This window comes from Eretmochelys imbricata, chromosome 1 (genome assembly GCF_965152235.1).
Source record: "Eretmochelys imbricata isolate rEreImb1 chromosome 1, rEreImb1.hap1, whole genome shotgun sequence".
Classification (NCBI taxonomy): Eukaryota; Metazoa; Chordata; order Testudines; family Cheloniidae; genus Eretmochelys; species Eretmochelys imbricata.
In genome coordinates this window covers 13,170,438-13,282,308 of record NC_135572.1, presented here as the reverse complement: position 1 = coordinate 13,282,308, position 111,871 = coordinate 13,170,438, and the positions used below count along the sequence as shown (strand labels likewise).

Below are 111,871 nucleotides of genomic sequence, written 5' to 3'. Positions count from 1 at the left end.
AAATAAGTGCCAGCTTGAGTGAAAGCAAAGGGCTGCTCTGTGCGTAAACACATTACGTTCTCCTTTCCCCCTGGGGTCGGGGAACCGAGCGCATTTCAGTCGAGCAGCTTCAGCTCTCGGTGACACTTGTACAAATCCAAGCCGACCCCATTGAAGGCGCTGGTGTTTTTCCAGATGTTACACTGCTCTGATGCTGGCTCTGTGTTTCCTACGATAGTGTTATACTGGCGGGTGCTCAGGGTACAAATCACAGACTTCCCTACAGCCAATAGGAGTGTCTACACTAAACCCGGGTCAGCAGGACCCAGGCTTGTGGACTTGGTATTTCCAAGCCATGCCTGAGCGTCCACATTGAATTGTAAACCTGGGTTTACAGTTGCGGGACCAGGTCTGACAGTCAAGCGAATGGGTTCATGCTGCACTACCCAGACCTACTGACTCAGGGCTGCAGCTTGACCTGCGTCCAGGTTACAAAATGACAGGGCATGGACACAAGCCACAGGGGACTCCCGCTCTGACCCACCCCCATAGCAGGGTCCTAGGAGCCAGGTCCAGAGTGCTTGCTGACCCAAGCCAGACTGATGTGTGTGTATGTGTGTGGACGGAAGCGGGGCTTGGGCTCAAACCTGAGTCAGAGCCTGGGCTTAGAGTGCAGTGTAGACACAACATGTGCAATCAAAACTCCTTATGTAGTAAAAATAAATAGCTGTGGGGCTCTCAGCCCCTGCGCCGTTCTGAGGGATTTCCCTAGTTGCAAATGCAGGGGTCGGGCTATTGAGTTATAGGTTGGAAGCTGGAAGCCAAGAGGAGCTTTGAGTCCTGAGGGAAAGGAGAAGGCCAGGGCTTGTTGGGAACAGAGCTCACTAGAAGGTGCCCTTTGTTGTTTCTACTGTGTTCAGGGAAACAGGACTTTAGCTACATGCTTTGTAAGCTGACTGGAACGCGGCCAAGCCACTTGTTATTTTTTGATCATTTCAGCAGATATTGATGTTTATTTTTAAGCATCTTTAAAGATTTTTATCATTTAAATTTTCACAATTGATGATGACCTGTTCTGTTCGCTCCCTCTGGGGCACCCGGCCCTGGCCACTGTGGGAAGACAGGGAACTGGGCTAGATGGACCTTCGGTCTGACGCAGTAGGGCTGTTCTTCTGTTCAGTTACCAGAAGTGGGGGGGGGGGCAGATCAGAATTATTTAACGACAGCACATGCTGAGAATCAAAAAGTTAAAGCTTTGTAAGTGGTAACACGCGCACACTGTCAACATCACCTGTCAAAATATTCAAAGTAACTAGCCTTAAATCAAACTAATAATGTCTCAATCAGCATTTTCCTTACTTGGCTGAGCTGTAAATTTCTATTATAAAATCAACGGAAATATTTTTGGTGGGTTTGTGGGTGTGGGGAGGATGAAATCAACATTTATCGACATTTACTGATAAAATCTAATCCTTCAAGATCATGCTCAAGACATATCTGACTCATATCATGGATACCACACTGATAGTCACAGTGAGGACTCCTAGGAGAAACACCCTGCAAGGCCCTGACTTTTGGCTAACTGCTCAGCTCAGAAAAGCACTGGATTGGTCGAGCGGCCACTGCTGCAGTACATACTGACCCAATCCTGCTACAGGGAGGCGAATCACTGAACGATTGGGGGGTAGGAAATTATTTGGGGAATGTTTCTAGAACGTTGCTCGACAACCCCACCACCAAGAGAGGTTTCCAAAGGCACCGATGCCAGAGGTGCCCAGTGGCAGCCAAGGGAGTTAGGAGCCTGCCATTGATGCCTGCGCAATTCTCTCTCCCCCTCCCCGGAGCATGGCACCCATTCACAGCCCCATCTATGCACTGGGAGAGGTGGAGCCAGGCATTAACGTTTGTGAAAAATGCACCGTCGCCAGCCCTGGAGAGGAGGTTTTCTGTCCTCTGCATGGGGGTGCAGCTCAGACTGGGGTACGCCAACCTCCCACCCCATCTCACCAGCATGGTCTTACCTGGAGCCTCCTCAGTGAGGAAGAGGCTAATTAAGACTTTGTGGCTCAGCCCCTCTGCTGGGACTTCCCCCACAGCCTCCCATCAGTGTCAGTTGGGGTTTGGGTGAGGTGAAGATCCAGTGACTGGGAACTGGAGCATGACACAGGCAGGAAGGATGGCTGTGCCATTAAGGCACTGGCCTGGGACTCAGGAGTCGTGGGTTCAGTGCTCCACTCTGCCACAGACTCCCTGTGTGAGCTTGAGGAAGTCGCTTGTGGAGCTGAGGGCCAAAGAGACTATCTGTAAAATGGGGATAATGGTCTTTCCCTTGTCTGTGGAGGGTTGCTGTAGCATAGTATCTTTCTGTGTCTGAGGGCTGTGACCCGGGCAGGTCAGCAGTGCGAGTAGAACTTACCTCTTTTGCAGGCTTGTAAATTATGCATCCCGCTGCTGCGTCCTCAGCTTGTTGCATTTCATTCAGTATAAAGATTGCACAAGGCTCGGGAACCTCACCTGGACTCAGGAGACCTGGGTTCTATTCCCAGCATTCCCCCGACCTGCTGAGACCTCGGGAAGCCACCTCACCCGGTACTTATGGCCCAGTCACTGCACTGGCTGAACACTTCCCAATTACTAACACACAGACCTCCTCCCTGCACCCCTCCCATGGTGGCATGCTATTATCCCCATTGTACAGATGAGAATGGAGGCCTAGAAAGGCTAAGTAACTTGCCCAGGCTCACACCCAGGGGGCTGTGGCAGATCAGGAACTGAACTCAGCTCTCTAGAAGTCCAGTCCACAACCTTCACCACAAAGCCTCCCAGACAGCCCCCTCTCCATGGCTGTTTCCTTTATCTTGTCTATTTAGACTGAATTCTTGGACGGCAGTGGGAGATGGACTGCACCTTACACTGGGTTTGTGCAGATCCTAGCACAACATGGCCCAGATCTCAGTGGGGGCCCCTTGGCACTTACTACTGTTATGCTGCACAGCGTTAATAGTGGTCACCAGTCACAGATCTGGTAAAAATCAATGGGTATATTAAGCTCTCTTCATTTAGGCTAAATGAGGGGGCAATTAAATACCCCTTTGTCTAGTGATAGCTGAAATAATAGAAGCCACTGTCTAAGGCAGTTCCAGCGGTGAATGGAAGCTAAAACATGTGGACTGAGTGCAAAGGCAGGAGCTGGGATGTTGATTGCTTGCAGTTGTGTGTCAGGGCAGCAAGCCAGCACAGCAGTGGGGAGCGTGGCCCAGAGAAGATGCAGAGAGCGAGCTTCTTGAAGCACATGATTCATGGAACAAGCAGGCTTGACAATTGTGAGTGAGGAAAGTGCCCGATGGTGTTTGATCCTACTGTGTTCAGGGAAACAGGACTTTGGCCATTCTTTGTTTACAAACGGGATCAGCCCAACAAAAGACCTGACTTGTATCATCAATTTCTCCTCCTGCCAGAAACCACCCAGCAAGGCACCAAATATTGGCTAATTGCTTGGGCAAAAAGGGAAAAGACAAAGTTGAGCTGAGGATTAATACAACAGGATCTCATGCAAGAGAGGAACAAGGCCCAACAGACTGATAACTGAGCATCTCTGTACAGACAGCCTTGTAAATTAAATGGCTATGACATTCTATGACTAAAGATTCAGATCAGCTGGAGCTAACTTTACACACCCTGTCTGATCAAAAACTATTTATCTGAACGTAAAGCAGCAGCATCCCATTATAAAATGCCAAGATCAAATCGATGCAGTGTTGTAGCTGTGTTGGACTTTGGATATTAGAGACACAAGATGGGTGAGGAAGACAAGCTTTTGAATTTACACGGAAAAATTCTGTAGCTCGAAAGCTTGTCTCTTTCGACAACAGAGGCTGGGCCAATAAAAGATATTACCTTTCCCAGCTCATCTCCCTAAGATCAAATCTACATTATTTCCATCAATCGTCCTTCACTAGCTCAGATAAGCGATTGTAAGTTCTGTCCACAGTTAGCGTTAGAAATGTTTATTATTTCCAATGATACCATATTATCACCTGAATATTCTGGAGCCAGAGAAACCCTGCCACCACTGTGGCATTGATTGACATTACAGATTATGCAGAATGAAAATAGATGGAGTGATTTAGGTGCTTTAATTAGCGGTAACTTTAATCAAGCGACTGACACACGCCAGCAGCTGTTGCTGTTCCAGCCCATCTCTCTGGGTAACTGACAATGAGAGCTTTCAACTAGTTTCATTTATATGCAAAGCCTGGAAAACAGGTGGCAATGCTGGAAGAGTCTAGTTTGGAACCTGAAATGGCATCCAGCAATTCCAAAAATTCTTTGCCCTTATAATGATGAGAGGGAAGAGGCTCCTGCCTTGAGTAAAGTCAGAATCAACACAATATTGTTACATAGGCAGCATAGGATTCGCTGTATTGGATCCAACCACTGGCCCATGACATCCACTCTCCTGTCTGATGCTTCAGAGTAAAGTGAAATTATTCATAGCAATATTTTGTTTGTAGTTTGCTGCAATTTTATTTTACTGAGCCTTCTGGACTCTGACCAACAGGCCAAGGTAGAGGATTTGAGTTCTCCAATATATTAACCTGCACAACTCTTAAGTGTTTCTCTTGATCATAAAATTATCCAGCCCCCTTTTAAAATCCAGCTCCAGGATCTGACTTGCATGAGCTCCCAGGGTAGTGAATGCCCCATATAGACTACATGTAACATGTGGGGAAGGAGAAGAAAGATTGTTCCTCACTCTCTCTCATGGAAGATTTCTTTTTAATGTGGAATAACGGGCCAGAAGCTATGGTTTAAAACAAAATGGCACAGGAGGGAGTTGAATGAGTCACATCCTGGACAGGTGTGTCCCATCCAGCCTAACACTGAACTTCAAATCGATGCTTTGATCTGCCAGGCTCCTGTGGTCTTAGCCAGGCAGTATGTACTTGTATTTGCCACTTATAGTGCTGCAATGGCAGCCATCAGCCTGCAGGTGGCACTGTGAAGATGGCATATCAAAACCCTTCCCCCAGCCAACGTCCCTGATACAGGCTCAAGCTGCAGCCGGGTGGCCAGTCCCCAAAGGGAGAGACTGTTGGCAGCAGGGAGGTTGCACGTGTCTTAAAATTCCTTTCAGAGCAGCAGCCGTGTTAGTCTATATCCGCAAAAAGAACAGGAGTAAGGTGCCACGAGTCCTCCTGTTCTCTTTTTAAAATCCCTTCAGGTTGTCCATGGGGTTAGACCATTAGCACTGTACACACACCTGGCTCTGTGGATTAAACTAGGTGGCACGCGTCTAAGATCAAATACACAAGCCTCAACCCAGCATCCTCCTGCCGAGTTGTTTCCCTGTGGAGTTTAGTGTGGGTGAAATGGGCCACGCGGGATTGTATTTGCCTACCAAAGTGGTGCAGGGATGGAAGCTCCACCCACCGATAAGGGCAGTTAGCGGTCAACGGGGGGAGCACCCAGCAGATAACACCAAACGTTTTGTGGTGCGGATACAGGTCCACTAGGACCCACAGAAAGAATGGCTCCTTTCAGACAGACCATGGAGCAGGCACCAGTTACTAACAGCTGCTGATCAGCATAGGCTCAAGCCTTGGCCCGGAAATCAGCGCCCCAGGAATGCTACTTCCCCTTCTCCCCTTGTTTTGTCTATTTTAAACATTTTAAATCAAATAAAGCCCTAACTCTGGGGACAGGTTTTATCGTACAGCACAAGCTGAATGCAAGCGCACTGCTTTCAACTTGCCCACATTTCGTTTACCGAGGCCTGACCGTCTATTGGTGAATCTGTTTCCTAGGGTGACCAGACAGCAAGTGTGAAAAATCGGGACGGGGGTGGAGGGGGGGTAACAGGAGCCTATATAAGAAAGACCCAAAAATCAGGACTGTCCCTATAAAATCGGGACATCTGGTCACCGTACTGTCACCACACCCACTTACAGCTGTGCCTGCATCTTGGAGTAAAGTGGGCCCAGTAGGGACGTAGGTTATTAGATTTATGTTATAACACCTAGAGGCTCTAGTGGTGACCAGTGTTCCATTGCACTAATCCCTGTAAACACAACAGAAGACACAGTCCCTGCCCTGAAAGCCTTATAGCCTAAAAAGAAAACAAAGGATGGAAGGATTATGTGCCCCCTTTTACAGATGGGAAACAGAAGCAGTTCCTCATCTGTTCAGTGGGGATAATAGTGCTTTCCTACCTCACAGGTTGTGAGGCCCTTCAATACTACAGGGATAGGGGCCAGATAAGTACTAGAGAGAGATTAAGGCCAGGTCTACACGATCGATTTACATTGCTGTAACTCCGCAGGGGTGGGAAAATCCACACCCCTGAGCAATGCAGTTATACTGGCCTAATGCCCAGTGTAGACAGCACTATGTTGACAGGAGGCTTCTCCCCATTGTGGGGGGGGATTAAAGGCATCGACAGGAGAAGCTCTCCCATTGGCATAGTGCCGTCTTCACCAGGGGTGAAAGTAACTTAAAGGACTTACCGGTACACCAGAGTCCTGAGCGGGGGCGTGGCCTCAACTGGAAGAGGCAGGGACTTCAAAGATTTAAAGGCCCTTGGGCTCCAGCTGGGAGCCCCAGGGCCTTTAAATCACACCCAGAGCTCCCAGCTGCAGAGACAGCTGGGAGCCCTGGGGCTCAGGGGCGATTTAAAGGGCCTGGGGCTCCAGCCACCACTACCACAGCGGAGCTCTGGGCTATTTAAATTGCTGCCCGAGCCTGGCTGCCTGAGCCCCAGGGTAGCAGCGGCAGGGCTCCAGCCGTGATTTAAAGGGCCCAGGGCTCCCCGCAGTGGCCGGAGCCCTGCCACCACTACCCCAGGGCTCCGGCAGCAGGGCTCGGAAGGCGATTTAAAGGGCCCAGGGCTCTGGCCGCTGCAGGTAGCCCTGGGCCCTTTAAATTGCCAACCTGGGGAAGCCGAACCAGACTGGCTTACTTTCACCTCTGGCCTTCACTGAAGCGCTGCGGTGTTTTAAGTGTAGACATGCCCAAAGTCACTTGTCCAGAGTAACATACCTGGTTACATTTAATATTGCTAGTAACTCCAGTGTCTCCGAGCAACATGGGAGATTTGAGGTTACTGGGGGGGATCCTGAACTTTTGCATTTCCTGCCATCTGAGTGGTTACCATTGTAACTTTAATGTTATATTAATAAGATTGATGTCAACTTTTTATTTAATAGAATCATAGAAATGTAGGACTGGAAGGTACCTCGACAGGTCATCTAGTCCAAGCCCCTGTGCTGAGGCAGGACTAAGTATTATCTAGACCATCCCTGACAGGGGTTTGTCTAACCTGTTCTTCAAAACCTCCAATGATGGAGATTCCACAAGCTCCCTGTGCAATTTATTCCAGTGCCTAACCACCCTGACAGTTAGGAAGTTTTTCCTAATGTCCAACCTAAACCTCTCTTGCTGCACTTTAAGCCCATTGCTTCTTGTCCTGTCCTCAGTGGATAAGAGAACAATTTATCACCCTCCTCTTTATAACAATCTTATATGTACTCGACAACTTGTTCCCCCTCAGGCTTCTCTTCTCCAGATTAAACAAACCCAGTTTTTTCAATCTTTCCTCATAGGTCATTTTTCCTAGACCTGTAATCTTTTTTGTTGCTCTCCTCTGGACTTTCTCCCAATTATTAATGCATTTCAGTTACATAAAGAGGAAGGTAAATAGCCATACCTGCCTCTGGGCACGATTGTTGTGGAAAATGTACTACCATATGAACAGGTTTCAGAGTAGCAGCCGTGTTAGTCTGTATTCGCAAAAAGAAAAGGAGGACTAGTGGCACCCTAGAGACTAACCAATTTATTTGAGCATGAGCTTTCGTCCATGCGTCCGATGAAGTGAGCTGTAGCTCACGAAAGCTTATGCTCAAATAAATTGGTTAGTCTCTAGGGTGCCACTAGTACTCCTTTTCCTTTTACCATATGAACAGTTTCAGCTCCTAACTACCAGTAAATAGATCCCAAGCCAGTAGTATCTACTAGCTGTTTAGGCATCATTGTGAGTGGCCGAGAAAGACGACTGCTTATGCTAGGTATCTCCCCTCTGACCCCAAACTATCCATTTTAAAACAAAAATAATGCACCCCTGCCCCACAGTAATGGCTCAAGCACGACAGCAGGAAGTCTGCTTTGAATATTTGTATTGCAGTAGTGCCTGCAAGCCACAACCAGGGATTAGGGCCCTGGAGTGCTAAGCCCTGTACACACAAAGCACAACCCCTCCCAATCATGCTTGGGCTCAATAGGGGAAAGCTTTATCTTGGCTACTTCTTTCAGCTGCAACACCTCTGTCTCCCATGTCCCCCCAAACCTACCACAGCATCTTTTAAGCAAGAGCTTCTTCCCAGCCCCCAGGCCATTATGCAAGGATACCACAGACCTACCTGAGCATCTAGACGGTCGCAGTCCATCGGAAACTAAGATTCAGGGCTTGTGACTGGCCTTTACTGCCGGCCATCCCGCCGAGCTGCCACACGCCAGACCACGGACCCGCTGGAGGCAGGAATTCCTCACTGTGAGACACATGCAGCTGTCCTAGAGGCCAGCAGGCCGAGCCAGAGCCCAGCCTGAGCTCAGGAACTACGATGCAAGAGCAGGGGAAAGTCAGAGGGGTTTAGAGGCCCCAGCCAAGGTCTTCTCTCTCTGCAGCCACAGGGAAAGCCGAACAGGAGATGCAGCAGGTCCCAGAAGGCAAAAGTTACAATGAGTTGGCCACTCAGCTCATTGCTCGCTGGGACATTAGTCCAGGGGCTACATTTCTGGATCAGAAATGGGGTGGCCATAGGACTTTGGCCATCCTGCCCAGGAGAAAGAGGAGGAATAGCAAGTCACTCTTTCTGGGGGCGGTGAAGGCACATAACAGGGCAATGAACATCCTCTGCAGACCCTGCCTCAGGAAATATGTTCACGTATGTTCTCTGCACAGCTGGGATCACCGAGCCCTAGAGAACAGGTCAACGTAACTCAGGCTGGAAGGGACCTCCCACAGCGACCGCACCCTAACTAGCATGAGTACCGCAAGAGTGCAGCTTTCAGAGCTCTCCCACTCCCTCCAACTACACCCGTTTTTAGAGCTCTCGGGTCTGAGCCCGTCTACAGTGCCACTCAGCGTTTCCTCATCCCCTGGCAACAGATGCGCTTATGGCTCATTGCCTGAGGGCATCCACTGATACTAGTTCCAGTGCCTCGTGTACTGGGACGTGAAAGCTACTGTTAAGGAAAAGTTAGCACATGTGACTCCATTGTGGTTTGGGGCCCACCACTGTCTAAAAGCAAGCTCATCATGCACCAGGAAGAGTGTTCCTTAGATACTGCATTCCTGCGAAAACCCTCCCCCTTGTCTCCAGCCTGCCTTGACTCCCGTTTCTGTTCTTTGTCTGTCCCTAACTCCCTATCTCCGGCCTTTGATGTGAGGCCTCCCATCCTGATAATAGAAGTTACTGATGCATTTGTGTGCGTGACCTATCAGGTATAATTCGCAGCATTTGTGTGCGTGTCCTACCAGGTATAATTCGTAACACTACCAGGAAATCCAAAAGCTCATTTGTTGGAGAACCAGTTAATAAGACACGACATTTCATTGTGTGTTTTGGGACACTGAGTCAATGAGTTGATGTTAGGCCATGCATGGTTCACACATTGGTGCCCCTAAGTGCTTATGGAATTCTCCCGTATTTCTCCCTCCATGATCCTGGCTAGCGTTTCCCGGTCATTGCTATATATACCAGCACTTCAGCATTGGACTGTTTTTACCTCATTAGCAATTCCAACAACCACCATCTCTCTTCTTGATGAAGCGAAGCCTACCAGCAGAATCTTCACCAGCGGTCGTGGCTTCCTCTCCATTGTGCACATGCCCTCACCATACGAACTAGTTCCACCCTCTAGCTCTGGGATCTTAGAGGACGAATTGAACAGGAGGACAGGCAGTGCCAACGGACGGGGTTCAACACAGAGGCTGGCCACCAATGTACCTGCTTGTGGGACTGCTGTTTTTCTTTACAAGGATTTTAAAACCGAAAAGAGGAGATTACTGACTTCCAAGGTCAAGGTGGTCACCAGCTGCAGGGGAAGGAGAGAAAAAGAACGACTGCTACAGCCAAGAGCTAACATTGCAAAGGCTGCTCTAGTTTGTGCCGCAAGACATTAAAGTGATGCTCTCTGTGGAATTAAATTTTCAGAACAGGGCACAGTAGCTTAGACTGGAGAGTATTTCATGGACACATTAAGCTTACTTTGGGGGAGAAGGTAGATAGAGCTATTTTCTTGTTCCAAGAGAAAAGAGATCCAAGCCTCCTGCTAAGTAAATAAATCAGAGTTCCTTCCTTCCCCCACCACGTTCTTAGAGAAAAGAGCCATCAAAGAGTTCCAATGAGACAGGTATTTATTTAGTTCAAGCGCTAAGGAGTTTTTGTTGTTTTATATTATCAAACAGAGCTGAGGTACCAGTGACATTCCAACATGAAGAAGAGAAGGAACCCTTTCCCCCCTTTTACAATTTCTTCAGCTACTTTGCATCAGACAAAAAGTGAGTAATGGACAGTTGCAGAATGTACTGTACATCATCAAGCCAGGGTGGGGAGGGGAAAAGAAACAAAGTGGAAATTTTTACCATTTTAAAACCGTATTTAAAACCAAGCCTGTTGTTATGGGTCAACTGGCAGCATGAATGGAGCAAAGAAAAGCTAGACAACTTGGAATGAGGAAGCACTGTACATACAATAAACATTCTCCTTCCATGTACATTATCAGGGGACTTCCTTTCACTAGAAAATGGGGCAGTATTGGAACATGCGTTGAGAGTCATGGACCCTAGCACAATGTTATATATGACTGCAGTCAGTGGATGCAGGGACAAGTTGTTGCTAGTCAGAGGTACGCCCTGGTTTCAGTAGGAATCTACCACGACCAACTGAAAATGTTAAAAACACGAGCTGTCCTGGTTTATGCAACCACAGGGTGTTTAACATGTTCAAGACAACTCCTCAAAGTCAGGTTCTAACCCTCATTTTCTGGCAAAAACAAGTCCTAATGGGCTGATTTCGCAAACCCTTACTCAGATGAGCAGCCCACAGCTTGCACAAGTAGCCCCATTAAAATAAGCAGGATGACTCAGCTGAGTAAGGATTACTTGCTTGAGTGACCATCTGACTTACCTAGGGCCTGGCTTGTCAAACGTTTCAAACTTAGAACTGCAGGGCAAAGAGCTGCTGTTCAAGCACCTTGTTTTAGTGTTTTCTTTATACTTTACTGGAGGCAAAAATGCTGCGTTTGTTTACAGAAATCCAAACTATGAACAACTCAAATTACTTCAAGAATCCAAGCCAAAGAAAACTGAATATTAAAAGCAGCAAGATGGGGTCTTTGTTTTTTGCACAATAAAGGCGACTACAATACAGGAAAAATAGCCAGGTTTTCCTCCCCACATCAGTTTCTTTGAAATAAAGAATATGATCCTTCGTCATATTTCACTGTTTATTTCAAGACATGCCACGTCAAAAAAAATTGCCTTTAATATTGCATTATAAAAGCACTTTACATCTCATTTTTGCCTTTAATGTTAAGTTATTGGTATGCAGAGTTATTAGAAAACCAGGGCAGGTATTGATTTGACATTCAACTCCAGAATGCAGAATTCCACACTTTCTCTGCATATTGCCAGGTGACAGCAGTGGGGGAGGGGGGCTATTCCCCCCAGGTTGGTTATTTTCAGTGGGGGAAGGGCAGAAGGGAAGGAGGGAGGAGTTTGAGTGTTTTCAATTCCATCTTTAGACTTTGTCAATTAAGTAGTGCTTGTAAGGCATTTTTTTCCTGCACTGTAACTCAGCAATACTCTTCCTGCAAACAATGTATTTACAATTGTGTTTATTAACTGACACAGCAATTTCACAAGGACTAGTAAAGATTACGAGGGTGCGCATCTAGTGTATTGGTTTCTGTGTGTTTCTTGGATAGCTACATCTTGCAACACCAGCAAAGCTCGACACAGATTCCTCAGCAAAACAAAAAATACTGAAAATAGTAAAAAAAATTAAGCTGAGAAATAAATATAAAAGAAAAATGGTTAACTGTGGCTTAGTTAAATATAAAACTAAATTACTAGCTATTTAACCAAACTATACAGATCTAATGAAAAAACTAAACCAACTTGGAAGACCCAACATAAAAAATGCTAAAAATTAAAGGCATACGTCTGCATAATCATAAGTTTCTTTCCATCCTATTAAAATTCCCTTCTTTTTCACCTAGGGTCTTTCAAATCTACTTCTATAGACTCACAAGTAAATATCCCCCCCTCCTCAATTTACTTAGGACCATGATAAGGAAACCCACGAGCTGATCCTCAATCCATCCAACCCATATTAACTGTAAATTATTGTAACATTTCTACTTGTTCCATCAAATGCTGTTTTGTCTTTCTACTAAATTTGGATGTGCCAATCCACTGACCAAATTGTTTTTAGTGCTGATGCTGAACTTTGTTTAAAACTTCCCTCTTTTTAAAAAATTGCTTTTCTCCCCAATAGCCAAAATGTCACGTTCCACTCTCTCGAGTAATAATTTACTTTATTGGAGTTCTACATAAAAGAAAAAAAATGCTTTTAAAACTAATTGTGTATCCAAGACATCTGTTTACTTGTCTCCAGCAAAAGTGTTTTGTTAGCACGTGTCCCTGCCCAAAAAAGCCATCTATCGATATCAGAAAGACATGTAATATTTCTGGGTCTGCTTTCTTGGAAATTTGTTCATATTGACTCTGCGAAGACTAAGACTCAGTAGCCTTTTTCAGCGTCAAAACCCTGCTAAAGTTTCAGGTTTCCAAAATGTTTGGGACTTGAAAAAAAGATTCAGAGCATCTCAGCGTAGAGGATGATTATAGCTTTTTTGTTTATTTTATATTGAAAGGGCAGCATCTAACCCTAAAGGATACACCAACTCTACCTTTCTTTTGACTGCTGTCTAGTCATTTCCAGTTTGATAGCGAAATCAAGTGGGTAAGATATAAGTGTTATTCTGCACATATCTCCTCAAGTCCAACTCAAAATTTACTCAATTTCCATCATTTCAAAGTGCAATATCATAACATTAAAAAAGGAACCAATATTAAGAAATTGTACCTATCTTTTTAAAGTTATAACTGGAATATGCTGGAATATTTTGGCTTTATTTTTTTTCTTATAAATAATGAAGACACTGACATTCTCTTGTGTGTGTGCTTGTGAAGCTAAGAGATCATCTCCACGAGACAGCCAGCAACGATGAATTGCAATACGTTATTACTGAAAGGGGACGGTTCAAGCCAATATTCACACCGCAGTCAATGAAGAGTAAAGGGAGGGGAAGCAGTGATGTTCTGGAGAAATGTAAGAGAAGCAACATGGTATTAGCAGGAACAACCTCCTTCACTGACCGGCTGCTCTTGAGGCTTTTCCAGTTTTATGTCAATCACTGGAAGAAGTAAGTTAAGGCAAACAAGTTGGAGCACTCCCCACCTTGGCCCTGCTGGGTCCAAAGCCAACCTTGCTCTGAATACAGGACCCAGCAATCCTCGTTCTGCCATATTTCTCTGCACTGCCTCTAGGTGGGGCTTTAGACTGGCATTTTCAGAGAAGCCTAACACAGCTAGGCGCCAACTCCTACTGGTATTCAATGGGGCACTACCCTTGAAAATCCCAGCCTCAGATAAGTCAAGGTAGATTTCCTAGCCCCCTTTACTGATTTGAGATTCGTGCTAATTACCTAAGGGCGTGCCCAGGCCAGGCTTGGGGTGTCCTTGCCAAGCTCTTAGAAATGCAGTGCCCACCCCTGTAAGATCTTTCCCTTCCTGCTGTCTCCTAATCACCTTTTCCTGTTTTCAAGATATTCCGACAGCAGGAAATGAAAGGTACACAGGTTGAAGATCTAGGGCAGTCTCTAACCCACGGCTAAATTGAAAATGGCTTGTATGTCCAGTGTCTCAAACCACTAGGGCTAGAAACAAACACTATAACCAGTCTTTGCTTTCCAGTGGTAGAGAACAGCAGCTTTCAGCTGGGGGAGACATCCAAAAGTGGGTTACTGAGGGAGCAGCAACACGCACAGGCCAGTAGAGCCCAGCAAGAGCAGAGAGAAGCTTGCTCTCTTTTCCCTCCCTCAGCCCTGCTCTCACCAACTCACAGAGAGCAGCTCCTGCACGTCCCCTTCCCTGGTCACAGCTCTAGGGCAGCGAGGAAGGCCCAGTTCATCTCAGCCACACCCCACCCCCCCTTCAGCAACCCCCTCCATGGCCCAAAGCTCACAATTGTTTCCATTTACAGAGGTCTGAGGGCTATGGTGGACCCTGGGACAATTTTTCAACCACTCTGTGGGCCAGGGTCTAGGGAAGACAGAGCGACTGGTACAGAGTATTTGTCTCCTAGGCCTGACAAATTGTGAAGACTGGATTATAAATAGAGAGAGTTGTCCTGATTATCCTGCTGTCTTAGGAGCCATCATTTTGAAGCTAACACTGCAGCCGTATCTCCTCTGAAAGCAGGAACCCAGATTTCTAATGGCATAAAGCCCAGGTGTCAAACACATGGCTCGTGGGGCAGAACCTACTTTCAGGACCCTTTCTTCCAGCTTGCAACCGCCTCCACATTTCAAAGGCATTCAACCTGCAGCTCCTGCACTTCAACTTCAACAGGGCTGGACCCATAAAGTGGGAGGAGCTTAAGAGAACTCATACCTGATTGGTCACAAGCATCTGCGCTCCTTCTCCGCACTCCCCTTCTCCCTGAGTGCCTACAAGGGCTGCCGTGTCCCAGCTTAAAGAGACTTCTTCCCAGCCTCTCGCTGCCACTGCAGAGCCCCATAGCAATGGGGTGAGGAAATCAGATGCTTCTCTGCTCCCCCACCTCCAGCTTCCTGCTGTTCTAAGCATCCCCAGCCTCACAGAAAAGAGTGCCCAGCCCACCACTGTCACTCCACCCCACAGCACCAGTACCAGGAGAGGGAGGGGGCAGGAGAGAAGAAGAGTGAAAGTGAGGAGGCTTAAGTGCCCAAAGGACTAGTGAAAGTTTAACGCCAGGTTCACGGAGTGAGAGATGGTAGTTTGGCTCTTGCCACAGAACGAATCTGACACCCCTAACAGAAGGTATTCCAATCACTCACAAGTGACTGTCCAGAAATTGGCGATTGTGTGTCAGAACTGCAGTGGGGGGAAGAGGAGGGTAATAAGATGAGATTTAAGGTTTAGCCTCTCAATGTATCAGGTTTAGAAGGGTGCCGTGGCAATGTTACAGACTCAGTTAACTTTTGGCATTGGCCCTGGACTGGATCAGAAAAAGACAATCCCTTTTCATATCATACCCGTCATGGGATTTAGGAGCACTGACCCTCCCACACTACCACACCATTTCTGGACGGCATTCCCAGGCGTTGAGAATGCCTTTGTGGGAAATAATCATGAATCCTTTCCCCCAGCTCTCTCACTGGTGTCACTGAGCAACTTGTGCTGCTTTCCAAAAACCTACCCCTTGCAAGGACAGCCAAAAGTGAAAAATGGCACATGGTCACTCAAACGCTCCCCTCTGACGCAGCCTCTAATAAATGACTCCCTTTGTGGTACTCTGATCCCCAAACCTGATACTCCATCATTACAGTGCACCCAGAGATCACAGGTGGAGCGCTGAACACTAACCCCAGTCACACTGATTCATGTCAGCTTAGCACAAGTCTAAAATCCGTCTCTGCCCAGCTCGCTCAGGATGGCACGCAGTTCTTGCGGCTGGTAACACCAATTATCTATTCTTGGGGAGGAAGCTTTTCTTTCCAAGGGATGGAAGGAGATGGTCAGCAAGAAACAAAGAACGGAAGAGTCCTTTGTTACAGTTCTGTCTTGTAGCTTTGAGTCTCTAAATCCTCTCACAGTTAAGAGGAAGCTGTTTGAGAAAGATGCTTAAAACTACAGCTCTGCCAACACCATGCAGATGAGTTACGGAGCATGAAAGCCTGATGATTAGCCCAATTTCCTTGTACACCCATGGTTCTGTAAACAGGCAGTGAGGGGAAAAAAAAACAAAACAAAACTCGCCACTGGTCTTGACCTGCTTCTACAGCACAGGACACACACAGTGACAAGTTGTTTTGCTATCTGCACTCTGCAGAGAGCCCAACTGGAAGTGGCCTTATTGTTCTCCCATTTGGAGACTGGATATAACTCCCTGATGGAGGCAGGAGGAGTCACCACATGCAGGGACTGAGGATCCTGCATCCCAAGAAAGGGGAAAAAATTCCTAGGCAGGAGTTGTAGACCAAGCTGGATGAGCAAGCATCTCAGAGAGGTGATTAAGAAAAAGCAGAACGCCTACAGGGAGTGGAAGAAGGGAGGGATCAGCAAGGAAAGCTACCTTATTGAGGTCAGAACATGTAGGGATAAAGTGAGACAGGCTAAAAGTCAAGTAGAGTTGGACCTTGTAAAGGGAATTAAAACCAATAGTAAAAGGTTCTACAGTCATATAAATAAGAAGAAAACAAAGAAAGAAGAAGTGGGACGGCTAAACACTGAGGATGGAGTGGAGGTCAAGGATAATCTAGGCATGGCCCAATATCTAAACAAATACTTTGCCTCAGTCTTTAATAAGACTAAAGAGGATCTTAGGGATAATGGTAGCATGACAAATGGGAATGAGGATATGGAGGTAGACATTACCATATTTGAGGTAGAAGCGAAACTCAAACAGTTTATTGGGACTAAATCGGGGGGCCCAGATAATCTTCATCCAAGAATATTAAAGGAATTGGCACATGAAATTGCAAGCCCATTAGCAAGAATTTTTAATGAATCTGTGAACTCGGGGGTTGTACCGTATGATTGGAGAATTGCTAACATAGTGCCTATTTTTAAGAAAGGGAAAAAAGGTGATCCGGGTAATTATAGGCCTGTTAGTTTGACATCTGTAGTATGCAAGGTCTTGGAAAAAATTTAAGGAGAAGGTAGTTAAGGACATTGAAGTCAATGGTAAATGGGACAAAATACAACATGGTTTTACAAAAGGTAGATCGTGCCAAACCAACCTGATCTCCTTCTTTGAGAAAGTAACAGATTTTTTAGACAAAGGAAACGCAGTGGATCTAATTTACCTAGATTTTAGTAAGGCATTTGATACCGTGCCACATGGGGAATTAGTAGTTAAATTGGATAAGATGGGGATCAATAGGAAAACTGAAAGGTGGATAAGGAATTGGTTAAAGGGGAGACTACAACAGGTCCTACTGAAAGGTGAACTGTCAGGCTGGAGGGAGGTTACCAGTGGAGTTCCTCAAGGATCGGTTTTGGGACCAATCTTATTTAATCTTTTTATTACTGACCTTGAAACAAAAAGTGGGAGTGTGCTAATAAAGTCTGCGGATGATACAAAGCTGGGAGGTATTGCCAATTTAGAGAAGGACAGGGATATCCTCCTACAGGAGGATCTGGATGACCTTGTAAACTGGACTAATAGTAATAGGATGAAATTTAATAGCGAGAAGTGTAAGGTTATGCATTTAGGGATTAAGAACAAGAATTTTAGTTATAAGCTGGGGACGCATCAATTAGAAGTAACGGAGGAGGAAAAGGACCTTGGAGTATTGGTTGATCATAGGATGACTAGGAGCCGCCAATATGATATGGCCGTGAAAAAAGCTAATGCGGTCTTGGGATGCATCAGGAGAGGTATTTCCAGTACGGATAAGGAGGTTTTAGTACCGTTATACAAGGCACTGGTGAGATCTCACCCGGAATACTGTGTGCAGTTCTGGTCTCCCATGTTTAAGAAGGATGAATTCAAACTGGAACAGGTACAGAGAAGGGCTACTAGGATGATTCGAGGAATGGAAAACTTGTCTTATGAAAGGAGACTCAAAGAGCTTGGCTTGTTTAGCCTAACTAAAAGAAGGTTGAGGGGAGATATGATTGCTCTCTATAAATATATCAGAGGGATAAATACCAGAGAGGGAGAGGAATTATTTAAGCTCAGTACCAATGTGGACACAAGAACAAATGGATATAAACTGGCCACCAGGAAATTTAGACTAGAAATTAGACAAAGGTTTCTAACCATTAGAGGAGTGACGTTTTGGAATAGCCTTCCAAGGGAAGAGGTGGGGGCAAAAGATCCATCTGGCATCGAGTTTAATCTTAAAAAGTTTATGGAGGAGACGGTATGATGGGATAACATGGTTTTGGTAATTAAATATTCATGGTAAATAGGCCCAATGGCCTGTGATGGGATATTAGATGGGGTGGGATCCGAGTTACCCAGGAAAGCATTTTCTGTAGTATCTGGCTGATGAATCTTGCCCATAGGCTCAGGGTTTAGCTGACTGCCATATTTGAGGTCGGGAAGGAATTTTCCTCCAGGGCAGATTGGAAGAGGCCCTGGAGGTTTTTCGCTTTCCTCTGTAGCATGGGGCACAGGTCACTTGCTGGAGGATTCTCTGCTCCTTGAAGTCTTTAAACTACGATTTGAGGACTTCAATAGCACAGATATAGGTGTGAGGTTTTTTGCAGGAGTGGTGGGTGAAATTCTGTGGCCTGCGTTGTGCAGCAGGTCAGATTAGATGATCATAATGGTCCCTTCTGACCTAAATATCTATGAATCTAACACTGTCCTTCTCATTAATAAAATCGGCACTGATTAGCCTGTCAGCTGTATGCTGCTGAGAAAGGGTCCTTGATTAATCAAGTACATATCACACAGAAAGCCCAGGATTTAGCAGCTGCAACCTACAGCTGCTAAAATCATGGTTTTTAACTCTGCAACAAATGTGATGCTTAAAAGGTCTTTAGTTTACATCTGACACAATCACTTCCTCTACTCCAAGTGTGCTCTCTTACAGTTCCTGCCTCATTCCTTGCCAAACAGTACTATAGAGCTCCACCTTCACTAACTCATAGGCTCATAATGCCAGCTACTTATTTGAAACAGATTATCCCCTAAAACCTCCCCTCTATCCTCTACCTGCTTTTTCAAATAAGATCAAGATCTGCTGTGATTTCCTCTCCTCCTTCTCCACTCTTACCTCCTTATCATCCATGCTGATTCTCACCTCTCACCCTCCAACTCCTTCAGCACCACCCACAAAAAAATCCATCCACTTCCACTCTCTTTCTAATGCCCTCTCTTTCTCAACACCTGCTCTCTCCTTTGGCATCATCCCCTTGAGATAAGCATGCGCATGTCCCCCATACTCAAAAAAAAAGACCCGTCTCCAATGACTGCGCCATTTCCCTTCTTCGTTGCAGTGTCAAGAGAAGCAGAGATGATGGGGGAGGAAGAGGTCAGACTGATTGCAATTGAAGGGTTGTAGGTGGTATGGAGATTACTGATTGCACCCAACTTCTCAAGGTCTTGTCCTGCCTTAGCTTTTGTGACTATCACCTAGACCTACCACCTCTGAGCAAAGCACCTCTTGGGGAAATCCCCTTATGCTTCTCTCCAAGCAGCTCCTGTCAGGGCACCCCTAGCCATTTCTCTTGACAATGAGTGATCTTTGTTGTAGGCTACTCGGAAACCTACCTTTACACTCCTGACCTGCCTCCATTCAGCTGTCTTTCCCCCTCAGCCCTCCTCATTCGTTAACCACTGACAATGCATTGATCTCCTGTTATTTGGGCCTGTCAGTTTGGCACCCAAGACTTGCCGCTTTATCCTCTAGACCAGGGATTCTCAACCTTTCTTTTCTGAGCCCCCCCCGCTATAAAAACTCCCCGGCCCACCTGTGCCACAACAACTGATTTTCTGCATATAAAAGCCAAGGGTGGCATTAGGGGGTAGCAAGCAGGGCATTTGCCTGTGGCCCCATGCCACATGGGGCCTCATGAAGCTACATTGAGGAGGCTTCGGCTTCAGCCCTGGGTGGCAGGACTCAGGGCCCCAGGCTTCAGTCCCACGTGGTGGGGCTTCGGCTTTCTGCCCTGAGCCCCATCAAGTCTAACACTGTCCCTGCTTGGCGGCATCCCTGAAACCTGATCACAGCCTCCCAGGGGCCCCTGGATCCTTGGTTAAGAACCTCTGCTCTATAAAACATCTCAGATCCAGCCTTCTCTGTCCAGACCACAAACTCTTCGGGGCTCTCTCTTGACTACTGCAAACTCCTCCTCTGTAGCCTCCTTGACATCCAACCTGTTCAAAATGCTGGGCTAAGAATTCCCTTGCCTGGTTATCTGACCATGTCACCCTCCTTTTAATTCCCTTTTCCACCACATTAAATTCAGGCCTCTTGTCCCACTTCCAAGGCACTTCCCAGCTGACCATCCCTACACCTATCCATTCACGTCACTGCATAACCCTCACCGCTCTACTCCACCAGTGATCCCAGACTCAACACCTCCCTCAGCTTCTTTACAGCTTATTCCACATCTCCATGCTGCTTCTACAGCCCAGAACACCCTCGCTGAACTAGTCTGTAAGGATCATACCCTTTCCTCAACACATGCTTCTGTGATGCCTAAGCAATTAGCCAGCTAACAGCTAGGCAGATGGCCACCGGGGCAGGTTTTATATTTATACCTCTCCCTTCCCACATCCTGAGTCTGTTACTCAGGGACTGCATGTCCCCATGCATGAAAGCCCCTAGCTGTACAGCCACAGAATCATGGCTCGAAGACATAAAGGATACTGTCTTCTCTGCTTTTGTCCTGTGTGCTCTCCATTCCAGGCAAGGCAGCTGCCACGCGTCGGAAAAGCTGAAAAAGAGAAAGATAAAACTAATTAAATGCGTAGTAACATTTGTGACCATGTATTCCAATTTTGCCAGACAAAACAGAATGACTTCATACCTGCTTGTCTACTATCTCAAAATCTGCACTGGCTACCCTAGGAGACCAACACCCACAGTAACCTTTGGATCTGGGACTCTGAGAAGTGCACATCCTCGTTAACACTGGAAGTTAAATTAGTTGGACTCACTGGCTATGTAGTAACAGTTAAACAACCCATGAATGGCTTTGGAAACAAAGAACTCAGTGTGGGAGACAGGAACCCCAGAGTTCCAATCTTGGTTATGGCACCGATTTGCAGAATGACTGTAGGCAAATCACTTCACTTCGGACAGTTTGTCCATGTGTAACGTGAGAATTCAGAGCCTCCCAACTCCATGGAAAGCTACGTGTTAGTTAATGGTTACACATTCAGAGAAACATACCATGCACTAGACAAATGCCAAGTTCTACATGAGAACGTATGCCTCAAGCGTACGGTGATTCTGGTTCTTGCCATACTTTCTTTGTCAGATGCTCGTTTGTCCTTTCCACTTACGTGTACTTTCTGCCTCTAATTCATACCAATGAAAATGTGGTTGGACAGGTATGTCCAGCTACGCGGTGTTTTAAAGTGAGGGACGACGCTGAAACCTACCTTTTCCCCTCTTCTGTGCCTTCTACAATTAGCCAGTATCTTTCCTGTAATGTGGAGCTCAGCTTTGTGTGGCGTCTGCCAGATGGTGTTTCCCCAGCCCTCTGGACAGACAACCACCTGCAACTGTTTGCCACTAGGGGCCTATGCCACCAATCCCATTCACTATTTCTCTGTCAATAACGTATTTCCGAACGTTATACATCAGAGTTCATGTGTGACACAGGAAACGTTTTCCTCACGCTGTGGAATTCTGATATTTTCCTGCAGGAGAATCATGTAGTGAAGGATTGCGCCTTTGCTGAACTGTGTTCTCCAGAGTCACTGTGAGAACCAGCCACATCAAGCAGATGAGAATGGCACAGCCCTCCACAGTGCCATTCTGTGTTTCCCAGTGCCTCTGGGAATTACGTACAGACTCAGGTATGATCCTCTGGGGTGTGAGATGAGGAGATGCACGAGATTACCTGTCTTTTCTTTCTGTAGCCCCTGCAGAATAACCCCAGCAAGAGCAGAGGATTGGATCTATGCTAGTGTACACAGCACATGCCCAGTAGTAGACACAAGAGTGAAACTGACACACCAAGTCAGTTAAACTTCCACAAGGTTAACAGCGAGCTTTCCAAGTACTACATGCCTGTGTGTTGAGAAGCACCATGGGCACTGGACTGGAAGATTCCAGGTGCTTTGGAGTTTTGCAGTCAGTTGGCTGAGCACATACATGACTGTAACCTGCAGACACAATGCTTGCTACAGAAACCGACACCAAGTGTCTGAACCCCACAGTCATTGCGTCAGCCTTATAGCAGTGTCCCTCTGAAGGCATCCCATTATTCTTTCACCGATCTCCTTGGATAACACCAAACTTTCCTCCATCTACTCCAATAACCTAGCTTCCACAGGAAACTGAAGAACTTAGAGAACTACTTCGAGACACATCCAGGGTGAATCTGTTCATACTACGAATTTACCGCCTGTAAACAATGCTGAAATGAAATCCAGTAAGACTTTGTTGGCATGACCAGCTATGCAAGTGTTACTGGAATAAAAAAGACTAGCCCCTCAGCTCCGTCACATGTAGGCATGATCTTCCCAGGGCAGGGCTACACACTGCGTTTGGAGTCTGCCCTATGTCTGTTTGTCATTACTATTCATTACTGATTTGGTGGCAGGCTGCTATAAGGTGTGATGCCAAACTAACAAGAGGTACGAGAGAGGCATTAGTAAAGCAAGTTTCCCCCACAGCACTTAACATCTCAACTCTGTTCTTGAGGGATCAGCATTCATGTTGCACTCCCCTTAAGTACGCGGCCTAAGCCGGGGAAGCTAATGATCAGATTCAGTAATGAATCCTGATCATGTGCCACCTAAAGCACATTGCGCTTCTGCTAAGAAGGGACCATCTCAAACATCTCCATTCTTTATGTCCATTCAGTCCTTAGCCAACAAAACCAGATGCACAATGTTCACTAGGACATGAACTGAACAGAACAAACTTATTTCATGCAGGTACAGTCAGACTCTGATGGCTGAAGCACCAGTCTGGGATGGATTTGAACCAATGACCTAGAAGTACAAAACTTTTGTATCCTGGTGCTGGTCTCCACGTCCTCCCGCAATTCCCCTGAACCATCCAGACAGTCACAGCTCTGAAAGGGTTACCTGAATTCTCGTACACCAGCTACAGTAAAGCACTAAAGAGCAGCCACTGACAAGAAATACCGACAAAGCACACCGGCTTTTCAGATGCTTAACAATACTGTCCATCAGCAGCGGATGGGAGGCAGGACGGCAAGGAAGCCTATAGGATAAATGCCTGTTCTTAAGTGTGAAAGGATGGAAGGATTTGCTGATCAGGAAATAATTAAACCAATTTGTCATGATAATAGAGAGTGGAACTAGACTTTAAGTATCTGGCCAGCTTGAGTTCTGGCATTAAGACGTCCTATCAGATGGTCAATTTCTCACTCTCGTCTCACATCCATTCCCCTACCTCTGCTTCCCAAAAGAGAGTCCTGCCAGCACACTTCATACATAGCTGCCAGGAAAAGCAGCACAGCCTCCAACGCATTTTTCAGGAGGCCGTTTTTTAAACTAGAAAGACACTGGCACTTTGCCTGGGTCACAGGAGGAAGCCGGGGAGAGAGAAAGTCTCCTTTCCCGTATGATCAGCAGGATTTTCATGGCCATTATGATCAAATGATTTGCAGACAGTCCTGCCAACCCCATTACTTTTATTCATATTTAAGAAGGATTTGGTCAGCTCTCTCAGTGTAAAATTGATCATCCTCCTTAAGAGGCAAAATCTTTACAGCCAGTGATCCAAGAAGCTACTTAAGATCCCATCTCGTCTTCCTCTGCCAGTCCTAAGAGTCTAGTAGTATTATATTGGTGCTTATTGCTCTTCCAGAACTGAAATTCTCTTTCGGTAGTGACTTTGGGATAAGCCAAACATGGTCACACATTATTGGCAGTGTCTGAATTCCCTCTTTACCAACTCATCCTTTCCTGCCTAGCATTTCATTTGTTCTCCAAGCATTCACTACCAAGCTGGTCAGATTTTACATTTAAGGCACCAATGTGCTTTTTCAGTTGAGTCCTATAATGAATGTCTCCCTCCAGCAAGGAATACAAGTCTCACTTCACGGCTGCCACCTGTATAACTGGCCTCTGGATATAGAACAGTCCCATAAAATAATCTAACCTTTTCTGGGGCAGGATTGTTTCATCACCACACTGCAATACAAACTGACAGCAAACTCAGCTCAAAAGGCCCACAAGTTTCTCATCGGGATCATCCCATTGTCAGGGGAGGTGGTAGCCTTCCCACCCCTGTAAAATAATCCTTAGTAGCTGGCTGTCTCTCAGGTCTTGGGGCCTCTGCAGGGCCAGATCTCTGCTGAAAGAAGTCCTGCAGGTCTGTCTCAGACACAATTAATGTGTTTTTTAGGAGCTGAAAGCGTAGTCACCTCTAAAAATTTTGCACAAGAAAAACTGAACACAGATGGCAAGATCTTCAGGGCAGGGAAATTGCCTTTAAAAGCACCATGAACATTTATGATGGCTGTATAAATAATGATAAACTGAGCTGCAGGGCAATGTAGCCTAGTGATAACTTCTGTTCAACAGGATGTTCTCATCATTCTCAGCCCTGGAACGACACAGAGAAGGTGAGAGTCAGATGGAGGTGTCAAGAGAGAAGGTGCTGGCACAAAATAATTGAAGAACAGAAAGTCACCAGGACCAACAATATCAAGCCAAGAGTGCAGAAGGAATTTAAGAATGAAGGGCCTGAGCGGCCAACCAAAAATATATACTAGCAACCATTAAACTGGCAACGAGGAGTCCGGTGGCACCTTCAAGACGAACAGATTTATTTGGGCATAAGCTTTCGTGGGTAAAAATAAATCTGTTCGTCTTGAAGGTGCCACCGGACTCCTTGTTGTTTTTGTGGATACAGACTAACATGGCTACCCCTGATACTTGAGACCATACTGGAGGGTGGCAAACTGATCTGGAGGTAAGTTGGGCAGTTACCCATCCCATGCTGAAGCATTTCATTTGTGAAAGACATGCAGTAAATTACACAAAAAATAGAACTATTCCTTTAAAACTTCAAGGATGCTTTACTTTACCCTTCACTTCCGGCAGATTTAATCCAGATTCTCAGAGTCGGCTCTCTAGGTTTTTTCCACCTGGCCTAGTTCCGCTCTCACATCTTCCTGACAGTCCCAAAGAAAAGCCTCATCTGGCTTCATGATCTATGCTGTGGAAATGCCTCTCCCCTGAGCTCTCAAAATAAGGCTTTTATATTGTACGCAAAGCCCAAGTAACTCACAAGTGAACTAAACCTTATTACTCCACATCAAGTATACGCAACCAAATCCCATATACAAACAGACCTAGCTCCTCTCGGTTCCTCTGGGTCACAGGTGGCTACTCTGCCACATGAGCATTGTTCTTCTCTTTAGGAAAGCCAGTAGGGGTGGACTCTGGGATTTACACCACTGAACCTTAAAAATAGAATTCCAAATCTCCAAGACAAGCATGGGCATGGGGCAGCCCAGCATGGCTTCTGGGGCAGAAAATCTATTTGAATTATTCGAGGATGTCAATAAAAGCAGAGAGAGAACTGACCGATATAATTCAGACTTTCAATCCTGCAAGAAGTTGTTAGAACAACTTAAGGGGCCAAGAGGAGAGGGATAAAATTCTGCCAAGCAAGAGAAACTGGCTAAGAGGGAAAACAAGGAATACAATGTTTATTTTCAACAAGGCAAAAAGCTGGATGCTTCAAGGATCCATAGTAAGGTTAGTGCATTCTTAAATGATCTGGAGAAAAGGGGAGGAGAGGAAGGGGGAACTACCAAGTTGGCAAGGTTCACAGACAAGTGAGTGACTGGTGATTTAGGTTCATCTAACCTGAGTAACTCCAGAGGGCCTTCAAGCTAGCCAAATGGGTTGCGCAATGGCAGATGAAATTCACTGTGGACAAATGCAAGTTAATGCACATTAGAAAAATAATTTGAACTACTCAAGTAGATTTGCTGGTTCTGGACAGCTCAATAATTCTCCTAGATGCACAGCAGCAGTCGAAAAATGTTAGGATGCTCACAGAATGGACGAGACGCTCAAAGTGAAAAAAACTCAAGTACCCTCCTATGGCTATTTCACCATCTCGGCCAAAGTACATACTACTGAAAAGGGAAACTCAAAGTCATCATCAATCCCATCTCCCAGCTATGTATTTTGGGTACTTGTACTATAGACCTCGTTACTGTAGCACAAGTACTTCACTCTCTTTAAGTACCCTGGGAGGTGGGGGACTGCTATTTTCTCTATCTGTGCAATGGGGATCTGAAGCACAACACCAAAGTGACTTCCCCAGGCACAGGAGACGTCTGTGGCAAAACTGGGAATTGAACCTGGGTTTCCCCAAGTCGCAGGTTAGCACCCTAGCCACTGGGCAACCATCCTCTCTCTGCCCCCCCCCCCCCCCCCCCCGAACCTTTAAATATCCAAGTGCTGGGAAAGAGCCAAGAAGGAGACAAAACAAGCCACTGGGAGCTCCCCCCATGCAAACTAGGGGTAAAGAAAGGGAGGAGGAGCAGCTACATCGTACTTCAGCAGGCAGCAGTGGTTTTAAGATGAAATTGTAAAGGCAAGTGATGAGAAAGATGAAGGGAGGCACTGGAACTGAGGAGGAGCCCACAATCCAGGTAAACCCCGGCCTAGAGGGACACGTGAACATTTATATGCTAAGGTATCCTAGAACTCCATTTAGTTTTGCTAGGGACTGCGCGACAGAACCAGGTACAAGTTCACCTGCTATTTTCAGGAGAATCAAACAGATGCGAGACAAAAAGGATGGGAGGATGAAGGGTATTTGTAAGACGAGCACAGAACAAGGAGCTAAGGGGCTGCAGGCGAGACACCTACGGGCCTGATTTTCAAGAGCTCAGCACCCAACATGCTGTAATCTTGAAAATCTATCCACTTATTCCAGCCCTTAAATAGGAGCTGAACCGGTCTGAAAGTCTGACCCCGACTGTGCGTGTGGCGCTCTTTAGAAAATCTGGCCCTACCACAATAGGCTCTATAGACACCACCACAAAACAGCTGCTATTCTCAGCTCTGTCAGACCTCTTGCATGATACTGGGCAAATCACGTAACCTTTCTGTGCCTCAATTTTTAGGAGAATCCCCCTTTCACAGCATACTCTGCTGATTTGTTTAAAGTGCTTTGAGATCCCTGGAAGGAAGGTGTTACTGATGTGCGGAATAGGAGTCCTCCCCCCCCCCCCCCCAGGCTAGCAATACTCACCAGCTTAAAGTCAAAGTCAGAAATTCAGTCAAAAATTAACATTTTAAAAAAATGAATCTGTTGATGGGAACTGATTAGATTATGGCATTTAAAGCCAGCTGTTGACAGCCAGGATAAGTTTAATGCAGCAATCCCTTCTCTACAGTCTGGCAAGGCACAAAAATTATGCCTTATGCTACATTTTTAACAAAACATTATTGGACTAAAAAAAGGGAATTTGGCAGCTAAGAAAATCTACTCTCTCTTTTATGAACCATGTGCTTATCAGCCAGAGCATGTGCGAATAAATCCAATTAGGGAAAGTAGATGGCTAGAAAGCAGCCTTGTACACAGACTTATTCCTTCACTATAGCTTCCATACCCACATCAGCAGTCACTGTATTTTATCTCACAGACAGCCGCATACACTTGGCACCTTTCAAAGGCAGGGGGGTGAAACACAGGAGCATGAAAGAGCAACAGGCACAAGGAGAATCTCTTCCCATGCAGTTTTCACATCTCATTCTGCCACACCTGACTGAAGGGTCGCTCCTCCTCCAGTGACTTCAGGCAGGAGAGAAGCCTGTTCCATAGAGTCAAGATACTCCACCCCTTTGGTGTGATAGTTTCAACTCACTTCCTGTGCCAGTTAATTGATCCAACTGAGCTGGGATTCTAACAGCATCGACTATCGTAAGGAAATCAGGCCTGGAACATTAAATGGACCTCTCTCTAAACCAGGGGCTCTCAACTCTTTGCATACTCAACCCTCCTCTCCCTCACTGTCCATTCAGCAACATGACAAGGGAAGGGTCGTCTCTGTCCCAGGTGAGAACTCAGGTACTAGACCTGAGAGAAAGGGGTCTGTCCCAGGAGAACAGTGACTATGAAGAGGTCTCATTCTACAGGGACAGTGATAGGAGACAGAGCTCTTCTTCCCCATTATATAAGAACAAGAATCACAGGGACGGGAGAAAGTGCCGAACTGTTAGACCTGGGCTATTCTACAGAATAGGGTTACCTCACGGGGCTACCCCATGGGGCTGTTGTTCTTGAACTACTACTACGAGAAACCCATCCTGTCAAATGCCACATCACCTGATGCCACACTCAGCCTGTTGTTCTTTGAGAACATATGTAAAACGTACCAGATAGCTGCCGTAAGAGCTCTTCAGAGACCTCCCCTGTCTCTGCTGAGACTTCACCAGATCCACTGGAGTGAACCCTAATGTACTCTGGGCTCAGTTGGCTTGCTGATTTGTAAGAGTCTGTCACATACACCCTGGAGAGCACGAATCTCAAAGCCTTTTATAGAGCTGCTTGTGCCAGCAAATAGAACAAATAAAGAGAATTTTGCAGTAGGGTAGAATTGTTAAATCTAAGCAAGCAATCCAGCCTCCCCTTAATCCTGAAGTGCCCCCCCCCCCCGAATCTACAAGAAATTTGGGGGGCTTTGCTGAAACTCACTTAGAGGAATTCTAGATCAGCAGAAGGGACAATTTTGCTCTGAAGTAACTACTTTAACTGCAGGAAGCACCCTTACCAACATTCTAACATGCTACTGAAATAGACCATCCCTCAAGCCAGACGGGTGTCTGAAACGCTGCTCACCATCCCGTTTTCCTTCAGATATCCTCCTTTCCCAAGCCAGGAGGAGTGTCACATGCATAGAGACTGGAGCTCAGATTTTTAAAGGTATTTAGGAGCCTAGCTCCCACTGATTTTAACAGGAGTTAGGTGCCTAAATACCTTTTGAAATCTGCACCTGCATGTCTGGAGAGGGCCCTGAACTAACAGATCTGGGAGTAGAATAGAAGCCTGAGAGAGAAACAGTCTTGGTGGAAACTGCAGCTAGGAGAATGGACGAGACTTGGCCCATCAGCTTCTTTATTAGAGCTGTTCCCACGATGAGGATGGGGAAATGCAAACACCAGGTGGAACCAAGGCAACTGAAAAAGCCTCATGTGCCCAGTCTTCCAAGCTAGTTTATCTGCTGGTGCAAACCTTTTCCACCTGTTCGAGTTGACTGCAAACAGTTGTACCTCCGACTGCCCCAGATTCCTCTGAATCAAGTCAGGTACCTGATTGCTTATGAACCACTGGAGAACAAAGCTTTCGGCTTAACCAACATGCATTGCACTCCTCTTCTCAAGACAGGAAGCCTCTGTTAAATGCACTATTTTCCTGTGGGCTCATGTTTCCTTTCTTTTCCTGGAGACCAAATGGGGTTTTAGGTCCTGAAGGGGGAAAGCCACTACTTTGGAAGGGGAGCACCACAAAGTCTCTTTGGAAGGGGAAGCTAGGAGGTCAATTCTGTCCTTGTCTTGAACATTACATAAGTACAGCCGAGCCAGACTGCCATACTCAGGTCCCGAGAACCCACTCCCTGCATTTCTCTGGTGGAAGAGGCAGGGAGCTCACTGCCAGAGAGCAGCCATGAGATGTGGCAACCCCACAGCATTCTAGTGGCACACTATGGAGCAAGGGACCTCTGTAGCTGCATGATGGGTGCAATGAGCCCATTCTCTGCATCCTTTCCAACTCTTCACTGCTTTCCAGGAACATAGAACAAACGAGGTCAAAGCACAAAAGTAGGTACACTAGGAGTGACTGAAGTTAAGAGCAAAGTCTCGGGGCTGCAGTCTCCTGTCATTACCCATTAGTCTGCCCTGGTGGAATGAGAGATTAAGCTTCTTACCCACTATATTTCAACAATTGTTTCAAAACATACAGGGCAAATACCACTTCTGAACCATTGTAAAGGTTTGTAAGGCATCTATCACAGTGCCCAAGTACGGAGAACAAACAATTTGGATAGCATTAAAATTCAGCATGACCGCTGTGACACCCTGCTCTTAACAACCAGAAGCTGATGCTCTTGATCCATGAGTTTATTGTATGGGATAGATTCCAAAATATTTCCTTCTTAACCTATCCTAGAATAAGTGAGGGTAAGTTTGAACCAACTGTCACTTCCAGGCACTTGCTCAACCAATAAGACTTATGAGACTGGGTGCTTTGAGAAGGACTCACAGTGCAGTATCATCCAAATATATTAGTGACATGAATTCATGGTGTCTCAATGTGAGGTATATGCTGGAGAGGATGGATGAAAGTACTCAACATATAGAGTGCTACATGTGACGCCTTAAGGAATAGAAGTAGGGGCCCACCATGAATTTCAGGGATCTGAAAGGATCCAGCTAACCGCCGTTCCATTAACTCCTACTACATATTGTATTTAAGTCAACACCTTATAGTCAAAGGTATGGAAAGCCACTGAAAGATCTACTAGTACAAGAACGGAAGTTTGTCTGTGTCCAAAATACCTTGTTTGCAAAGTTGTGTTCCAAGGTCATCCACTGTGCCAGCCTTAAACTAAGCAGTCTGGCTTCAGGCTTAATGAAGGGTTTAGATATTGGAACAGGACTTTGCCCTGAAAAGACAGGCTGGAAGCAGGACTAACTTGCCAGCCCTTCAGGAATGACTGTGGTGCCTGACACATAGGCTTCTGAAGGAGGTATTGAAATTTACATTCAAAATTGTAACAGAGTTAAAAACTGTCTTACGTTACAACAGTTTGAGTAGACAAAGATTAGTTCACATTCCCTAATCAATGCAACCGGGCACCATGTTTTGTACCAAACCGGCATATTAAGAGTACTGCTAAAATCTTCTGTGAATTTCCATCCTAAAAATGGGAAAATTAGCGATTTGCATTATTCTAGGCTTCATTTTTACTTCAACGCATGATATGAAGTACTGATTGATCTAGGATTTTACATAAATGCAATTCATTATACATATCCAAAATACGCATTTCAGGACTAAAGTAATTTACCACTCGAATCAACTTCCTGTATGAAGATTAAGGCAGTAATTATTCTGCAGAGCTAGCTCATATCACATTATTATGAACAGAAGTTATCAGCCATGGGAAGGTCAACCTTGATTGCCCCCATTCATACCATCTTAGTAAGAATAGTGATTCATGCAGAAGGTCATAGGGATTGCACCCATTCGTAGGTGCTGTTCATAACTTTTCCCATTTTGCCTGGGGAAGAATTTCTTTCACATTTCAGTAAAATAATCTGAGATCATTCAGTGAAAGCAGCAGTAAAGAAAATGGAAAACTGAATGACTAATGCTATTTCTTGTCTCTTCCCTTTTGGGACCTGCTTCAGCAACAACTACTTATTGGATTTTGAGGCAGCGTTTCTGGGCTTGCTTTGTTGACATACCCCAGCAACTTCAATTGTCTTGAAGACTCTAAAAATCTAAATCCTATCTGCTTTACAAAGAAAGAACACAGAAAAACAATTCCTTCCCACAGAAAGAACAATTCCTCGTAAGGCTATGTCTACACTACGAAATTAGGTCAAATTTATAGAAGTCGGTTTTGTAGAAAGCGTTTTTATACAGTCGATTGTGTGTGTCCCCACACAAATGTTCTAAGTGCATTTAGTTGGCATTTAGTCGGCGGAGTGCGTCCACAGTACCGAGGAAACCATTGACTTCTGCAGCATTGCACTGTGGGTAGCTATCCCACAGTCTCTGCCACACATTTGAATTCTGGGTAGAAATCCCAATGCCTGATGGGACAAAAACATTGTCGCAGGTGCTTCTGGGTACATATCGTCAGGCACCCCCTTCCCTCCCTCCCTCCGTGAAAACAACGGCAGACAATTGTTCCACGTTTTTCCTGGGTTACCCGTGCGGACACCATACCACAGCAAGCATGGAGCCTGCTCAGCTCACCGTATGTCTCCTGGGTGCTGGCAGACACGGTACTGCATTGCTACACAGCAGCAGCTCATTGCCTTTTGGCAGCAGACAGTGCAGTATGACTGGTAGCCATCGTCGCCGTACTCCATGGTGCTCTTTTAGCCGACCTCTGTGAGGTCGGTCAGGGGCGCCTGGGCAAACATGGGAGTGACTCAGCCAGGTCATCTCCCTTTTAAGTTTCGTCTAATGGCAATTCAGTCCTGCCAGCAGTCCTACTGCACTGTCTTCTAATGAGCACCCAGGAGATGACGATGGCCAGAAGTCGTACTGCACCATCTGCTGCCAGCAAGATGTATAAAGATAGATGAAGTGGATCAAAACAAGAAATAGACCAGATTTGTTTTGTGTTCATTTTCTCCTCTGTCCCTCTGTGAAATTAACAGTCTGCTAAACCCAGGGTTTTGAGTTCTATCCTTGAGGGGGCCATTCTGTTTCTCCTTGATTCAAAGCCACCCCCTTTGTTGATTTTAATTCCCTGTAAGCCAACCCTGTAAGCCATGCTGTCAGTCACCCCTCCCTCCATCAGAGCAATGGCAGACAATCATTTTGCGTCTTTTTCCCGCGCAGATGCCATAGTACTGGGAACATGGAGCCTGCAATTATGAGCACTATAAACACTGTGCGCATTATCCAGCAGGATATGCAGAACCATAACCTGCAAGAAAAGCAAAACCAGGCGAGGAGGCGGCGACTGCAGCGTGGTGACGAGAGTGATGAGGACCTGGACATAGACTTCTCACAAAGCACAGGCCCCTGCAATGTCCACATCATGGTGTCAGTTGGGCAGGTTCATGGCGTGGAACGCCGATTCTGGGCCCGGGAAACAAGCACAGAGTGGTGGGACCGCATAGTGTTGCAGGTCTGGGACGATTCCCAGTGGCTGCAGAACTTTCGCATGAGTAAGGGCACTTTCATGGAACTTTGTAACTTGCTTTCCCCTGCCCTGAAGCGCAAGAATACCAAGATGAGAGCAGCCCTCACAGTTGAGAAGTGAGTGGCAATAGCCCTGTGGAAACTTGCAACGCCAGATAGTTACCGGTCAGTCGGGAATCAATTTGGAGTTGGCAAATCTACTGTGGGAGCTGCTGAGATGCAAGTAGCCAACGCTATCACTGAGCTGCTGCTATCAAGGGTAGTGACTTTGGGAAATGTGCAGGTCATAGTGGATGGCTTTGCTGCAATGGGATTCCCTAACTGTGGTGGGGCCTTAGACGGAACCCACATCCCTATCTTGGCACCAAGGCAGCAAGTACATAAACTGAAAGGGGTACTTTTCAATGGTGCTGCAAGCACTGGTGGATCACAAGGGACGTTTCACCAACATCCACATGGGATGGCTGGGAAAGGTACATGACGCTCGCATCTTCAGGAACTCTGGTCTGTTTCAACAGCTGCAGCAAGGGACTTACTTTCCAGACCAGAGAACAACAGTTGGGGATGTTGAAATGCCTATAGTTATCCTTGGGGACCCAGCCTACCCCTTAATGCCATGGCTCATGAAGCCATACTCAGGCACCCTGGACAGTAGTCAGGAGCTGTTCAACTATAGGCTGAACAAGTGCCGAATGGTGGTAGAATGTTCATTTGGGCATTTAAAAGCTCGCTGACGCAGTTTACTGACTCAGTTAGACCTCAGCGAAACCAATATTCCCATTGTTATTACTGCTTGCTGTGCGCTCCACAATACCTGAGAGAGTAAGGGGGAGATGTTTATGGCACGGTGGGAGGTTGAGGCAAATTGCCTGGCCACTGATTATGTGCAGCCAGACACCAGGGCTGTTAGAAGAGTACAGAAAGGCGCGATGCGCATAAGAGAAGCTTTGAAAACCAGTTTCAGGAATGGCCAGGCTACGGTGTGAAAGTTCTGTTTGCTTCTTCTTGATGGAAACCTCCCCACCCCCTGGGTTCGCTCTATTTTCCTGTAAGCTAAGCACCTTCCCCTCCCGGCTTCGATCACCACTTGCAGAGGCAATAAAGTAATTGTTGCTTCACATTCATGCATTCTTTATTTACTCATCACACAAAGAGGGGGATAACTGCCCAGGTAGCCCGGGAGGGGTGGTGGAGGAGGGAAGCACCGGGTAGGGTGGTGGAGGAGGGAAAGACAAGGCCACGCAGCACTTTAAAACATACTGAATACCAGCCTTCTGTTGCTTGGGCAATCCTCTGGGGTGGAGTGGCTGGGTGGCCAGAGGACCCCCTACTGTGTTCTTGGGCGTCTGGGTGAGGAGGCTATGGAACTTGGGGAGGAAGGCGGTTGGTTACCCAGGGGCTGTAGCGATGGTCTGTGCTCCTGCTGCCTTTCCTGAAGCTCAACCATATACTGCAGCATATGAGTTTGATCCTCCAGCAGCCTGAGCATTGACTCCTGCCTTCTTTCAGCAAGCTGACGCCACCTACCATCTTCAGCCTGCCACCCCTCCTCGCAGTCATATTGTGTTTTCCTGCACTCAGATTGTCTGCCTCCACGTATTTTGCTGTGCTCTGTCAGTGTGGGAGGACAGCATGAGGTCAGAGAACATGAACATTTCATCACGAGTGCGTTTTTTTTGCCTTCTAATCTTCGCTAGCCTCTGGGAAGGAGAAACATATGCAGCTGGTGGAGGAAAAAAAGGGAGAGCGGTAGTCAAAAAGACATTTTATAGAACAATGGGTACACTCCTTCACGGTGAACCTTGCTGTTAACATTACATAGCACATGTGCTTTCATTACAAGGTTGCATTTTGCCTCTTATTGAGGGTATGCTGGTTTGGTGAGAGAGATCACACACGCAGGGCCGAGCAGCAGAATTCAGCTTGCAGGAAGCCATGGTAAGCCACAGTCTTTTGGGTTCTTTAACCTTCATAACAAGTGGGACTGGTTTCAAACAGCAGCGCCCTCATTTCCCATATGAAGTAGCCGTGGGGTTGGCCATTTAAAAGGAGGGGCTGAGGTTTCCGGGTTCACGTGCAGCAGAAATCCAACTAGCCCCTCCCCCCCAAATTCTCTGGGATGATGGCTTCACCCCTTCCCCCACCGCGTGGCTAACAGCAGGGATGATTTTTGTTCAGCCACAGGCAAACAGCCCAGCAGGAACAGGCACCTCTGAATGTCCGCTTACTAAAACCACCCTCTTTCAACCACGTGACCATGAACGATATCACTCTCCTGAGGGCAACACAGAGAGATAAAGAACGGATGTTGTTTGAATGCCAGCAAACACCAGGACCATACGCTGCAATGCTTTGTTCTGCAATGATTCCCTACTACATGCTACTGGCCTGGCGCGGTAAAAAGTGTTCTACCATTGAGGACGGAATAAGGCTGCCCTCCCCAGAAATCTTTTGCAAAGACTTTGTTAGTACATCCAGGAGAGCTTTATGGAGATGTCCCTGGAGGATTTCCACTCCATCCCCAGACACGTTAACAGACTTTTCCAGTAGCTGTACTGGCTGCGAATGCCATGGTAAATTAATCATTAAACACGCTTGCTTTTAAACCATATATAAAATTTACAAAGGTACACTCACCAGAGGTCCCTTCTCCGCGTTCAGCGTCCGGGAGCCCACATTGGGTGTGTTCAGGGGGTACTGGGGTCCAGGTCCAAGGTGAGAAACAGATCCTGGCTGTTGGGGAAACAGGTTTCTCCGCTTCCTTGCTGTGAGCTATCTACAACCTCCTCCTCATCTTCCTTGCCCCCAGAACCCGCTTCCGTTGCCTCCCACTCCTTGGACAGCGTCAAAGCACAGGGTTGGGGTAGTGGTGGCTGCACTCCCTGGAATGGCATGCATAGAAGCGGCATGTCTGGGGCTCTGAACCAGAGCGGCCGTTTGCCTCTCTGGTTTTTTGGTAGGCTTGCCTGAGCTCCTTAATTTTCACGTGACACTGTGCAGGTCCTTGTTATAGCCTCTGTCCTTCATGCCATTGGAGATTTTTTCAAATATTTTGGGATTTTGTCTTTTCGAACGGAGTTCTGCCAGCACGGATTCGTCTCCCTGTACAGCGATCAGATCCTGTACCTCCTGTTCGGTCCATGCTGGAGCTCTTTGGCAGTTCTGGGACTGCATGGTCTCCTGTGATGATGAGCTCTGCATGGTGACCTGTGCAGGTGAGCTCGCCATGTTGGCCAAACAGGAAATGAGATTCAAAAATTTGTGGGCCTTTTCCTGTATACCAGACCAGTGCATCTGAGTTGAGAGTGCTGTCCAGAGCAGTCACAACTGAGCACTCTGGGATAGCTCCCGGGAGGCCAATACCGTCGAATTGCGTCCACAGTACCCCAAATTCGACCAGGCAAGGCTGATTTCAGCGCTAATCCCATCGTCGGCGGTGGAGTAAAGAAATTGATTTTAAGAGCCCTTTAAGTTGAAAAAAGGGCTTCGTTGTGTGGACGGGTGCAGGGTTAAATCGAGATAATGCTGCTAAATTCGACCTAAACTCGTAGTGTAGACCAGGCCTAAGTTCTTGTCAAGTGCCCATCTGAGTGTACTTGCTTATACTAACTTCACTTATAGCTAGAGCTCACTTAAGCTTTCCTCTGTCCATTTCCACATGAAAATTTGACAGGTGTATGAATTATTAATCTGTATTATGATGGCACCCAATGCCATGCAACAGCCTCCAGTGATTTAAAACCACCCATTGTGATTTGCTGAATACAATACTAAACAAAAACTCCGCTGCATCCCAAAATCTTTAGTTTATTCAATAGTTTAAAGAAACATCCTATTGATGATGAGCCTTTGAATCTTTTTCAGAAAATAGAACAAAAATCGTTAGTTTTACAAATTGTCTAGCAATTAAGGAATTAAAAGCATTTGATTGCACAGAATCTTTGATATGTTTCTTAAAATTCTCTTTCAGGGAAGGGGCTACAACTGGAGAATTAGCCTTTGTGCTGACAATCCCATCAGTAAAGTTCCTGAACAGTACAAAAAGCTAAAGCTTGCCCTCACATAATGCATTAAATGGATCTACCACCACCTTAATGACATACACTGTGGTCACCTCATTAAGTGCATATTTTAGTTGCACCTCGTGTCATTTGTTCATGTGAGATCTATGCCCAGATGAAGCCCAGACACATGCTGTAAAAGACTTATTTATCCAATGGCTTCTCTGAGTTATCATAACTGCACTGAGGACCCAGATGTCCCGCTCCAACACAGCTAGTAAGCTAGCTCTTGGAGACATGTGCTGTCTTCCTAGCCTGGACAGGGAGTCACAGTAACCTTGAGGTGAGTACAAATTGGGTATGTCCAGAGGATCCCCATCCCCCCACCACCACACCACACACAAGAAAAAGTCAGTGGTCACCACCATTCCTCATTAGCAGTGAAACCTGCATACTCCAATAGGCAGCCCCTTCCTAAATAACCACTTCAGAATATTCAACACTTCCTGTACAATCTCCTTTGAGCCTTTGGTTGGAAGCCAAACTCGGTTTGCTGAATGATGTTTGTTCGACTCCTGCATGGTCACTTATATTCTATTTTACTTAAGTATTTTGTGTTTGACAAGACCACGTGAAACCAGAGATTTGAAATATAGCAGCACAGCTTGATTTCTTACCATGTTTTTAACACTGAAATCATGTAGCAAGCTAACTACCAGTATAAGATTATGTAATAAGTTACCGTTTGGTGTGCAGGGGGCATTTAGTATTTGACACATTAATTTGGATACACAGTGTATACAAGACTAGAGTATATAATTGTGCAGTAAGTTGATACAATAGGGTTATACGATTATTAATGTACATTGATTATTCTGCGCTTCATACATTAGCTGCTTTGCAGTTTTATTCCTAGATGTCTCAATAGGAAAGTTCTACATCTTTTAACAACTCACTGCCCTTCACCATGGGACTGTTTGTCAAGTATCTTAGAGGCAATAGGTGATATTTGAGAAATGCCAAGTCAATAAAGCAATTGTGTCACCATACTCCATCTTTGCTCTTGCCTCTGAGTGAACATGAGTGGCTCTAGCCCTTTGTTCACATTCTGCAATTACGGATATTTGCCTACATGGGCAGGAAAAAACAAAAAAGGATATTATTGCATGTAAACACAAGGTTAGTGCTGTTTATTGCTTAGGCTGATTAGCTATTTGGCAAATGGAAAATTTATCTTCAATAGACCAGGCAGAAAGAACTTCATTTGGCAGTTCAGCATTTAAAAAGGCAGAAACTCATCTTGCAACATAAAACTGAATGCTGCAGCACTGCAGAAAGCTGTTAGATTACCTTTCCCAACTTGAAAGTCTATCACTCCATAGTTGGAGGGGATGAGCTGGAGGTCAGAGAATGATCATTCACACTTATAGTGTCTTCCAAATAACTATCATTGGTGAAGCTTAATTATTCTTCCTGTTTTGCCCATGGTGAAATGTAGTCAGACTGACTTGTCCACGGTCCCAGAGCAAATCAGCGTCAGAGACCCCAGACTTCCCACACTTTCAACCATTCCAGCTAGTCCAATCAGCTTTTGAATACCCAGAGTCCTATGGTTCCAACCCCAGACAAATCATCCACCCTTTCAAAGTGAATAAATGAGGTTTCAAGCAATTTACTATAGGTGGGTCTTTCAAATGACAGCTAAAAATCCCCCAGAAGTGCTGTCTGCGGACTGAAGAGTGGATGTTCCTCTAGAGTCCTTGGCCAATTTGCTTATCTCCACTACCATGGAACATGCTGTACCCTGGTTCATCACAGGATGTAAAAATATTCCAGCAGACTGAGTGCACAGTACACACTGCCCCATGTCACTTACCTGTTTTACATTGTATCCTGCTTTCGCACTAGTTTCAATGAACATTACATTCAGCTCTTTGGCTTTCCTCTCTCCCTCCTCAATGGACACTTGCCTGGGGAAAAGAAAAACATTAGAGCAAAAGATAGGAATATCCTGACAATTAGGGTTTTGCCTCCACCCCAAGAGATGTCTCCCCAGTCCCAGCACACATGTAATTATACCTGCCAGGTACCGTCTCCCGTCACCACCAGAGGAAGGGCACAATATTTCAGAATACAAGCTGGACTTCTACAGTGCACCTGCCAGCAATGGCCTACGTATACTCAATCCTGCCTCAGCATGTGGCGGATGGACGAGATGACCTCTCAAGATCCCTTCCAGCCCCTACGTTTCTATGATTCTCTGGCTTTTCAGTAATAAAGCCAAGGTGGCCACTGGCCATTTCCTAAATTTCTTGCCAGGAAACAACACTTAGATTCATAGATTCATAGATATTTAGGTCAGAAGGGACCATTATGATCATCTAGTCTGACCTCCTGCACAACGCAGGCCACAGAATTTCACCCACCACTCCTACAAAAAAAACCTCACACCTATATCTGTGCTATTGAAGTCCTCAAATTGTAGTTTAAAGACCTCAAGGAGCAGATAATCCTCCAGCAAGTGACCCGTGCCCCATGCTACAGAGGAAGGCGAAAAACCTCCAGGGCCTCTTCCAATCTGCCCTGGAGGAAAATTCCTTCCCGACCCCAAATATGGCGATCAGCTAAACCCTGAGCATATGGGCAAGATTCATCAGCCAGATACTACAGAAAATTCTTTCCCAGGTAACTTGGATCTTACCCCATCTAAAACCCATCACAGGCCATTGGGCCTATTTACCATGAATATTTAATTACCAAAACCACGTTATCCCATCATACCATCTCCTCCATAAACTTATCGAGTTTAATCTTAAAGCAAGATAGATCTTTTGCCCCCACTACTTCCCTCGGAAGGCTATTCCAAAACTTCACTCCTCTGATGGTTAGAAACCTTCGTCTAATTTCTAATCTAAATTTCCTAGTGGCCAGTTTATATCCATTTGTTCTTGTGTCCACATTGGTACTGAGTTTAAATAATTCCTCTCCCTCTCTGGTATTTATCCCTCTGATATATTTATAGAGAGCAATCATATCTCCCCTCAGCCTTCTTTTAGTTAGGCTAAACAAGCCAAGCTCCCTGAGTCTCCTTTCATAAGACAAGTTTTCCATTCCTTGGATCATCCTAGTAGCCCTTCTCTGTACCTGTTCCAGTTTGAATTCATCCTTCTTAAACATGGGAGACCAGAACTGCACACAGTACTCCAGGTGAGGTCTCACCAGTGCCTTATATAACGGTACTAAAACCTCCTTATCCCTACTGGAAATACCTCTCCTGATGCATCCCAAGACGACATTAGCTTTTTTCACAGCCATATCACATTGGCAGCTCATAGTCATCCTATGATCAACCAATACTCCAAGGTCCTTTTCCTCCTCCGTTACTTCTAGTTGATGCGTCCCTAGCTTATAACTAAAATTCTTGTTATTAATCCCTAAATGCATGACCTTACACTTCTCACTATTAAATTTCATCCTATTCCTATTACTCCAGTTTACAAGGTCATCCAGATCCTCCTGTAGGGTATCCCTGTCCTTCTCTAAATTAGCAATACCTCCCAGCTTTGTATCATCTGCAAACTTTATTAGCACACTCCCACTTTTTGTGCCCAGGTCAGTAATAAAAAGATTAAATAAGATTGGTCCCACAACCGATCCCTGAGGAACTCCACTGGTAACCTCCCTCCAACTTGACAGTTCACCTTTCAGTAGGACCCGTTGTAGTCTCCCCTTTAACCAATTCCCTATCCACCTTTCAATATTCCTATTGATGCCCATCTTATCCAATTTAACTAATAATTCCCCATGTGGCACCGTATCAAACGCCTTACTAAAATCTAAGTAAATTAGATCCACTGCGTTTCCTTTATCTAAAAAATCTGTTACTTTCTCAAAGAAGGAGATCAGGTTGGTTTGGCACGATCTACCTTTTGTAAAACCATGTTGTATTTTGTCCCATTTACCATTGACTTGAATGTCCTTAACTACCTTCTCCTTCAAAATTTTTTCCAAGACCTTGCATACTACAGATGTCAAACTAACAGGCCTATAATTACTTGGATCACTTTTTTTCCCTTTCTTAAAAATAGGAACTATGTTAGCAATCCTCCAATCATACGGTACAACCCCTGAGTTTACAGATTCATTAAAAATTCTTGCTAATGGGCTTGCAATTTCTTGTGCCAATTCTTTTAATATTCTTGGATGAAGATTATCTGGGCCCCCCGATTTAGTCCCATTAAGCTGTTTGAGTTTCGCTTCTACCTCAGATATGGTGATGTCTACCTCCATATCCTCATTCCCATTTATCATGCTACCATTATCCCTAAGATCCTCTTTAGTCTTATTAAAGACTGAGGCAAAGTATTTGTTTAGATATTGGGCCATGCCTAGATTATCCTTGACCTCCACTCCATCCTCAGTTTTTAGCGGTCCCACTTCTTCTTTCTTTGTTTTCTTCCTATTTATATGACTATAGAACCTTTTACTATTGGTTTTAATTCCCTTTGCAAGGTCCAACTCTACTTGACTTTTAGCCTGTCTCACTTTATCCCTACATATTCTGACCTCAATAAGGTAGCTTGCCTTACTGATCCCTCCCTTCTTCCACTCCCTATATGCTTTCTGCTTTTTCTTAATTACCTCTCTAAGATGCTTGCTCATCCAGCTTGGTCTACAACTCCTGCCTATGAATTTTTTCCCCTTTCTTGGGATGCAGGCTTCCGATAGCTTCTGCAGCTTTAATTTAAAATAATCCCAGGCCTCCTCTACCTTTAAACCCATAAATTCTTCAGTCCAATCCACTTCCCTAACTAATTTCCTTAATTTTTGAAAGTCAGCCCTTTTGAAATCAAAAACCTTAGTTGCAGATTTATTTTTGTTAATCCTTCCATTCAGTTTGAACTGAATTAGCTCGTGATCACTTGAGCCAAGATTATCCCCTACAACCATTTCCTCTATGAGGTCCTCATTACTCACCAAGACCAAATCTAAAATAGCATCCCCTCTAGTCGGTTCAGCAACTACTTGCTGAAGGAATCCATCAGCTATCGCATCTAGGAAAATCTGAGCCCTATTATTATTACTAGCACTCGTCCTCCAGTCTATATCTGGGAAGTTAAAGTCTCCCATGATCACACAGTTTCCATTAGTATTTACTTTATTAAAAACATTAAAAAGGGCTCTATCCATATCCAAATTAGATCCCGGCGGTCTATAGCACACCCCAAGCACTATCCCAGGGGAGGCTCTAATAGTTTTCTTCCCCAATTTAATTTTTGCCCAGACAGACTCAGTCATATCCATTTCATCGCTTCTTATTTCTTTACATTCTATCTCATCATTGATATACAGTGCTACTCCACCACCTTTACCTTTATTTCGGTCTTTCCTAAACAGCACATACCCTTCAATACCTGTAGCCCAGTCATGACTACTATTCCACCAGGTCTCTGTTATACCTATAATATCTGGTTTCACTTCCTGCACCAGTAACTCTAGTTCCTCCATTTTGTTACCTAGGCTCCTTGCATTAGTGTACAAACATCTTAATTTTTGCTGTTTAGCCTCACTCACATTCTGTACCCTATTAGGCACGGTTATTTTACTACCAGTATAACCTATTAGACTTGTATCTACACTGCCCTTCCTCCTACCTACAGCTGTATCCACTCTTACTTCACTTGTATGGCTTGATAAGAATTAGTGCTCTTACGCTGCACTAACTAGCGATTATTGCCCTGTTTAGCTAAACCTTAATATGGTTATTTAACTTTTTTCAAAATAATTGTATGTAACCTGAAAGTATCAAAAAACTACTTTTAAAATATTTAAGTTAAATCAACTAAAAACTATTTTGTTGAAAGGAGCTAAAGATCTTCCAAACAAATATCCTAAAGTGCTCAACATATACCCAGCTTCTCCCTGAACTCAAGTTTATGATACACCATTTATGACACACAGGAAGCTAATGTCATGAAATTTACACTTTAACCAAGTCTGTTACTAGAATATTGTCATGTTCAGAAGGACATACTGCCATTATGTGTTTATGTTTTAAAAAGACACTCTTTTGTACCACTTTGTATGGAGAGATTAGCATAAATCCACTGTAGCAAGGCAGCAGAATGTCCAAATGCCAGTGCAACTTTGTATCAGTGTGTCTGAAAAAACTTACCCTTAAAAAAATTACAGTAGTTATGACAAGGGGGGCAGGAGAGAGAAAAATCACTCCGTTCAACAGAAGCTGCTCTTTTAAACAAAATTCTAAATATGGTTTTGATTTTAATCTTAACATTAAAAACAAACTAATGTTTAAAGGAATATTCAAGATAATCATTTAAATTAGTCACATACACTAAACCTAGATTATTAAACGTTTTAAATCTAGTTTACTCCTTCACTGATGCTATTGACTCTACATTTCACTCAGCTTGGACACTGACGCTAGATTGGTTAATTTCACTTCCTGGTTCTTGCGGATAATGCTGGTTCTGGTTCTCACACACAATGCTGTCCTGTGGGCTCACACTCAAGCCAGGAAATGTTTAAATAAAGTGTCAACTGATTTTTTTTTTTTTTAAAATCAAGAAATTTCTATTCACATCTGGCTTCAGCATAATTTAAACAAACTAGATTTTGGGCCAAAAATAACAGAATCACTTTAAACAGAGCTTTCTCCGCGAAATGAACAGCAAATTGACCATATAATTAAGAAAAATTATTTCTCCGTACCTCTTATCTGCTAGATCTGTTTTATTTCCCACTAGCATAATGATGACATCACTGCCCCTTTCCGTTCTGACATCATCAATCCATTTTGTGGTTTGCTGGAATGAGTTTACATCTAGTAAGGAAGAGTGGACAAAGATGAGTGTCACTGTAAAATGTTCTTCCCAGATCACTGCCAATACAGCCATAAATCTTGACTAAAAGCCTCACATTCTCTGGTAATTGGTACATTAGGGCTATGTAGAATCAATGGATGCAATCCTGACCCCAATGAAGTCAATGGGAGTTTTGTTATTTATTTCAGTGGGTCTTGGATTTTACCCTTTGGCTTTAAATGCACCTGTAATTGAACTTCATCTATCCAATTATAAATGGACTTTTAGTATCAGGGTGCACATTATGAAGAGTTTTTTATTATTACTTTTAAAGAACTGTTATTTTACTTTATTGAACTAAGGGCTTGTCTACACTACAAAACTGAGTCAACGTACAGCCACCGCAGTAGTTAAAGTGGAGGTTCACATTCACACCACGCTCCTTCTGTCAGTGGTGCTCATCCCTCACCAGGAGTTTCCACAGACTGAAGTAGGGCATTGTGAGGCACTGACCGCTGGAGCCCCACAGCCCTGGTGCTGACAGCTCAGGTTGTCAATGTTAGGGTGGTGAGGGCTCTGGCTGTCAGCCCCGCACGGGGCTGGGAGCCAACAGGTGATGTAAGTAACGCAGTGTCTACACAGACACTGCGTCGCCCTACTACATCAACATAAGTGCTATGGCTCTCACAGAGGTGGAGTTAAGTCAATTTAGTTGGCAACTTACATCGGCGGGGGCTCCACTGTAGTGTAGACACTTACACCAGGCTGTAGTTGAGCCTATTTTATATACGGAATGGGGGCATAACAACTTTGCTATTTAATCTGTACTACTCATGATTTGAAAAATACTGAATATGCGCATTGGTAAGAGGGCCCTACTGTTTCAAGGCTTTTAAAAAGCGTTTAATAGCAATTATACACTGTGTTGCTTACTCATTTTGTGATCACTAGTTTTAGCTTTGTTCTCCTAGGAATATTTGGCTTATATAATTACTAGCCACCCTTGTTGGGTTGATCACTGACCTCAAAAGAAGTTCAGAACTGTTTACATACAAACATACAAAAAAGGATCCTTTGGCTCTTTTCTAACTAAAAGCCCCTTCCAGATTCCAGCAGCTTTAGAAGAATAGGTAATGAACATCTAAGCTGCAAAACAAGATTCTAGGAAATAGGCATTAACAAATGAATATACAATAACCTTGTTTGCAAAGCTGTGTTCCTAACAATAATATCAACTGCAGTACCATTCAATTTAACAGTTAACATACAAAACCTACGATCACCGAGATGCCAAAGTATCTGCCTACACTTAAATAAGGAGATCTCTGTGGTAACTGTTGGCTTTGTAATGGTACAGTGAAATACTGTAAGTCTTCGATGGTTAAGACTTGCCAGCAACTTAATGGCATAAAGCTTTGCTTTAGTACTTAGCAATAATCACGAGGTCAGAAGAGAAGTCCAAAATTCACAACTATCGTGCAATTTTAGCTCAATTTAAAATGTTTATTTATAACAATTAAATAAGTTTACAAGGGAAGCCCTTATTCTTGCTATAATCTACTAGAGTATTTATGAATAAAAGGAGAAGCCCTGTTTGGATTTGGGTAGAATCAGACTATTTAATCCAGTCACTACTGATTTAAAATGGAAAAATCTTCTGAAGGTTTAATTCTCCTTTAACAAAATTATTGCTCTTTAAAAATTAAAAGCCAATAAATGAGGGTTGTTCTGGCCTTTTAAACCAGTCTTCAGGGTGGAGGTGAAAAAGCACTAACATTTTAGTCCTCAAAAGTGTATATACCTTATTATGAAATGAAAGACTACATTATTAAAAGGCTAAATCCTTAGTCATGGAGCTTTAAATACCAGAAAATGAAAGTGACCGATTAAGGTAAAAAGGTGGCATGCCCTTCCCCAGCCCACACCCAGATTTTGGGGACAATGGAATGAAGCAAGCTGCAGTTCTCAAACGGCCTCAATGGGAAAGCTCTAATTTGGAAATTCAAAGATATGCAAGCAAGTGATTCAGGTGTTTGAGACCAAGTCAAAGATGGAGATGGTACCCAAAAGAAGAGCAGATGAGACTAGGCCAGCCAGTGCTCAGGGCTTTGGGACAAACCATGTGATAGGAAAGGGTCATAAATGTATTCTTTCAGCAAGGGAGATTCATAAGTCCATTTATACATTACTACAAACAGCTGTGATCAGAAGTGTCTGGTTTCAAAAACTTGACGACAGTAAAAGGAAACACTGTTCATGCCAGTATGAAGAACAACCACATGAGTGTGATAGGACATGCAGAGCTAGGCTAGAGAACGACAGAGCAGAGTATCAGAAATGCAGAATTCCCCCCACTCACTTGTGATATCATAAACAACAACTGCAACAGTGGAGTCACGAATGTAGCTAGGAATCAAGCTCCTGAACCGCTCTTGACCTGCTGTGTCCCATAATTGCAACCGTACCTAACAAAATCAGTCAAACAAGCAAGAAAAATAAGAAAAGGTCAAACCCAGTGCAATATACCTACTTGTGATATCGTAAACTACTACAGCAGCAGCAGAGTCACGGATGTAACTGGGAATGAGGCTACGGAAACGTTCCTGACCCGCAGTATCCCACAGCTGCAACCTGATCTGTGGGATGGGAGAAAATTAAAAAAAAAAAAAAAAAAAAAGCCAAACTGCCACTAAAAATAAAGAGTAAATTTTATTTTATTGGCTTTTTAAAAAGCTAAATAAAAATATAACTCATGCAGGAGATTGTTTGGGACTGGGAGCAGTAGCGAACTGCCTCTCCTTGTGGCAACCTCCCACCCCCAGTGGTATCTAAGGCCATCTCTACACTTACAGCTCTGCAGCGGCACAGCTGCGCCTTTGCAATGTGTGTGGTTAAGATGCTCTATGTCAACGGGAGAGAACTCTCCCATCAGCATAAAAATACCACCCCCATGATTGGCATAAGCTATATCGGCGGGAAAAGCTCTTCTGCTGACACAGCGCTGTGCACACTAGTGCTTGTGTCGGTGTAATTTATGTTGCTCCGGGGTAGAATATTCACTCCCGAGCAACATAAATTTTGCCGACATAGGCGGTAGCGTACACATAGCCTAAAGGTAGTGTGTTCTTTACCTAAACTGATCTAGAAAGGAGTCCAGAGGAATCTATATTTCACACTCACTTCCCACCTCTTCGTATTTCAAAAGCCCCTTCCCACTTCTAGAGGGCGGGCAATAGGATGGCTGAGTTTTCCAGCCAGAGAGGGCAAGCAGGAAACCTGAGGCAAGTGCCAATCTGCACATCCACCCACAGAAGGCATTCATGCTCTGCTGTCATTCTTCCTGGGGCCCAAATGCGTCACTACCACAGAGACCTGTATGACAAGGGGGTTGGAAGAATCACATTTAAGACCACTTCTAAATGCAAGTCTTCCAGCTGCTGCCAAGCCACTGGAGTGGCTAACATCATGCTTTTTCAAAGAGGATGAATGCTAGTCATTCAGCTGCATGTAAGGTTTAGCCATAATGCAAAGTAACTGAGATAAACACTGATGACAAGGATGAAATTCTCTTACCACTTCAATTCTGAAAGAAAATACAAGATGCTCTATAAACCAGCATACATCTATATAAAAACATCTAAGGGCCTGAACTGCTTTAGAAAAAGCATGCTAATTTGTCAGATCACTTAAAATGCAATCACATCTATTGTGCGTTTATCCAATACCATCAGCTTGTGCAGAGTTATGCAATTTATGTTCTACAAATATATACCCCATTTATTAAGGATGTGAGCTAATTTTGGACCATGGCGTTCATTTCTGTGGAACACTGGCTTAATTTCAGAGACAGTACTGTTCTAAACAGAGTAAACATGCATATATTTATGAGTTATACATATTCTATTTAAAATGACATGTTAAACCCTGCTGAGTTACAGGCTGGCAGTTCTAGTCATGATCCAATTTATATTCAGCCCCCAGCCACATATTAAGAACTTTTGGGGGTGCCCCTTTTCCAAAACCCCATCTAACAGCAGACTCTTTAAAACCTTCCCCCAGCCATGCACTTTTCCTCCTTTACTCCCCACATTCTGCATCACATTGACCATTCAAATCAAGAATGACTGAACATGGCCTCTTTCAAAACTTGTGAAAAACCTCAAGAGGCAAACACTCATTTCCCTACATTGCCTCCACAGCACAGCCTAGAAGCAAGGGACCAAGCCTGAGTCAAACACTGATCTTCTGCCTGGTAGCAGGATGGTTTACTTCTAGACCTCCAGGCCACTTCAGAACTCTGAAGCATGCTCACATTATGACAGATTACAAAAATAATACCAAGAATAACAGATTCTTTCCAAGCGACTACAGAAAATCATGCAAAATCTTACTCACTGTTCGATCCTCCAGGTACATGGTTTTCGATAAAAAGTCAATGCCAATTGTTGCCTGTAAAAAAATGTCAGATTTCAATTAAAAAAAGAAACAGGTGTTATCTGTTTCTCTCAAGGGTATTCAATAATTGTCATGCCAGACTAGAACTGGTACAAGCTGATCGGAGGGCCATACTTATGGGATAGCGCTTTCCTTCAGTGGGATTTGAAAGCAAGATACAGGTTAGGCTTTTTCCACTTTAAGCCTCAAGACTCTTAAGTACATACCTAAATAAGGTGAAAGATATTGGCAAAATTAGTGCCTATTAGTAGCATAAGATTACAGCATAAAAAGGGCACGTTTTTAATTAAGTTAACCAGTTTGTACACAACTTCGGTCATTTATTCCACAGACACGTATACAGCAGCAGGGTTTTCTTTGTGCCTTTAGACATTACTGGAGCATAGCAACAGAAATCCTGACACCATCTTAACCAAAATGTGGGGGAAAGGGAGGAACAGTGTTAAAACCCAGCCCTTGTAGCACTGATCCAAAGTCTTCATTCTCTTGGTGATGCTGTATTGAATATTTACTGCAGGATTGGGAAACTCAGTACTGCAGCTTTGTGTATTGCAGGTGTATGACTGACCTGGGACTGGGGCTACTAACACTACCATGGCTTTAACAGAGTGACCCTTTATATTGCAGTGCCATTAAATGGTATCAATGAAGCCAGGAAGACAAGCTGAGTCCCAGCAACCTGGTATCAACTGAAACAAAACCATTAAGGGTCTAGTCTTCCTCAAGTTACGGTAAGAAAGCTTGATCCTAAAAGTCAAGGGAACCCTTATCCCAAAAATGCTTCTGCACCACAAGATCCTTTTTATTGTAGGCATTCTACCATCTCTTTGCCACGCTTCCCAATAGGTTGGGGGACAATCTAGTGGGTGGTATTCATGCAACCAGCCAGCTGCAAAAGGAAACTGACTAGCATTGCATGATCCAACTCAGTTTCCCTCTGCTGCTAGCTGCAGTGTTTGATGCACAAGACTTTTCCTGACTAGAGAAAGCCAGTGTCTTGGGAGGAAGCCAGAGGAAGGTATATGAAAGTGACTAGGTTGATTTCCCAAATGCTGATGACCCAAAAGCATTTCCATCATCAAGAACTGGGAAGGATCCCAAAGTTTAGAGGTGAACAGATGAAATATACCAGCGGTTCTCAAACTGTGGGTTGGGACCCCAAAGTGGATCATGACGCCATTTTAATGGGGTTGCCAGGGCTCGTGTTAGACCGCCTGGGGCCCAGGGCCAAAGCCCGAGCCCCACCGCCTGGGGCCCAGACTTCAGCTATAGCCAGGGGCAGTGGGGCTCAGGTTACAGGCCTCACGCCCAAGGATGAAACCCTTGGGCTTCAGCTTTGGCCCCGCAGTCCGGGGTGGTGGGGCTTGGGTGGGCTCACGCTTCAGTCCCCTCTCCTGGGGGTCATGTGTTATTTTTGTTGTCAGAAGAGGGTCGCAGTGCAATGAAGTTTGAGAATCCCTAACATATACATATTGGGGGACTCAGTCGACTGGTACATTGAAACATTTCCCTTCCACTGCTAAACAAGCTACAAGGTTTTGATAAAGCTACATTAAAGTTTGCCTCAAGAAAGTTTCCATTCTCCCTGATATCTTATGGATTTCCTTGTTCAATTAAACAATATTTAATAGATAAAAGCCTTAAGATCTTGCACCACACACAACCCTGGGTCACACCAAAAATTCCAACTGTCCAGTTGGAACCACAGTAAAAACACCATCCTGGTGACTAACAGAGTTTTTACAACGGGTTTAGTAAAAAGGAGGCTGAGCTCAAACAGAAGACTGTCCCAGCTGCTTTGTGCAAGAGCTTCCTGTACAACAGCAGCTCAAGTGAGTCTGATTTGCAATTACGCATGATAGTTTCCATCTTCATTAAAGCAGGTCAGAAGCAACATAACTCTCTCTGCATCCCAGATTGAGTGGTCTCCCATTAGCCTGGCACTGTATCTTCAGTATCTCCTACTCAACGGATAAGAAATAACATTACGCTGTGTAGATCTTAAGTATGAAAATTTGATATTGACACACTGAGCAGAGTCAGAGGAGCCAAATTTGGACAGCCGCACAATTCTAGCCATATTATAATAATAATAATAATAAAAAAATAAGTGAAGTGAGAGCAGAGGGCAAGGCAAGAAAACAGGCAGTCTAGGGATAGGTCTACATTTGTGGCAGCGTGTAGCATACCGACACCCAGCTAGCATGGGTATAAACAGCAGGGGATATGGTGAGGCACTGCATAGGTGAGTAAAGACACGCCTGAACCCTGCGGGTACGTACCCTATCTGCCAAAACAGTGCCTCCCACGTCTACACTGCTGTTTTTAGCAGTGTAGTATTCCGCTTCCTCCTCTGCCCATCGCAGGGAAAGATTCTGGCAGCAGGGAAAGGGTCTGGCGGGGCAGCTGCCGGAGCCTTTCCCTTCGGCCTCCCCTTGACAGAGTTTTTCACTGCCATGGGTAGCTACATGCGAGTAGCCACAGCGAGTCTGGACGCAATCTGTCTTTCTCTGCGGCATGTAGTTACACGTACCCTACTCGCCGCCGCAAGTGCAGACAAGGCCTAGGAGTCTAAACTTTTAAATACAATAAAACTTAAATCAAAGAAAGGACACAGGAGCTGGGCATCTGTTCAAGTTCCTGACAGGAGGAAGACAGGAATTGCAAGCTGGCTCTGGTTCTGTCCCCAGCTGCACAGAGATGGGAAAACCTGAAGTGCGGATTAGCGGACTTGAAGTAAGAAGGATGCTATAAGCCTATTAAAGTTTACTGTCAGATACAAGAATAAGTGGGCATGAAATTAAGCTAAAGTAGAGTAAGAATTAGGGAAGTTTGGGTACCATTTCTTCACACATACAGTTGTTAATATGTGGAACCAACAGAAGCAAGTAGTTACAGGTTCTGTAGGCAAGAGATACATTGTGAGGCACAACTGCAAATTTAAAGGAGGCAGGTGGACCTAAATGGAACAAAGTGCTCCATCCACTGCAAGTATCTGTCTAGATCTTTATATGGCCCCCTCACCATAGTATCCAAGTATTTATCCTCAAAACCCTTGTGAGATGGGCATAACAACACTGCCCTATTTTATAGATTGGGAATAGACAGAAGACAAGTGACTTGCCCAAGGTAAGAGAGGGAGTTTGTGGCAGAGCAGGAATTGAGCCTGGATCTCCTGAGTCCCAAGCAAGTACCTTTACCACAAGACCATCCTCCCTCCATTTTTACAGCTTACAGAATCATAGATTTTAAAGCCAGAAGGGGTCATTACAATCCTCTAGTTTGCTCTCTTGCATAACGGAGACAAGGGGGTGAACTAATGTCTTTTATTGGGCCAACTTCTACTGGTGAGAGAGACAAGCTTTCAAACTACACAGAGGACTTCTTCATGTCTGGGAAATGTATTCAGAGTGTCACAGCTAAATACAAATTGGTACAGATTACTTAGCGAAAGTAGTTAACACACTCTAAGAGACCATTCAAAGTACAGTAGCCCGTTAACACCTCTACAGTCATAGGATAAAAAAGGGGGGTTAGTGGGTTAGATTGTTGTAATCAGCCATAAATCCAGTGTCTTTATTGAGACCATGATTTTTAGTGACTAGCAAATTTCTGAATTTAAATTCCCAGCTTGTCCTTTGGAGATGTTGTGCAGGTTTCCTTTGAGGATGAGGACTGAGAAGTCAGCTATGGAGTGATCATTTTGTGACAAGTGTTGCCCATGGGGGTATGGCATGTTTGCCTTTTATCATTTTTCTGTATGAGCTTGTGCATAATAGTCAGAGAACTTTCACTCAGTAATTGTTGCATCAAGCCCATATCTTGTGGTTGAGCTACCGCATGTGTTTTTAGAAAGGCCATATACAGAGAGAGCATGAAAACAGAAGAGCAAGTGGTCAGTAAGTTGCTACTCAGCTGTTTAAAAGTGTGGCAGGTAATTTGGGGCCTCTGTCCTTGCTGGCCTTTCCTTGCTCTCCAGCACTGCATAATATCTACAATGCAGCCTCTCCCAACCCCACCTGCAGGCAAAGGGTTCCATTCCTGTTATGAACATACTTTGCCAAACGTCACATTTTATTTCTCATGAGTCCCGCACCCCGCCCCCCCAAAACACACAGCAGGGAACCCTGTGCTGATTTGTATGTCTGCACAACTGCTGCTTTCCTGAAAGTAGCTTATTAATAACCGATGAGCAACAGCAGCACGCCTCTTACTTGGCAACTTGGGAATAAAAAACCCACACAAAGCAAGGAATATTTTATCAAACACAAGCGTCCTATTTATAACTGAACCCGACAAATATGGCTCTAGTGATTGGTTGTGGAAGCTTTCAGAAATAAAGAGTGCACCCAAATTTGTCAAAAGGCACCAGAAGATAAGATCATCTGTCAACCTACCTATAGCTAAAATTAGCCAAACACAATTCAAGGTACAGTACTGGACTTTTGACAGGGCTCAGCTATTCAGAACTTGGTACTGGGCTGCAGGGAATCTGGGTTCTGGCTCTGCCATTGACTTGCTGTGCGATCCTGGTCAAGTCACTTAACCTGGTGGAACTTTATCCCCCCTTCCTGTTATGTAAACTCTGGAATAATATTTCCCAGCCTCTGAGTCATGATCATGTTTGTAAAACTAAACATCCTCAGGTGAATGGTGCCATACAAGTACAAAGCTAGGCACACATCAGTGACAGGTAAATTGAAGCTGATTATTTGATAAGCCCCCAAGATTTCTCTAACTAAGTCCCACTCATTCATTTTGCAATCAGTTTATTACATCAGACATCTTCCCATGGAGACAGCTGCATTAACATAAAGTTTGAGGGTCAAAGCTCTCCAAGTAAAACTAGGACACAGAGTCCACAGAGAAAAAAATAGAACTGAAAGAAAAAAGTACTGTTGGAAAGAGAGATGATTAAATAAAAGCACTGCTTTAACATGTCCATGTAATTACTGTGGGCAGAATCTGCAAGGATGTTTGCTCCCAGGAGAGGCTAATGTGTACTGTAGTCACCCTAGACCACAGAAGCTTTGCTAACACTGCTGATTTAATGGGAACTTGCATTTAGTTCTGTCCGACTTGCCTAGCAGCAGTGATGGGGAACTATGGAGAGACAGGAAAGAAACCATTAATAAGGAGGAAAGGCTATGACAGAATCTCCCAAAAACGCTTTTACAAGTTTAAGTGGAGAACAACTACAGTACTGGGTTTTTAAAAAATATAAATATAGAGGACTGGTCTTCAGGACAGGGACTGTCTGTTTGGAAAGTGCTTAGCATGTGATGGGTGAGATGGGACTGTAAATAAGTAACATAATGCGGATTTGTTTCAAGAAGGGGCTCTGTAACAGTGGCATTTGGTTTCATGATTAATGGCTGCCAGAGCAAACATGCTCCACTTATGAAAAAAACAACGGTTTTTGTAGCTGCCTTGCAAGATCAAGCTAGAATGTGAGAACTGGGTTCTTCCTGGCTCATGAGTCAACCAGAACATGGTTTGCTTATGTAGCCAGAATAGAATCCAGCTAACACACAGCTGTGTTGGCTCTACAGAGCTGAACAGAGTAAATAGCAGCAACCACTATTACAGCCTCCTGTTGCCAGCAGTCAGAAACCATGCTGCCAGTTCAAACCCGAGGTGGTACATGAGAGAACCATGCCTGGACCTGTCCTTAATAGTTTTATACAGTGGTGCAGTAGCCGTGTTGGTCCCAGAATATTAGAGACACAAGTTGGGGGAGGTAATAAAACTTCTGTTGGAGAGAAAGAGAGAAACAAGCTTTTGAGCTACACAGAGTTCTGCTTAGATAGCAGGAGCGAGACACACATTTTTTAAACAACAAACTACTCATTTCTCCCCTCTATGCTCCACAGACCCTCGAGTCCCACGGTGTGCTCAAGCCAGGAGTCCATTGTGGAACAGCTTTCTTCCCAGTCTTGCGCCAGCAAACATGGTTCCAAGTTTCTGGTGGTAACTCCACTCACATCAGTACGTTCCAGAGTCACTCCTGCTGTATTTCCATGACCATCACTAGAGTTACGTTAGGGGTGAATAAGGTCCATGAAGTTTTGGCAACAAGCAAGGAAGGGAATGGCAGAGCTATCCCAATAGTTGAGAACAGCCACTTCTCAAGGAGACTGGCTTTCCGCTTCAAAGCGGAGGGATCACCTGCCCATTGGTCAGCTACAATGCAAATTCCAATGTTATATGAAGAAGTCAATGGTGGGGTGGGGTGTAGTTTTATAAGTTTAAAGCTTTAAAACCAAATAAATATATTTAGGATACTGGCTGATCAGCAAACCCTCACTCACTAGAGGCAAGTAGAGGCCTCACGTGAAAAACAGTTTGACAAGATTGGGGCCCATAAAATGCTGAGATTGATTCTATTACCTGATAGGTGTTGTCAAAGCTGTCATACATGAACCTGGTGATCAAGGAGGTCTTCCCCACTAGAAAACAGAAAAACAGGTTCAAGGAACAGTTTTTAGTGTGAAATTAGAACAAGTGACCAAACACTGCATTCCAGTTTTAACTGGTGTTCCATCAATCAATACTATGCAATTAAACTGGCCAAGGGTAAAAAGGAACTCAGTTGATGTAATTGTTGCAAGAGTTACTACCATTTTTCTGAAAGCCATTCAGATATTTAAGAAATTAAAGTTAAATACACACAAAAAAAGCAAACATAACAGATCCAACTACAATATTAATTTCAAATTATTGTGTTTGATTTTAAAATTTAGCCAATTGTGCCCATTCTCAAAAGTGATTTAGGTCCAGATCCACAAAGGTATTTCGGTTCCTAGCTAGATTTCAATGGGAGTTAGGAGCCTAAACATCTTTGTGTATCTGGGCCTTACTTTTGAAAATTTTACCTCTGATTTCCATTAACTCACACTACACATGCACCTGACGTAACTAGTAGTCACTACCACAAGACAGGATGGAAATGCACTAAAGTTGGCAGGCCCCCTGCCCACAGAACGCCTGGACAGAATCTACTTTATACTCCTCACCACCACACCAGCTTCGATCCACCCTTGCAGACAACACATGTATTACCCCTTGCAGCATATGCAGGTATGTGCAGTGTTAAATAGCTCCCACATTCCATCTGATGGTGGCTGCATTTCAGGATTGGTAGGAGAGGTAGATCACCTAATATCTTAGATCCTGTATCATGCCATTGTTAATGGATCTCCATCACTATGTTTATTAGTACTGTGTGCTTCGTTAGCATTTATCAGAGATTTCAAAGCACTCTGTCAAAAGCTTATGTCTCCCTGAGGCAGGTAAGAAGTAACATACCCATTGTAAATCAGGCACACTAAGGCAGCTAGCTTCTGAGTGACATGTCAGTGGCTAAGCTGGGATGAGGACACAAGTGACCTGACAAACTCCTTTTCTACCTAGTCCACCACTTGCTCTCATTTCTGAGCCAGTTTAGACTAAAGGAGTCAGTAAGAAAATAGAAGAGGAGGAGTGTGAGGCTGGTGAAACCAAATCCCTTCTTGTGCCTCATCACAGTCTGGCATCTTAAAATCCTTGCACTGTACTTCTAGTGCTAAGCAACTGCCATGCACTATGCTTCTCTGTTGTACTCCACACCGCCATAGGGCCTTCCATAAGAATCAGTGCAGTGATTTCCATATAGGCTAGTTCAGGTGGTGCAGAACAGACAAAAAGGGAGAGCTGCATTACCTCCACGCTACCCACCCACACAACGCAGCTGAAGATGTGGCAGCTCAACTTGCACAGGGCTGTAGACTTCAGCAATAGCCAGAGCTTCTCTGTTCCGGCAGCACTGAGAACCACCAGATGCCCCCCACAAGCAGTAGCATGTAGCCTTCCAGAAAGTGGGGGTGGGGACTGGGGAGACCATGAAAAAGGACTATGAATCACTTGTCTTTTTGACAACATTGGCCCAAACTTCTACGAACAAGGGCTCTCTAAGGCCACCCCAACAGAGCATTTGATTCTATTTCCAGCGTCCATGAATTTCACCATTGCTTCCTTTTGAATCCAGCTCTGCTATAAGAAATGAACTCTGCAGCTTCCAACAAGGAGCCTTTGAGACAGAGCCCTCGAGTCCAGATGCGACTTTCTCCATGAATTCATAAATGCTTCCACCCTGTAAGCATAATCAAATTTCACAAGAAGTTCGAAGGCTGCCTTTGTAAAGATGTAACAAATATTCCATTCAATGTATAGCTTTAGGCAGCAAGCATCTGAGATAGAGCAGAGGTAGTCCCACATTTATTCAGATTTGTCCTGGGAACCCTACGCAACAGAATACAAGTATGTTGAACAGGGAGATGTGGTGCAGAGTGAACACAAAGCAGTGGTCAGTCACAGATCTAGACACTGCAAGTCTCAGATTAACTTTGCCGCATGATTCACTCCAGCATCTATGTTGATGTAGACCCTGGTGCAGTGCCACTAGTTGAAGGTGTATCAGAAGGATGCAACAAAACAGAACAGCACCTTCCCTCCATAAGGGTGCTTGCATAGCTCAAAGAATGGGAGCAGTGGATCTGGCCAAGAAACTCAGGAGAAGAGCTGACTTAACAAATCCTCACTGCACCTCTATGAGTAATTTACAGAGTCCCCAATGGAAATTCTGAGAGTGGGCAGGTAACTACCACTGAGCTGGTTCTCTCGGGAGTCCTGAGGTACAGTGAGGTCAATCTGTATCTCCCTGCACCACCAAGAGCAAATCCATCTTACTATGACAGAGCACTGAAAGGATCGACAACAGGACTACCAATCATCATGACCAGTGAAGCATACACTGCAGGTACTTCAAAACATGCCAGCAGGCTGCCAGCACGAGCTTCTAGAACTCCTCTCCTGTACTTCTGGATCTCTTGGAAGCAATCTCTGCTGAAAATACAGATCCACCAGACAGGAAGGTTCTCTTTCCTATCACTTGCCACATCTCCCTACACCCCAACACCCTCATTTAAACTACCTTTCCAGCATCAAACAGCAGGTGCGGGGGGAGAGAAAAGGTGATTGCTGTTGGGTTTAATTTGAATTGAAACTATTTCAACCTACGTACTGGTAATTTGGATGCACTTCAGTTCAAAGACTCTTCTTTTTCTTTAAGGGAAAAAAGGTTCTCCTTACAAAATGAATCAATAGTTACCGAATCAGGTTAGGCTTGATACCGTCTGTTTACAGTTTTAATTCCACGACTATGAAAATATCACATTTCTAGTGCAAACTTGCTTTAAGAGTCTAGGTAGAAGTGAGAGCTAAGTGATTGGAACCAACAGTATCCGCACTTTCTCTTAAATTATAGAGCCAGTGGGATCGGTGAGCCTCAGATTTTGAAATTCATGGGTTTGGATTTATATAAACAGGCACCCACCCTGAAGCTGTATAGGCTTAACACTCATTTCAAAGAACCATTCCTACAATATTTGGAACAGAGCCTGTATAAGGCAACTTCCCCATGCCCTCCATCACAAGCCAAAAGGCAAAGAAACAGCAAAAAACAAAAACAAAAATATTTTTCTCACCTCAGAATGGCCCCGGATGCCCCAAGCTCACAAAAGATTATAGGTGGGCCTTGAGGAATGCCCTGGAATTCAAACTGGCTATTCCACACCAAGAGCCAAAGGCCACTCATGGAAGCTGTCTTGCCAGCAGTCCCTTGCTATCAAAGGCTTTGGGTGTATCTACCCTACAGCTGCCAAGCTACGGCACTGCAGCAGAGCTACTGCAGCACAGACACTTCCTACATCGATGGAAGGGTTCTTTTCCTTTTGATGTAGTCAATCCACTTCTTAATTCTTCCGTCGACCTAGCTGCAAGTACAGTGGGCGTTAGACCAACCTAACTATGTAACACAGGGTGTGAAATTCCTCACAGCCTTGAATGATGTAGCTAGGTCAAGCTAATATTTTGGTGTAGACCAGGCCTCAGCCTACACCAGGAAAAGGAGATAGGTTTCAGTCAACATGTTTCACACTATTTAGACCACCTCATATGCTTTTACACACGACTGTCCACACCAAGTACTAAATAGTGATTAACAACGTTACACGTTGGTTAATTCATTTCCCCAGTATACTAAGATAGGGGAAAGGAGTTAAACAAAACCTAAAAACTCCACCCTTATCACCGCTGCGGTGCTGTCACTCAGGGAGAGACGTGGTCTCAGGCAGGCCCAAGCTTTATACTGACATTTAACTAGGCAGGAAAATGGGGCGAGGGGAGGGGGGGTTGGGGTTGGTTGAACTTAAATATAGTGGCTTGAGAAGGATGTGAAGACAGGCCAGATCCCACAGCTAGTGGTCTGGCCTAGTCTACACTTAAAACTTAGGTTGACATAGGTGCTGTGTTCAGGGATGTGGAAAAATCCACACTCCTGAGCACCATAGCTGTGCCAACATAACCCCCAGTGCAGACACAGCAAGGTCAATGAAGAATGCTTCCACTGACCTAGCTCCTGTCATTCAGAAAGGTGGAGTTCCTACAGCACAGGAAACCTCTTCCGTTGCTGTAGTCCACATCTACACTATAGGGTTACAGCAGCATAGCCGTGGCACCGTAACTATGCTGCTGTGGCGTCTGTAGTGTAGATATGGCCTTTTTAGCAAGTTGATTATTGTTCATTCACCTTACACAGAGGGAGGGCCATGGAGCCAGAGTTCAGTTTGCTTTTGCCCTTACGTCACAGTAATTCAAGTTCCGTTTTCACTTCTATCTCACTTTACAGTTCAGGATCAGAACCATGTTGGTCTCTACTGAACATACACTTGACTTACAGCACCTGAAACAGGACTGATTTTAAACAACGTTCTGTTTCATGACAATATGTTTTTTGGGGAGGAGAATCAAAGCTGAATACAGACAGCAAAGCCATCAACAAAGGGAAAAGACTTCTAAAATGATCATCTCTGTCAAAATGGGGGTGGGGGGGAGGGACGGACGGACAGACGGACAATAAAAATCCTTGCCCCACTAGATGGAGCAGTGTAATAGCTGTGCCAGACAGACTCAGGATATAAGTCTTAACTGCCTGTGGCGGCGAGCTTCCCAGTTGGACAGACACAGGCCTAGTTTACACTACAGAGTTTTGTTGACAAAATAAAACCATCTCGACGAGAGGCGCAGAGCCTTTTGCGACACAGTTAGATCGACAAAGCATCGGTGTAGACACCACGCTTGGTTTTGTCGCTGTAAATAGCCTCCACAAGGTGTCCCATAATGCCCATCCTGACCACTCTAGTCAGCAGTTCAAACTCCACTGCCCTGCATCCAGGTACACAGGCATCTGTGTCTCCCACTTTAAAGGCCTGGGAATTTTTGAAATTCCACTTCATGTTTTGCTCGGCATGAAGAACTCATTGCATTTTCCCAGGTGACCATGGCGGTTCCAAGCAGCAAACGCTCTCCCATTTGGACCACAGCTGAGTTGTTGGATCTGCTGAGTATATGGGGAGTAGGCTGTCCAGTCCCAGCTGTGCTCCAGCTGCAAGAACTTCAATTCCTGCGAACAGAACACAGTGCAGTGCCAAACAAAGATAAAGGAACTGAAGCAGACATACCAGAAGACAAGGGAGGCAAACCGTTGCTCTGGTGCTGTGCTGAAGACTTGCTGCTTCTATAAGGAGCTGGATGCTATCCTAGGCAGTGACGCCACCTCCACCGCCAAGAGCCCCATGGATACTTAGGTGGGACCGGAGGCAGAAGACAGTGGACGCAACCCCAAGGGCGAAGTTGTGGCTAAGGATGTTGAGTTGGAGGACAATGTAGAGAACAGGGCAGAGTAGTCATTGGTGCAGTGAGTCAGGATCTCTTTTCCACTCCGGAGAAGTCTAGCCAGACCCAGCAGTTCGTCTCTGGCATGCATGACACAGAAGAGAAGAACCCTGGTAAGTGATTTTTTTTTTTTTCAGTTGATGCTGCTTGGATCTCCCAGGATCACTATGGGCATTTCAACATCCCCCATTGGAATCTTCTAGTTTGGAAAGAAAATCCCTGCTTGTGGTTTTCTGTATAAGCCAGTGTTTCTGAAGATGTGTGCATAATGCACCTTCTCAGACCACCCTGCGCTGATGTCAGTGAAAAGCCCACGATGATCCACAAGCGCCTGCAATGCCATAGAGAAGTACCACTTTCTACTGGTGTACTCCATTACAAGATGGTCCGAGGACAAAATTGGAATATGTGCTCCATCTATCGCCCTTCTACAGTTAGGGAATCCCATTGCCGCAAAGCCATCCACTATTTCATGGACATGTCAAAGAGTCACAGTCTTTCATAGCAGGATGTGATTAATGGCCCTGCACACTTGCATTAACGAAGCCCCACGGGTCAACTTTCCAGCTCCAAACTGATTCACAACCAAGTGGTAGCAGTCTGGATTGGTCAGTTTCCACACGGCGATCGCCATGCATTTCTCCACCAAGAGGGCAACTCTCATTCTAGTGTCCTTGTGCCATTGTGCTGTGGCGAGCTCCCCAAACAATTCCAGGAAGGTGGCTTTCTGCATCCGAAAGTTCTGCAGCCACTGCTCGGCCATCCCAGACCTGCATAACTATGCAATCCTAGCACTGAGTACTTGTTTCCTGAGTCCAAAAGCGACAGTCCACCATGTGCAGCTGCTTTGTGAATGCCAAAAGTAATCTGGTGTTGTTTCTTTCCATGGCATACAACAGGCCAGGGAACTCTGATTCCTGTTCAGATTGGGAATTAATGATATACTGCATGACCAGCCATGATGTGTTCATAACAGTGCTGGATTCATCCTTTCAGAAAGAGATGGTGGGCGCACAGTAAACAGGGGCTGTTGAAAAATGACACGAAACGAGTTGGAAGCCCCTGGAATACTGAGACAGAAAAAAACATCATGGGACACTGAGTCCACATACCTTCCCACAATGCCTAGCTGCAGAAGGTGGCGAGTAGCACAGTGGGATAGCTACCCACAGTGCACTGCTCTCACTATCAATGATAAAGCACCAAATGTGGATGTGCTCTGCCAACAGAGGGAGCGTAGGGTGAATATGCACTAGTGATGTAATTACAACACCTTTTGATCATCGGCATAACTTTTGTCAACAAAACTCGGTAGTGTGGACAAGGCCTCAGGTTTGCCGGGCTTGTACTGGCACTTTAAAAATAGCTGTGTAGATGGTGCTTTGGAGTTGCGTTTCAGGCTCAAAAGCTCCCTCCCCCACTACCCTCAGACTTCAGCCCCTGAGCTCCAGCCCACCCCACAACTTCAAAGAGCTGTCCACGCAGCTCGTGTTAGAACATAATCACAAGCCCCACTAGCCTGAGTCTGGTGATCCGGGCTGGGAGGCTCGCTGCCTAGAGACCAACACACAAGGTCAACATCCAGAAATTTGGTTGGAAATATGAAGCAACCCAGAGAGAAATGCATCCAGAAGAAAGCAGAAAACGAGTCAGGCGGTGAGTCTTTGGCCGTGTTTCCATCGGCAAATGGAGGAAAAATACCTTATGTTAGCGCAATCAGACTCAAAAGCCTCATTAAGAGGCAAGTTCACACATTTAAAGCAGCATTGGCAGGCTCTATTATAGTCCATGTCCTCCTCTAGGCTACAAGACAGCCAACCAACAACTTTTCAGACACCTTAGCCTGCCTCTTAACAAGGCACTGCATTCACGTTAAGATAAAAAAAGGACTTCAGGGACAACACAAGCTTCCAGTGCAATGCTGTGGCAAAAAGGGCTAATGCCATCCTTGGATGTATATAGACAGGGGAGTAGTGAGTAAGAGAAGGGAGGTATATGGCACCGGTGAGATAGATAGCGGAATAACTACATATAGTAATACATACATACACACATACACACAAGTTCTGGTGTCCACTTTTTAAAAGGGATATTGAAAAATAGGAGAGAATGCAGGAAAGAGCCACAGAAGTGATTACGGGCTGGAAAAAATGCATTATACTGAGAGACTTAAAGAGCTCAGATCGGTTAAGCTTGTCAAAAGGAGTGAGCTGTGACTTGATTACAGTCTATGACCTTGTAAACTGGAGTAATAGTAATAGGATGAAATTTAATAGTGAGAAGTGTAAGGTCATGCATTTAGGGATTAAGAACAAGAATTTTAGTTATAAGCTGGGGACGCATCAATTAGAAGTAACGGAGGAGGAGAAGGACCTTGGAGTATTGGTTGATCACAGGATGACTATGACCCGATAATGCGATATGGCCGTGAAAAAAGCTAATGCGGTCTTGGGATACATCAGGCGAGGTATTTCCAGTAGAGATAAGGAGGTTTTAGTACCGTTATACAAGGCACTGGTCAGACCGCATCTGGAATACTGTGTGCAGTTCTGGTCTCCCATGTTTAAGAAGGATGAATTCAAACTGGAACAAGTACAGAGAAGGGCTACTAGGATGATCCGAGGAATGGAAAACCTGTCTTATGAAAGGAGACTCAAAGAGCTTGGCTTGTTTGGCCTAACTAAAAGAAGGTTGAGGGGAGATATGATTGCTCTCTATAAATATATCAGAGGGATAAATACCAGAGAGGGAGAGGAATTATTTAAGCTCAGTACCAATGTGGACACAAGAACAAATGGATATAAACTGGTCATCAGGAAGTTTAGACTTGAAATTAGACAAAGGTTTCTAACCATCAGAGGAGTGAAGTTTTGGAATAGCCTTCCAAGGGAAGCAGTGGGGGCAAAAGACCTATCTGGCTTCAAGATTAAACTCAATAAGTTTATGGAGGAGATGGTATGATGGGATAACATGATTTTGGCAATTAATTGATCTTTAAATATTCATGGTAAATAGGCCCAATGGCCTGTGATGGGATGTTAGATGGGATCTGAGTTACTACAGAGAATTCTTTCCTGGGTATCTGGCTGGTGAATCTTGCCCATATGCTCACGGTTCAGCTGATCGCCATATTTGGGGTCGGGAAGGAATTTTCCTCCAGGGCAGATTGGAAGAGGCCCTGGAGGTTTTTCACCTTCCTCTGTAGCGTGGGACACAGATCACTTGCTGGAGGATTCTCTGCTCCTTGAAGTCTTTAAACCACGGTTTGAGGACTTCAATAGCTCAGACATAGGTGAGAGGTTTATCGCAGGAGCGTGTGGGTGAGATTGTGTCCCGCGTTGTGCAGGAGGTCAGACTAGATGATCAAAATGGTCCCTTCTGACCTTAATATCTATGAATCTATAACAGGGGCAGCCAAACTTACTGACCCTCCGAGCTGCATACAATAATCTTCAGAAGTTCGAGAGCTGGGTGTGCCTGCTGGGGCTCGGGGCTTCACTCCATTGGAGGCGCCTGCTGGGGCTAGGGAGTTCAGCAGGCATGCCTCATGGGTCTAAGGCACCGAGAACCCCTCTCCCCGCTGAGCAGAAGCCCCTCTCCCCCCTTGCCCCGCCCCCCCCGGCCGCAGGGCAGAAGCCCCGATCCCCCACCCCCTACCATCTGGTGAATGGAGAATGGAGTAGGGGGGCCTCCACAAGCCGCACTAACTGTAAAAGAGCTGCATGGGGCTTGTGAGCTGCAGTTTGGCCACCCCTAGTGTAGAAGTACCTTCATGGGGAGAAAGTAGCGGGTACTAACGGGCTCTTTAATCCAGCAGAAAAAGGCAGAACAAGAACCAATGCCTGGAAGTTGAAGCCAGACAAATTCTAATTAGAAATAAGGCCCAGATTTTTAACAGTGCAGGTGGTTAACCACTGGAACAAGCTACCACGGGAAGTGACAGATTCTTTATCCCTTTCTGTCTTCAGCTCAAGACTGGATGCCTTTTTGGAAGATCTGCTTTAGTCAGACATAAGTTATTGGGCTCAATACAGGGGTTAATGGATAATGTTCTATGGCCTGTCAGACTACATGATACATTGGTTCCTTTTGGCCTTAAATTCTATGAACTGGAGAGCGGACACACCTTTTTTGCTCGTCAAAACATACCTATAAAACTAATATCCAATTATATAGAGAGGGTCTGATCAGAAGAGTGACTAAATAAAATGGCACCTTGTTAACATATTCACTGCATGTTGCAGAGTCCAATCAGCTGACTATTTTGCTACTTTTTTACTCCTGCCAACACTGCAGTGCCTACACAACTATGGTACAGTGAGCTGGCAGTTAGGAAAAAAAAGTCTTTAGTTAGCAACAGCATATTTGAAAGCCAAAATAGCTGCCTTAGATTTACTTTCCGATGACTCTCCAAAATAAGGAAAATCAAAGGTGAGATTCAGCAATCACATGCTGAACTGTATAATGAGGTAAGGGACGTCACAGCAGGGAGTTTTTGGAAAAGATGAAAGGCTAGCAAATAAAAATGGATAAAAAAGAAAAAGAAAATTAAGATTTGTTCTCATACAAAGCACCAGACCCAGATTTTGGGGAATGTTTGATCTGCACGAGACAGAAAAATATTAAGGAAGCTAAAGATCAGTGTCAGGAGTTTTTTCTGCCTCTGCATATTGGTCATAAGGTTAGCCCTGGTCCGGAGAATGCAACAAAAGGTAAATGCTAACCAGTTTGCCTGATACTGAAGTCAGGCATACTAGCCTGTAATTGCCAAGATCACCTCAGGAGCCCTTTTTAAAAATAGGTGTCACATTAGCTATCCTCCAGTTGTTTGGTACCGAAGCTGATTTAAATGATAGATTACAGATGACAGTTAGTAGTCCTGCAATTTCACATTTGAGTTCCTTCAGAACTCTTGGGTGAATACCATCTGGTCCTGGTGACTTATTACTGTTTAGGTTATCATTTGTTCCAAAACCTCCTCTAGTGACACCTCAATCTGGGACAGTTCCTCAAATTTGTCACCTAGATGGCTCAGGTTTGGGAATCTCCCTCACATCCTCAACCATGAAGTTTGATGCAAAGAATTCATTTAAGTTTCTCCACAATGGCCTTATTGTCCTTGAGTGCTCCTTTAGTATCTTGATCATCAAGTGGCCCCGCTGGCTGTTCAGTAAGCTTCCTGCTTCTGATGTAATTTGCTATTACTTTTTGAGTCTTTGGCTAGCTGTTCTTCAAATTCTTTTTTGGCCTTCCTAATTATATTTTTACACTTCATTTGCCAGAGTTTAGACTGCTTTCTATTTTCCTCATTAGGATTTAACTTCCACTTTTTAAAAGATACCTTTTTGCCTCTCACTGCTTCTTTTACTTTGTTTAGCCACGATGGCTCCTTTTTGGTTCTCTTACTATGTTTTTTAATTTGGGGTATACATTCAAGTTGAGCCTCTATTATGGTGTCTTTAAAAAGTTTCCATGCAGCTGGCACGGATTTTACTTTTGGTGTTGTACCTTTTAATTTGTGTTTCACTAACCTCCTCATTTTTGTGTAGTTCCCCTTTTTTAAATTAAATGCTACAGTGTTGGGCTGCTGTGGCGTTTTACCCATCACAGGGATGTTACATTTAATTATACTATGGTCACTATTACCAAGGGGACCAGCTATATTCACCACTTGGACCTGATCCTGTACTCCACTTAGGACTAAATCAAGAATTGCCTCTCCTCTTCTGGGTTCCAGGACTAGCTGCTCCAAGAAGCAGTCATTTAAGGTGTCAAGAAACTTTATCCCTGCATCCCTTCCTGATGTGACATGTACCCAGTAAATATGGGGACAGTTGAAATCCCCCATTATTATTGAGTTTTTTTTTTTTTAATAGCCTCTCTAATCTCCCTGAACATTTCAGTCACTACACCATCCTGGTCAGGTGGTCAGTAATATATCCCTACTGCTAGATTCTTATTACTCAGGCATGGAATTACTCTCCATAGAGATTCTGTGGTACAGTTTGGTTCATTTAAGATTTTTACTTCATTTGATTCTATGCTTTCTTTCACAAATAGTGCCATTCCGCCACCAGCAAGACTGTTCTGGCCTTCTGATATATTTTATACCCTGGTATTACTGCGTCCCATTGATTATCCTCATTCCACCAAGTTTCTGTGATGCCTATTATATCAATATCCTCATTTAATATGAGGCACTCTAGTTCACCCATCTTATTCTTTAGACGTCTAGCACTGGTATATAAGCACTTTAAAAACTTGTCACCTTTTAGCTGTCTTCCATTACATGATGTAACTGAATGGGATTTTTTCTTCTTTGTTTCTCATCAAATCTTACCTGTTTTTTTTTTAATCTTCCATCTCTCCTCATTAGGACAGAGAATCTCCATTTATAGATCCTCCCCTAAGGGATGTCCAAACCACGTGCTCCTTTGCACCTGTCTGCTTTCCCCAACCCTTAGTTTAAAGGGTGAATTTGAACCCATAGCTGTTTGTGGCTAATCAAAGGCAGTTACTGCAATCCATGCTCCTTTCTATTAAACTAAGGCAGTGCAGGGATTCAATAGGTGCCCTGGTTTGGGGCGGGGGGACGGGATGGCAAGCTATTCTAAAGAGCTATCAAAATTCACAAGTGGGAGCTATCTGATTGTCTTTGACAAGTGATCACCCCTCTGCACTTGAGGCTTTTATAAAATCTTACTGGACAGGGGCAATGCACAACTGTTGATAAAGGGGGTGGTGCAGGACATAAATACTGGCAGAATCCCCCCGCCCCCCCATCTCCTCTGTTACTGGGGATAAGAGATACTGATGCCAGTCTGGTGGTATACAACATGAGCTGATGGCCGGAGTTCAGTTGCTAGTGATGTTGTTGGGAGGCCTGGATAGGCATCCACTTTGAACTCCATGTCAATACCCGGCCCGAGCCAGGGAACCTAATTTAGCCAACCAGCGGACCAAATTCAGTGATGAATCCTGGTCACATGTCGCCTGAGACACGGTGCGTGTACGCAAGAAGTAGTCGTGGAGTTATCTGTGTCCGACACCACCACTATGAAACCCTGCAGACAGTTTCTGCAGAAGCCAAGGATCGCATGGGAAGGGAGACTATAGAAGGTCAAGATTGAGGGATGATGGGCGGTTTTCAGAACCATTGGTCATGCTAGGACTGTCACATTTAAAATGAACAAAAGGAAGTATTTTTTCACATAATGCACAGTCAACTTGTGGAACTCCTTCCCAGAGGATGTTGTAAAGGCCAAGACTATAAGAGGGTTCAAAAAAGAACTAGACAAATTAATGGATAAATCAATGCCTATTAGCCAGGATGGGCAAGGACGGTATCCCTAGCCCCTGTTTGCCAGAAGCTGAAAATGGGCAACAGGGTATGGATCACTTGATGATTACCTGTTCTGTTCATTCCCTCTGGGGAAGCTGGCATTGGCTACTATTGGAATACAGGATACTGGGCTAGATGGACCTTTGGTCTGACCCAGTATGGCCATTCGTATGTTCTTATGTCAGGGGGCTAGAAGACTTCATATTCAGTCTGGCACCTCTGAAAAGCACTAAAATTGCCTCTTTTTAAAACATCCAAAAATTACCTAAGCCAAATGCATTAAAAGCAGAAGCCGGAACTGAAAAGATACAGACATCCCCCCGCTGCTCCCCCCAGTAGTTATTTAAACAAGGTAGGATGATGTTTTCCCAGCTCCAGGAGCCAATTCCATTAGCAGCAACTCAGTAGCTCCCCCCAAGGAAAGCATACTGCTGGTGGGAACGAGAAGCAGGCTCATCCAGCCTTTGCCAGTGAGAAAAATGCAGCTCCCAGAGGGCTTTTAAAAGCAGATGCTGATCACCCTAAGGCAGATCTACTCTTCTCTGCCTGCTATAGTGCTGTCATACCTCCCCTCTCAAGCAGGCAGGACTCCGAGGATTCCTCCTCCTTGCTCATACAGCTCAGCTCTACTCAACAGATTAAATTAGGCTCCTTGTACGGGGGAACTGGCATACATTTCTTCTTAAAAAGCCTAGTGCTAGGGTGTGACCATTCTGCACGTCATAACAATCGAAGGGCAGGATCACTTGAGCTGCTGGATGCCCTCAACTCCATTAGAGTGAGAGTTCAGTGCCCCAATCTTGCAGGGCTCTGGGCAACCAGAACATAGCATGTTACAATACAGAAAGGTGGGAAGCATGCTTTGTTGTTTACAGGAAGGGATTAAGGCAACAGGGCTAATGAAACGTGCTGGAGACAGTGTATTTGTGAAAGCCCCTGCAGCAATGCAGGCTCCCTTCTCATTGCACCACCAGCGTGTCCCAGCCCTGACCGCAAGAGACCAGACGTGTAGGATAGAAGTCTCCATGTCCCACTCAGTGGGTGAGCTCTGCTAAGTCTGACCACAAGGGTATCAAAAGGAGCAGCAGTTTGTGGCATGAATGCTTGTCCAGTGAGACCTCCAATTCATTTCACACAGGCCAGAGGCAAGGTGAGAGTAACTTGGGGCCAGGTTTACAATGGTATTAAGGTATCTAAAGACGTATACAGGCACCTTGTGGCATGTTAGAGAGGGCCTAACTCACAGTGACTTCAAAGGAAGTTTGGTGCTTTTACAAGCCCTACTGGGTGCCTACCTGCACTTACAGACACATAAATAACTTTGTAAATCAGGCCTTGGTCTAACCCAGGCTAGAGCTGAGACAGGCTCTATTACTCCCATTCCGTTAACTTAGGCCATCCAGCCCCATATGCTATATTGCTTTTTAAAACAACAAGCTTTTTCCTAAGTTTAAAAAGAAACAAATTGCTCTACACAGTACTTTGTAAACTGGCGCTCTTCTATGGATTACTTTCTTACAAAATCAGTGTTCAGAAATCAAAGCCCAAAGGCTGATCAAGTCCATTTGACAAATGCCGAGTGTTAGGAAGACCAGAACCAAATGACACGTGCATTTCACAGAGCAGTCAGATACAACTGAAGTCATTGTGATAAGCTTCTGGTTCTAACAGTTCTGATCAGACAAATTACCATGCACATTTAGAGTTTCCCTGCTTCCTGAAAGATGTTATGTTGCTCTACATCTCTAATATGCAATGCAACGGAAGCAGACACCCCACAAGAACCATCCACTAATAAAACCAATTAATAATAGCAGGTCTCTACTATTCCTTTCTGCCTGCATTAACAGTATATGCTATTGCCCACTATTGGCAGTGCAACAAAAAGTGCTCTTTGTTTCATGCTATAATGAGCCACTAGGGAGACTCACAGAAGTTAGAGATGGAAAAGACCCATTAGATCATGCAAAATCATTTTCCTGCCAAGACAGGATTAGAAGGTCATTTGTTGCCAGGCAGGAGTTTGGTAAGAAGTTCAGGCAAAGTAATTAGAAGTGACCCACAAAGGAAAAAAATTGGGATTGTGCCACTTTTGCTCCTTTATGATGTATGAAGACAGACAGTCCTTCCTGTCCCTTTTCTAGGGATTTGCCTGTTTTACATTAGAAATTCAGGCTTCCTACACAAAGTCTTCCAGGAAAAACAGGGATGGCAAACGTTAAGGTCTCACAGAGATAGAGCAGTGAAACCTGATTTAGAGTGAAAGAGATTTTTATTCAGCTCCTCAAAATGTTGATAACCCCCTATTTCTCTCTCTCCCACACACACACCCCGGAGAAAAACTGGGAGACAAAAAAAGGATATGCTGAAAGACTCAATAGCCCCTGCCCTCTCCAGCAAAAAGATGAGAAAATTTCCAATCCACTTCTCTGGGTCCTCCAAGAATTCCTCTAGCAAAACTAAGGCTTGACATTCTTGTTATTTCTAAAGGTAAAAATTAAGCAGAGGGAAACTTTAAAAGCCTTTCAGGTGTGCTTTGTAAGGAAGCAAACAAAGAGCATAAACCTAAGTCCCTCCGACCACACTTCGCTGGTCTCCTTTAAGGGGAGATAGTTGAGGGTGTGGACACTTAGGAAGGTACATGTTACCTATCCGACCTAAGAGAGTTGAGTGTATATTCTGCAGTATGGATTTCTAAAGCTATTCCTACTGGCTTTTGTCTATCCTAGGACTAATAATTCACCAAGGCATACTTCAGTAATGATAGCTGTAGTGCAAGGCTCAGACATTTTTATGGTCATTTAACCCTGTTCTGTGTTTAACCCCACTCATGGCAGGATCAGATGACCTGACACTGCACTATAGCTACCACTGACAAAGCTGCAATATGGTGAATTACAAGTCCTAGAAGTTTTCTAATTGTTGGTCTCAAACTAATCTTGAGTCCTCAGTATACAGGACATCCATGGGATCTCAAAGATCAGAAAGATGAGAGTGTGAAAACATGAGAGAGAAGCTATGGCAGAGCTAGAAATAAAAGCCACAGAAAGGGAAGAAGTGTAGCTGAGCAGAAAGACACAGCACATTGGAGAATGATGCATTAAAGCCTTTTTTAGACTCATTTAGAAAGAAACCCCAACGGTGGGCATGTTCATACTTGACTTAAACGATCCATGTGAGCCAGTCATCAAGGAAGTTTATTTTTAGATTTGTCAGCCCACTCTCCCACTGCAGAATGGGAATATGAGAGTGATTAAAGCAGCTTATTTAAAAAAATCCTCCTCTGTAGTCTCCACTATCATGCAGTGGAAATTCTGCCCCATTCCCCAAAGCAGTATGCAGAACTTGCTTATTCTTTTGTGGATGCTGACAGAGCCAGCAGCAACCAATATTCATTTACTTACTTAATTACAGGAAGTTTATTATTGCTTCTAAGTTTACTTAAGATGAAAGTTGTATTTTGGAATGTCAGGAATGAAGAGGATAGAGCAAGTCCATCAGATGGTAGGGGTGAAAGGGACCTTTCAGCTCACGCAGTCCAGCCCTTTCTTCTTACTACAGGCTTTGCCTACAGAAGTTTTCACCATTAAATATTTTTCATTGATGATACTGAATAGCTGTTCCATTGTCAAATTGCTCTCACTGTTCAGAAGATGCTCTCCTTGTGTAAATGAACTGCAATACCAGATCAGAACAGTGGACTATCTAATCCAGTATCTTATCTCCAACAGTGGCCAGTAGTAAAAGATGCAGAGAAAGGAAAAGCCCTACAGTGGAGAATTATGTAATAAATCTGCCCATAGACGTTTATTCCTAACCCTTGTCAATTTGTGCTGGGGAGAGACAGCCTTCCTTCCCAGCCCCAGCAGGGGGGCTGCTGTGGCGGGGGAGAGAGGGAGAGACACCCTCCGCCCCCTTCCCAGCCCCAGCTAGGGGGCCGTCACAGCACAGGAAAGAGGGTACATCCATCACATTAGAAAGGTAAGACTACTGATATTAAAATATGAGTTGTGTGCTTTTCTTTGTAGAACAAAAAACAATTATTACGGGGTTTTTTTGTATAGCACTTTTATCCGAAGCACTTTACAATAGCTAGCTAATGGTACAAACAACACTTGGAAAGATCATTAAGCGATCTGCTGAGACCCTCAGCAATTTGCAAGAGGTCCGGGGGAAAAAAAGTTTGAGAACCACTGACCTAGGCTGAAGAACAATTTTATAGCCTGCATCAAATGTGGGGAATGTCCCCACCAGCCTTTACGGGCATGTTAACGTTAACTGGAAATCAACTAACTCAAGGTTAAAAAAAAGTCTAGTGAAGATAAGCCCTTGTGCTGGGCATACATCAATTTGATATTGTCCTTTTGACAGCACTGCCGTTTTCTGGTGCTGCTGATGCTGTGATTCGCTGACAGATGTAATTAACAGGTACATTCCTGTATTTGACAGGAACTGTGGGCCAATGAGAATTTGCAGAGCTGAAGCTTGCCGATGCAATACATTTTTCATCTTATATGAGGTTTCTTGGCATTTCACCAACCAAACTACCAATACTACTAAAAACACCATTACCTTTCTCTAAGATATCTGCAAGACCTCCTGCTTAAAGAGTGGTCCATAAGGGATATGAAGGATATGCGTGAACCAATTTGGGGAGAGCATTAAATGGATAAGAGGATAAGAGTCAGGGAAGAAGTAATGGAGATGTTCATGGGAGTAGATGAGACTAGCATTGTTAGCAGAGCAAAGGGGAGGAGTCACAATCTGGTGTGATAAGAGAATAGGTAAGGACAAGGGTGCTAAATTGGGAAAAGTCTTGAAAAGTAAAGGCTAGAAGTTTGCCTGTAACGCAGATGAAAAAGGGAAGCCTCAAGAGGGACTGAAAGGGGTGGGGTTGGGAGGGGACATAAAACAACAACCAAGGAAGATAGATTCTGACTGCAGTATTTTGAATGGACTCTGCTACTGGAGTTTTAACCTGCCTTCATTCAGGCTAGAGAGAAAGATTGGTGTAGCCCAAACATGAGATAATGGCCTAGATTCTGAAAGCTACACCCTGTCCAGCAATGGAGTTAGAGTTTGTCTACACAGAGAAACGAATGTAAAATAAGTTAGGGCGTGAATTTAAAGTGCCACAACTATTCCACAACTAGCTCCTGTGGCTGGCACTCATTCTACAGTAAGAGTGCCTTTGTGCATTTTAGCTTAAGCTAAGGCAAAGTAGCTATTCCAGGCTACTTCTCTTTGTAGACAAGCCCTTGGAATTAGGCAAACCAGTGCCCAGGTATTTCTAGAGCACTTAGTCACTGTAGTATCCAAGATGAATTAAGGCTACGAACAAAGAACCAGAGGATAAATCTGAAGTTTATCTGCCTGCCCTATAGTCTGAATTGTATATCCTGTACACATTAATGGCACAGTCATACTAATTCACATACTGGTGCAATGCGTGCGCGCACACAGTGAAATCTGTGTTGTATGGTGACAGTATTTCAGGGAGCTTAAATCCATTGCACATCTCACCAGACTCAGCAGCTATTTCAGACACAGTGGCACAGCAGAAAGGCGTAAAACTGCCATCATAAATTCTACAAATTAGCAAGGATACAGTGATGGGTCCACATGAATTCAAATTCAGGGGAGTGGGAAAGTGGAGGATAATTGTCCTTTGGAGCGTCACTTCAAAAGGAAGATACCTGCACCAGCTGAATCGCCTCTTACAATTATGCATGCAAAGAAGTAGGTTGGCTCAAGTCCTTCACAGCAGCAGTCTGCTATACCACCTGCTTTCTCCCCACCTTCTCATGCCCTGAAGTTAAAAACAGAGGTGACAGAACAGTCTAGGTAATAGATCTATTAAAATTCACCAGCCTAAAATCAGTGTCATTTTTCTCCTTTTACCATTTTTGCCTGTTTCCCTGTAGATTCTCTTCCCTCACCTTTGTTTCTTCCAAAAGATGCTTTCTCCTTTCACAGGCCAGAGCTGTACCTTTCCTCTGTGTTCTGTTCCGTCCCATTCCATTCATACGCTCTGTTCCCTGCCCTCATCCTGTAGCTGTCCACAGCTCCAAGCATCTGAAAAGTTCCCTTTAACTGTGGATGTCTGAAGTGCTTGTTATGCAGACCTCAGTCATTTGTGTGTCTGTTGCCATCATCGCAGACTCCTAGGGGCAATCCACAAAATCCACATGGAAATCCCATGTAGCATAGGAGATCTGCCCGCCCCCCCGTGGAGTGGGCCAGAATGAACCCAATAACTGGATGCAATTCAAAGCACTGGCAATTATCTTCAAACCCATAAATGGCCAGGTGCCCAGCTACATGAGAGACCTTTCATCTAACACATCATTCTGGTAGCTGAAACTGGCTGGGTAGTGCTTGCTTACGGAAGTAAAGTCTTAATGCTATCTGGTGCCAAGGATTCCTCAGCTGAGAGCTCTTATCACTGGAATTCAATCCACTTGGTAGTGCCAGACCCAGCCAGACTAATGATCTACAGGCAAGATCCATTTAAGTGTTTTGTGCTTGAATTTTCATTACTTACCAGTGGCCATGAGAAGTTCTACAGAAGCCAGTGACAACAAGAGTTATCTGACTTAAGAAAAGCAGCTACAAAATATAACCCCGTAGAAACCCAAATCTCTCTGAATCCACCATCTAAAGCTGAACTGGCACCCAAACCTCAAGCACTGGTCTACTGGAAGGATAAGTATTGCTCACCTCAGACATTTCCAGTCTCAACCTGGGTTACTATCCCTGCCATTATCTTTCAGCGCTCACAACTTGTTATCTTGTATGCCCATTAAAATTTCTCACCTGGGGAAAAAACATAACATGACTGCCTCTTCCAGCATCACAAGATCTGGGAGTTCTACAAGATGACAGTGAATTCAGTCACAGTGCACCACCTGACGAAAGAATGAAGGAAACAGCCAGCGCTGTAAGCTACTTCAAGAGTGTGTGCTTATCTCCACCCCACAGTTGGAAAATTTATCATACAGTCTCGACTGATGGCACCTAGTAGCCATTTTCCTTCTAATCTTAACAGTTATTCTCTTGATACTGTAATTAGTTGCATCTCAGCCCTTAAAGAAGATTTAATCCAAAATGGACTATACTTGGCAAGTCAGAACAGCTACATTAAGCTGAGAAAAAATGAGCATCTGATGCAGTCAATTTATTAAAAAAAAAGTAACAGGAGACTAGACATTCATTATTGCATCTGGCTAGAAATAAAAAACAGTAAAAGAAGCTAGAATATTTGAAATTCTCTGAATCAATCAACTTGGATTTTAACAGGGAAAAATCAAGTGCCCCCAATTTGGCAGAATTGTTAAGAAATCTTGAAAAGATCATTCAACAAAAAGTAATATCCTAGATCTCAAGAGACCTTCATGTCTCCCAGCAACTCCACAAAACCGAGGTTTAAGCATTTTACCTATTAGCTCACTAGCACTAGGCAGCCTTCAGCTCTCTCATATGCTAAGATAAAGCCTGAGTGGTTTTGTTTTTTTTTCTTTTTTAAAGAAGCAGACTATCAGCTAAGTATACAAGACTAAATGGATGGCAGGAAGTCTGCATGAATATTTATGACTGTCTGGTGCAGAACAAGCATGAAGGTAAGTAACAGAGTGGAGTGAAATGGCATGAAATAATGAGGGATGACATCCACCTAGCAGATGAACACACAAAAAAAAAAGCCATTTACTTTATGTCAATGGCTGATATGATCAACTGCAGCTTATCCGAAAAGTGCTACGCTAACAGGGACAGTACATAAAGGAAGACCAAGAATGTAAGTAATGGCGATGTGACAAAGTGGGGTTTTCCCCCTTGTTATGTTGCATGTGAATCTTACTGTCCTGGATTAATACTGCATGTACCAGAGTTTCCCTGCGTACCGCACCAATGTCTAGGTGGTGGGAATTGGGTGTGTGACTTTTTCTGAGGCCCTCAGGGCAGGTGAGGCTTCCCAGCTGCCTGCACATAAGCTATGGAGGGATATCCTTTGTAACCTGAGAACCAGGTGACATTTTGCCCAGGAAGCAGGACAAATACCAGGAGAAGGAGCAACAGCAGACTGAGCTGGACCCCACTGCCTGGTCCCTGACACACTCACTGCTCTGGAGGCATGCTACATCAGACTCCTGACTGGCTTCATTCGGAGCAGTTCCAAAGCCTTGGCCCAGTGACTCCGTGACAGGTTCCATTTTGAGTGTGAAGATGTAAACTGTATAAACTAGAGAAATTAAAGGTCCTGTGTTTAACATTTACATTTCTGACAAGTTTCGTGTTTCTCTCTCCAGGAGATACAGATGCACATGAGAATCACAATTCTCCCCAGAGGACCTTAATCAGTTACACATTTGGTACCCTGGAAAAATGTAGGACATTCATTTCTATAGGACGACTCAAATATATTGCGTGCAGGTAAACTGCGTTAAAAAAAGAAAGGTGGGCACCATTTCAAAACCATTTGTCAATTGCCACATTGAGATTACCAGAGTTTTCCTCCCAAACTGAAAAGTATCTAACTGCTCACAAAGGCTGATTTTTAATCATTTGTACTGTAAATTGATATAGATGCTCTGTGTTAATAAACATGCAAGAAATAACATGCATTTTAGAGCTAGCAAGCAAGAATGCTATAGCCACCGATAAGCCAGCAGGAAATAAACACTTTGTTTTCCTATCACAATCTGGCTGTCACCTGTGCAGACTGAAGGATTCAGTTCCAATCAATCTGGCAATAACCAATGTAAACAAGCATTTTCAGGCCTACTTGTTGGCTGACTGCTTTCCCCAGTTAAGCATGTTCATAATTTACAGAAAGGGACCAGTTACTCCCCTATCTCCATTAACCAGTATTCAAGTGATTAACATTCCAGTAGCTCCTTTAGGAAACAGACAACTGAGGAGGGGGGAAATGAGTACTTGTTTCCAAGTGGGTGCCTGCCCTAGCAGAGGCAGACCACGGAAAATGAACATTTGCATTGCAGTTTTCTGGCTGGGAAGAATCAGATCCTGGTTGGGCCAAGAATCATAAGTCAAGACGAGGAAGAATGGATGTTTAAGAAGATTTGCTGACTAAGGAAGCATAAGTCTCCAAGCTGGCTGAAGGCCACATCTGATGTGTGAGAGTCAAGTCAAGTGGTGTTTTGTGAAAGCGTGAATATGCAGTGAGCTCCCAGTTCTGCCACATATGCTTCTTGCCAGTCAGTCTAAGAGAATGCCATTGTCCCAGCTGAATTAAGCTTGAAGATGCAGTCATGAATCTATGCGCAAGTTTGCACTACTGTCAAGGTTCCTTCCCCACTCTGAACTCTCAGGTACCGATGTGCAGACCTGCATGAAAGACCCCCTAAGCTTATTCTTACCAGCTTAGGTTAAAAACTTCCTCAAGGTACAAACTTTGCCTTGTCCTTGAACCCCATGCTGCCACCACCAAGCGTGTTAAACAAAGAACAGGAAAAGAGCCCACTTGGAGATGTCTTCCCCACAAAATATCCCCCCAAGCCCTACACTCCCTTTCCTGGGGAAGGCTTGATAAAAATCCTCACCAATTTGCATAGGTGAACACAGATCCAAACCCTTGGATCTTAAGAACAATGAAAAAGCAGTCAGGTTCTTAAAAGAATTTTAATTAAAAAAAAGTAAAAGAATCACCTCTGTAAAATCAGGATGGTAAATATCTTACAGGGTAATCAGATTCAAAACCGAGAATCCCTCTAGGCAAAACCTTAAGTTACAAAAAGACACAAAACCAGGAATATACATTCCATTCAGCACAGCTATTTTACCAGCCATTTAAACAAAAGGAAATCTAACGCATTTCTAGCTAGATTGCTTACTAACATTTTACAGGAGTTCTGAAGAGTATTCCTGATCTGTTCCCGGCAAAAGCATCACACAGACAGACAGACCGACCCTTTGTTCAGTTTTCCCCCCGCAGCTTTGAAAGTAACTTGTCTCCTCATTGGTCAGGTGCCAGCAAGGTTATCCTAGCTTCTTAACCCTTTAGAGGTTTTGCCTCTGGCCAGGAGGGATTTTATAGTTCTGTATACAGAAAGTTGGTTACCCTTCCCTTTATATTTATGACAACTACAAAATTAAGTCAACCTCAGTTACGTCAGCGGTGCGCATCCTCACCAGTTGAGCTTGCATCAATTGAACAAGGCAACAACAGTCAATGTAAGCAATGCAGTGTCTACGCTGACACTGTGTTGACCTAACTACGTTGACTTGAGTGCTTCACCTCTCGCAGAGGTGGAGTTATTAAATCAGTGTGTAGTAGATGAGTTACATCGGTGGCAGCTACATTTCAGTGCAGACGCTTACAAAGTTAGACCAACGTAAGCTGCCTTGCATCGACTAACTCTATAGTGTAGACCAGGCCTATGGCTGGATTTTCCACACCCCTGAGCGACGTACTTATACTGACCTAGCCCCAAGTGTAGACAGTGCTACGTCGATGGGAGAGCTTCTCCCACTGACATAGCTACTGCCTCTCAGGGAGGTTGGGTCTACACTAGAGAGTTCAGTCAAAGCAAGGCAGCTTATGTTGACCTAACTATGGAAGTGTCTACACCTTAAATTTCGCTCCCACGACATAACTGCCCTGCTACGCCAACTTAATAACTTCACTTCCATGAGTGATGTAGAGTCAAGGCTGATGTAGTTAGGCTGACACAGTGTCACTGTAGACACTGCGTTGCTTATGTTGACTGTTACTAGCTTTCAGGAGCCATCCCACAATGCCCCACACTGCCAGTTCAATCGATACAAGTGCTACTGGTGAAGATGCACACCAACACAAGAAGCAAAAGCGTAGACACACACAAGCAATGTAATTACTGTGGGGGCTACATGCCAACGCAAATTAGGTTGATTTAATTTTGTAGTATAAACATGACCTATCCTGTGGCCCGCCAGAGGTGCCAACTCCACTGGCACCCAAGCTCCCCTCACCCTCTGCCCCAGCTCCTCCCCCTTCAGCGCGCCGCGTCCCCGCTCCTCCGCCTACCTCCCAGCGCTTCCCACCACCAAACAGCTGTTTGGCAGTGCTTAGGACTTTCCAGGAGGGAGGGGGGAGGAGCAGGGACATGGCACACTCAGGGGAGGAGGTGGAGAAGAGGCAGGGCTGGGGTGTGGATTTGGGGAAGGGGGTGGAATAGGGGCAGGGAGGGGGCGGAGTTGGGGCAGGGCCTCATGGACTAGATGAGCAGTCTGAGGTATGAAGATCAGCATGTATGATTCTTTGCTGAGAGTAGTTGGGAAGAATGTTTGTTAAAAGTGGCAACTTTAAAAAGTTCCTGCCATTACAGCTATGTTGATAGATTGTCATATTGATCAGACCGTCTCCATGGTCCATCTAGCCTAACATCACATCTCCAGTAGTAGCCATACAAGCTGATGCAGAGGAAGATACAAGAAACCATGCAGCAGGCAGCAACAGGGTAAGTTGCTCCAAGAGAGAAAGTTTCCTCTTAACATCCAATGTTCCAGTGGGGCTTATGTCCCAAAACTTGAGGGCTTATATGCCTAGTTATTTCAATACAGGGTATTACCATGAGATCTCTGGATATTCTGCATGCACATTTAAATGTTTAATCCTATCTGAATCACATTAAGCTCTTGGCCTCAGACATGTTCCCCAAACCAATCATGCAACGTGTGACAAAGAAACCCAAAACACCCTGTTTTGAATTTCCCACCTTCCAATTTTTGCCAAATATTCCCATGTTCTTGGATTGTGAAATAAAGTGAACAGAAGTCCCCAATCTACCTTCTCTACCTACTGTTTGGTATACTTTTATCATGCCAATTTAAGGGTCCATCTCTGTATTTACAGATATTTGAAGCTGGTACGGACCCTCAGGACACTATTCTCAATTCTAGAATGGTAATTTGAACCCAGGTTTCCCAAAAAAAAGCAATCCTGCTCACAAATGGGACAGCAAGGAAGTTGGGCAGAGAACCAGTTATTTGTGTGGGGGTTTGTCATGCCACGGGAAGATCTAGGCTGATCTACAACAGAAAAATGGGAAGAACTCCCACCTAGTTTGGGGTAGAGTTTCAGTAAAAGATTCCTTCAGTAAGGAGTCCTTGCCCTAGTCCATCTAATGAACTGCCTTTGGTAGCTGCTTATTTTGGTACATGACAAGAAAAGGGAAGCCTCTCCACATGCTTTCCATACCATCCTTGGAGGGAAGGAGCAATGTATTTAATTTTCACAGCCTGCTTAGTGACCTGAACAAGCTTCTGCTGATCTTCAAGATATTCTATTGAAGAGACCACTTTAATGACAACAAAAGCCTTTTGCCTAGAGCAGTGGAGGGGGGGGTTAGGGGGGGAGAAGGAGGAGGAGAGGTGTCTCACTTCCCTGCCTGGGAGGACCAGCACAGCAGAGACACCAGACTTTCCACTGCACTCCATTTCTGCACAACACTACTGGAAGATCCAGTTATGGATGTTAGAAGGCAAGACTTATATTGTGCACCTAGTGAAAGGAACAAAGGTAGAAGCTGGTCTGTAAAGAGCTGCTTATGAACATGACCACTCCATCTGAGACAGTAAGTGCATTGGGAGAGATCCTAGAAGATGGCTATAGATATAAAAATGCTGCTCTTTCATTGGCTGTCAGAAGAGGGATTCAGCTTCAGTCCACATTGGTGATATTCGGATCCCAGAAATATTCATTCACAGGAGCACACATCAGAAACTAATAGGAAGGGCTGACAAAACTATCTCAGAAAACCCAGGACACCAGAGACAGAAAAGGTCTGATGTCATGGGAAAGTTCAGAACGTGATTTATTTAGAGTATGAAAACTAAAAAAACAACGTTTTCCCTAGAGCTCAAAGGAGAACCTGATCAGCTCTTCCAAACAGCAAGCGCCAGACTTACCGGCACCAGTGCACCTCTGCGCAACACCTGCTAGCTAGAGCATCCTCAATATGCACTTCACTAATAACTTTGAACAAGAGCACAATGAGGAGTTTCGCAACAGCAAGCCTCTGCTTTCAAAACACTGCAGCTGCAGGACCACTTTATAGTTACTCGCTCACATGACGTTTAGGAAAGCTCAGTGACCCGTAGCGTTAAACTTCAAACACAATCTTTTAAATGGCATCAAATGGACATGAAATTGCCTTACCAAACACAGTAATTTAATTCCTCTTAAGGATCTCCCTTTATCTAATCAATCCACTAAGATTCAAATGCCACAATATAAAGAAAATTGATTTCTATAGCTGACAGCTACATATTGAAGAATGACTGGATAAAGGTCTACTACGCCACAGATCTAAGAGCTCAGTGCCATTTAAGTACATTTTTAATACTGTTTCTCGGCACGTCAGGATTGGCAGGGAGAGTGAAAAATTGGTGTTTGTACTTAAAATTATCAATAGCCAAAAGGTGGTGAAAGGTATTTTTTATTAGGATCTCTTCCAGACACAAGAATATTTAACTTGCGCTGCTTTTAAGAGCTTGACTTTGTTTTGTATTTGATTCAGTAAATTGTACATTTTATACAGAGATATTCAAAGCAAGTTTATTTTGCACATCATACAATACTTGAAGTCAGCAATGGCACTGATCAGTTCACTCGTACTACATGTTTAATACAGAAGACCACAGCTCTGATAATGTGAGCAGTCAAAAATCCCAGCTGGGGGCTGAGATTTACAATGAAACCACATCCTTTCTGAAATGCTAGGCTACAGCACAGAAGTTATTCCATGATCACTAGGATGGTAGTTTCTCTGGAGACAATGCCAGTTCAATATTCTGTGTCCACACTAGGAATATATCTATGCTAGCTCTTGTGGTCATAATGGAGAACCCTCCTTAATCAGCTGCAATTTTTTTCTACTGCAGGATTTCAAGGAGTTCCCTAGTAGCAAAGGCACTAAACTGGAAAGGTAGGGAGCTCAATTTTAATGGATATCAACAGCTGAACATTTTAAAAGAGCAATATTCCATTCTGTTGTAGTTAGCCAAGATTCAAACAGCAGAAGTACTGGAGCTGTGAAGAGAGCTTTCCAAAGCAAAATATAGTTTAACTGATGCAGTATCATCCTTATGCAGCTGTCTACATTGCAATCAAAGAATATGACTGTAGCTGTAATAGACATACCTACGTCAGCTTAAGCCTGGAGAGAGCTTGGGTACCAGAGCTGTGACACTGCTGTAGCGCACACTTCAGCATGGGCTAGAACTGACTATATCAGGTGGTGAACAGCAGAAGCAGACAGGACATCCAAAAATAAGTGTGACCAAGTCACCCTTCAAACAGGAGGGACCAGAAACACTAATATAAAATCACAATATTTTTCAGAAGTCTTGTTTTTCATCAGGTATGTAAGGGGGCTGAAACGCTGATCTCAAAGAAGTTAAAAGGGAAATGAATAGGAAGTTTAAATATTACTATTAGCATTTCTCAAAGCCTTGCACATCCTACTGTAAATGCTACTATTGAAAATGAGACCACGCACCCAGAAGCGTGTTTGCACTCTAGGAACCAGCCTTGACAGCAATAGATTAACTCATCCGCCACAGACAAACTAGACAATCCCCCCACCCCCCGCCATGGCCCACTCAATCCAGTAACATTTGGTCTTGTCTGGGGACTCCCTAGGGTACTGGTGCTGAATTCAAAACAAAGCTTGAAGTATTCAGAAGAATGCAATGGGCAGTGCCAGAGTGATCAGAACATCTAGTGGGCAGCAGAACAGTCAAGACAAGGCACAAGAGAAGAGCGACAAGAAGTCTATCCTTTTGCCCTGGGTTTCAGTCCACCTGCCTCAGAAGGAAATATTCCCAAACCTCAAACGTTTTCACAACTGAAAATTCAATTCTGTCCAATTCAGAGATTCATTCACCGACTATTTAGTGATTGTCAGTGTTGGGAAGCAGGATCACGACAACACCAATCACTAGAAAACCAGAGGAAAAGACAGTGTTTACAAGTTTTGTAACTGTTCCTCCTTTTTCAGCCTCAGTCTCTGGACTTCAGCCACTGTATTCCATCCTTTAGGTATCAGCAGAGCAATCACCAGCACCAGTTCTGTTATTTCACTAACATACAAGACAGTTTCAAAAACTTTAAAAACTTGTGTATAAGGGGTGTAAAAAAAAACTAGTGTAAATGAAAGTTACTGACATCCATGCTGAAAAATTCATGTGGGATATAAAAATCAAATGCTACACACTGAGGCTGGATACTATTAGGGCTTAGCATAGCCCAAGTTAGAAGCCACCAGTAAGCTACATGTAAAGCTGGACATCAATTTTTTAATCTGTAATTTCAGCATCTAAGCACACTCTGCTCAAATGCAAATGCTTTAGAGTCTACATGAATTAAGGTAGCCTGCTCAAGATTCACCATTCTTCACCATGATTTAAATCACAACAAATGCTGCCATAGTTAATGAAAACAAAACACTGAGGCTCTAATTACTAATGCAAGGCTAAGTCTCCCTTGTGCTAAACAAAAAACAAGATTGGACTAAGCTATCAGAAATGAGCTACATTTTTATTCAAAATAAGGAACATCCGAAAGAGTGTTTAAGAGGTTAGTTAGTATTGTGCTAAGTAATCAGTTAGACAGAAAAAGGGTAATTCAACTTCTGTTTGGGTTCTTTTAAACACAGTTCAGAGTGGAATCTGAACAAAAATTCCTATCTTTAAATATTTTGGATTAAATCAACAAACCACCACCAGATTGATTTAAGTAGTCCTGTCTAGACAAGAAAAAGAACCTACATGGGCCAGTGGCATTGTTCCATTGTCTATATTGTAGATTATATTGCCATTCATCACAGTCAGTCAAATTGAGAAGCAAAACCACAGAAATCAGCTGTGCATTTCCAAATGCCAACACAATGGAGTCATTTCTCCATTGTATTTTTCCAGTAGAGGAAAAGAGAGGTTGAAAATCTGCCACATGTTGCTGGTTAAGAGGATCAGAGTCAAAGCATTGCAGTATGAAAATATGTAACAAAGTAACATCTTCTAGTGGTGTAATTTTATCTCATTTCTTTCTCAGAATCTCATTCATTTTACACATTTCATGTCCTTTATAAACACATGGTTTTAGTCATAATGGGTTCCAAGCTGCAGGAAGAGCATTCTTTAATAAGGCAAGAAATATTATACTCATTGCTTCCTCATTACTTCCAGCCACTTCAAAAATCTGTTGCTGAGTACAGTTAATCTCTTACTGAAACCGTATGGAGAAAGTATAAAGGCATTTTAAATGCACAGAGTCTGCTGATAAGTCTAAATATTTGTAACATACCTACCACGGTGGTTTGTAAGCATGATCAAAACAATAGAGAGCAAATCATGAAAGATTCACTATACTACCCTTGCCTCAAGGTATTTCAATAAACTATGCATGGTATTTTCAGGAAGATTCTTGTGTGAAAGCTAATTTAAAGAGATGGGTGTTTTGTGTTGCTAAGGTGAAAGGATCTGTAGTCTAACCATTCATAGAAGAGAGTTCCAAAGCTGTAGGCCAAAATTCCTGAAAAGTGCAGTTGCCATAATACAGGCGTGGCCAACCTGTGGCTCTTCAGAAGTTAATATGCACCTCCTTGTATAGGCACCGACTCCGGGGCTGGAGCTACAGGTGCCAACTTTCCAATGTGCTGGGTGGTGCTCACTGCTCAACCCTTGGCTCTGCCACAGGCCCTGCCCCACTCCACCCCTTCTGGCCCCCTCCCAAGCCTGCCATGCCCTCACTCCTTCCCCTCCCACCCCGAACCTCCTGCTTGCCACAGAACAGCTGATCAGAAGGTGTGAGGAGGGTGGGGAGGCACTGACTGGCAGGGCTGCCGGTGGGTGGGAGGTGCTGGGAGGGGGAACTGATGGCGGGCTGATGACGTATTACTGCGGCTCTTTGGCAATATACATTGGTAAATTCTGGCTCCTTCTCAGGCTCAGGTTGACCATCCCTGCCATAATAGGTCAACACCACGGAAAGAGGATGTGTAAAATATTTGGGGCCCTGCCCACTAAAGAGCTTTAAAATCAACAGGATGTTAAAATGGGGGATTCAGTACTAGATCAAGAGCCAGCATGGTGTGTTCAGCATTAGAAGATCACATTTCCCTTTCTACGCAAGGAAGAAGATTGGCAGTTGCACGTTATACCATCTGGAGGTTCTTCATGGCGTTCATTTAACTCCAGGTACAAACTGATTCTATGATCAGGGTCCATGTCAGCCAGGAAAATCTAGATATCCATACCATGGTAATCGGATATAGAAAAATTACAGAAACCAGTTCGCATGAAGTCTTATTAACTTTGCTGACACGGCCTTCACCCTGCTTTTGAGATGAAGTTTTTTTTTTTTTTTTAACACCATACATAGCAAAGTGTCTCATTTCCAGATTGATTTTTATAACCTAGAATATTAAATTCCTAATTTATATGGCAAATAGAACTCATACTAGACAACAAGCCACAGACTCTGTCTCTGGAACTTTTCTGGGGGGAAAAGGATATGAAATCTTGCCTAGTAATATTCCTCTCTGCTTCAGTCAGGTGCTCTGAAAAAAGTGCGGATGAAGAAAATCTGCCCTTCCCTGAACAGCAGCATATGTTGGTTTAAGTGAACAACTTAAAATGCAAGTCTTCCCTTACTGAATAAATCCTATATTTAATTCCATTACTACAGACACCCTGGCACTGAAAGATGCAAGTGGAAGAGGCTTCTAAGCAATTCTGTTAGGGGAAGTTTAAAAGTGGATTTCACATTCCCAATGGAACTATGAATGAGAGTTAATTCAAGTTCCATGTAGATAATGCATGTTTGGCCAAAGTTCCCAAGACTGGTGAAATTGCAAACCCATCACCTTTGGATTGTCATTCAAGTGTCCTAAGGGATGTCAAGTAGGACTACATTTAAATTGCACAACTGGGTAGCAACTAGGAGACCAAAGGGTCAAAACAGATTATGTTTAGTAGTTATTTTGTGCTCCTAATCAGAAACTGTCTCCATTTGCTTAGAATGTTTTACCAAAAGTCTTTTTTTAAAGTTTCCTTAGCTATGTTAAGACTTCAAATAAGGCAATTTTGACAGTGTATGCTGTTTGGGTAGGATTGTCCAGCGCATGCAACATTGGCCTAGCTCTGCTCCTATTTTAGTCAGTAGTAAAAATGTCAATCACTTCTATGAGAGCAGAATTTGGCCAAACAGTGAGTACTTTTTAAAAGATCCCACTCTTTACACTTTACATTTTTACCGAGACACTGAAGACAAGTTATTTATACTTATTGCTTTAGCACTCAGAAGTCCTAATGTGCTTGGTACTGTACAAACGAAAACAGAAGCAGCTCTTATTTTTATTTTGGTTTACAGTTTCTAGTTATTTTATTCTGTTTTCATGCATTAACACACTGAAATGTTGTAGCAATTGGAAACACTGTAGGGAAAGGTTTGCTTGAAAGCTCTCTTAAAATTAAATTTGAAAAAATAAATGTAAGTATTTGCTGACGTCGCAGACGTTGTAAGAGTTTTCAAAAAAACTTTATTTTGAGGTCAAGTCCGTTCTGATAGCATTCTCATAAAGTTAAGATTACTAAGCAAATTCACTGAATTGACTGCTACATCGCTGAAAAACTGAATGAGTTCTTGTTACTGCACTCTAGTTCTCCTCTAATCAAATCATAGTTTCCCCAAGACAGCTTCCTAATAAAAAGCTAAAACATCTGTTGGTAGTGGAAAGGGAGACCATTACCTAGAAGTCTGAGCCCAACTGAAGTCAAAAGGTATGGCTGTTTACCTTTAAATGACAATTTTGTAAAAACTTTAAGTTAGGCCCTTTATATGAGGAGGTGGCAGTTACAGTATAGAGAGGTGGCAGTTAAAAACCAAGGGAGGTGAATCAGATTTTTTTTTTTTTTTTGAAGTGCACATTATATAGGGAGTTACACTCGTCAGATATTGAATTTAGAACATGTGCTACACAGAACATAAAAATCCACAAGGAATCCTTGAAGAGTAGTTAATCATTCATAGCATCCAGTTTTTACATCTCAATGTCTTGTATTATTTCTGAACAGCTAATTGGTTGTTTGAAGAGTACTTTGAAGTCGTAAAGCAGTATATAAGTATATTGAATACATAAACGATCAAGAGTAATTAAACCTTACGATAGAAAGTCTGTTGGAAATGCTGATCTGCTTTCTATGGAAGTGGCTCTAGCACAACAGTTATATTCTCCTCTGTACAGCGAATGCCACTTCCAGTAGTGGAATGAACCAAGAGCTCCTTCAATCACAAAACAAACATCCAGCCCAGAAGTTTTGTGCAGAGTTACAGAGCATGCTGAATTTCCAAGTCATGAACACCTATGAAAATATGCCTTCTCATTGTGGTTTTCTTCCTCTTGTGAGGACAAAAAGCTGACTGGGTGTGAGAAAGTGGAGAGAGAAGAAGAAGAATTCAGGTCTTGAATCCCATGCCTACAATGAATTAACGTCAACAGAATGTGAGCAAAGTTAGACTCTGCATTGCCCTGCAAAACCACAGATTTTATGGTGATCTTGAATGTGGCTGCATGAATCATTCCTTTAAATGCTCACTGCCTAATGTCACAAAGAGATCCAACAATTTTATAATATAAAATGAGCAACTCATTGGGATATCAAGCATACCAAAATATTATAGAAGACATGTTATGACTTTCTGGTTTCCTCTAGGGACCCTTAAGTTATTTGTTTTCCAGCTGATCATGATCAGTTTCACACGGCTGTGCACCTACAGGAGTCTGCAATCTTGCACAGTACTGTGTGTCATGGCCGGGTGACCCCATGGCTAGCTACTCATTTGGACAATCTGTAATGAGGTCAACAATAATGCTTGCTCGTGTTCTTTTTAGCCAAAGCTCCGATATTAAGCTGTTTCACCCAAGTGCCAGATGGAAAACTGTGTTAAACTGGGATGCACTAAGATGTGATTGATTCTTTTGAACCTGTCTGCATTTCCTCTGCCTCTTCAAGTTTAAGGGTTCAGGACAGTAACATCTAATACATAAAGCAAGAGCCTTCTTCCAGATCCAGAGCTGTAATCTGCTCTGGTGACTATGACAATCGTGGTCCAGACACCCCAAGGGAAGAAAAGAAGGTTTAAATCGCCAAAATAAGCAGTTAATCCAACTGATTGCATACTGCTATTGCACTATAAAAATATATCAAGTAAGGTCTTTTATGAAAGCTTGTAATGTTCTGGATTTGATGGTCACTATGAGATATGTATTCCGTCTGTGGTTATGAGTTACCTATTTGTGACAATAGAAATCTATGCTCATAATCTGTGTTGCAACTTCAGCTCCACCTCACAACAGGGTAGTGAGCAGTCAAGCCGGGAAAGACACCTCCCAAACCAGTTGTTTACATGAAACCAGCTTTTCTGACTATACATTGTCCAGCCCAGGAAAACAAAATGGTAGACCATTAGCATTAATGAAGAGAAATGGAGGAGATAGATTGAAATCTAACATGAAGAAAGGAGAAAGTTTCCCCACTCCGATTAACCATGAGTCTCCACAGACTGAAAGCGGGGAGGGAAAAAGGAAAAAGCCTTTTGAAAGCAGGACTGTAACGGAGGTTGTTTTATCCAGAACTTGGGGGACAGTCTCGAGGCAGGAGGCTGTCCAGGAATGCTGGATCCCACCTATAGCTAGGGGGTATGGTGGGAAACTATTTTAAGGCAACAGGTAACTACCATTCGAAAAGAGATTTATCTACAGTAGAACCTCAGTTTCAAACACCAGAGTTACGAACTGACCAGTCAACCACACACAGCATTTGGAAATGGAAGTACTCAATCAGGCAGCAGCAGAGACTCAAAAAAAAAAGCAAATACAGTACAGTACTGTCTAAAACGTAAACTCCTAAAAAAATAAAGGGAAAGTTTAAAAAAGATTTGACAAGGAAAGGAAACTGTTTCTGTGCTTGTTTCATTTAAATTAAGATGGTTAAAAGTAACATTTTTCGTCCACTTAGTACAGTTTCAAAGCTGTATTAAACCAATGTTCAGCTGTAAACTTTTGAAAGAACGTAACTCTGAACAAAACGTTATGGGTGAACATTTCAGGGTTATGAACAACCTCCATTTCCGAGGTGTTCATAACTCTGAGGTTCTATTGTAATATGGAAATATAAAGCCTGAGGTTGCGTCTTTGTTTATTTTCTGTGTAACTTGTAAACATTCGTGTTCCCTTACTATATCATCTTTAACTCAGTGGTATTTCCTATTAAATAAATTATGTTTATTTTTATCCCAAGCAGGTCTCTGGTGTGTAAACTGTGTGGAGTGCATGTACCAATGTGAGCCGGTGTGGGGGTGACAAACCAGGGGTGAACAGTCCAAGTGTCTGGTAGTTAAGAACTTAGGGAGGGTGTATTTGGGAAGACTCACAACTAGGAGGATTGTTTGATTCACCCTGTGAAGAGTAGCTGGGCTGGCGAGAGCCAGGGTGAGACCTTATGTTTGTGGGCTGGCTACTGGGGTCAGGGATCTGAACCACAGCAGTACAGTACAAAGGCTTCCCAAGGTTACAGGGTAGGCGGTGACCGAACCCCTTATTGGTTTGGGTGATCCCCAAAACATCACATGGCATAGTTGTTACAGAAGTTGCACCCCAGCATCAGCAAACTGAGGTTCATTCTCCAAACACTTACTAAACAGACAGTCATGGATTTAAAAGTGAGGGAGCAAAGTATAAGCTTTCAGTTTGCTCTTTTCTTTTGTTTATTTCAGGGTTATACAAATAAAACACAGAAAAGGCTAAAGGAGCAAGCTGAGTCAGTCACAGTGACACAGTCTTGGAAAATTCCTCTTCTTTCCTGTCCCTGGTGCTTTAAAATACAGACATTTATTGTCTTTATCTTTGCCCCCTTCCATACTGAAGTCTACACCCAAGCCATGGCATAAGGTAACACAGAAAATTCATTCTATTCCAGAGCAGAAATGCTTAAAACGTTTTCAAAAACCTTCAACATTTCTCCTTTGCATACTTTAGTTTCCCCTGGGATTATAAGCACAAACAAAGGCAATTATGCACACTAGAAGGGACAACACCAGTGACGTGCTTTACTGCTACTGCCTGTTGATTCATCACCTGCAGTCACCAAATTTGACTGCTAACTGGGATCCCTTCTAGATTATTTCAGATTATCATCCCTTTCTCTTTTGTTAGAGGGTTACAGGACTGTGATGAGATTTTCACTGTAACATGTAAGAGCATTTGAGCTCCATATGTCCTGTATTCTTTGTACCAAGCTAGGTGTGATCAGTTACATCACTGAAGTTTAATAGAACAGTAATCGGAGGCTTACAGTGTAATCGATCCCTTTGAAACATAATAATCAATATACCATAACATGTGGTCTGAGATTTACTGCTCCCTAAACTGAAAAGGTATCATAGTAATACTTTTTCCTCCCATCCTAGTTAAAATGCTGCAGAACAACAGAAAAATCAAGGACAATTACTAAGTGTCAGACAATAGGATGCCACCATTTGATGAGAGATGCGAGTTTACAATTAGTGGAGCTTTATAAATAGTGGGAGGATCAATTTTGGTATGTACACTACAAATGTATCATCAATGTACCAGCAACGAGGAGCAAAACTCACAAAATTTACATCAGAATAGGAATAGGGAGGGGATTATATGGCTCCCAGGACTTGCAGTGGGATAGTGGAAGTTTTCACCTCAAGATCATTGGTTCAGACTCAAATCAGGTACAAATAGTTACTAAAATATTTACCAATGAATGGTTCTTCCGTTCCAGTGAAATAAATTACAGGGAGGCAGGGGGGTCAGTCCAGCTTCTAGCTGAAAGGTGTCCAAAAATTACCTTCCTAATTATCAGCCTCACAGAATAGCAAAGAAGTGAACTCCCAGAAGACACTTCACAATTTATGTGCACTGATGGGTTGTGTAAGGAAGTTTCCCTCTGTCAATGCCTACTCTGTGGATGAGGGTAGTCAATCCAGCATTCTGAAGCACTAAAATTCAGAGCAAATGTTTTCTAGAGGTTATAGGACTAGTATCTAATTTATGCTACGATACCGTTCTGTTACCCACTATCATTCTCTGCTCCAGAGAGCACACAACCTAAGAACATATGAAGGTTCAGAGTGCTTAAACAGTTGGCTATTTTTATACAAAAAAGGGTTTATCACACAGGAGCTTGAGACCCATTTCTTAGTTCAATTTCTTGTAAGCACTGCAACAAATGGTTCTTGACAAGTGGGACGACAGGGACTTGCTCAGGGAGGGTATTCCATGTACAAAAGAAAGAATGGAAGAAAATGCACAGAGGTTCAAGAAGCAAACAAATATGCAGTGCAGGCCTACAGAGTGCACCAAAGGATACACAAAGAACTAATCCACATGTGATATACTGTTGATCTTGTAGAAATGAGTAAGAACATTAAATTTAAGTTAGTGATTTCAAGTATTCTTATCATGAAGGCTCTATCAGGGTGTCTTCAAAGGAACTGCTTTAATCTACATTTATTAAGTGACAGTGATGGTCAATGATTTAACTAAGTAGAATTTCTGCAAATACTGTGCTAATGAGGATGCATTCAGCTGGTACCAAGTAATTGTTTTGCTTAACCTGGGGTGAAGTTTTAAGCTAATCTTTTAACAAAGTTAATACTTTGAGTTTATATCATGCTTTTCACATGAAGTTCTTCAAGCCCTTTACAAATAAGCCAAAAATGAAAGAAATCCAGATGCAATGCAGGATCATTACTTAGTATAATGTACTCTACCCTTGCAGACCTGCTAAAGTAAAATGGCAACTTCTCTTAATCAGGACATGATCTTGGGTGGGAAGGTAAACTGGCATGGCCACATTAGGTGGATACTAGTAATTATATATAACTAACCTACATGTGCGCACACCCCACACACCCCAGAAAATGTTAAGTCATTTCAGATATGACAGTAAAAAACAAACTCCTCTGTTGTTTTTTTCACATAAGTCCATGAATGCAGTACAGCAATTCTGGATCAGCTGACAATTATTTTTTTTAAAAGGCCCGTTGCTTCCTCAATGCTTGAAAAATGTCAAAACCCCACCACCACCACCCCGCAGCTTGATTCAATGTTAATTGCCTGGATTCCCACATTGGGGGAACAAAAGCTTCTAATTCTGTATCCCTTGTAGCCATGTTATATCTTTCAGACAAAGACGAAAATTAGAATCAGTGTTCTGGTTGTTCACATTATTAAGCAACAAAAAAAGGGAAAGAAACAGTGCTATCCCTGCTTTTTAGTTACCTTTTCACAAACACTCAAATTTACCATTCAGACCAGATTTCTGTCTAAAGCTTGACTGTTCTAACTGCTCTAAAATATATCGAGTCAACCAGATTGCCTTGAAATTTAGTGCACCTAAATTTAGGGCACAGGGTATGGTCAGTGATCTAAATTTGGGGACATTAGACCAAGGCGTTCCCAAAAAACACCCAAAAAGACCAAGCGCACAGAAAAAACAGCTTTTCTTAAAGTTGACACATTCTGGCAATATTTTTTTTTTGCTCACAGATAATGAGCAAACCAGGATTCCCATCACTGAACCAATATTTCAAATGCTCGATGGTTACCCCAGCTGAGTACATGGCACCCACCAGCCCTTTGTAGAAAATCAAATTAAAACATTATTTGAAAGAGTTTGTTTCTCCAATTAGGCACGCTATGGCTCACGTACCTAATGGATCACACTGAGCAGGTGCAGAGAGATGCCAACTATTTGGAAAATGCACTCTATCACAGGACCTGGTGGCTCTGCTGGTATGGTACACTCATTAACCTAAGCACCATCCCAGGCGTGGCTCACAGAATTGGTGATGGAATACTGAGATTTCCCTCAAATCACCAGCGTGTCAAGTGTTGAATACTCTAATCCAGCCCATTTCAATAGTGACTGAGTTATTGCCAGAAGTATGGTGACCTATCAGTTGCCCTGCTAGACACTAGTAATCCAGAAGAGCACTCAACACTGGTGTATATCAAAACCAGTACATTGCAAGGAGATTCCAAGACGATAGTCATTTTGGGTTGGAAAGGACATTTGACACAAGAGGTTGTGTTAAACTTTTATCAAAGGCTCTAAATGCTCACGTTTCAGACAAAGCTGTTTATCCCCCGTTTACCACAGCAGAGTGGAGTTCTGATCTCAGGAATTATCCAGATACAGAAGCTGCTCTAGCTATATCATATCTAGTGAATCACAAGAGTTCAGAGCTTTCCACTGGGTATTTCATGCCATTCCACAATACACATTGTAGTCACCAGATATCAATGCAAACCAGACCACTCTCAAATGCAGCTGATATCAGCTATTTATCGCAGCACTGGTTAATTCATTTGACCAGCCAACAGTGATTTTAACCACTGTATCACACAAACATGCTCAGCAGAGGTCCAGAAAGTGGTAGAAATATGAGGCACTGGAGCTGCACTAGTGCAAGGGTTAGAAAAAATATAAACCTCAGCATAGAAAAAGCTCCAGCACTGGTGCTCAGGAGGCAACTCAGAGGAACAACTTCTAGAATACTTTAATGCTACCAAACACAGCAGTGAACCTAGCAATGCCACAAGACTTAACATTTTAATAGGAATTCCTTGCTTTGGTATGATGAAGGCAAGAGAGGAATCTAGAAGGACCAGCTTCCATTCAGAACAATTCTGATAATGTAACAGAGCACAGGACAGAAATCTTCACTTCCGCAGGTGGGTATTGTAGTTGTAAGAATGCTTGATAGAGATCTTGTAGGTGTTTGTCTCTGTCTGAGGGGTTGGAGCAAATGCGGTTGTATCGGAATTCCACCATGATTTCGACAATTTCCATCCCACCATCAACCTCAGCCTGGTCCAGTCCACACAAGAGATCCACTTCCTGGACACTACAGTGCTAATAAACGATGGTCACATAAACACCACCCTATACCGGAAACCTACTGACCGCTATTCCTACCTACATGCCTCCAGCATTCACCCTGACCACACCACACGATCCATTGTCTACAGCCAAGCTCTGCGATACAACCGCATTTGCTCCAACCCCTCAGACAGAGACAAACACCTACAAGATCTCTATCAAGCATTCTTACAACTACAATACCCACCTGCGGAAGTGAAGAAACAGATTGATAGAGCCAGAAGAGTTCCCAGAAGTCACCTACTACAGGACAGGCCTAAAAGAAAATAACAGAACACCACTAGCCGTCACCTTCAGCCCCCAACTAAAACCCCTCCAACGCATTATTAAGGATCTACAACCTATCCTGAAGGATGACCCAACACTCTCACAAATCTTGGGAGACAGGCCAGTCCTTGCCTACAGACAGCCCCCCAATCTGAAGCAAATACTCACCAACAACCACATACCACACAACAGAACCACTAACCCAAGAACCTATCCTTGCAACAAAGCCCACTGCCAACTGTGCCCACATATCTATTCAGGGGACACCATCACAGGGCCTAATAACATCAGCCACACTATCAGAGGTTCGTTCACCTGCACATCCACCAATGCGATATATGCCATCATGTGCCAGCAATGCCCCTCTGCCATGTACATTGGTCAAACTGGACAGTCTCTACGTAAAAGAATAAATGGACACAAATCAGATGTCAAGAATTACAACATTCATAAACCAGTTGGAGAACACTTCAATCTCTCTGGTCACGCGATTACAGACATGAAAGTTGCAATTCTTCAACAAAAAAACTTCAAATCCAGACTCCAGCGAGAAACTGTTGAATTGGAATTCATTTGCAAATTGGATACAATTAACTTAGGCTTGAATAGAGACTGGGAGTGACTAAGTCATTATGCAAGGTAACCTATTTCCCCTTGTTTTTTCCTAACCCTTCCCCCCCCCCCCCCAAGGTGTGTGGGGACCTAGATTTGTGCTGGAGACGGCCCAACTTGATTATCATACACATGGTAAGGAGAGTGATCACTTTAGATAAGCTATTGCCAGCAGGAGAGTGGGGTGGGGGGAGGTATTTTTTCATGCTTTGTGTGTATAAAAGATCTTCTACACTTTCCACAGTATGCATCCGATGAAGTGAGCTGTAGCTCACGAAAGCTTATGCTCAAATAAATTGGTTAATCTCTAAGGTGCCACAAGTACTCCTTTTCTTTTTATAAATAAAAATGAAGTTATTACAAAACTGCAAATATGGATTAATGTTCATCGTTTAAGCTTGTGACCAGCTGAAGTAGAACACTCTGGGAACAGTCTGAAGCATGGAAATCTTGGTACAAAACTAGGCTCTGAAATCTCTAAGGCAGGGACTGTCACACTTTGTTTCTACAGCACAATGAGTCCCTGATCCTGACTGCAAGCCTCAAGGGACTACTGAAATACAAATCAGTACATTTGGCTGGGTGACTGAGGAGCACACAGAGGGTCAAAAAATGACACAGAGGGCTGCAAATGGCCATCTTTATGAGCTATACTCTGAATTACTCATGCTACATGTAGTCTTATTTTCACTGAGGCAGGGGCAATGCTAACGTTTATTTCTTCTTGGCTAGAGGGAAAAGTCAGCATATCTCTGGTTCATTTTTAGCCCCATAGTTCACTTTTAAAGCCAAGGCTCCTGGTGAGGAAAGCAGACTCCAATACGTGCAGAATGCTGCTCACATATAGAAAACATGGCCACAGCACCCCATTCCCAACCCCACTGGTTCATTAATCTGTGCCAGGATTCAGGGGCAGCCTTTGGTTTTTCAAGCCTTTCATGGATTTACTCCAGCTTCACTCGTGGACTTTGCCTTTCCTGCTCATTTAGCACGTTCCTCTCCATTCCTCATCATCATCTGGCCACTGTTGGCATCAAGGTCTTCTCTGTCCTTCCTGCCACCTGGAAAAGGCTCATTTTAAATCTCAGGTGAAAATACATCTTTTCCCCCTTGTCTGCATCTCTAAAATAGCAGAAGGAGCAACCACTGAAATTGAGGTAGTTTGTATTTAAGACTCCATCCCACCCACTCAATCCAGGGGTGTCTCCCCTCCCTCTGGCCTTGGTGAAAAACCTGCAGAGAGGAACCAGCCAGAGACTCCAGCTGGTCAGAGCAGCTGCAGAGGCAGCCGAAACAGGGACCTTTGGACAATCAGATAACTTTCTACAGTTCTGACTGAACCACCTCTGCCCTGTGCTAATTGGGTGTTTGTTCCAACCTTCTCCCTGCCTCCTCAGTCTCTTTGCTTCAGCGTCACTCCTCCCCTGCCCCGCCCCACACCCTCATTCTCCTTCTCCCCTTCAGTTTATCCCTCCTAAATAAACCTCACCACCCACCCCCCACAAAAAAAGTCACAGAACTAACATGACATCCGCTGCCATCACACTGCTTTCTCAGCGTGTGTGATATCCCTTCCCTCACATGGCATGTCTTGTCTATTTCGACTGTGAGCTCCTTGGGGCAGGGACTATCTACTACTGTGTGTTTGTACAGCACGTGGTCCAGTAGGGCCCATTCTTGGTTGGTCGTCAGGCACTACTGAGATTAACAGGATGTTAAGACTTCCCCTGAAGCATTACTTGCAACTGCTTCAGAAGAATCATAAAAGCCATCTCTGGACAGAAAGAGATTTCAGCCCAAAAGGAAGATTTGCAAACACCAGTCTCAAGGCAGAGATCATTGTCACCATGGTGAAGCATGTGGATTGTAGATGAGTTGATTATGAAAAGAACAATTTGGAAGTCTTGTATTCGCTGCCCTTTCACCTTCCTTCTCACCCTCAAGTGGATGGGCTGGTACAAGTATCCAAACCCTTCTTTGTGTTCCATTTTCTCTTTTTGAATGGGGATGGAAGACAATGACTTCATTTACATAATTTAATGAACTAGAGCTTGTTTTATCTGATCGACGGAGCAGCAATAAGACCTCAAAAGAATATTCACAATTGCATCCCAGAAACTATAAAAGAAAAATAGCTTGGCAGAACCCCTTGCTCCTCAAGGCTGGTCATTATCAAGCATTTGTCCAGATACAACAATTTAGATACAGCAAATTAAATCTGTCCCCTGGGAAAAATTCCTCCCTCATGGCATCATAGTATTTGACATGCAAGGACTTTTCACAGGCCCTGAAAGTGATGTTAGAAGATAGGAATGTCCAGAGGCAGAGAACAATCAGGATGCGTTTGCAGATGTAAGAGTGGGTGGCACTGGTATATATTTCTGAAGCAAAACATTTAGCAGCTATTTCCAGACTTTTACCTTGTTAACATTATTCTCTGAGGCAACTGTACCTATGGCTTTGCCATTCTACCTTAATGCAAACAAGGGATCTGGTTATTATTCTCCTTTATCACCACCCTGCCAGTTTCCAAGTGGAATCTGAAAGTCAGCGCTGTCTGTCTGTTCAGCCTATTGTTTAGTACTTTCTGTACAAACCTTGAAAGCACGTTCTGTGGCCTTGCAGCCAAGAGGAGAATCAGGGGACCTAGCTTTGCCATTGACTTCTTGGGCAACATTGTGCAAGTCACTTGACTTCTTGAAATATCTCCCACCCCATATGAGAACTGTGGAAATATTAGGATACCTCAGAAAGGTGCTACAAGGTATTCTGGAAGGTGGTGTTGTAGACTATTCACTTGGCATAAGGGCTCATACTTGCTGTATAATCCGTGTGCGATTTTTTTCTTTCCATTCCCCGCACAAGTTAAATTCCTCCTAATGTATTCTTGTCTCCTGCAAGTAAAATTCACTCCCAACATGCCCAGTCATTGCCAGCCATGCCCACAAGAAACCAGCAGCCTTCCTCTTGCCCAGCAGCAGTTTCCCTCCTGCTTGAAAGATGCGGCTCAGACAAGCTCCAGTTCCCACTGGGTAAAATGGTTGTCACCATTCACTTTGATGCCCCTGGATGTTTTTGATATCCATTTAAGTATCCAATCCCTTTTTGAATCCCAGCCTCCAATTCCTACAACCTAACACTCGCTAGCCGATTGTGGAAAGACTAGCATTTGGTCTTAACTCTTCCTCTGCAGAAGGGAAAGAACTTCCCAATTCAGCCACCTAGTAGCTTTTCTCTCTCCGACCCTTGCTACAATCACAGATATTTGAGAATATGGGCGGGGGGGCCGGGGGAGGACGTGAGAAGTATTCAGAATAATCTTCACATTAGCTCAGTTTTAAGACATATTTAGACTGAAGTTTCAGAAGGGGACAGGCAAGAAGAGATTGTGCAGAATGAACATTCAGTGCTCACTTAAATTCAGTGCACTTTACCATACAATGCTGTAAGAACTTGGGCAGCATTTGCTGAGCCAAACTGGCACCAGATACCTGTGAAGAGCACCCTGGGACTGCTCTGAGATAACCACAGCTGCACACAATCCTGTCTGGGTTACAAGGCACAGAGATGTTTAACCTAGATGATGCAATTCCACAGCAACACAGAAAAATCAAACCAGTTAATGATACACTAGCATAACTAAGCACAGAGCAAAACACTTATTAAATTCCCCCAAAATGCAGCTTTTTTAGAAAGAGAAGCTAAGGAAAAGTAAAGGTTAATTATGGGGGTGGTGTGTGTGTTTTGTTTTAAAGAAAAACCCAAATACCCATGTTCTGCAGACATTAAGCCATTAAAGACAAAGCCACTTAATAGACTTTATTAGTCTATTTAATGGATGCCCCAAAGTTTCTCCCTATAAATCCAATGTCACTGTGCCCAGATGTTGCTACCTTCAGAGTATTAGACTGTGACTTCATAACCATGAAGCTAGGAAAGGCTGTCCCAGTTTACACAGCATGTACCTCTGTCAATTTCTCACCACTGGGTCCTACGAACTATCTGGAGATTCTTGGTGTAAGCAAGGCCTGCAGGATTCCAGGAGGCTCTCACATTTCTAAGGGCTGGAAGGTATCAGGTTCAATGGATACTCATGGTAATAGTGAGCATCTTGAGATGGAATCTCATTGATAAGATAGACATCCTAGGCACCCTAAAATTGGGGGCCAATGTGCACAGCACACACAGCAAGAGTCAGTCCCTGTACTGAAGAGCCAAAGGCTGGGAGTGGAATCAGAGGCACAGAGAGATTAAGTAACTGACCCAAAGTCACACAGCAGGTAAGTGCCAGGGCTGGGAATGAAACACAATCTCTTGACTCCCAGTCCACTGGATCATTCTGCAGTTCTTCTTGATCAGCAGGTTGTTTAAAGGAGGACAACTCTATCGGAACTCAGATGAGGCACCATGCATATGCACATCTTGGAGCAAATGTGCTTCCCCTTAAGCAATACACTTCAGAGGAGGAATAAACCCTTCCCCTTCTGATCTAGCACTGCAGGGACACAGATCTGTTGGTTCTTGCAATTAATTAGAACCATTCTTCACTTCTTTCTAAAACCCCCCAAAACACAAGTAAGAGCATCTTTAATGCATTCATTCCACGTGGCAGGAGGAACTGCTTTTAAGTGGCACTGTGATCCTGTGGATTGGACACTACACTGGGAGTGGAGAGAAATTCTATTCCAGCTCAACAGCTGCCAATTCACTGCACAACCATAGAATCATAGAATATCAGGGTTGGAAGGGACCTCAGGAGGTCATCTAGTCCAACCCCCCTGCTCAAAGTAGGACCAATCCCCAATTTTTGCCCTGGATCCCTAAATGGCCCCCTCAAGGATTGAACTCAGAACCCTGGGTTTAGCAGGCCAATGCTCAAACCACTGAGCGATCCCTCCCCCTGAGTCACAGCTGTGGAGCCCCAGTCCTCTGCCAGCTGTTAAACATGTCCCTCTTTACAAGTGTTTTAAGATCTATGGTTGAAAAGCTCTGAAGAAAAACAGGAGCTCCCCTCCCACTTCCATTCAGATTGATGAGGAACTAGTGGTCAGTTTAGCAGATGGCTGAAGGTATGTCTACATTGAAAAGAAAAAAAAACAAAGAGTGTTCTTAACTCATGTTAGCTAACCTGAGTTAAAAAGCAGTGAAGAAACAGCAACTTGGCTTTTCACTCAGGTTAGGTGCTTGAGTTCAACCCCGGGCTCCTTTATAGGCTTTAACTTGTGCAGTTAACATGCGGTGCCATGTCTTCACTGCTATTTTAACCCAAGACAGCAACCCGGGTTAGCTAACCCAAGTTATATTTGGGGGCGGGGGGCAGTGTTGACATACCCTCAAGAGCCATATCTCCTTGCCCTCCCTGTTCTCAAATGAAAAAAATTCTTCCTTGAAAGCAAAGAGTCCGGAGAGACCAACCAAAAGCAGTCTGGCCTAGCTGAATCAGGCATTTCAGCAAGTACTTGCCAGGAGTTAATTTCTGAAATATTCGACACATACCAAAGAAAGCAATTCTGACACTCCCTACAGCTCAGGAAAGCTTATGCTCAAATAAATTTGTTAGTCTCTAAGGTGCCACAAGTACTCCTGTTCTTTTTGCGAATACAGACTAACACGGCTGCTACTCTGAAACATGTCTCAGGTAGGCACTCAACTAATTCTTTCCTCTCCTCCCCCTTCCTTCCTCTGGAAAGGTAATGCAAGTAGCTTACATTTTGCTGAAAGATCAGACAGACACCTGAAATGTAGGGCCAAGGCAGCCAGTCAACGCCCTACAGGGCTGCTGTGCAGTCTCATGAAAGAAGCTGGAAAGACAAGATAGACTAACACTGAAACCAGGAATGAGACAGACATGGCTAGTAGCTGATCTGGAATGTCTGACCCATTCTCACACGGCCAAGCTGTGTGCAGAAAGATTCAATGATGATGTAGTAAGATGAGGCCCTGAAACATAAACCCTTGGTATCAGAGGCCCCGGTATGAGATCTAAGGCCTGAGCTAAAGTAATAGTCAAGACTTTGCTAACATAAAAGCAAAGTTAAGCTGTGAGCCAGAGGCAGGCCCTGCTCACAGAAGCTGGCAAGGAAAAGGCTGATATTGCATAAAGATATGCAGCCGACTGTTATCACCGAACATGAGCAGAGCACCACACAGGTACCTTCTGACAACATTACTTACAGTCAAAGGTTAGGGGATTTTTTTTGTTTGTTTAAAGTTACCCCACCCACTTTATCCACACAGTCATTCAGGAACCCATTTCTTTCTAGGGTGAAGGACTAACTCTGACCAAGTACCACAGGAGAGGATCCCCAAATAATTCCTTTTCAGAGCTCAAGGTTCTCCCAAAGGGATTAAATTAGGGAATTCACAGCAAAGTAGACCAAGAACATCTTTCTCTGGATTTTTATTTAAACTGCAAGTTCCTGGGACAGGGGTCTTTTCATTATAAGTTTGTTCTGTGATTAGTACAACAGGGTCCCAGTCTGTGACTGGGGCATCTAGACAACCACAACACAAATATTGCATCATTTCCCTACAACATATTCATAACAGGATGAGGTCTTTTCTGGATAAAGAGGAAAATGTCTTGGGACTTTTCATTTAGTAGAGTGGACTGGTCTGCTACTTCACATTTTCTGAGTGCTCTTATGGGCTCAGCAGCCCTCTCTCAAGTGTAGAGATAGATTAGATCGTCCACCAACCGAGAAAGTAGGCAGAAACTGGAAGTAAACAAGCCTTGCATTCCACCTGGTGCTCACTAAAAAAAAAAAGCCCATCCTCCTCTAGATCATGCGGGGTTTATATGGCAACTAAAATAGGGAGAAGCCAGGATGGAGCAATAATTGCCAGGGAAGACATGATCTGAAGTGAAAGGCACTAGAGATGGCTGTCTGGCAGAAGAGGCAAAATTGGGATTAAAGGAAGCTGAGACAGTTTTAAGAGTAATGGAAACCGAGGGAGCTCGAGGAGTAAAGACAGTTAAGGCATGCACATGAAGTACTGATTGCAGGAGCCGGTTCTGAAAGCTGAGGCTGTTGGATGTAGAGCTGTGGGAATATGAGTTGACGGGTTGGTCCAGAAATGAGAGCAGCTGGAAAGAGCCTGCCCTGAGAAAGCTCTATGCAAGCCATTCAAGAGGTCAGAGATGAAAGCTCTGGGTCTGCCTGAGGCTCTGTGCCAAACTCACTTGGGGCTATCAGTCTGTTCCGCCTTTTTAATTGGGGCCTCCTTTTGCTGCACAGCCTGCCTGAGGTGGCCACACATGTGCAGGGATGGTCTGCTGTAGCAGGGCACTGTTTAAGTAAAGCTATCCTGGAAGTCTGCAGAGTAATTCTGCAGAATGAAGCATTTACTTTAGTTTGAGTTTCAGCCATTTTGAGTGAGCTGTGGACACACTGTATTTAAAAGCTTCTGCTGCTGCAAACTCAAAGGTGAAGCCAGAAGAACAAGCTGGTGACAGCAGCTCTCGGGAGGGACCAAAAGAAGGCACCAAACCTCCAGCATTGGGACTTGCCAGCTGATGTCTATTACAACAAGGAGGAATTAGAGTCTGCTGTGGACTAGGTGCTACAGACAGCCAAATCATGCAGCTAAAAAACAAACAAAAATTGAACAACCCTGTTCATTTCCTCAGAAGTGACTGTGCACCAGGGACTAAGTTACTGTAATAGGTGGCGTTTTCCAGTACCTGTGTTTCTAATGCCCTCTACCGAATTCGAAGCTCCAGCTGCTCTCGCTGAGATTCAATCCTCGTGCACGGTGCGCTTTTGCTCTTCACATTTACAATAAATTATATTCTCTCATTCCCCCTCCAACCCAGACATCCACTGGATTTTCTCCCAGCCACTTTTTTTTTGGGCTGCGGGCAGAGGGGGTGGGTAAGGAACCACTACCACCAACTTTTCCAGAATTTAACACTTCATTAAAAGAAATTAAGTACTTCCGCAAAGAAAGTTTTCCAAGAGTGGACTGAGGCAGCACTGTCTTTCCATGACTGCAGACTGCTCTCCACTGCCTACCTGGCTCAGAGCTTTCCCAACCTACAGATATGAAAACTGACCAGAGTTGTCAGTTTCCACAGCAGCTATCCAGAAACTTGTGATCCTTATCAGTTTCACTGCTGCCAATATCAATTTCATTCTGCTACTGACAGCTTTCCCCCTGCTCACAGCTTTGCCAATGAGGCTCTTCCCTGAGGAGGCCTCATCTCCCTTTCATCTAACCTAGACTATAGTTTCCACTACTTTCTAGCATTTGAGAGAGATCAAGAACTGTAAGAAAGTAAATTGGCTGCAACTCAAACCTAATCGGATGCAAATTGTGCTTGCTGACAAGAGGAAACATTTAGAGGAATGAGCCTAGGTGGCCTCTATCCTAACTACTGAGTAAGTTGCCCTATCTTTTGATACAATGGTTCAGTCAGTTAACTGTGGAATTCAGTCCCACAAAATACATTGCTAAAGAAGAACAGTAACGTCTGAAGTTAAAACAGCAAGACTTTAAAGGGCTGGAAAGGATCTGAACCCACATGTTTCAGAGTGTAAGCCAACCTCTAAATGAATGGAGGTTAGAAGCAGCTCTCTTTGTGAGGTGAGTTATTCCATCACTTCCAACTGCAGAGTTTCTTGCACATGTCTCTGAAGCAGCTGATTCTGCCCACTGAGGAAGACAAGATATCAGACTGCTCAGCTAATCTGGCATGCGTTGGGATTCTCTCAGAGCTCTTTTCCACGCAGGCTATCCAGAACACCTCGGCCAGTTCTGGGAAAACACTTTATCCAGTTCTCTGGAATCCAACAAATCAGTTCAGCCCCAGACTCATCACTGAGGTTTCTTTATTGGCATACAATCAAGCTACACTTCATCAGACACAAGTTGGGGGAGGAGGGCAGGGGGTTTACAGGGCATACCACACATCCAATGTATATAATCACGAATCAATAATATTAAGTGTATCATGTACTTTATGATTGATCTAATTTATGATTAGTCTACTAATTTTTGTAACCAATCCCTGTACAGATTGAACTGTCCACGAGCTACAAAGTATGCTAGTGAGCAAAGCTGCAGCTGCAAGCTTGTCACACAACTCTTTACTTTTTTTTTTTAATCTAACTGTATGTTATTTACAAGGCCACTTGCAACTTTATGGTTTGTCTATTGCTAACCTCGGTTGCGTTGCTTCTTTTTGCATTGTTTATGCAAGCCCTACAGCATGTCAACCTTCATGTTATGTTTCAGCCTTGGGAATAGCTTACTGAATCTATCAAAGTTCCTAAATACTTGGGTATCAGTAGCCCTTAGCACTCTTTAATTCAGACCTGGCCAGGAAGCTCCAACTGCTCCTCTCTGGTACAAACCTTGTAATAGGCATCCATTTCTGACACTTCCAGGAGAGGCTGTCAAGCACTCTACTAAGAGCTATTTCTTGAAGGCTATCCTGAGACTTTGTGCAGTAACAGGTAACTGCCATGAGCATGGAACATTAGTGCTCAGAGCTTTGCAATTGCCTCCTAGTCAGTTACAGGTGAATTTCAAGTTACTGCTCATCTCTGTTGCCCTCAGTGGTCAGGGAGATACACCTCAACCTATGCCCGATATGGCAGTAGAGATCGACTGAGATCCTCTTGCTGTGTGGGTTGCTGGGTTAACTCTCTGGATTCCCTCCCCTTCATGGTACAACAGACCCTGAACTTGGGAAGTTTGGATGGTACCGACTTTATGTTTTGTTGACTGACTATTTTTAAAATCTGACCTATTCAAGCAGGATGGTGAGTGAGCAGTAGTTCTGGTAGTAGCAGTTTAGTGACATGATTTGGGGAGGGCTGCATATGTAACTTGGGGGGTGTTAAATTGTAATTTGTTGCCATGGCAGTAGAGTGGTTAGGTATGGGGGAAGGGGACGGACTTTGGGGAAAGTACTGGTTTTAGTTGGGGCTGGTGTCTACTGGCAGTTGGTCGGTTAAGGACTGTATCTCTGTCTTTGTGAAAATGCTAGAAAGAAAATAAAATTCCAAAACAAGCATTGAACAACAGTTTGATCTTCAACCTCCTTTGTGCAACCACTATTTTTTTTCTTTGGGAGGGGATGGGGAGGGGTGTACTTTCCCATGGCCAATTTATATGAATGTAATCTAAGGCTGGGCGTTCTAGAGGGATAAGAAATAAGCTTTGAAAAGATTTAACTGTTTGGCAGCTCAGTGCAGCCCAGCCTGGACTTCTGGCTACAGCAGTGATTTGTCAGGGTGCAGAGTGGGCCAGCAGTGAAGAAGAATTCAGAATGGTACGCAGAACAAAACAGAGATCATACACTTTACATTCCCCTCAAGGAGTCAGCTGAGACAATCAGAGTATTCAAAGAATTCACCACTTGTTCACATAAATTAAACATGGGCCACTACCATGGTGAAGAGCTGGATTAGAGCTACAGTCAAAATAGTTTTTCATCCTAGTTTAGAAGCATTTCACTGAGCCGGTAAGAGTCACTTAGGAAGAGTGAGCTCCAAGTCTGCTTGTGCACATAAACAGGTCTGCATGGGGCTCAAGAAAGTCAGTGGGACTCAGATAATCAAAATGAGTGCAGGTATTTACCTGGAATTTTACTAGGCTCATTCATAGTAGGCAAGATGTTTTCAGAGGCTTAAATCTTCCCTTTGGGAGACAATATTCCCAGCACAGAAGCAGCTGTCACTAGCTAACTTTTCCTGTAAGTTAGGGATCCAGAGACCACAAGAGAATTTCAGATGTTACAGGATTATAGAAAATGGTCACAAGTAGAAGGTAAGCAGAAAAGCCATTTACCCCATTTGGGCCGTATTTCAGGTCCTCAAGACACTGCTCTTTCCTGCAGTAGCATACATCACAGCACCTACACCACATAGGAGGATAAAATTCCTTATGCCATCTGAGGTGTCTGTAAAATCAGTTTTTAGAATTAACAAAGGACCGCAAACCCAGGTCTTAGGAGGCAAGTGAGAAGGGAACTAACTGTTTATTCTTGTTTCCAGCTGTAATCTTACCTGTCTTCTTTAAGGAGTTTAAGAAGTCACAGGGATCTGGAAGAAAGAGCATGGAATTAGCAGCCCAGGGGCCCTAAATTATAATCCTGGCTCTGCAATTATCCAAGTAGGACCAGACAAGATACTTCACCTTTGTTTTAGCTTCTTTAACTGTAAAATGGGGAAAACATCTACCTACTGCCTCACAGCAGTGAGGCAAAGTTTAGCTACTTAATATTAAGGTGATTTTTTTTTTTAAAAAAGTGAACCATACAGAGTTTAAGCGTAGAAGTTTCTGGAGATCAGGGAATAACGTACAGATTATCTAGGGGTGCGAAGTTCAGTTTAAGATTGGATGGCATAAGGAATACATAACGTGCAATATCCTCAATTGGGGGTAAAAGGTTAACGGGTCAAAGTACAGACATTGAGATATGAGGGTATGTTCAGGTGTGGAATATAATGAGTGGATACGATGAGGAGGATGGATTGACCCTCATCTGGTGAGATTTTACGTTCAGTGAGTTTATGGTTCCAGTTCATATGGTCCAACGGACAAAGTCTCTCCAGTCCCTTTCTCGTAGTCAATGCACAATGTCGCTCCGGCTCACGCCTCCTGGTACTGTCGGTGGCCGGTGATGTGCTCAGTGTAGATGTTCCTGGACCATTGGATGGTGTCTGAGACCATGAGGCACTGCATGAACGGGGCATAGCATTGACCAATCCCACAGGTCCACAGCACACGCTCATTGCGGGGATCCCAGGTGCCCAGGGCTCTGACAATCAGGGCACCCATCTGCACCTCATAGCCCTTTGCTCTCAGGGTGTCGGCCAGGGGAGCGTTCTTTTCCAGCTCTGTGAAAGGCCGGGGTCCTGTTCTCAAAGGAGACCATGATCTACACCGTGCTTTGAACAGAAGGCTAACTGGTAGACTCAAACAGTTGTATTTTTAGGACAATTCAGTTCACCTTTAGGGGTAGGAAAGATCATTTAATCTCTATCCATTTTGTTAGATAGCATTTGCATAAATGCAGACAGAACTGCTACTGTCTTTGGATCCAAAGAAGATCTCCCCCCCCAATGAAGCCATCCTCCAACAGATGATATATAGTCAACACTTATCTGGCCCCCATTACTATAGTTTCAGACTGCATTACAATCCTTAGGATACGTCTACACTACAAGCGCTATAGTGGCACACCTGCAGCTACACCACTGTAGCGCAGATACTTGCTACAGCAACAGAAAAGTTTCCCCATCACTGTATAGTTAATCCACCCCCTCAGGAGGCGGTAGCTAGGTCGATGGGAGAATTATTCCTTCAGCCTGTGTCTACACTAGGGTTTAGGGCAGCTTAACTAAATCTTTTTCACTCTCTTGAGTGATGTAGCTAGGTTGACCTAAGTGTTAAGTGTAGACCAGGCCTTGATGTATAATCGTCACCACACATCTATAGGGTAGAGAAGTACTATTATCCCATTTGACAGATGGGGAACTGAGACCCAAGAGGTTTAAGTGACTTGCCTAAAGTCACACAGGAAGTCTGTGAAAGAACAAGGAATTGAACCCAGGTCTCCTGAATCCCAGGCTGCAGCCCTCACCATTGGACCACCCTTCCTCAATAACAATAGCCCAAATACAATGGAACAAGGAATAAACATGAGAGAGAGAAGGATACAAGATATTAATCTTTGGCGGTCAAGCTCAATGCTTCTTCAGACTGGTCTTCACTGGAAGTTTAATCATACTTAAAGAATCAAGTTACATGGCGATGCTGTCCCCAGCTGCTGGTGACCAAGCTGTGATCACCATTGTAGCTCATTTGTTGACCTATGACCCATGTGGTCCCATGGCTAGCTGACATGGAAACCATGACTCGGTCTGCCCTACACTGGTCAGCATTGTATGAACTAACCCAATTGTTAAGTCATTTCAAAACACAGATAAATATATTCCCTAGTGAAGCCAGGGCCTTAGCTGTTGTACAACACTTAGCTACCATGGTGATAAAGTGTTTTAGAAGATAGATACAGATTAACATAGTTGATTTTTCTGGTCATCCATTGCAGGGAAGCATCCACAGCCTGGGGAAAAGGCAGACAGACTGACATTCTCTCCCCACCCCACCTGACATACCAAAGCAAGTGATTTCTTGCTTCGCATTTGTATTTGCATTTGTCCCTGTATAGATGCCCTCCAGGTTTCCTTTCTAATAAAACTCACGGTATAAACATATCCAATGAAATCAGGAAGAGTAATACTTCTACTACCTGCCACTGGCATACACTTCTTCCTGCCTGCTCAGGCAGGGAACTGGCCGCGTGTACCCAGAATGAAAGGGGGAGCACACATGCCAGACAACAATGAAGAGGACAAGACTGCTGAACATTTTCTACAGTTTTCAAGCACACAGCAATTGTATTTGAAAACTACTTTAATAAGGGTGGTTTGTGCCACTCTATCTGATAATCTGACCCTGAAATAGCAATTAAATATCAACTTGGGACATTTAGGCTACCAGAAGTCACCTGAAAGAAAAATGAGATCAAAAGGTACTAAGGGGACGATGTATATATATATATATATATATATATATATAATTACATAGATTTTACTCTAGCTGCATCTAAATCCTCAGCACAAAGCTCCGTCTTTTCAGGGAAGATTAACATATTTAACAGTACTAAACTCTATGTAATCTGCAATCATAGAAATAGTAATTCAATCAAGGCTAGCACCAGTTAAATTTTACCCATTGCTAGCCTAAGAAGTGTCTTTATACCACAGTCAAAAAATGCAAGGTTCAAACAGAGCTCTTTCGGGCCAGAGAAGGAACAAGCCGCAGGCTGGTAAGGAATCCACAGCAAGTATCGCTAATCTAGTTTGGAAATAAAAATGTACTTCAGCTGAGAACCAGCAACTCGCAGTAAATCCTGAAAGAAGCTGCAAGTGATTTTAGGTCATCCAGCCAACACACCCCCATGGACTGATCAGCACTGGCAGAAGACTGCAGCAGTCTGTCAGTTTTCCTTCTCCAGCATGGAGAGCTCTCAAGGTATTGATTCAACTAAAGCATGAATGGCAGGCAATATAAGTAACTGAGGAGACACCAGCTGAGGAGACAGCGGAAGTGGGGAGAAGGTGGAAGTTTATAATCTAAAAATAATAAATAAATAATAAATAAATAATAATAATAAACCAATCAGCATGTTAGTACAGCAAGAGAACCTGCAGCAGATAACAAGGAACAGCATAATCAGGAAGAATCACTGCAGTCCAAGTAAATATGCCTAGCAAGAAGGCTGCTGTAATATGGCTTAATACAATAGATGTGATCTGCATCTTTTACTGTTAACTTGGTTTTCTGTGTCTTATTTAAAACTGACATCTCCACAAACATATCCAGTTTCACATGGCAAGATATTATCCTTGATCACATTACTACATCGCCTGTGCAAGGTATTAAAAACTTTAACCAACTCCAATTAAGAATAATGGAACAGCAACACAGACATTTATTGAAAAGACTGAATGCAGCCAACACAAGAGGCCTGATCTTAGCCCTGGCATGCATCTCCCTCCAGCTAATCAGCAGCAGAGCCCACTATAACATTTCACTTGCCATTCTGAAGTGACTGAAAGAAAACAATGCAAAAGCAGCATTCTGTTCTCCTCTCAGCAGCAGTAGGATACCTTTAATTATGGCCTTCCAACAAGGCAGACAACGATTTAGCGAAACAGGAAGTGAAAAAGATATTCCAGCTGCAGTGTTTTTTAAACAGATGCTGGATTTGTAAATGCTGCTATTCTACAAGGGTTCGTTTGTTTCTAGATTTCTCTGCATCCTCCTCGTTCACCAACCCTGAAAGGACAAGGGGAATGAGCTAAAAGGTGGCAAAATCCAATATTAAAATTCACAGCACTAAGGCTACTAAAAAAAATAATTCATACACAATTACCTCAAGATGGCGTGGAGCTGTCTAAACCTCACTTTGACAGCATGGAAAAAGTAGTGATTTTTCCACTGTACATGAGGACCTCGTTTAATCATGTACGTCAGAAGTGTGGGTTCGTTGGTAGCATTCCGCTACATTGTACCCATGATCATCTCCTCTCCTCCCTACCCCCAAAATATACATCTGGTATTATCAATGGGAATCATGTAAACCTTTCTGGTACAAATATGATTAGCTCAAGCACAAAAATGAACAGGATTGGAAGATTTAGACACTAGATGGTCTGCAATACGTTGGATAGAACTGAAATATGTGAGAAATTCATTTGTCAACTAAGGAAGCTACCTACCAAGATGTATTAAGCAGTACTAGAAGCTAAAATTCTTCCTTTGAGACCCATATTAAAAGGCTTCCTCCTAACTAAATATCAGCAACACAATAAAACAGGCGGCAGCAGCATCCCAGGGGTGTGTAGCAAGCACTTTAAACTCATTTTATCAATATTTACTTGGTATGAACAGTGTCTTTACACATGACCCTCTCCTGAAATTCTCATAAAATGGCTGTCCAGGCAGCACCTCACTTTCTGTATGACGCTACTTACCCAAAAAGATATACAAGTTGGGCATACAGTAATATGGAAAGGAGCTCTCTCCCAACAAAGGAAAGAGGCACAGAACTGCCCGTGTATATGACTTGATTTGCTAACAGCAGTCTCCCACCACCAAGACAGTTTAAAGTAGACTGAAGCGACACCAAAATGTAAGTCATTCCAGAGAAGGTAGAAGGGATCCTTTATGCGTTAGCATCCCTTTCCAGGCAGATTTCAAAACACATTAGTGCTGGCTGTGGCAGCAGATACCAATTCCACCCCACCCAGGGACAGAAGAGACTAAATATTTTTGCTCAACCCTCATCAAAGTGTCTCATTATAGTACATCTTATAAATGCAGACAACATTATTTCAATAAAGCAATCCACTCCCAAGGAATGAAATCAGGGTTTTGTACTGCACTGGTGAGATAGCGAGGGCCTTTTGCTGAGGAGGAAGGGGGCATTCAGATTTCTTCCATCAAAGAGGGAGAGGGTATTCTCATTTGCTACATTAAATATGTAAGGTGTTCAAAACACTTTGATAGAATGTAATTCACAGTTTCCTAAAAAAAAAAATCCACTATTTAGTAGAATTACCAGTCTCGGTTTCCACCCTCCCCAGGAAACCAACCAAACCCAGATCATATGAAATCAGCAGCTGCTTCTACCACAACTGCACTATTTGAAATCTCTTCCCCCCATTACCAAATAGACAGTGATTAAAATACATTCAGAGAAATACTGGCCACTTTCATTTCCCCCTCTTGCCCCCACTGGAGCAAACACCAGTTGGTTCTTCTGTGGCGGGGGGCTGAATTTACGACATTATAAAGGTAAAGATCACAGTCAAGCATCCCCCAGCCGCAACCGGAGAGAGCAACACCATTTCCGCGGGGAGGGGGGAACCGATGCACAGGAAGGTGGCGGCAGAGGGCGGCTTCCCGAAGCAGGTTCCCAGCCCGTCGCTCTCCGCACAGGACGACACTCGCCCCGGGGGTGGGGGGGACCCTTCCCCATCGGGCGGGGCCCGGCTGCGGCCCCCACCAAACCCCACAGCGGGCGGGCTGCATCAGCCGGTGGGGCGAGGGGCTGCGGCTCCCGGGCAGGGGCAGCTCAGCTCCGCCCCGCCGGGGGCGAGGACAGAGCCCGGGGGGCCTGGCGGGCGCTCCAAGGCCGGGCGGAGCGCGAGGCCGGGGCCCGTGGGAGGCTCAGCGGGGTCCCGAGGGGGCCGGGTTTCCTGCTCCGGGCTGGGGGAGGGGGCCGAGCCCCGCTCAGCCGTTGGGCGTGAAGGGGGAGGGGGGGGGTCACAGGGGTCTCGGTCGCGGCCGGGGCCGGGTCACTCACCGCTCTGCTCGCCCAGGAAAACCAGCTTGAATTTCCGCAGCGGGTTGCCGAAGTCGCCGCCCGTCGACATGATGGAGCCGCCGCCGCCCCGCGCTGGCTCCGCTCCCCGCGGCGGGACCCGCGCTCGCGCTCTCGGCGGCCGGCAGCGAGGGAGGGAGGGAGGCTGGAGCCGGGCAGGGGCCCCGGGGCTGCTGGCAGCGGCGGACAGTCCCCGCCTCCCGCAACTCCGGTTACCAAGGGAGAGAGCGCGGCGCAACCGCTCGCAACGCGCAGCGCAACCGACCCCGCGGCTCTCGCGTCGGGACTCGGCGCGCGCCGCGCCCGCCCCGCCCACACAGGGGCGGGCGCGCGCCCGCCCGAACGCGCCGCCCAATCAGGGGGCCGGGCGCGGCGCGCGTCGGGGGCCATGCGGAGTGTGGCCGCGCGGGCAGAGGGCGGGGCCGGAGGGAAGAGGGGCGGGGCGGAGAGGCCTGGGGCCGCAGGCGGGGCGGAGCGCTGGACGGTCTGGGGGCAGCCAGCTCCCTCCTGCCCTTCGGCGGGGCGTTAACCCTGAAACCTAACGAGGGCAGACCCCAGTTAAGGCTGTTAAGGAATTCACTGCTGACCAACTCAGCTGCTGCTGCCAGCTGCAGCGGTTGTTCCTGGGCAGGGATGTGGGAGCTGGGCAGCTGGCTGCTGTCAAAGCTTCCTGGGTTGGGGAGCTCTGCTCCCAAAAATCTTTTGAGTCCTCTGGTGCTACGCCTTGAGAAGGAAGAGCTGTATCTTCCCCATCACTAATAAGAATAGCCCCTCAGCAGTAGAGAGAGGCACATTTTTCTGACAAATAGGTTATTTGTTAATAGTGAATTTAGAGCCATAGAGTTTAAGGCCAGAAAGGCACAGCAGAGCGTCAGGTCTGACCTCC

At 44.2% G+C, this 111,871-nt stretch overlaps 1 protein-coding gene across 2 annotated transcripts; it reads right to left on the bottom strand.

Annotated features, from left to right (window-relative positions):
• Positions 1-11,470: 11,470 nt before the first annotated feature.
• RAB6A (RAB6A, member RAS oncogene family) lies at positions 11,471-111,292 on the bottom strand. 2 transcript variants are annotated; one of them, XM_077837922.1, is made up of 8 exons: positions 110,968-111,292; positions 54,500-54,558; positions 48,050-48,103; positions 46,185-46,290; positions 43,563-43,674; positions 38,707-38,800; positions 20,635-20,701; positions 11,471-13,458 (listed from the first exon to the last, which is right to left on the bottom strand). In XM_077837922.1, exons 1-8 carry the CDS (start codon positions 111,035-111,037, stop codon positions 13,394-13,396), a joined length of 627 nt encoding a protein of 208 aa, XP_077694048.1. In that variant the 5' UTR covers positions 111,038-111,292; the 3' UTR covers positions 11,471-13,393. The 2 variants fall into 2 exon arrangements, with proteins under 2 accessions (XP_077694048.1, XP_077694132.1); XM_077838006.1 differs by lacking the exon at positions 46,185-46,290 and adding an exon at positions 46,014-46,119.
• Positions 111,293-111,871: the final 579 nt, after the last annotated feature.

What these genes read in the sequence shown, in the direction of transcription:
- RAB6A (XM_077837922.1), bottom strand. Translation starts at nt 111,037, where the DNA reads ATGTCGACGGGCGGCGACTTCGGCAACCCGCTGCGGAAATTCAAGCTG. An exon ending in TTTCCTGGGCGAGCAGAGCG is followed by an intron (nt 54,559 to 110,967) that starts GTGAGTGACCCG and finishes TCTGTTTTCTAG; the next exon opens with TGGGGAAGACCTCCTTGATC. An exon ending in GCTTTGACAACACCTATCAG is followed by an intron (nt 48,104 to 54,499) that starts GTAATAGAATCA and finishes ATTTTTTTACAG; the next exon opens with GCAACAATTGGCATTGACTT.